This window comes from Chiloscyllium plagiosum, unplaced genomic scaffold (genome assembly GCF_037043375.1).
Source record: "Chiloscyllium plagiosum isolate Xiang-an unplaced genomic scaffold, Cpla_swu_hap1 HiC_scaffold_6, whole genome shotgun sequence".
Taxonomy (NCBI): Eukaryota; Metazoa; Chordata; class Chondrichthyes; order Orectolobiformes; family Hemiscylliidae; genus Chiloscyllium; species Chiloscyllium plagiosum.
The window spans coordinates 125,885,972-125,995,734 of NW_028270144.1; the positions used below are offsets into that span (position 1 = coordinate 125,885,972).

Here is a 109,763-nt window from a genome sequence, read left to right on the forward strand (position 1 = left end):
AATTTCATCATCTGTCATGTTGGGATTCAAACCCACATCCTCAAGACACGAACCTGGGTGCTGGATTACTATCCCAGTGACATTACCACTTCACAACCATCTCTCCCAAGTAATATAAGGTAGACACAGCAAATCTATATAATCAATTTTGAGTGTCCTGGAAGGACACTTTCTCATTATAGCTTCTGTTGGAACAGGGGAATGGAGACTTCCCCTGTTTAACTATAGATGTGTGGTTACTGGAAGCCTATCATCTGATTTACACTTTCCTATCAGTGAACAAACACTGCCAGCCAGCTATTTATTCCACATGTAAATTCCTGGCCTAGATCACACCAGATAATTCTATCATCCAAAATTAATACAGGAACTTGGGAAACGCATTGCTCCATTTTAATTTTAATGTTGTGTATTTATATAGAAAAGAATGTATAAAATTCCATCCCAGTTTACATTTAATGTAGCACTTGAGATTTGGTGCATTAATACTTTGCTGTAATTTTGTTCCATGGTGAATCATCAGTAAGGTGCAATCAGGAATGCAAATTGCATTAAAAAAAAATAATTGACGAGGGCAATACATAAAGTAAAGCATGTAAGTATGAAATGTTTTTCTTCAAATAAATTTGTTGATTGTTGATGTCATCAGAACAGAGTAAACCTTCATGCTATCTTTTTCAAGTTAGTTTTTTTCCTCAGCCCAACAGAAAATGCCATTTAAATAAAAAACAAAAGAACTGCAGATGCTGTAAATCAGAAACAAAAACGGAAATTGCTGGAAAAGCTCAGCAGGTCTGGCAGCATCTGTGGACAGAAATCAGAGTTAATGTTTTGAGTCAAACGACCCTTCCTTAGAACACAAAGTTTGTGAAAAAGGATCACACGAACTGACATGTTAACTCTGATTTCTCTCCAGAGATGCTGCCAGACTTCCTGAGCTTTTCCAGGAAAATTCCACTTATTGTTTTCTGATTTTTTTTCCAGCCTTGTCCCCCTCTTATCCTCTAATTGTACCATCTTCTACCTTCTACAAGTGACCTGTACTTTATGCATGAGCCAAGGGAGTGAGTATCACGGAATCGTACGAATAGATGAGAATGTACTGCCAAAAATGCATTAAATCATACACTAGTCCCACTTTACAGCACCAGGCCCATAGTCTGAATGTTATGCCATTTCAAGAGCTCATTCAAGCAATTTTTAAATGTTGTGAGGTCACCTGCCTAAATTACCCTCTCAGGCATCGAATTTCCAATCCCTATCACCCTCTAGGTGAAAACATGTTTTAAAAGTTCCCTCTCCATCTCCTGCCTCTCAGTTTAAAATTATGCTTTCTTTTGGTTTGTCAAAGGTAAGAGGGAAGTAGGAGTGAGACATTGGGCCACTGGGAAATGAGGCTGGAGGGGTAGTAATGGGATCAAAGAAATGGCAAAGGAGCTGAATAGGTATTTTGCATCATTCTTCACAATAGAAGACACTAACAGCATAGCAGAAGTTCAAGAGGGTCAAGTGAAGAGGTGAGGGTAGTGGTCATCACTAGGAAAGGTGCAGGGGAAGCTGAAAGGACTCAAGGTGGATAAATCACCTCAACCAGCTGGACTGCATACCAGAGTTCTGAAGGAGTAGCACCGGAGATTATAGAGGCATTAGTGGTGATCTTTCGAGAATCATTTGAGTCAGGAAGCGTCCCAGAGGACTGGAAAATGACTAAGGTAACACCCTTGTCTAAGAAGGGTGGGAAGCAGAAGACTGGAAGTTATGGGCCCATTTGTCCCACTTTGGTCATTGGTAAGAGTTATGAGTCTAATATTAAAGGATGAGATTGTAGAATACTAGGAAGTGCATGGGAAAATAGGGCTGAGTCAGCACAGCTTCATCAAGTGGAGCTCATGCCTGACAATCTGTTAGAATTCTTTGAGGAAGTAATGAGCAAGTCAGCCAAAGGAGAGCCAGTGATTGTGATCTATTTGGTTTTCCAGAAGACCTTTAACAAGGTGCCATACAAGAGGCTGCTAATTAAGAAAAGAGCCCGGGTGTTAGGGGCAAGGTACTGGCAAGGATAGAAGATTGGCTGACTGGCAGAAAACACAGAGTAGGTATAAAGGGATCTTTCTTCAGTATGGAAGTTAGTGATTAGTGGAGCTCTGCAGGGGTTAGTGTTGGGACGACAACTGTTCCCATAGTTATACATAAATAATTTCGATGATGGAACTAAGGGCATTGTTGCTAATTGTTTAGATGACACAGAGACAGGTTGAGGGGTAGGTCATGTCAACGAAGAGGGGAGGCTGCAGAAGGACTTGGACAGGCTAGGAGAGTGGGCAAGGAAGTTGCAGATGTATGAGCCAAGGGAGAATCATACAGTATAGAAAAGGTCCTTTGACCCTTTGTGTCTGTACTGCCAAAAATGCATTAAATCTACACTAGTCCCATCTTACAGCATCAAGCCCAGAACTTGAATATTCAATGTGGAAAAGTTGAGGTTATGCATTTGGTAGGATGAATGGCGGCTTAAACTATTTTCTAAATGCGGAAAGGCTTTGGAAGTCTGAAGCACAAAGGGACTTAGGAGCTCCAATTCAAGATCTATTGGATTTCAGTAAGGTGTTTCCCATGGGGAAACTTTTCAAACACTGTTGGAGATGCAGTCTTTTGTGTGAGATATTAAACTGACGCCCTCTCTACTGTCTAAAATGTATTAGAAAGATCCCACTGCAATGTTTGGAAGAAAAGCAAGGGATTAAAACTGCTGGTGACTCAGCCTACATTTAATCCTTGACCATCATCACAAAATTATCTGGATGTTGTAACACTGTTGCAGACTTTCTCATGTTAAAAATTGGCTTAATTATTCCTATATTATCATAGTGACTGCACTTCAAAAAGGAACATTTTTTGTTGTAAGGCCCTTTGGTATTTCCTGATATCATGGAGATGCTACACAGATTGAAAAAACATGCTCTTGCCTTATAGAGTCATAGTTACAGTGGTGTATAGCACGGAAAAAGACCCTTCGGTCCACCTTGTGCATGCCGACCAGATATCCCAACCCAATCTAGTCCCACCTGCCCAAATCCCTCTAAATCTTTCCTTTTCATATACCCATCCAGATGCCTTTTAAATGTTGCAATTGTACCAGCCTCTACCACTTCCTCTGGCAGCTCATTCTATACACATACCACCCTCTGCATGAAAAAGTTGCCCCTTAGGTCTCTTTTATATCTTTCCCCTCTCACCCTAAACCTATGCCCTCTAGTTCTGGATTCCCCCACCTCAGGAAAAATACTTTGCCTATTTATCCTATCCATGCTTCTCACGATTTTATAAACCTCTATAAGGTCACCTCTTGGCCTCCAATGATCCAGGGAAAGCAGCACTAGCCTATTCAACCTCTCCCTATAGCTCAAATCCTCCAACCCTGGCAACATCCTTGTAAATGTTTTCTGAAACCTTTCAAGTTTCTGATAGGAAGGAGACCAGAATTGCATGCAAGATTCCAACAGTGGCCTAACCAATGTCCTGTACAGCTGCAACATGACCTCCCAACTCCTGTACTCAATACCAAACACCTTCTTCAATATCCTGTCTACCTACGATTCCATTTTCATGAACTATGTATCTGCACTCCAAGGTCTCTTTGTTCAACAACATTCCCTAGGACCTTGCCATTAAGTGTATAAGTCCTGCTAAGATTTGCTTTCAAATGCACCACCTCACATTTATCTAAATTAAACTCCATCTGCCACTTCTCAGCCCATTGGCCCATCTGATCAAGATCCTGTTGTAATCTGAGGTAATTCTCTTCGCTGTCCACTACACCTCCAATTTTGGTGCCACACTTACTAACTATACCTCTTATGCTCACATTCAAATTGTTTATATACTGATCCTTGTGGCACTCCACTGGTCACAGGCCTCCAGTCTGAAAACCAACTCTCCACCATCACCCTCTGCCTTCTACCTTTGAGCCAGTTCTGTATCCAAATGGCTAGTTCTCCCTGTATTCCATGAGGTCTAACCTTGCTAACCAGTCTCCCAATGGGAACCTTGTCGAACGCCTTACTGAAGTCCATATAGATCACATTTACCGCTCTGCCCTCATCAATCCTCTTTGTTACTTCTTCAAAAAACTCACTCAAGTTTGTGAGACATGATTTCCCACACACAAAGCCATGTTGACTATCCCTAATCAATACTTGCCTTTCCAAATACATGTACATCCTGTCCCTCAGGATTCCCTCCAACAACTTGTCCACCACAAACTTCAGGCTCACTGTTATAGTCTATAGTTCCCTGGCTTGTCCTTACCACCTTTCTTAAACAGCAAGGGTCTCTTCTTTCATTCCTAGTCCGGCTTAACAATGTTGAAAATCACATAATTTTCACAAAATTCTGCAGGGAGAAGAGATTGGAAGACATAAGGGAAGGCCGTGGTCTAGCGGTGTTGTTGTTACACTATTAATCCAACGACCCAGATAATATTCCAGGGAACGGGGCACTCCATCAGATAGTAGAATTTGAATTCAATAAAAATCTGGAATTAAAAGTCCACCGATGAGCATGAAACACTGTCAATTGTTGCTGGAAAATCCCATCTGGTTCCCTAATGTTCTTTGGTGTCGTCTTTAGCCAGTCTGGCCTTGGGTGACTTCAGACCTACAGTGAGGTAATTGACTCTTAACTGCCGTCTGGGCAATCAGCAATGGGCAATAAATGCTGGCCTAGCCAGAGATGCCCACATCATGTGAATGAATTTTTTTAAAAAATCAAGGAAACAAGGTTAACATGAGGTACAATGTGACCCCTGTGTCTGCGGAATCGTTTTCCACAGTTTCAGTTACCCACGAATTACTGCGCCTCGAACATATTATAGGGAACCAGGGACCAGGAGGCTTCTGGGAAGGTTCATTTCCCATTGAAATAAATGGATTCACTCCTATCTGCATTTTTGGGCTTCCACAGTAGATCCTGGAATATATCTCCATGGGTACGGGGGCGATCTACTGTATATCAAAATTGAGTTTCTTGATGCATTGTTTTCAGGTTGCCAGTAAGGGACAATAAATTCAGCTTATGTTAGCTTGGCGGATATCACTAGTCATGGGAAAGATGATTATGTAAATGAAACCTTGCTCAGGCAATCAATTATTCATACAGATTGATCCCTATTTAGAGTTACTTTTAAAGACCAGTGCACTGATTTATTTTTTTTTAAATGTTTTCAACATCAAAGTAACTGAATTCATTTCTAAGACTGTAAGAGCTGACTTTCTGGGTGACAATTATTAGTGAAAATTCCAACCAGTGCAGAAGGAAATTGCAGACAGAGCATAAGTACAACTTGACGACATGTAGCGTTGTGACTGACATTTCAACACTGGCTATGCAAATTTGGAAAATAACTGAAATATATTTTAGACTTAGAACAAACTGTGACAAAGAATCCAGTGTCAACAGAAGTCAATTCCCTGAAGAAGAATGGCTATCACAAATTTCATTTATATAGCACCTTTAACATGGTAAAATAACCCAAGGCACTTCACATTAGGATCATCAAACAAATATTACAACTGAGCAAACAGAGGAGATGCTCATAAATACAAGCAAAACACTGCAGACACTGGAAATCTGAAACAGTGTTCTGAAGAAGAATTGGATTCAGAACGCCCAACAATGTCTCTTCTTCCTCAGGCAGCTGAGGAAATTTGGCATGATGGCAAATACACTTTCAAAGGTTTGTAGGTGTGCCATCGAGAGCATTCTGTCTGGATGTATCACTACCTGTTATGGCAACCGTACCTTTCAAGATCAGAGACGGTTACAGAGAGTGGTGAACTCGATCCGGACAATCACAAAGGCCAACTTCCCATCTATAGAATCCATCTACCAAGCCCGCTGTCAAGGAAAGGCCGCCAGCATTCTCAAAGATCCATCCCACCCCAGCAATGTCTTCCTATAACCTCTACCATCGGGCAGAAGGAACAGAAGCCTGAACACACGCACCAGCCGGTTTCACAACAGTTTCTACCCCAGTGTTGTTAGAATACTGAGTGGACTCACAAAATCTTAACATTCACTGGTACCTGTGTTTTTGTTTATACTGCTGTTTACTATTATTTACTTATCTGTGCTACTTAACTCTGTGATCTGCCAGTATTGCTCGCAAGACAAAGCTTTTCACTGTGCCTCAGTAGACATGACAATAAATTCAATTCCATTCCATTTCTCTCTCCACAGATGCTGCCAGAGATGGTATCAGAGCTGGTTAATGTCTTAATCAAAAATACAAATATGCAAACATGTATTCAAATTTGGAGCAGGAGAAGGTCATTCAGCTCTTCAAGTCCTCTCCACCATTCAGTAAGATCACGGCAGATCTGGTTGTGTTTCGAATTCCACATTCCCATCCAACTTCCGATAATCTTTGATTCGCTGCATACCAAGAATCTCTCTATGTCCACCTCAAAATTATGCAATGACCCCACCTCTCCTGCCTTCCAAAGTCTCATGACCTTCTCAGAAGAAAAATACCATCATTTCTGTCCAGAAAGTACAACCCTTAATTTGAATAGTGTCCCCATGTTATGGACTGATCCACAAAGGAAACCACCTTTTCAAAACTTGTCAAGACCATTCAGCATCTTTTAAAATTCAATCAGATCACTCCTCACTCATCTAAACACCATTGAAAACAAGCCTAGTGTTATGAAGTTGTAGGTGTGTCCTGTACTTTTAAGAGAAAGTGAAAGCTGGCACGGACCTAGAAAAGCACAAAGGGTGCTGAAAACTTTAAAAATGTAGCATTTGGTTGTGAAACAAATAGCTGAGCTGCATTGATATGTTACACAACAAATTCGAATTTGGCCAATCATATTAAATTATGCCCCAAGATACCAAAATTCAATCAAATTTGAATTTTATTTTTTTGACAACATCAAACCAATCAGACATCCGATGTTTTGGGGTATAAAAATCAGGTATTTTGAACAGTTAGGTAGAGCGGCAAAGAGCACCAACAAACAGACTGCCCACAGAGACCCTCTCTGCAAGTTACATGTTCATCTGAAATCTGTGAAGCAGAAGACCGAAGAAAAAAAGGCAGGAAGATAGAGAGGAGAATAGACACAGCTGACTGCTTTTGAAATTTGAATTTTTTTGTAAAACCTAATCGGGGGTTTTTATTAAATCAGTATATTGTTGCAGGGTGAGAGCTAGATAAATTGATAAGAAAAAGGAACATTAAAGTGTAGATAGTTGTTGTTTAATGTTCTTTTTTTGGAGTCAACAAATAACTTGTTAATTTTTTTAAATAGTGAGATTTGGTAGTTCTTTGTCACTCATGCTTCAACAGATTATGAGGTGAGGTGAGCGTTTCTGTGAGCCTGGCTTAAATTAGCAGAAGGGTTGACCCCGTGTCAAAAGGAGTAGCCATGGGCACCCGCATGGGCCCCAGCTATGCCTGCCTCTTCGTAGGGTATGTGGAACAATCCATCTTCCGCAACTACACTGGCCCCACCCCCCATCTTTTTCTTCGCTCTATTGATGACTGTATCGGCGCTACCTCGTGCTCCCACGAGGAGGTTGAACAGTTCATCCACTACACCAACACCTTCCACCCCGACCTCAAATTCACCTGGACAGTCTCGGACTCCTCCCTCCCCTTCCTAGACCTTTCTGTTTCTATCTCAGGCGACCGAATCAACACGGACATCTACTACAAACCTACCGACTCCCACAGCTACCTGGACTACACCTCCTCCCATCCTGCCCCCTGTAAAAACGCCATCCCATTCTCCCAATTCCTTCGTCTCCGCCGCATCTGCTCCCAGGAGGACCAGTTCAAAATACGTACAACACAGATGGCCTCCTTCTTCAAGGACCGCAATTTCCCCCCCGACGTGGTCGACGGTGCCCTCCACCGCATCTCCTCCACTTCCCGCTCCTCCGCCCTTGAGCCCCGCCCCTCCAACCGCCACCAGGACAGAACCCCACTGGTCCTCACCTACCACCCCACCAATCTCCATGTACAGCGCATCATCCGCCGTCACTTCCGCCACCTCCAAACAGACCCCAGCACCAAGGATATATTTCCCTCCCCTCCCCTATCAGCTTTCCGTAGAGACCACTCCCTCCGCGACTCCCTTGTCAGATCCACACCCCCCACCGACCCAACCACCACTCCCGGCACCTTCCCTTGCAACCGCAGGAGGTGCAACACTTGCGCCCACACCTCCCCCCTCACTTCTCTCCAAGGCCCCAAGGGAAACTTCCATATCCGCCACAGATTCACCTGCACCTCCACCCACATCATCTACTGCATCCGCTGCAGCCGGTGTGGCCTTCTCTATATTGGGGAGACAGGCCGCCTACTTGCGGAGCGATTCAGGGAGCACCTCTGGGCCACCCGGACGAACCAACCCAACCAACCTGTGGCACAGCATTTCAACTCCCCCTCCCACTCCACCGAGGATATGCAGGTCATTGGACTCATCCACCGCCAAACCACAACAACCCGACGGTCGGAGGAGGAGCGTCTTATCTTCCGACTGGGAACCCTCCAACCGCAGGGGATGAACTTGGACTTCACCAGTTTCTTCATCCCCCCTCCCCCCACCTTGTCTCAGCCGGATCCTTCCAGCCCGGCACCGCCTTCCTGACCTGCAGTCTTCTTCTTGACCTCTCCGCCTCCACCCTACTCCGACCTATCACCCTCACCTTGACCTCTTTCCACCTATCACATTTCCAACTCCCCTCCTCCAAGTCCCTCCTCCCTACCTTTTATCTTCTCCTGCTGAACACTCTCTGCTCATTCCTGAAGAAGGGCCTGTGCCCGAAACGTCGAATCTCCTGTTCCCTGGATGCTGCCTGACCTGCTGTGCTGTTCCAGCAATAAAGTTTCAACTTTGATCTCCAGCATCTGCAGACCTCACTTTCTCCCCGTGTCAAAACACTAGCCTGTCCAATCTTTCCTCATAAGACAACATATATCAATCTTGTTAACCATTGCTCAACCATCCTCAATGCATTTACATCCTTTCTTAAACAAAGAGACTAAAACTGTGTATTATATTCCAGATATGTTCTCATCAAAGTCCTACATAACATGAAAACATGGAAAATTCATGGATGATCATCAAACTTAGTCCCATGTTTCCACTATTTTTCTATTCTCTTTTGATTCCTTTAACCAGAAGAATATATTGAGTACAGGAGCTGGGAGGTCATGCACCTGTACAGCACATTGGTTAGGCCAATTTGAAACACTGCGTTCAATTCTGGTCTCTCTTCTGTAGGAAAGATGCTGTTAAATTTTGAAAGGGCTTAGAAAAGGTTTGCAAGGATGTTGCCAGGATTGGAGGGTTTGAGTTATAGGGAGTGGCTGAATAGGCTGGGGATATTTTCCCTGGAACATTGGAGACTGAGGGGTGACCTTATAGAAGTTTATAAAATCATAAGGTCCATGGATAGGGTGAAGATACAAGGTCTTTTTCCCGGGGTAGGGGAGTCAAGAACAAGAGGGCATAGGTTTGAGGTGAGAGGGGAAAGATTTTAAAGGGACCTAAGGGGCAACGTTTTCACATAGTATATGTATGTATGTATGGAATGTGCTGCAAGAGGAAGTAGTAGAGGCTGGTACAATTATAGCATTTAAAAGGCATCTGGATGGGTACATGAATAGGAAGGGTTTGGAGGGATATGGGCCGAGTGCTGGCAAATGGGACTGAATGAATTTAGAATATCTGTTCAGCATGGAAGACTTGGACCAAAGGGTCTGTTTCTGTATAGTACATCTCTATGACTCTATGACTCTATTAGTGGCTACCCTGTATTTGTAGACTGTGATTATGGCCTTTAAAAATGACATCCTCACATTTAGGTTCAATTCCTTTTATAATAAAGAAGAATATTTCATTAGCCTTTTTAGTTATTTGCTGCGCCAGCATCCTAACTTTTTGTGGCTCTTGCACTAGAACTACAAAATTCTCACAAGAGAAGACAGAGTAGATGTAGGAAGGATATTTCCAATGGTGATGAAGTCCAGAACCAGGGGTTATTGTCAAAGAATATGGGATTTAAATTTTTTAAAATTCATGGATAGGCCATTGTTATGGCAGATTTCATTTAATTGCCAGAGTTGAAATTCACCCAGTGATCAGATTTGAACTCAGGTCTTCAGCACTGGTCTGACAGTATTTCATCAATATCACATTGTTACTCATGGTAACAGGGTCAGTTAGGTTGGATGGCTGATTTGAGATGCTGACTGTGTGGGTTCAATTCCTGCTCTGGCTGAGGATACTCCTTCTCAGTATCTCCCCTTGCCTAAGGCATGGTGACCCTCAGGTTAAACCACCATCAGTTGTCTCTCTCTCTCTCTCCCTCTCTCTCTCTAACTAAAGAGCAGCCCCAAAGTCTGACAGGACTGAGGCAACTTTACCTTTGTTGTTTGTGGGAGCTTGCTATAGACAAATTGGTTGCTGCAGTTCCTACATTACAGCAGTGGCTAGACATCAAGGCTAGTTCAATGATTGTTAACCTTTGGGACATCCTGAGATTGTGAACGCTAATATATGAATGCAATTTATTTCTTTTTAAATCTTCCAGTGAGCCATGAGTGATATGAATCTCAAGTCTCGGAGATTCCATAATCTTCATTGGAAAAACAAACAAAGAGGAATTAGATTTGAAAGCTGATTTGACAAAGTTGAGATCAATTCAAATTGCATTATCAGATGAGAGATCTGCAATTGCAGAATCAAATCAGGAAACAGGAGGCTAATGATCTGCTGACTTACAGCCAGAACAAAATGGAGCCACAGAATAAGCAAGGAATGGATTTGACAAGCTAGAAATTTCTCAGATTGAAACTAGAAATGCAAAAGAAAATTAAACTCAAATCAATGAAAGGAATAAGCTGAGGCAGAGAATTTATAGCTGAATCCTTTACAAAGGACCATGGAGTTCAAGCACTTGGAGAAAAAAGTGCTTCACTTCAATACATTAGCATAAAGCTATAAGTTTCAGACACTTATTTATACATAGAAACAAAATTGGAAATTGCTGGAAAAACTTGGCTGGTCTGGCAGTATTTGTGCAGAGAAAGCAGAGTTGACATTTCAGATCCAGTGACCTTCCTCAGCAATTTCTGATTGTGTTTCTGATTCCCAGCACCTGTAGTTATTTAGTTTTTTTTTCTTTATTATTAGAGCAGGTTGTATAAACTATACTGGTGTGCCCCTCAAGCGTAAAAGAGTAAAAGGTGAACTAACTGAGGAGGTTACCAGGAGTTAAGGGGTTGAGATGCTCAGGAAAGAAAACTAATTCGTTTGGGTGTCCAGAATGGGAGTTGAGGAAAGGGTACAATCTTAAATTTGGAGCTAGGTTCATAGGTGGAATCATTTCTTCACACAAAAGGAACCAAGGCAGATAAACTAAGTTATGGTAAAAATTGACCACAATCTAACTAAATGGTGGAACAGGCTAGATAGGCTGAATAGCCACTTATTTCTGTGTAGAGAGTGTGGTGCTGGAGAAAGACAGCAGGTCAGGCAGCATCCGAGGAGCAGGAAAATGGTCATTTCAGGCATAAGTCCTCATCAGGAAGGCCTTATGCTTGAAATGTCAATTCTCCTGCTTCTCGAATGCTGCCTGACCTGCTGTCTTTCTCCAGCACCACACTCTCGACTCTGATCTCCAGCATCTGTAGTCCTCACTTCCTCCTATTTTCTATGTTTCTATCCACTACCCTCCCATCACCTCTATGCCAATATTCTGAGATCATTTGTCAGTGCTGAATCAGTGGTCGCACCCTCACAGTCAGTCTGAATATTGTGGATTTGAAACCTATCGCAGAGCCCAAATTGCGCAATTCAGATTGACACTGCCTTTGTAGTACTGAGAGGGTGCTGCATTGCTGCTGGTGTCATCTTTCAGATGGCTACTTAAGCAAAAAGTACATCTCCTATGGATGTAAATAAATACATACAAGTTTGAACGATTCCAGCCTTGGGTGACTGTCTGTGTGGAGTTTGCACATACTACATAGAACATAGAACATTACAGCGCAGTACTGGCCCTTTGGCCTTCTATGTAGCTCTGACCTGAGGAACCAATCTGAAACCCATCTAACCTACACTATTCCATTCTCGATCATATGTCTACACAATGACCATTTAAATACCCTTAAAGTTGGCGAGTCTCCTACTGTTGCAGGCAGTGCATTCCATGCCTCTATTACTCTCTGAGTGAAGAAACTACCACTGACATTTGTCCTATACCTATCACCCCTCAATTAAAAGCTATGTCCCCTAGTGCTAGCCATCACCATCCGAGGAAAACGGCTCACTGTCCACTCTACCTAACCCTCTGATTACCTTATATGTCTCTATTAAGTCACCTCTCAACCTTCTCTCTAACAAAAACAGCCTCAACTCCCTCAGTCTTTCCCTATACGACCTTCCTTCCATACCAGGCAACATCCTGGTAAATCTCCTCTGCACCCTTTCCAAAGCTTCCACATCCTTCCTATAATGCAGTGATCAGAACTGTACACAATACTCTAAATGTGGCCGCACCAGAGTTTCGTACAGCTACAGCATGACCTCATGGCTCCGAAACTCAATCCCTCTACCACTAAAAGCTAACACACTATATGCCTTTTTAACAACTCTATTAATCTTGGTGGCAACTTTCAAGGATCTATGTACCTCGACATCAAGATCTGTCTGCTCATCTACACTACCAAGAATCTTACCATTAGTCCAGTACTCTGCATTCCTGTCACTCTCTCCAAAGTGAATCACCTCACACTTTTCCACATTAAACTCCATTTGCCACCTCTTAGCCCAGCTCTGCAGCTTATTTATGTCTCTCTGTAACCTACAACATCCTTCGTCACTATCCATGACTCTACTGATCTTAGTGTTATCTGCAAATTTACTAACCTATCCTTCTATGCCCTTGTCCAGGTCATTTAAATGACCTGGACAATGACAAACAGCAGTGGACCCAAAACAGATCCTTGCGGTACCCCACTCGTAACTGAACTCCCGGATGAATATTTCCCATCAACCACCATCCTCTCTCTTCTTTCAGCTAGCCAATTTCTGATCCAAACTGCTAAGTCACCCTCAATCCCATGCTTTCGTACTTTGTACAATAGTCTACCGTGTGGAAGCTTATCAAATCAATTTTTGTCTCTAACATTTTCCTTGTGTCTGCATGGATTTCCTTTGGGTGCTCCGGTTTCCCCTCACAATCCAAAGATGGACTGGTCATGGGAAATTGCCCACAGTTTCCAGGGATGTGCAGGCTAGGTGGCTTAGCCATTGGAAATGTAAGGATACAAGGATGGGGTGGGTTTGGGTGGGATGATCTTCAGTGGGTTGGTGTGGACTCAATGGGCCAAATAGCCTGCTTTCATGCTGTAGTTATATGATTGTGGATTCAACCCTACTTACCTCCCCCAATACCTTTTGACTCCATTATCAAACTAAAATCTGTCTAGCACAACCTTGGGTATATGCCCACAGGAGGCTGGAAGAACACAGCAAGCCAGGCAACATCAGGAGGTGGGGAAGTCTACCTTTTGGGTATAACCCTCCTGCAGTCCTGAAGAAGAGTTACACCCAAAACATTGACTTCTCTACCTCCTGATGCTGCCTGGCTTTCTGTGTTCTTCCAGCCTCCTGCTTGTCTACCTTGGATTCCAGCATCTGTAGTTTTTTTTTGTCTCTAACCTTGGAGAAATTCACAGCCTCCTCATCCCCTTAAATGGGACACTCTTAATGTTTAGTGTCTATTCTATAATTCTAATACCTCTCACAAGAGGAAATTGTCCATCAGCATACACCACCTTAAGTCCCCTCAGGATGTTAAAGATTTCAACAGCATCTTCTCTCATTCTTCTAAACTACAATGAAAATAAGTGCAGTCTGTTGAGCCTTTCTTCATATTATAACCCCTAACTCCAGGAAACAGTCAACAGTCAATTCCTCTGATTTGCTTCTGATACATATGTCCTTCGTTAAGTAAAGGCGAAGTCACTATAGATGTACCAGATCATAGGGCTGCTCCTTCAAAGAGAGAGAAGACTGATGATGGTTTAACCTGAGGTCACCACACCTCTGACAAGGGGAGAGGTTGTGAAGGAGAATTCTTCTTGGACATTGTTGTTCCAGCAGCAGGAAGTGCGGGAGTGTCAAGCAAGAGGCTGTCAGAGACGTCACAAGGTCACATATTTGGGTGGTTGCTTTACCCAAAACACTACTCAGGTAGTGTCGCCCACCCATCCTCCTCCTCTAACCAAAAAAAAACATGTTCTGGCCATCGTTTGGTGAGGTGATAAGTGTTTTCTTCTGTGTTTAATTTCTTCAGCGGTCTATTTGGGAATTTAGAATAGTGGGAATGGACGTTAGGGCAATTGAATGTACCTCCTGCAGTATGTGGGAGGTAAGGGTCACCTCTAGTATCCCTCCTGACTTCATCTGTGGGAAATGCACCCAATTTCAGCTCATCGAGAGCCATGTTAGGGAACTGGAGCTGGAGCTGGATGAATTTCGGATCATTCGAGAAGCAGAGGGGGTTATTGAGAGGAGTTACAGGGAGATAGTTACTCCACAGCCAAGTGAAGAATGTAGATGGGTTACTGTCATGGTAGGAAAGGGAACTAGCAGGCAGTGCAGGGATCTCTTGTGGTTCCCCACAACAACAAGTATACCATTTTGGATACTTTTGGGCAGGATGACTTGCCAGGGGTAAGCAATGGGGCACAGGTCTCTGGCGCAAAGTCTGTCTCTGTTGCTCAGAGGGGAAGGGGGAAGAGGAGCAGAGCTTTAGTCACTGGGGACTCCATAGTTAGGGGGACAGATAGGAGGTTTTGTGGGATCAAGAGAGACTCAGTTGGTGTGTTGCTTCCCTGGTGCCAGGATTCGTGATGTCTCTGATCGTGTTACCGGGATCTTTGAAGGGGAGGAAGAGCAGCCCCAAGTCGTGGTCCACAAAGGCACCAACGACATAGATAGGAAGAAAGGTGGGGATCTAAGGCAGAAATTCAGGGAGCTAGGGTGGAAACTTCAAGCTAGAACAAACAGAGTGCGCGGAGCTGAACATGTGGCTGCAGGGAAGATGCAGGAGGGATGGTTTTGGATTCTTAGACAATTGGAGCTCTTTCTGGGGAAGGTGAAACTTCTACGAACAGGATGGTCTTCACCTGAACCAGAGGGGGGAGGGAAATTTGCTAATGCTCTTTGGCGGGGGAGTGTTAAACTAATGCAGCAGGGGGATGGAACCTGAATTGTATTTCCAGTGTACAGGAGGTTGAGGGTAGTGAGGTCAGGGATAGATTTACAAGGTCGCGAGAGGGCAGCGGCAATCAGGGTGTTGGTTTGAAATGTGTGTACTTCAATGCCAGGAGCATCCGGAATAAGATGGGTGAACCTGCAGCATGGGTTGGTACCTGGGATTTTGATGCTGTGGCCATTTCAGAGACATGGCTAGAGGAGGGATAGGAATGGTTATTGCAGATTCTGGGATTTTAATGTTTCAACAAGAACAGAGAAGATGGTAAAGGGGGGTCGATGGGGGGTGTGGCACAGTTAATCAAGGGTAATATTACAGCAGCTGAGAGAATGTTTGAGGACTCATCCACTGACTTAGTTTGGGCTGAGATTAGAAACAGAAAAGGCAAGGTCACCTTGTTGGGAGTTTTCTATAGGCCTCCAAATTTTTCCAGGGATGTAAAGGAAAGGGTAGTAAAGATTATTCTTGATAGGAGCAAGAGTAACAGGGTAGTGGTTAAGGGAGACTTTTAATTTCCCCAACATTGACTGGGGATGCTATAGTTCAAATAGTTTAGATGGGTCAGTTTTTGTTCAATGTGTGCAGGAGGGTTTTCTGACACAGTATGTAGACAGTCCAACAAGGGGCGATGCCACATTGGATTTGGTATTGGGGAATGAAAGCAGCCAGATGTTAGATTTGGAGGTAGGTGAACACTTTGGCGATAGTGACCATAATTTGGTTATGTTTACAATAGGAATGGGCAGGAATAGGTATATATCGCAGGGCAAGAGGTATAACTGGGGGAAAGGGGTAAGAGTGTAGTGCTGGAAAAGCACAGCAGGTCAAGCAGCATCCGAAGGGAAGGAGAGTTGATGTTTCAGGCAAGGGAAATTGAGAACCTAACTTGTAAGGAGATCTCAGCTATTTGTAAGAATAATAGTGTGGTTATGATAGGGGATTTTAACTTTCCAAACATCGACTGGGACTGTCAGAGTGTTAAAGGTTTAGATGGAGAGGAATTTCTTAAGTGTGTACAAGATAATTTTCTGATTCAGTCTGTGGATGTACCTACTAGAGAAGGTGCAAAACTTGACCTAAATAATAATAATAATAATAATAAATAAGGCAGGGCAGGTGACTGAGGTGTCAGTGGGGGAGCACTTTGGGGCCAGAGACCATAATTCTATTCGTTTTAAAATAGTGATGGAAAAGGATAGACCAGATCTAAAAGTTGAAGTTCTAAATTGGAGAAAGGCCAATTTTGACGGTATTAGGCAAGAACTTTCGAAAGCTGATTGGAGGCAGATGTCTGCAGGTAAAGGGACGGCTGGAAAATGGGAAGCCTTCAGAAATGAGATAACAAGAATCCAGAGAAAGTATATTCCTATTAGGATGAAAGGGAAGGCTGGATGGTATAGGGAATGCTGGATGACTAAAGAAATTGAGGGTTTGGTTAAGAAAAAGAAGGAAGCATATGTAAGGTATAGACAGGATAGATCGAGTGAATCCTTAAAAGAGTATAAAGTACAAATGTATTAAGGACAAAAGAGTAACTAGGGAGAGAATAGGGCCCCTCAAAGATCAGCAAGGCGGCCTTTGTGTGGAGCCACAGAAAATGGGGGAGATACTAAATTAGTATTTTGCATCAGTATTTACTGTGGAAAAGGAAATGGAAAATATAGACTGTCAGGAAATAGATGGTGACATCTTGCAAAATGTCCAGATTACAGAGGAGGAAGTGCTGGATGTCCGAAACTGTTAAAGGTGGATAAATCCCCAGGACCTAATCAGGTGTATCCGAGAACTCTGTGGGAAGCTAGAGAAGTGATTGCTGGGCCTCTTGCTGAGATATTTGTATCATCGATAGTCACAGGTGAGGTGCCGGAAGACTGGAGGTTGGCATACGTGGTGCCACTGTTTAAGAAGAGCGGTAAAGACAAGCCAGGGAACTATAGACCGGTGAGTCTGACTTGTTGTTAGAGGGAATCCTGAGCAACAGGATGTACATGTATTTGGAAAGACAAGGACTGATTAGGGATAGTCAACATGGCTTTGTGCGTGGGAAATCATGTCTCACAAACTTGAATGAGTTTTTTGAAGAAGTAACAAAGAGGATTGATGAGGGCAGAGCGGTAGATGTGCTCTATATGGACTTCAGTAAGGTGTTTGACAAGGTTCCCCATGGGAGACTGGTTAGCAAGGTTAGATCTCATGGAATACAGAACTGGGTCAAAGGTAGAAGACAGAGGGTGGTGGTGGAAGGTTGTTTTTCAGACTGGAGGCCTGTGACCAGTGGAGTGTCACAAGGATCGGTGCTGGGTCCTCTACTTTTTGTCATTTACATAAATGATTTGGATGCGAGCATAAGAGGTACAGTTAGTAAGCTTCCAGATGACACCAAAATTGGAGGTGTAGTGGACAGCAAAGAGGGTTACCTTAGATTACAACAGGATCTTGACCAGATGGCCCAGTTGGCTGAGAAGTGGCAGATGGAATTTAATTCAGATAAATGCGAGGTGCTGCATTTTGGGAAAGCAAATCTTAGCAGGACATATACACTTAATGGTAAGGTCCTCGGGAGTGTTGCTGAACAAAGTGACCTTGGAGTGCAGGTTCATAGCTCCTTGAAAGTGGAGTCGCAGGTAGATAGGATAGTGAAGAAGGTGTTTGGTATGCTTTCCTTTATTGGTTAGAGTATTGAGTACAGGAGTTGGGAGGTCATGTTACGGCTGTACAGGACATGGGTGAGGCCACTGTTGGAATATTGCATGCAATTCTGGTCTCCTTCCTATCGGAAAGATGTTGTGAAACTTGAAAGGGTTCAGAAAAGATTTACAAGCATGTTGTGAGGGTTGGAGGATTTGAGCTCTAGGGAGAGGCTGAACAGGCTGGGGCTGTTTTCACTGGCGCGTCCGAGGCTGAGGGATGACCTTATAGAGGTTTACAAAATGATGAGGAGCATGGATAGGAATAACTAGACAAAGTCTTTTCCCTGGGGTCGGGGAGTCCAGAACTAGAGGCCATAGGTTTAGGATGAGAGGGGAAAGATATAAAAGAGACCTGTGGGGCAACGTTTTCACTTTGAGGGTGGTAAGTGTATGGAATTAGCTGCCAGAGGATGCGATGGAGGCTGGTACAATTGCAGCATTTAAGAGGCATTTGGATGAGATACAAATAGGAAGGGTTTGGAGGAATATAGGCTGGGTGCTGGCAAGTGGGACTAGATTGGGTTGGGATATCTGGTCGGCATGGACAGATTGGACTGAAGGGTCTGTTTCTAAGCTGAACATCTCTATGACTCTATCAGGAGGGCTTCCTGATGAAGGGCTTTTGCCCGAAATGTCGACGTTCCTGATGAAGGTGTTTTGCCTGAAACATCGACTCTCTTGCTCCTCGGATGCTGCTGACCTGCTGTGCTTTTCCAGCACCACACTCTCAACTCTGATCTCCAGGCAATCTTTAGGGTGCACAGGATGGAGAAGGAAACTGCAGGGGATGGAGACACTTAATATGTGGAGCTTATTCAAGGAACAGCTACTGTGGGTCCTTGATAAGTGTCTACCTGTGAAGCAGGGAGGTAGTTGTCAAGAGATGGAGCCATGGCTTACTAAAGAAGTTGAAGCTCTTGTCAAGAGGAAGAAGAAGGCTTATGTGAGGATGAGAAATGAAGGCTCAGTTAGAGGGCTTGAGAGTTATAGGTTAGCCAGAAAAGATCTAAAGAGAGGGCTAAGAAGAGCCAGGAGAGGACATAAGAAGTTGTTGGCAGATAAGATCAAGGAAAACCCTAAGGCCTTCTATAGGTATATCAGGAATAAAAGAATGACTAGAGTAAGATTAGGGCCACAATAGTGGAAAGTTGTGTGTGGAATCTGAGGACATAGGGGAAGCACTTAATGAATACTTTTCGTCAGTATTCACATTGGAAAAAGACAATGTTAGTGAGAATATGGAGATACAGGGTACAATATTAGATGAAATTGAGGTTGACAAAGAGAAAGTTTTAGCAAATTTGGAAGATCTGAAAATAGATAAGACCCCTGGGTTGGATGGGATTTATCCTCGGATTCTCTGGAAAGCTAGGGAGAAGATGGCTGAGCCTCTGTCTTCGATGTCATCATTGTCTACAGGAGTAGTGCCAGAAGACTGGAGGATAGCAAATGTTGTTCCCTTGTTTAAGAAGGGGAATCGGGACAACCCTGGTAATTCTAGGCCAGTGAGCCTTACTTTGGTTGTGGGTAAGGTGTTGAACAGATAGGATGTATAATCATCTGGGAAGGAATAATTTGATTAGGGATAGTCCACACAGTTTTATGATGGGTAGGACGTACCTCACTAACCTTATTGAATTCTTCAAAAAGGTGACAAAACAGGTGGATGAAGGTAAAGTGGTTGATGTGGTGTATACGCATTTCAGTAAGGCATTTGATAAGGTTCCACACGGTGGGCTATTGCACAAAATACGGACTTTCGAAAATTGAAGGTGATGTCGTAGTTTGGACCAGCAATTGGCTAGCTGAAAGAAGACAGAGGGTGGTAGTTGATGGAAATGAAGCTCAGTTACCAGTGGTGTGCTGCAAGGATCTGTTTTAGGGCTTCTGCTGTTAGTCATTTTTGTAAATGATCTGAATGTGGGAATAGAAGGATGGGTTAGTAAATTTGCAGATGACACTAAGGTATGGATAGTGCCAAAGGATGTTGTGGGTTACAGAGGTACATAGATAAGATGCAGAGCTGGGCTGAGAAGTGGCAAATGGAATTTAACACAGAAAAGTGTGAGGTAGTTCACTTCAGAAAAAGTAACAGGCATGCAGCGTACTGGGCTAATGGTAAAATTCTTGATTTGGAGATGCCGGTGTTGGACTGGGGTGTACAAAATTAAAAATCACACAACACCAGGTTATAGTCCAACAGGTTTAATTGGAAGTACACTAGCTTTCGGAGCGACACCTGATGAGAAGGAGCGTCGCTCCGAAAGCTAGTGTACTTCCAATTAAACCTGTTGGACTATAACCTGGTGTTGTGTGATTTTTAACTTGGTAAAATTCTTGGCAGTATAGATGAATAGAGAGGTCTTGGTGTCTTGGTGCATAAATCCCTGAAAGTTGCCACCCAGGTTGATAGGGTTGTTAAGAAGGCATATGGTGTGTTGGTGTTTATTGGTAGGGGGATTGAGTTGCAGAGCCACAAGATCATGCTTCAGCTATACAAGACACTGGTAATGCTACACCTGGAGTGCAGTTCTGGTCACCACATTATAGAAGGATCTGGAAGTGTTGGAAAGGGTTCAGAAGAGATTTACTAGGATGTTGCCTGATATAGAAGGAAAGTCTTATGAGGAAAGGCTGAGGGAACTGAGGCTGTTTTTGTTGAAGAGAAGGAGGTTGAGAGGTGAATTAATCAAGACGTATAAGATAATCAGAGGGTTAGATAGGATGGACAGTGAGACCCTTTTTCCTCGGATGGTGAAGGCTAACACGAGAGGACTTAGCTTTAAATTGAGGGGTGATAGATTTAGGACAGATATCAGGGGTAGTTCCTTTACTCAGAGTGTAGTAGGGGCTTCGAAAGGCCTGCCTTTAACAGTAGTAGACTTGCCAACGTTAAGGACATTTAAATGGCCATTGGATATACAACTGGATAATAATGGGATGGTGTAGGTTAGATGGGCGTCAGATTATTTTCACAGGTCGGCACAACATTGAGGGCCGAAGGGCCTGAACTGCGCTGTAACGTTTTATGTTATATAACTTCAGGGCAAAAGTAAGGACTGCAGATGCTGGATATCAGAGTCTAGATTAGAGTGGTGCTAGAAAAGCACAACAGGTCAGGCAGCATCTGAGGAACAGGAAAATCAACGTTTCGGGCAAAAACCCTTCATCAGGAATTTCATCAGCCCTTGTATAACTTCAACCAGGAATCAAACCCATAATGTTAGCATCACTCAGGATTGTGGAGTGGACATTCACCCAACTGAGCACCAAAGCTGCACATCCAACACTTTTCAAACACAAACTGGGGTGTTCTCCTAAATATTCCAGTCAATATTTACCCCTCAACTCATATATAAACACATTGCCTGGTTATTATCACATTGCTGTTTTTGGGAACTTGCTGTGCTCAAATTTGCTGTGTTATTTCCCACAATTACAACAGTGGCAATACTTCAAAAAGTAGTTCTGAAGTAGGGTCACAGTACTCGAAATGTTAATTCTGCTTTCTTGCCGCAGAAGCTGTTGGACCTGCTGTGTTTTTCTAGCCATTTCTGTTTTTATTTCAGATTTCCAGCACCCTCAGTTCTTTGTTTCATCATGTAGTATTTCATTCACTATAAAGTATTTTGGGACACCCTGGGATTGTGAATAAAACTATATAAATGCAGTTTACAGTACAGTCCACCCTGGATGTGCAGGAGGGGATTTTAACAGAGTCTTTGCACATTCTGCAAATGGAAGAAGGGGACTTGCAAATGCCTTGCCTCATGGTAAATAGCTTTTATATTTTCTGGGTTTAGGCAAATAGGATGTATCTCTACAGGGAGATAGAGCATACTGCATTTCAGGCAAACATTAAACCTACTTAAGTGGATTTCTGAGTCCAATGGTTTGGGGGTTCTTAAAACTGGCTGTGTTTATTCAGACTGCTCCCAGGAGAATTCCAATTACACTCATCACTCACATTCAGCTGTCACCCCTGGCAACGTGTGGCAACGACTAGCTCAGGGAAAAATAATTCCCCGTTAATTATTTGTTTTCCATCTGGTGCAGGCTGGATTGAGTGAGGAGAGGAAGGGGTCTCCGACTTTCCAAGTCCCAAAACAGCTGCTCTCGTGTGCTTTAATTGTGTGTGAGAGAAAGATAAATGGGAGTGTGTGCCTGTGTGTGCACATGTATCCACATGCATGCGTGTGTGTCTGTATTTGAGAACATGTATGCCTGTGTCTGTGTGTAAGTCGGAATGTGTGTATGAGAACATGCGTGTGTGTGCGCATATGAATTGGGTTAGCGTGCATACGTGTGTGTCAATAGTGGCATTTCTGTGAGTGGGCATGTGTGAAAACATGTGAGTGTTTGCATGTGAGTGAGTGCTAGTGTATGTGTGTTTGTGTGTGTGTGACTGTGAAAATATGCAACTATTGTTCTTGTCTGGTAGCCTGCAGTCCCATCTGTTTCCTATTCATTTTCATTCTCTTTACAATGCCTGATTTTTCCCAATTCCTCCTTCCTAATCACTTTATATATTTCTTTACCTCAATGTTTGATTTTCTCAATACCTTTGTCTCTCTCCTGTTTAATGTATCATATGTGTATATTTCTGGTTCTGCCTTTTGCACTGAGCCACATAAGGAGTTTTTAGGAGATAAGACTAAAGTTTACAGTGAGATTTAAGAGAGAGAGAGAAGGAGGAGGGATATCTAGAAACTAAAGTGTGGTCCAGCAGTAATGATAGATGGCACTAGTGGACTGACTGAAATCAGGGAAGAATTGAGGAAGTGCAAAGATCTCAATCTGAGAGAGTTGTTGGAGTAAAGGTGATAACCGAGATAAAGAGAAGTGAAGTTGCAGAGATATTTGGGTGTAGAATGATGCTTTTAATGCAAGAGTATTCCCATACGAGGAACCAACGTAGCTCAGTGAGTGGAGCGAATGGTTTATCTCTTATAAGTTTCGGACCGAGGTTAGTTTGTGCACGTAGTTGGGTTTTTCTTTATAATTTCTTCCACTTCACAGAACATCTACGCTTTCTCTCCAAAAAAGACCCAAAGCTTCCTGTTGTCTGCCACTTTAACACCCCACCCTGGTTCCCTGGCCAACATCTCTGTCTCAGGTTTGCTGCAGGGCTCCAGTGCAGCTCAGCACAAGCTGGAAGAATAATGCTTCATTTTCCACTTGGGAATTCTACAGCCTTCTGGACTCAGTATTGAGTTCAACCATTTTAGGGCTTGAGAACCTTCTCCATGTCCTTACCTCAACCCTCACACACCAGGCCTTGTTATCACATGGGGTGGGAGGATTCGAAGGGGAAATTGTTAAGGGTGAGGACCAGTTCAGCCAAATGAATGAGAGTGTCGGGTGGCAGGGTACTGTTGGGGACGTCGGGAGATGAAGAAACGGAGGGCTTGGAGGCCCTGGTCATGGCGGATGGAGGTGTAGAGGGATTGGGTGTCCATAGTGAAGTTGAAATGTTAGGGGCCGGGGAAACGGAAGTCTTGGAGGAGGTGGAGGGCATAGGTGGTGTCTCGAACGTATGTGGGGAGTTCCTGGACTGGGGGGGGATAGGACAGTATCGAGGTAGGTAGAGGTGGGTTCGGTGGGGCAGGAGCAGGCTGATAGAATGGGTCGGCCAGGGTGGTCAGGCTTGTGAATCTTGAGAAGGAAGTAGAATCGGGCAGTGTGAGGTTCCCAGTCCTGATGAAGGGCTTTTGCCTGAAATATCGATTTTCCTGCTCCTCGGATGCTGCCTGACCTGCTGTGCTTTTCCAGCACCACTCTAATCTAGACTCTGATTTCCAGCATCTGCAGTCCTCACTTCCGCCTTGTTATCACATGGTCTGCTATTACACACAAATTGTTTGACACTAATAGTCCCCATTAGCTATTCACTCTTCCAAGCTGACCATGATCCACTCCTTTGTCTATCCAACTGTTCCTCTCTCTCTTTGGGCCCCATCTCCATCAATCAGTTACCCCTTACCCTCTTCACCCACCCTATCTTCTGCATAAAAAAACAACTTTTTCTAAGCTACCATCAGTTCTGTGGAAGGGTAACTGGACTCAAAATGTTAACTCTGATTTGACATAGAAACATAGAAGATAGGAGCAGGAGGAGGTCATTCGGCTCTTCGAACCTGGTCCGCCATTCATCACAATCATGGCTAATCATCCAATTCAATAGCCCAATCCTGCTTTCTCCCCATAACCTTTGATCCCATTCCCACCAAGTGCTATACCTAGCCGCCTCTGGAATACATTCAATGTTTTGGCATCAACTACTTCCTGTGGTAATGAAATCTACAGGCTCACCACTCTCTGGGTGAACATCTGTCTCTCATCTCCATCCTAAATGGTCCATGCTGAATCCTTATACTGTGACCCCTGGTTCTGGATACACCTATCATCGGGAACATCCTACCTGCCCAGTCCTGTTAGAATTTTATAAGCCTCTATGAGATCCCGCCTCATTCATCTGAACTTCAGCGAAAATGATCCTAACCTAGCCAATCTCTCCTCATATGTCAGTCCCACTATCCCTGGAATCAGCCTGGTAAACCCTCACTGTGCTCCCTCAATAGCAAGAGTATCCTTTCTCAGAAAAAGAGACTAAAACTGCACCCAATGTTCTAGGTGTGGCCTCAGCAGGGCCTTGTATAACCACAACAACACATCCCTGCTCCTGTACTCAAAACGTCTCGCAATGAAGGCCAACATCTCCCATTTGCCTTCTTTACCCAGATGCTGCCAGACCTGCAGAGTTTCTCCAGCAATTTCTGGTTTTGTTTCTGAATGCTGAAATCTACAAGAAAATCTAACACAAAATGGGAGCTTCTTCCAAATAAGGACTCATCACCGCACAAAGCAAGTTGAGGGGGACCCCAGTCCTTGGGTTACAAGAATCCACTTGACTCCTGTTCTCCCAATCTACAAGATGTAAATGCTCAAACACAAAGCCTATGGTTGCTTGTGCTCATGGTGTTCCTGCACCAGCAGATCTCTATCATCATCCCTTAAACATTCCGCAGTTTGCAAATCCAAACAAGCACTGGACCATTTCGACTCTCCAATTTACTTCCCCATTCAGTGAGATTGCGGCTGATGTGATTGTGGCTTCAACTCCATATTTGCCGATAAATCAGTGCAGAAGGAGGCCATTTGGCTCATTTGGTAAGCACTAACCCTCCAAAGAGGATCCCACCCAGATCAAGACCACTACTGTATTGCTGTACCCCCACATTTAAAATAATAAATCCACTTAGCTACACATCCCTGGACATTATTGACAACTTGGGGAAATGAAGAACATTCCAGTTGGCTTAGGAATGCATGAAGATGGAAACAGCACTATACCAATGGTAGGAGTTGGAGGGTGGGCTGGTTTTGAGGGTATATGATGAAACCATCACTGAAGGAGACCAATCATCCCATCAGGGTCTTGCAGCCTTCCCAAGGACCAGTCTTAGAGAGCTGAGTGGCCGACTATTTGACCAGTCATTTGTTTGTATGTGTCAGTGATCCAGTCAATCCCAATCCCTGTTCCACACATCCCGTCCCCCTTGAACACCAGAGACCCTTAAAGTTGGTTCTCTTGAAAATATCCATAGAGGGAGACGATGGCCTGGTGATATTACTACTGGACTGTTAATCCAGAAACCCAGGGAATGTTCTGGGGAGCAAGGTTCAATACCTGCCATGGCAGAAGGTGGAATTTAAATTCAATAATTTCTTTAAAACTTTAAATTAATAGTCTAATGTTGACCATGAATTCATTGTTGATTGTTGGAAAAGCCCATCTGGTTCCCTAATGCACTTAAGGGAAGGAAACTGCCATCCTTACCTTCTCTGACCTACACTGACTCCAGACCCCCAGCAATGTGTTTGTCTCTTAACTGCCCTCTGGACAGTAAATGCTGGCCTAGCCAGCGATGTCCTCATCCCATGAATGAATAATAAAAAAAGGTTTTATAATTATTAAGCAGTTAAGTCCTTCTTCCCTCGTGGGCTGTGAGTGGATGAAATTAGACTTGTGAATCAATATGCCCCTACTCTACTGCCAATATCTTGATAAGGAATAAACGGAAAAATGTTTAAAAAAAACAATTCCGTTTAATGATTCAATGGCCTTGCTCTGGGTTTCGGTCACAGTAGAGCCCTGGAGATTAGTCTTTGACTCCAGGAGTCTTCAGGGTGTTCCTGGAGATGTTGGGAACCTGATCCTTTGGGAAATAGTGGAGTCTTGCCCTAACCCAGGTGGCGCCAGGTCTCTGGATTCTGATTAACCTCCCACCTCTAATTCCAATGGGAGACCAGGAAAATGTCAATGGCTTGATGCTGGAATGAGATACCATTACTCCAATGCATAACACATCACAGCATAACACCAAATCCAGAATCTCCACTGAAGGATCCAACAAGAGAAATAACTATGTAAGAATACAATTTAACAAACGCCAAAATGACTAAAGCACAGCAACTACAACTATAGGAACACAAGACCTAGGAGCACAAGTAGACCATTTGGCTCCTCGAGCCTGCTACACCATTTAATGTGATATTTAAACATACCATTCATCATATGCATTTGTTGTCTGTGTCTGTTTTTGTTTGTACTCAGTACAATTCCAGTTAGTACAGAATTGCCCCTGGTTTCAAACTGCTATATCAGAGGAGATGGAAGAGGATTTACAAATATATAAGACAGATGTCAGAGGCAGGTTCTTTACACAGAGAGTGGTAAGGGCGTGGACTGTCCTACCTGCTAATGTAGTCAACTCAGCCACATTAGCGAGATTTAAATAATCATTAGATAAGCACATGGATGATTTTGGGATAGTGTTGGAGGATGAGCTGAGAATAGTTCACAGGACGGTGCAACATCAAGGGCCAAAGGGCCTCTTCTGCACTGTATTGTTCTATGTTCCATGTTCTATAATATGGTGGGATCATATTTTTCCATGGCACTACCCCTCTCTATTTTGCCACTATCAGTCATGTCAGGCAGGAGCTGAGTTGGCAGCGCAGTATACAATCTAGAAGATGCCCTGACAATAAATATGTCTCAACTGACATCCAAAAAAACAGATAATCTGGTCACTAAGTTGTTGCTGTTTCATGTGGGATCTTGCTGTGCGCACATTCATCGTTGTGTTTCCTGCCTCGCAGCAATTTCTACACTTCAAACAAACACTTCATTGGTCATCGAGCATCTTTAGAAGTCCAGAAGTGTGGAAAGCATAACATAACTGCATTATTTATTTTATTAACCCTCTCCAATGCCTTAATCCTCAAAATATTTGCCTCTTGAGCATCACCAGTTTCAGTCTCACCAACATTGATGGACAGGCCATTGGCTGGAACGATCTACAGAACAGAAAAAGGCCCTTCAGCCCATCGAGTCTGCATTGGTTGAGTATCATCACCCCACTATTCTAATCCCATTTCCAGAACTTGGCCCAGAGCCTCGTAATCACAAATACACATCTAAATATCGGTCTATTAAATGCTCCTAACTTCTGAAGAGCATCGACCTGGACCCAACCCCTACCTTATCACTGTAACCCCACTTTTCCTAAGCCTAATCCACCTAGTCTACATATCCCTCGACACTATGAACCACTTAGCATGGCCAAGCCATCTAACCTGCACATCTCTGGACTGCAGGAAACCAGAGCACCAGATGGAAATCCACGCAGACACAGGGAGAATGTGCGAACTCCACACAGACAGTCACCTGAGGTTAGGATCATACCCAATCTGTGGTGCTGTGAGGCAGCAATGCTAACCAGTTAGCCACCGTACTTCCCTTCAATATCCTGCAATGTTATGACGGTTCCTGCCTCTACCATCCTTACATGCATCAATCAGTCCATGCTACTATCACATTTCACACCTTGGTGTCATGCTTTATATCATAATGCTCCTGTGTAGATCCTTGTGAAGTTTAATTTGATCGTCCCTCCATCATAATGGCAGAAATGGGATGTTCGCTGATAATTGCACAATGTTCAGCACCATTTGCTACTCCTTAGATACTAGAGCAGTGCAATACCCAAATGCATCAAAACCTGGACAATATCCAGTTTGGGGCTGACAATTGGCAAGTAACTGTTGCACCCCAAAAATACCAGGCAATGACTATCTTCAACAAAAGAGAATCTAACAACCCCTTTCTGGCATTCAATGGCGTTACCATCACGGAAGCCCCCACTGTCAACATCCTGGGGAGGTTTCTTACCAACTGCAGACTCCTCTGAAGCCCATGCAACATAGCGATTTCTGTAATCAGAAGTCAACGCTGTGATCAGTGGGTTGATGCAGATTACTGTGAAGGGCTGAGGACATGTGTGGCCTGGATGGGACATTGGTTACCACTGACCAGGGATTGGACTGGATTCGCCATGCAATTATTGCAGCTACAACGGCAGGAATACTACAGCGAGTATCTTAACCTGTGACTCCCCAGAGCTGTCTACCACTTACAAGACAGGAGTATGATGGAATATTGCCCACCTACCTGGCTGAGTGTGGTTCCAACAACAGGAAGCTCAACACCATCCAGGACATAATGGCCTACTTTATTGAGAGCCAAACCACCACCTTCAATAAACGCACACACCACCACTGTTGTACAGTAGCATTGGTCTCTCACACCTACAAGATACATTGCAGCATCCCACTAAGGCTCCTTTAACAGTACCTTTCAAATCCATGGCCTCTACCATTCAGAAGGACAAGAGCAGCAGATACATAGGAACACCACTCCCTTCAAGTTCCCCTCCAAGCCACTCACCATCCTAATTTGGAAATACAGGTATATCACTTTTCCTTTAGAGTCACGCAACCCCGAAACAGACCATTCAGTCCAACTTGCCCATGCTAACTAGGTTACCCAAACTAGACTAGTCCCATTTACCTGCATTTGGCCCATATCCGTCTAAACCTTTCCTATTCATGTACATGTCCAAATGTCTTTTAAATGTTGTGACTGTACCTGCGTTTGGCTAAGTCCAAAATTATAGTACTCCCTCCACGTCAGGTGTTCCTATATTATAAAGAACAGCGATAGTTCAAGAATGCAACTCACTTTCTCAAGGGCAGCTATGGATGGGCAATAAATGCATAAGATAGAGAGATTTAGGGAAGGAATTCAGGAATTTGGGTTCTTGCAATATCCCATGAACCAATTTTTTTTAAAAAACTGATTGCACGTTGGAAATTGCTGTTGTCGTTAAGACTTCCTTCTGGTATGAATCCGAGATGCCATAAGGCCATTAGAGTTCCTGCACGAATGCAATTTCTTTCTTTCTTATCGAACCACTCATTACTCGTTTCTCATTGTCGCCTCTCCAGCTTTCCCAATGCATTTCAAGTATTTTCCACTCCCTTGAGCACAGTGTCGTGTCACCCCCTGCTTCCGACCTGCCCTGACATCTCATTGCTGAATTATTCAACTGCATCTGTTCCAGCCAGCGAGCGTTCAGTGACTGGTTTACTCCTAGACTATTCATTTTATGGTTCTGGTTTGACAAGATTCCCCACCCTCCCCTAGCACATGTTCTGCTAATGCAGTAGTAACACTTCAAGAAGTGTAAGGCAGACACTGCATTCAGTTCCCTGCTTTAAATAAGATGAAATGAAAGTAAAGGTTTGCCGTTTCAACTTTCCTGTTCTTCGTACATTATTAGATGAGCTATTAAACTCACAAACTTCAGTGAGAAAAGAGAATGTGATACTCAATCAGAATAAGGTAGGGAGGAGAGAGTGATGGATCCCGCTGCTGGACAGGAAGTTCGGTCACTCATGCAATAAGGGCTTCACCGGACTAGCATTTATTGAGAAAATGGTGGTGAGCACCCTTCTTGAACCGCTGCAGTCCATGTGCTGTTGGTTGACCTACAGTGCCTTAGGGAGGGAATTCCATGATATAACCCAGCACTTCCTGATGAAGGGCTTTTGCCCGAAACGTCGATTTCGCTGCTCCTGAACTGCTATGCTCTTCCAGCACCACTAATCCAGAATATATTTCCAAGTCAGGATGGTGAGTGATTTGGAGCGAATTTGGAGGTGACGTTGTTCCCCTGTATCTGCTGCCTTTGTCCTTCTAGATGGAAGTGACTGCTGGTTTGCAAGGTGTCGCCTGAAGATCTTTAGTGAATTTCTGCAGTGCGTCTTGTAGATGGTACACACTGCTAGCTACTGAGCGTCGGTGGTGGAGGGAGGGGATGTTTAAGGTGGCCAATAAGATGAAGCATGTTTATGAGAACAGTTCGTTTCAATTGAATAAGTTCGGGAAAATCAGAGATCTATGTGTTATAAAAGCAAAACACTACAGATGCTGGGCGTCTGAAACAAACACAGAGGATGCTGGAGAAACTCAGCAGGTCAGGCAGCATTTGTGTAGAGAGAAACAGAGTTAACTTTTCAAGTCTGATATGACTCTTCTTCAGAACTGAGTTGACATGACAACAAATCAAGTTGTTTTCTCCAGTAGCATAAATTGTTGAGATTAGTTGAAACTTGACATTCTTGAATTTGCCCTGATGTTAATCAGTACAGAAGTTAATCATTGTCTGGTGCCCTGTGGAGTTATTTTGAATTTTTGCCGTATAGATCACGATTTGCTTTTGTTTATAGACTCAGCAATAACTGTTCCCAAGATAGCCAGCAGGGATTGCAAGATCAGGGCCTGAGAGTTCTCTTTTGATAAATCAAGCAACCAGCCCCCTCCAGTGGTTGAGTTTGATAAAGCAGCAAAAAAATTTACGTAGGGCCTTTCACAATCTCAGAAATGTGTGTTACTGCCAATGGTATACTTTTGAAGTTTAGGCACTATTGTCATATTAAAGGTGCAGTTAATTTGTGTAAAGCAAGTTTCCTGGTTTATATTAAGGATCTGGATCCTGGTGTGCAGGGGACAATTTCAAAGTTTGCAGATGAATCAAAATTTGGAAGAATTATAAGCTGTGAAGATGACAGTGTGGAACTCGGAAAAAAACATTGACAAGTTGGTGGTGTGGGCAGACAGCAGATGGGGTTCAATGCAGAGACATGTGAGGCGAAGCCCTTTGGAAGGAAGAATATTGAAAGACAAAATAAAATGGGAAGTACAATTTTAAAGGGACTGCAAGTGCAATGGAACCTGGATGTATATGTGAACAGATCATTGGCAGGACAGGTAGAGAGCAATTATTACAACATACAATATTCTCAACTTTATTGATAGGGGCATTCAGTACAAGGGCAGGGACATGATGTTGAACCTGTGCAAGATCCGTGTTAGGCCTCAGCTGGAGTATTGTGTGCAGCTGTGGGCATTACATTCTAGGAAAGATGGGAAACCTCAGTTACAAAGATAGGTTGAAGGAGTTAGGACTGATCTCATTGGAGAGATGTGATGGAGGTTTTCAAAAATCACAAGTTGGCTGGATAGAGCAGATCGGGGAAGCAAGAACTTTATCTGCTCGAAAAGGAACAGGAACAAGAGGGCGTAGATTTGAGGTGATGCGCCCAATGAAGCAAGGGTGAAGGGAAGAAAAGCTTTTTCACCCAGCGAGTAGTTAGGATCTGGAATGCGCTCCTAGAAATTTGCTGGACGCCGGTTCAAGTGAAGCATTCAAGAGGGGCATTGGCCAGGTATTTAAATAAAAATAATGAGCAAGGGTGTAGGGAAAAGCAGGAGATTGGCACAAGGTAATGATGTTCATTTGAAGAGCTTGTGCCAAGACAATGGGCCAATTGACCTTCAGCATTGTATCACTTCCATGATTCGGTGAACTTAGTACAAAGAGAAATGATAAGATAACCTGTTCCTTTTGACAATGTAGTTTGGAGGCTAAATATTGTTTGAAATTTGGCACTCTTGAGTTTGTTCTGATGAGTGCAGAATGAAAAGATTCACGGCACATCAGGCTTTTGTTCTGGAAAGCAGAAGTGAATCGCTGTCTGATATCTTTTTGAGTGTACATGACCCAAAGGATAACTTTCCTTTTCTTCTTCAGAATAGAGCCATTGGAGCTTTTATGCAACCTGAGAGAGGCGGAGTGGGACATCAAGCAGGGTCTTGATTAATACTACATCCAGAAACAGCACCACTGATCATGTAGCTGTCCCTTCAGTACCATACCTGACCAACTGACCCACAGCAGAGACTAAGATCCCAGAATGGGGCTCGTCATAGCTCATATTGAATAGCACTACTGAGGATCACATCATTCAACTCAAGCAGTTTGATCTAAGCAGGGAAGAAAGCAAGCAAGATTCCTCTCATTGACCAGTACCAATGATAAACTCTCTTTGATAGATATCCAGGCGAAAATGTCAGGGATGCATGATGTCAGGTTTAGCTGCTCCATTGACAAATTAGGCAGGCAGGAGGCTAGAAGAATACAGCAAACCAAGCAGCATCAGGAGGTGGATGGCAACTGAAATTCAGTTACTTTGACCTGTGCTCGTGATAGTTGTCTCTCAATCCAGACACTCCATCTCAATGTTCTCTGAGGTGAAACAAATTTCGGCCTTCATGCTCTTTCAACCAAACTCGAAGATTTATGGGAAAATCCGATCAATATTTTCAAAATCGTGAAAGGTTCAGGCATAGTGGAGAGAGAGAAATTGTTCCCTTAAGTGGATGAGAGAGAACACTGAGATCACTGATATGCAAAAACTGCAAAGTGAACCCAACTCTGATTTCTCTCGACAGATGCTGCCAGACCTGTTGAGACTTTCCAGCAATTTCTGTGTTTGTTTCAGATTTCCAGCATCTGCAGTTCTTTTAATCTCTTTCCTAAACTAATATTCATCTGTGTATAGTTGACGAGCTGACCAACAGATTGACTAGCTTTCTGTTTGCTGGCAGAATTACTAGCTGCCTAACTGGGTAACAACAATAAAATTCAGAAGTTATATATTGTTACGACATGGCAGGAAACTCCTCTGCTAATTAAACCAATCCCACAGAAAAGCTTACCTCACCTCGTAATCTGTTAAAGTATGAGTGACAGAGATCTACCCAAATTCCACGATGTAAAGAAAAAATAACAATTTTATTCTTTAACTCCAAAAGTGAACATTAAACAACAACTATTTACAACTCCAAGCCTATTTTCTCTTTAAAAATTGTTATCTATCTCCCGCTCTATAACAATCTACTGACCAATAAAGCCCCTATTACATTTATAGCAACTTAATGTCTTCAAAACCAGACAGTGGCTGTTGTCTCCAGTGTCGATCTCCCCCTCTGTTTGTGGATCTCCCTGGGTTGTCTTCGGTCTTCTGCTGCAAATTAGTTTTCATTTGAAGAAAAGTACTTTTTAGAGAGTACCTTGAATAGCAGTCTTCTGTTGGCAGAAGGTGCTCTTTCTCTGGCTAACTGTCCAAAATGCCGGCTTTTTATACCCCAATCATCAGATCATCTCATTGGTTCAATGTTGTCAAAACAGTAAAATTCAACTTTGATTAGGTTTAAGTAGGTTGGGACATAAGTTAAACTGATTGGTTCAATTCAAACTGCTGAGATAACAACTCAAGCATCGAGGTTACAGCCCAAATGTTACATCTTCAAATTGTCCAGTACACTTCATGCCTGCTGGTCAGTCACATGACAGGTGTTTGCCAGCTTTTCAGCTTTCACTCTCTCTTAAAGGTCAAGTACACATCTTCAAATTCATAACACCACCCCAGTTAAGAAAAACTGAACCATTATAATGAAAAGCTGGCTTCATTTATTTTTCTATTTCTTAACCCCATCACCATAAAATACAGAGGACAGTAATCTAAATTCATACTAACTTTTGCACACTGTGTATATATATATATATATATATATATATATATATATAAAACATTGTTATCTGTTCAATCTTATCTATACTTTATCCATTAAATCCACAAAAACTCATCTGCTATCACATTCTTATGAGCCACAACATGTACGATTTGTAAATTAAAAGTCTGTAACGTAAGACTCCAATGAAATAGTCTCATAGTCTTATCTTTAAATCATTCCAAAAATGTAACAGGACTATGATCTGTGTACACAACCATCTCCAACACATTGTTCGTGACATAAACATGAAAATGTTGGAAGGCCAGTTCCAAACTCAATAATTCCTTTTCGATTGTAGAGTATTTCCTCTGGGGGATGTTGAGTTTCTTTGAAAAGTAACCAACTGGCAGTTCAATTCCATCATCATTATCCTGTAGCAATACAACTCCTATGTCGCTAGCATCGATGGCATCTTTGAAGGGTTTCAAAACGTTTGATGTAGCTAAAACTGGTGCAGTGGTTAATAAATGCTTTTAAATTGTTAAATGCCACCTGGTGTTGTTCTGTCCAATGACATTTTGTGTTCTTTTTTAGCAAATCTATTAATAGAACATAGAACGTTACAGCACAGTACAGGGCCTTCAGCCCTTGATGTTGCTCCGACATGTGGAACCAATCTGAAGCCCATCTAACTTACACTATCCCATTCTCATCCATATGCCTATCCAATGACCATTTAAATGCCCTTAAAGTTAGCAAGTCTACAACTGTTGCAGGCAGTGCGTTCTATGCCCCTACTACTCTCTGAGTAAAAATACTACCTCTGACATCTGTTCTATATCTATCACCCCTCAATTTAAAGCTAAGTTTACTCGTGCTAACCATCACCATCCAAGGAAAAAGGCTCTCCCTGTCCGCCCTATCTAACCCTCTGATTATCTTGTATGTCTCTATTAAGTCACCTCTCAACCTTCTTCTAACAAAAACAGCCTCAAGTCCCTCAGCCTTTCCCCATAAGACCTTCCCTCCATACCAGGCAACATCCTAGTAAATCTTCTCTGAACCTTTCCAAAGCTTCCACATCCTTCCTATAGTGCAGTGACCAGAACTGCACACAATACCCCAAGTGCAGCCGCACCAGAGTTTTGTATAGCTGCAGCATGACATCGTACCTCTGAAACTCAATCCTCGACTAATCAAAGCTAACACACCATATGCCTTCTTAACAACCCCATCAACCTGGGTGGTAACTTTCAGGGATCTATGTACATGGACACCAAGATCTCTCTGCTCTACTACACTATCTTACTATTAGCCCAGTACTCTGCATTCCTGCTACTCCTTCCAAAGTGAATCACCTCACACTTTTCTGCATTAAACTCCATTTGCCTCTCAGCCCAGCTCTGCAGCTTATCTATGTCCCTGTGTAGCCTGCAACATCCTTCAGCACTATCCACAACTCCACCAGCCTTAGCGTCATCTACAAATTTGTCAACCAATCCTTCTACACCCTGATCCAGGTCATTTATAAAAATGACAAACAGCAGTGGACCCAAAACAGATCCTTGCAGTACACCACAAGTAACTGAACTCCAGGATGAACATTTCCCATTAATCACCACCCTATGTCTTTTTACAGCTAGCCAATTTCAGATCCAAACCACTATCTCACCCTCAACCCCATGCCTCTGTATATTGTGCAACAGCCTACCATGGGGAACCTTAACAAACGCCTTACTGAAATCCATATACATCACATCAATCACTTTACCTTCATTCACCTGTTTGGTCACCTTCTCAAAGAACTCAATAAGGTTTGTGAGGCATGACCTACCCTTCACGAAACCTTGTTGACTATCCCTAATCAACTTCTTCCTCTCCAGATGATTATATTTGTGTTACAAACACAGAAAGTTCTTTTGCTTTCTCTGTTAAAGACACCTGCCAAGAACCACAAAGTAAGTCAATTGTGTGATGTAACTGGCTTGTTCAACTTTCTGTACACAGTCCTGCAATCTTGGTATTGGGTATGAGTCTGATTTCGTTACAGCGTTGGCCTTCCGATAGCCCACACAAAATCGTTGAGTCCCATCAGGTTTGGGAGCTAACATGATCGGCGAACTCGACTTGCCCTCACTTGGATCGATGATATCTTTGTTGAGCATCGCATCCACTTCTTTCAGGATCTGTGTGTCTTTGAAAGGATTAAGCCTGTAGGGGTGTTGTTTTATCAGAACAGCATTCCCTACTTCTACCTCATGTGCAATAGTATTAGCCCTCCCCATCTTATTCCTGCATCTGTCCTGCTGCAACAACCTTTCAAGTGTGTTCTTTGCTCCTAAGATGGATAGTTCACTAACCTATCCCACTCCTCAATGACATTCTCATTGCTAGTGTATTTTGAGGCACATCAAGCTTCACAGCATCTGGATTTGATTCCTCACTCTGCAGGGCAGTAACTGACACCTGTTTCTCCAGTTCTTTCTCTCTATTATAATAAGTTTCAACATATTCACATGACATACTCAATATAGTTTTTTTTCTATCCAGCATATTTACCAGATAGTTTACCTGACAACTTTTTCTCAATTTGATACGTACCACTCAACCTGGCTTTAAAGGGATCTCCTACCACTGGTAACAATACTAATACATCATCCCTATGGGAAAATGTCCAAATTTCTGAGTTTTTATCTGCCATCTACTTCATTCTATGCTGTGCACTCTTCAGGTGCTGTTTAGCTAACTCACCTACCCAATTTAATCTCTCCCTCACCTCCAATACATAGTCCAAGTGTGAGATTTCCAACTTCAGTCCTGTCAATTTCTCTTTAATTAATTTCAAAGGCCCTCTATCTTCATGTCTGAATATTAACTCAAAGGGAGTGAACTGAGTAGATTTGTTTGGGGCATCTCTAATGACAAACAATGCGAATGGAATACCTTTATCCCAATCATTCGGGTAATCCTGACAGTACGCTCTTAACATGGTCTTCAGGGTCTGATGCCACCATTCCAAATCTCCCTGGGATTCAGGGTGATACGCACTGTATTTAAAGTGCTGTATACCTAAGCTATCCATGACTTCCTTAACAGCCTAGCAGTAAAATTAGACTCTTGGTCCGACTGAATCTCTTTGGGTAGCCCATACCGTGTGAAGAAAGCTATTAACTCTTCTATCATCGTTTTTACCTTAATACTCTATAATGGAATTACCTTCAGATATCTGGTAGACACATTCATCAAGGATAGCAAGTACAGATTCCTCGGGCTTCTCCACAACAATGGGTGTCACTCCCACCTTGGATCCTGCTATATCGTTCCCAAGGGCAAACTATATTCCTGGAACTGATACTTTGTCAATCACTCCCACGGTTACTTCCCTAGTCTTGAGTTGGCACTCCAACGTGATCTTACTTAGGGGAACGCTAAATATCTTTCTTCATTCCTGAAGAAGGGCTTATGCCCGAAACGTCAATTCTCCTGTTCCTTGGATGCTGCCTGACCTGCTGCGCTTTTCCAGCAACACATTTTCAGCAGCGAACGCTAAATATCTGTCCATCTATCCCACAAATTACCACACTCTTGGGTAATAGGTCAGAAAGTGTGCAAATACATAAATCTCTTACTATTCGAGACTGGTTAGATCCTGTATCTCTCAAAATTATAACTTCTTGCCCTTCTCCCCCTGTTCTTTCTGAGTAATCTTCACCCACAGAGGTGAATTCTTTGTAGAGATCAGGTACTAACTCCATACCCAGCCCCTGCCTAGGTTGTGAACTCTCCTGCAGCTCCTTGACTTTTCTTGCGGTTTCCTTTACTACTTTCACTAATGCCACTGGCTTAGCTTCTTTTACCACACCTTTTCCCACAATGCCTTTTTTCAATGACCAGCACTGTGACTTTGTGTGTCTCACTTTACCCCAGTGAAAACATAGAATATGGAACATAGAAAAGTACAGCATAGAACAGGCCCTATGCCCCACGATATTGTGCCGAGACTTAATCTGAATGTAAAATATAGTAACTTAACTTACACACCCCTCAACTCACTGCGATCCACGTGCATGTCCAGCAGTCGCTTAAGTGTCCCCAATGACTTCACTTCCACCACCTCAGCTTGTAATGCATTCCATGCATTCACAACTCTCTGCATAAAGAACCTACCTCTGATGTCTCCTTTGTATCTTCCTCCTAATATCTTCAAACTATGACATCTCGGACCAGTCAATCCTGCCCTGGGGAAATGTCTCTGGCTATTGATTCTATCTATTCCTCTCCTTATTTTGTACCCCTCGATCAGGTCTCCTCTCTTCCTCCTCCTCTCCAGAGAGAAAAGTCTGAGCTTATTCAACCTTCTTCATAAGGCAAGCCCTTCAGTCCAGTCAGCATCCTGGTAAACCTTCTTTGCACCCTCTCCAAAGTCTCTGTATCTTTCTAATAGTAGGGCGATCAGAACTGCACACAATAGTCCAAGTGTGGTCTCACCAGGGTCTTGTAGAGCTGTAGCAAAACCTCGCAGCTCTTAAACTCGATACCCCTGTTAATGAAAGCCAAAACACCATATGCTTTCTTAACAACTCTATCCACTTGGGTGGCAACTTTGACGGATTTATGTCCTTGCACACCCAGATCCCTCTGTTCCTCCACACTGCCAAGAATCCTGTCTTTAATCCTATATTCAGCATTCGAGTTCGACCTTCCAAAACGCATCATTTCGCATTTATCCAGATTGAACTCCATTTGCCATTTCTCAGCCCAACTCTGCATCCTGTCTCTGTCACGCTGCAGCCTACAGTAACCCTCTATACTATCGATGACACCTCTAACCTTTGTGTCACCTGCAAATTTACTAATCTCCTCATCCAAGTCATTTATAAAAACTACAAAGCGCTGAGGCCCAAGAACAGAGCCCTGCAGGATACCATTCAATACTGACCACCAGGCAGAATACTTTCCATCTACAACCACTCTCTGCCTTCTGTCAGCCAGCTTATTCTGAATCCAGATAGCCAAATCTCCCTGTATCCCATACTTCCTGACTTTATGAATGAGCCCACCATGGGGAACCCTGTCAAATGCCTTGCTGAAATCCATATACACCACATCCACTGCTCGACCTCATCGACCTGTCTTGACACCTTCTCAAAGAACTCAATAAGATTTGTGAGGCATGACCTGCCCCTCACAAAGCCATGCTGACTGCCTTTAATCACACTATGCTTTGCCAAATAGTCATAAATCCTATCCCTCACGATTCTTTCCAAAACTTTGCTGACCACAGACGTAAGACTGACACCTGAGGCCTTTCACCTGCTTTCCATCGTCTTGGGCTTCTTTTTAACCTACGGTAAACAATTACCAGTGCTCTCTACACTTTGTTTCTTTGTGTAGGATCTCTCCTTCTCCCAATTTCTATCCCTCACGGGATGAAATTATGGCCAGAAGCTAAACTTTGCCTTATGCACCAATGCATATTCATCTGCCATCTCTGCTGCTCTTCTCACTTCTTGAACGTTCTGTTCTTCCACATCATAGAGCAATGGAGTCATAGAGATGTACTGCATGGAAACACCACCCATGCCCTCCACCTCTTCCAAGACTTCCGTTTCCCCGGCCCCCAGAGCCTCATCTTCACCATGGATATCCAATCCCTCTACACCTCCATCTGCCATGACCAGGGCCTCCAAGCCCTCCGTTTCTTCCGCTTCCAATGTCCCCAATAGTACCCTTCCACTGACACTCTCATTCATTTGGCCGAACTAGTCCTCACCCTTAACAATTTCTCCTTCGAATCCTCCCACTTCCTCCAAACCAAAGGGGTAGCCAGGGGCACACGTATGGGCCCCAGCTATGCCTGTCTCTTTGTTGGCTACGTAGAACAGTTGATCTTCCGTAATTACACCGACACCACTCTCCACCTCTTCCTCCGCTACATTGATGACTGCATTGGCGCCACCTCGTGCTCCCGCGAGGAGGTTGAGCAATTCATCAACTTCACCAACACATTCCACCCTGACCTTAAATTTACCTGGACCATCTCTGACACCTCCCTCCCCTTCCTGGACCTCTCCATCTCCATTAATGATGACCGACTTGACACCGACATTTTTTACAAACCCACCGACTCCCACAGCTACCTGGATTACGCCTCTTCCCATCCTACCTCCTGCAAAAGTGCCAAACCGTATTCCCAATTCCTCCGCCTCCACCGTATCTGCTCCCAGGTGGACCGGTTCCACCACAGAACACACCAGATGGCCTCCTTCTTTAGACCGCAATTTCCCTTCCCACGTGGTTAAAGATGCCCTCCAACGCATCTCGTCCACATCCCGCACCTCCGCCCTCAGACCTCACCCCTCCAACTGTAACAAGGACAGAACCCCCCTAGTGCTCACCTTCCATCCTACCAACCTCCGCATAAACTAAATCATCCGCCGACATTTCTGCCACCTCCAAAAAGACCCCACCACCAGGGATATATTTCCCTCCCCACCCCTTTCCGCTTTCCACAAAGACCATTCCCTCCGTGACTACCTGGTCAGGTCCACGCCCCCCTACAACCCACCCTCCCATCCTAGCACCTTCCCCTGCCACCGCAGGAATTGCAAAACCGGCGCCCACACCTCTGATGAAGGGCTTTTGCACGAAACTTCGATTTTCCTGCTCCTCGGATGCTGCCTGAACTGCTGTGCTTCTCCAGCAACACTCTAATCGAGAATCTGGTTTCCAGCATCTGCAGTCATTGTTTTTGCCTGCATGGAAACAGAGCCTTCAGTCCAACCCGTCCATGTCGACCAGATATCCCAACCCAATCTAGTCCCACCTGCCAGCACCCGGTCCATATCCCTCCAAACCCTTCCTATTCATATATCCATCCAAGTGCCTCTTAAATGTTGCAATTGTACAAGCCTCACCATTTCCTCCGGCAGCTCATTCCACACACATACTACCCTTTGTGTGAAAACGTTGCCCCTTAGGTCTCTTTTATATCTTTCCCCTCTCACCCAAAACCTATGCCCTCTAGTTCTGGAGTCCCCCACCCCTGGGAAAAGACTTTGTCTATTTATCCTATCAATGCTCCTCATCATTTTGTAAACCTCAATAAGGTCACTCCTCAGCCTCCGACACTCCAGGGAAAACAGCCCCAGCCTGTTCAGCCTCTCCCTATAGCTTAAATCCTCCAACCCTGGCAACATCTTTGTAAATCCTTTCTGAACCCTTTCAAGTTTCACAACATCTTTCCGATAGGAAGGAGACCAGAATTGCACACAATATTCCAACAGTGGCCTAACCAATGTTGGGAATTTGTGTTGCAGATGTTTCGTCCCCTGTCTAGGTGACATCCTCAGTGCTTGGGAGCTTCCTGTGAAGCGCTTCTGTGGTGTTTCCTCTGGCATTTATAGTGGTTTGTCTCTGCCGCTTCCGGTTGTCAGTTCCAGCTGTCCGTTGCAGTGGTCGGTATATTGGGTCCAGGTCGATGTGCTTATTGATTGAATCTGTGGATGAGTGCCATGCCTCTAGGAATTCACTGACTGTTCTCTGTTTGGCTTGTCCTATAATAGTAGTGTTGTCCCAGTCGATCTCATGTTGCTTGTCATCTGCGTGTGTGGCTACTAAGGATAGCTTAGATTCGATGGACTACCTAAAGTGCACAAACCAGACATCCCACTCAGACCAATAGTATCAGTACCAGGGACACCATCACACAAACTGGTTAAAGAACTACAGCAGAAACTGAAACACCTGATCAGCGGATCCAGACAATCTATACAATCAACGCAGGAATTCTTGGACATCATCAGAAATATACACATAGACAAGGAAGAAACTATGGTCTCATTCGATGTAACGGCACTGTTCACCTCTATCGACAAAACCCTAGCCAGAGAAACAATAGCCAACCTGCTGGACATACAGAACAGACAACAGGACAGTGAACCTATCAACAAGGACGGCATACTCAAACTACTGGACCTGTGCCTCACAACACACTTCACTTTCAACAACCAAATATATGAACAAATCAACGGCACGCCCATGGGCTCACCCATCTCTGGACTCATAGCAGAAGCGGTAATGCAAAGATTAGAACAAACAGTCTTACTGCAAATTCAGCCCAAACTCTGGGTCAGATATGTTGACGACACCTTTGTAATAATTAAAAACACAGAAATAGAGAACACATACCAGATCATCAACGCCACACTCACAGGAATCTGATTCACTAGAGAGGAAGAAAAGGACAACCAACTCCCATTCCTAGACGTGATGGTACAGAGAATACCGAACGGAGAATTCACCACAAAGGTACACAGGAAAGCCACACACACAGACCAAGTCCTGAACTACGAAAGCAACCACCCCAACACACACACAAGAAGTTGCACCAAGATACTGTTCAAAAGGGCCACAACACACTGCAGCACACCAGAACTGCAAAAAGAGGAAGAAGAACACCTATACAATGTATTCGCCAAAAACGGATATCCCCGCAATTTCACCAACAGATACCTAAGGGAAAGACAACGGAATGAGGACATGCCGCAACCCAAAGGACTAGCCACACTACCATACATCAAGAGCATTTCCGAACTGACAGCCAGACCACTGCGACCACTAGGACTCATAACAGCACACAAACCAACAGCCACTCTCAGACAACAACTCACCAGAACGAAGGACCCAATACCCAGCATGAGCAAAACCAATGTAGTGTACAAAATCCCATGCAAGGACTGCACAAAACACTACATAAGACAAACAGGAAGACAGCTAATGATCCGCATCCATGAACACCAACTCGCCTCGAAATGACACGACCAGCTATCCTTAGTAGCCACACACGCAGATGACAAGCAACATGAGTTTGACAGGGGCAACACTACTATTATAGGACAAGCCAAACAGAGAACAGCCAGGGAATTCCTAGACGCATGGCACTCGTCCACAGATTCAATCAATAAGCACATCGACCTGGATCCAATATACCGACCACTGCAATGGACAGCTGGAACTGACAACTGGAAGCGGCAGAGACAAACCACTATAAATGCCGGAGGAAACATCACAGAAGCGCTTCACAGGAGGCTCCCAAGCACTGAGGATGTCACCTAGACAGGGGATGAAACATCTGCAACACAAATTCCCAGCTCGGCAAACAGAACCACAACAACGAGCACCCGAGCTATAAATCTTCTCCAAACCTTTAACCAATGTCCTGTACAATCACAATATGACCTCTCAACTCCTGTACTCAATACTCTGACCAATAAAGGAAAGTATACCAAATGCCTTCTTCACTATCTTTGTTCAGCAACACTCGCTAGGACCTTACCATTAAGTGTATAAGTCCTGCTTAGATTTGCTTTCCCAAAATGCAGCACCTCGCATTTATCTGAATTAAACTCCATCTGCCACTTCTCAGCCCATTTGCCCATCTGGTCAAGATCCTGTTGTAATCTGAGGTAACCCTCTTCGCTGTCCACTGCACCTCCAATTTTGGTGTCATCTGTAAACTTATTAACTGTACCTCTTATGCTTGCATCCAAATCATTGATATAAATGACAAAAAGTAGAGGACCCAGCACTGATCCTTGTGGCACTCTCCTGGTCACAGGCCTCCAGTCTGAAAAACAACCCTCCACCACCACCCTCTGTCTTCTACCTTTGAGCCAGTTCTGTATCCAAATGGCTAGTTCTCCTTTTATTTCGTGAGATCTAATCTTGCTAATTAGTCTTCCATAGTGAACCTTGTCGAACACCTTACTGAAGTTCATATAGATCACGTCTACCGCTTTGCTCTCATCAATCCTCTTTGTTAATTCTTCAAAAAACTCAATCAAGTTTGTGAGACATGATTTCCCACGCACAAAGCCATGTTGACTATCCCTAATCAGTCCTTGGCTTTCCAAATACATAGGAGAAAGTGAGGACTGCAGATGCTGGAGATCAGAGCTGAAAATGTGTTGCTGGAAAAGCGCAGCAGGTCAGGCAGCAACCAAGGAGCAGGAGAATCGACGTTTCGGGCATAAGCCCTTCTTCAGGAATTCCTGAAGAAGGGCTCATGCCTGAAATGTCGATTCTCCTGCTCCTTGGATGTTTTGGATGTTTCCAAATACATGTGCATTCTGTCCCTCAAGATTCCCTCCAACAACTTGCCCACCACTGATGTCAGGCTCACCGGTCTATCGTTCCCTGGCTTGTCTTTACCTCCCTTCTTAAACAGTGGCACCACGTTTGCCAACCTCCAGTCTGCCGGCATCTCACCTGTGACTATTGATGATACAGATATCTCAGCAAGAGGCCCAGCAATCACTTCCCTAGCTTCCCACAAAGTTCTAGCCTACACCTGATCAGGTCCTGGGGATTTATCCTCCTTTATGCGTTTCAAGACATCCAGCACGTCCTCCTCTGTTAGATGGACATTTTACAAGATGTCACCATCTATTTCCCTACAGTCTATATCTTCCATATCCTTTTGCCCAGTAAATACTGATGCAAAGTATTCATTTAGTATCTCCCCCATTTTCTGCGGCTCCACACAAAGGCCGCCTTGCTGATCTTTGAGGGGCCCTATTTTCTCCCTCGTTATCCTTTTGTCCTTAATGTATTTGTAAAACCTCTTTGGATTCTCCTTAATTCTATTTGCCAAAGCTATCTCATGTCCCCTTTTTGCCCTCCTGATTTCCATCTTAATTATACTCCTACTGCCTTTATACTCTTCTAAGGATTCACTCGATCTATCCTGTCTATACCTGACATATGCTTCCTTCTTTTTCTTAACCAAACCCTCAATTTCTTTAGTCATCCAGCATTCCCTATACCTACAAGCCTTTCCTTTCACCCTGACAGGTATATACTTTCTCTGGATTCTCATTATCTCATTTCTGAAGGCTTCCCATTTTCCAGCCGTCCCTTTACCTATGAATGTCTGCTCCCAATCAGCTTTCAAAAGTTCTTGCTTAATACCATCAAAATTGGCCCTTCTCCACTTTCGAACTTCAACTTTTAGATCTGGTCTATCCTTTTCCATCATTATTTTAAATCTAATAGAATTATGGTCGCTGGCCCCAAAGTGCTCCCCCACTGACACCTCAGTCACCTGCCCTGCCTTATTTCCCAAGAATAAGTCATGTATTTCACATTTTCTAGTAAGTACATCCACATACTGAATCAGAAAATTGTCTTGTACACACTTAACAAATTCCTCTCCATCTAAACACTATGGCAGTCCCAGTCTATGTGTGGAAAGTTAAAATCCCCTACCATAACCACCCTATTTTTCTTACAGATAGCTGAGATCGTCTTACAAGTTTGTTTCTCAATTTCCCTCTGACTATTGGGGAGTCTATAATACAATCCCAATAAGGTTATCATCCCTGTCTTATTTCTCATTTCCACCCAAATAACTTCCCTAAATGTATTTCCGGGAATATCCTCCCTCAGCACAGCTGTAATGCTATCCCTTATCAAAAATGCCACCTCCCCCTCCTCTCTTGCCTCTCTTTCTATCCTTCCTGTAGCATTTGTATCCTGGAACATTAAGCTGCCAGTCCTGCCCATTCCTGAGCCATGTTTCCGTAATTGCTATGATATCCCAGTCCCATTTTCCTAACCATGCCCTGAGTTCATCTGCCTTCCCTGTTAGGCCTCTGGCATTGAAATAAATGCAGTTTAATTTATTAGTCCTACCTTGTCCCTGCCTACCCTGACTGTTTGACTCACTTCTGTTCTCAACTGTACCAGTCTCAGATTGATCTCTTTCCTTACTATCTCCCTGGGTCCCACCACCCCCCACCTTACTAGTTTAAATCCTCCCGAGCAGCTCTAGCAAATTTCCACAGCCAGTATATTTCCAATTTAGGTGCAATCCGTCCTTCTTGTACAGGTCACTTCTACCCCAAAAGAGATTCCAATGATCCAAAAATGTGAATCCTTTTCCCATACACCAGCTCCTCAGCCATGCATTCATCTGCTCTATCCTCCTATTCCTGCCCTCACTAGCTCGTAGCACCGGGAGTAATCCAGCTATTACTACTGTCGAGGACCTCCTTTTTAAATTTCTGCCTAACTCTCTGTAATCTCCCTTCAGAATCTCAACCTTTTCCTTTCCTCTGTCGTTGGTTCTAATGTGGACAATGACCTCCTGCTGGCCCCTCTCCCCCGTGAGAACATTTTGCACTCTCTTGATCCTGGCACCAGGGAAGCAACACACCATTCTGCTTTTTCGCTGCTAGCCACAGAAACGTCTATCTGTTCCTCGAACTAGAGAATCTCTGAACACAATTGATCTCTTGGAAGCCGATGTACCCCTCGTTGCATTAGAGCCAGTCTCAATACCAGAAACTTGGCTGTTCATGCTACGGTCCTTTGAGAATCCATCGTCCCCTACATTTTCCAAAACAGCATACTTGTTTGAAATGGGTATAGCCACAGAAGGCTCCTGCACTAGCTGCCTACCTCTCTTACTCTTCCTGGAGTTAACCCATCTATGTGACTGTATCTGAGACTTTCCCCCCTTCCTATAACTGCCATCCATCACATACTGTTGCTGTTGCAAATTCCTCATTGCTTCTATCTGACTCTCCAACCAATCCATTTGATCTGATAAGATTCACAATTAACAGCATTTATGGCAGATATAGCAGTTATGGCAGTAACGCTTAAACTCCCTTTAAACTCCCAGAACTGACAAGAAGCGCATATCACTCTACTAAAGGCCATTTTTGCTCCTTCACAATCTATAGACCCAGAAAATAACACTATCTTATTCCTCTACAAAACACTGCCCCAGGTTAAATTAATAGTTATGGCTTATATTTTAAGTTTAATCAAGAGAATTATCTCCAAAAACATATAATCAAGAAAGAATCTACTCTACTCACTACTGCAGATTCTCTGTAGGCCACACTGAAAACAATGATTTACTTATCTGATTATGTGCTGTGAACATCGCCCAACAGTTCCTCCAAGATTAGTTGCGAATTTCATTGTTTGTTAATTTTCCCAGATGCACTCCGATGTCCAGCGATACACGAATTCAAACAGCAAAGGCAGTAGCTGTGCAGGTTCTCTCTCTCTCTCTCTCTCTCTCTCCTGCACTGTCCTCACCATAGAACATAGAACATAGAAGAATACAGCGCAGTACAGGCCCTTCGGCCCTCGATGTTGTGCCGATCCAAGCCCACCTAACCTACACTAGCCCACTATCCTCCATATGCCTATCCAATGCCCGCTTAAATGCCCATAATGAGGGAGAGTCCACCACTGCTACTGGCAGGGCATTCCATGAAGTCACGACTTGCTGAGTAAAGAACCTACCCCTAACATCTGTCCTATACCTACCCCCCCTTAATTTAAAGCTATGCCCCCTTGTAATAGCTGACTCCATACGTGGAAAAAGATTCTCACTGTCGACCCTATCTAAACCCCTAATCATCTTATACACCTCTATTAAGTCACCCCTAAACCTTCTTTTCTCCAATGAAAACAACCCCAAGTGCCTCAGCCTTTCCTCATACGATCTTTCTACCATACCAGGCAACATCCTGGTAAACCTCCTCTGCACCCGTTCCAGTGCCTCCACATCCTTCCTATAGTATGGCGACCAAAACTGCACACAATACTCCAGATGTGGCCGCACCAGAGTCCTATACAACTGCAACATGACCTCAGTACTCCGGAACTCAATTCCTCTACCAATAAAAGCCAGTACGCCATATGCCTTCTTCACCGCACTATTTACCTGGGTGGCAACTTTCAAAGATTTGTGTACATGGACACCAAGATCCCTCTGCTCATCCACACTACCAAGTATCCGACCGTTAGCCCAGTTCCCCATCTTTTTATTACACTTACCAAAGTGAATCACCTCACACTTAGCTACATTGAACTCCATTTGCCACCTTTCTGCCCAGTTCTGCAGCTTATCTATATCCCGCTGTAACCTGCCACATCCTTCCTCACTGTCTACAACTCCTCCGACTTTTGTATCATCCACAAACTTACTCACCCAACCTTCTATTCCCTCCTCCAGGTCATTTATAAAAATGACAAACAGCAATGGTCCCAAAACAGATCCTTGCGGAACACCACTAGTGACAGCACTCCAAGATGAACATTTGCCATCAACTACTACCCTCTGTCTTCTTCCAGCCAGCCAACTCCTAATCCAAACCTCCAACTCACCCTCAATGCCATACCTCCGTATTTTTTGCAGTAGTCTACCATGGGGAACCTTATCAAACGCCTTACTAAAATCCATATACACCACATCTACTGCTTTCCCCTCGTCCACCTCCTTAGTCACCTTCTCAAAGAATTCAATAAGGTTTGTGAGGCACGACCTGCCTTTCACAAAACCATGCTGACTATCCTTGATCACATTATTCCTATCCAGATGTGCATAAATCCTATCCCTTACAATTCTCTCTAAGATTTTGCCCACAACAGAAGTGAGACTCACCGGCCTATAGTTACTAGGGTTATCCCTACTCCCCTACCATGTGCTTCCTTTGTCTGTTCTTCTCCCTTTTAAAACTGCTGCTGTTTTGACTTTTTTTTTCCAAAGTTCCAAAGTTCCAAAACTATGCAACAGCATATGAAACAGTAATTACTGGTCCTGCAATTTGAGGAAATCACCTCCAGAACCTAAAATACCTCAAAAAAGGCACAGCTGTTACCCATCATCTCTGGAAGTGAGTTTTTGAACTCCTCCGGCCAAATAATCTCTCTTACAGCCTCATAGGTCTTATCTATTTTTTAAGGCCAGCGCTATGACAATGTCTAATTCTTTCTAACTCACAATGTTAAGTTTGACCTGGTTCCTTCTTTATGTTTCTGAACCACTGTCCATACACTTCTGGTACTAATTCATAAGCACTCAAAATAGCCTGTATAACCTCTTCATATTCTCTTAACCCCTCATCTCACAGTGCGGCAAATACCTCACTAGCTCTGCCTACCAGTTTAGTCTGAACTAGCATTACCCATATATCCTCAGACCACTCCATCTACCTAGCCAATTTTTCAAATGAAATAAAGAAGGCTTCAGAAAACCACCTTTATCTTCAAAATGTGGCAGTGTTTTCCCATATTTGTATATACAGCTACCTCTTTTTTTCATCTCCATCCTGTTATCTTGACTTTGCTGACTAATTTGCAACTTCTGAAGTTCAAATTCTCTCTCTTTTTCTCTTTCTCTTTGTCTTTCTTCTCTCTATCCCTGCTCAGCTAAGACCTTCTCTCTTTCCTTTTCCTCACTCTCTCTCCCTTTCTCTTTCCTCTCGAGGCTGGAATCGATCCCAGGGTCCCTTTGGCTCTGGAAAAGTTCTGAATGTTGCTAAAATGTCAATGTAACACCCTTATTCAAAAAGGGAGAGAGGTTCCATGTTTGCAACCTTGTGAGTAGATGTACCCATAGCCCAATGGACTCCAGTGGTTTAAGGCAGCTCACTGCCACCTTTCCCAGGGCAATAAATGCTGGTCTAGCCAGCAATACCCGTATCCCAGAAGTGAATAAAGTTTTATGAAGAATGTAGCCATCGGAATGATTAGAATCCATTTCACACTCTGGCATTGATCTTTATCAATGAAGCAAAGTAAACTCTGCCCTTTGGCTCCCTCCCCTCCCCCTCTACATAACAATGAAAGACGCTATCTACTGTTGCTCTTTTACAACAAGTAACAATCCTTGTTTAAAGTGCACACGGTGAAAGAAGACTTTGCACTGTGACCTGACGCAGTCTCACTGATTTCCTTCTGAGATTCTGTGTGTTGAAGGGAACTCCTTGGGGGTGCCAGGATGCTCATCGATTTCGCCCCATTGAGGTTGCCATTGTATCGCCGGGCTCAGACAGCAGCTGTCCTCCAGTGGGTGTTCTCCTTCCTCGCCCTCGGTAAGTGAGTTTTGACTTCCGCAACCCTAATCCTGCCTTCCCTCTTCAGTTTCATGTTAACTAGACACTTACTGTATGTAACCTCCTGATCCTGTCAGTCCAAACTTCTTCATTCATTCCCTGCATTGAATGCAAACTCAAAACATAAAACTTACTCCAGGTACACACCGAATTAACAGTGTGACTACAGCCTTAGGTGTGGTATTTGTAAGGTTTGCAAACAAGCCCTGGTTTATTAAGTAACTAAACCTTAGTGATATTACACTCTAAGCACTTCACTCTCCATTCATACATGAATCACTGGTTTTGCCAATGCTGCACCGACATATGGCCCTCAGCTTGGAATTATTGCAAGTATCTCATTGCCAAAGAATAGTCAACAACTTGTAATCTGTTTGCCTCCAGAGAAGAGGTCAGTTATCAGAGGGCATATATTGAAGTGATTGGTGGAACGGTTGTAAATCTATGGAATTCTTTACCACCAGAGGGTTAAGTCATTAATGCTGAGATGGACAGATTATTAATCAGAAAAGGATTCAAGGATTATGGGGAAAAGGCAGGAGAGTAGAGAGCATTTCAGATCAGCCATGATCTCATTGAATGGCAAAGTCACCGCCCATTTTAATTCCCCTTCCCACTCCCTTTTCCGACATGACCATCCTTGGCCACATTGCCACAATGAACCATACTGCAAATTTGAGGAACAACATCTCGCCTTCCAGCTGAGCGGCCGACACTCCAGAGGACTCAACATTGACTCGAAACGTCAGCTCTTTTCTCTCCTTACAGATGCTGCCAGACCTGCTAAGATTTTCCAGCATTTTCTCTTTTGGACTCAACATTGAGTTCTCCGATTTCAAATAACCTCTCTTCCCATTCCCTGAATCCCTTCCCAGCTCGTCCCCATTCCTTCCACTGCCTCCTGCCATCAACTGGATTCATTCCTCCCATTGACCAACCAGGTCGTGCTGTCTATTTGTCTTCACCTATCTCCACTTCACCATCCTACTCCCGCCACCCCCTTTATCTGCAGCTCCCCCCACCCCCAGTCCTGAAAAAGGGTTACACCCGAACTGTCGACTTCGCTACCTCTTGATGCTGCCTGGCCTGCTGTGTTCTTCCAGCTTTCAGCCTGTCTAGAGCAGACTCAATGGGCTGATTGGGCTACTTCTGCTCTTATGGCTTTATGGATTAGGGGATGTGAGGAAAACTATTTTCATCCAAGAGGCAGTGGGTGTTGGGAACTCATTACCCAGTTTGAGGGTAGAGGAGGAAACCCCAAACTCATTTAAAAGGAACGTGCATCTGCACCTAAAGCACTAAAACCTGCCAGGCTACAGACCAGGGGCTGGAACGTGGGATTACAATGGGTGGCTAGCATATTCAGCTAGTACAGGCAAGATGGGCTGAATGGCTGCTTTCTGCACCGTAGCTTTTCTACAATTCTATGGGCATTTATGTGGCACCTTTCACATCCTCAGTACATACCAAAGAAGCCAACTTTTTGGAGTAGTCATAGCTGTAATTCAAAGAGATTAGACAGTAAATTTGTGCAGAGAAAGCTCCCACAAACAGCAATGCGTGAATGCCGAGATATACTATGTCCATGGGTCTGCAGTAAGCTCATGTACCACAGGAAACTTCAGTAGGAGTCAGCCAAGGCCATTCAGGCCTCAAGCCTGTCCTAATACTAAATTAGATCAAAGGCTGATCGGTGCCTCAATCCCATTTACCCATCTCAGCTCCATGTCCCTTGAGACTGTTTGGTCTCATCAATCTAACAACATCGATTGCATTCAAATAACCTCTGAAAGAACGTCCCAAGTCAATTTACAACAGTGTTTGTTAAGCCATACTTGACAGAGATAGGGCAAATAGGCAGAAACATTTCATCGTTTTAGAGATGTCAATAACGAAGAGACACAGATTTAAAGCAAGAGTCTCAAAAATTTGAAGACAACTTGAGGAAGTAATATTTGAGGAGAAAGTGAGGACTGCAGATGCTGGAGATCAGAGCTGAAAATGTGTTGCTGGAAAAGCGCAGCAGGTCAGGCAGCATCCAAGGAGCAGGAGAATCAACGTTTCGGGCATAAGCCCTTCTTCCTTTCCTGAAGAAGGGCTCATGCCCGAAACGTCGATTCTCCTGCTCCTTGGATGCTGCCTGACCTGCTGCGCTTTTCCAGCAACACATTTTCAGAAGTAATATTTGACCCAGAGGTTAAAAATCAGGAACTCACTTCGGAAGGCATGGTCTTTGGGGGAATCACACTATTGTTAAGAACTATTTAGACAATCACTTGAAATGTCAGAATACATAGAGCTGTGAGCTCAGTGCTGGGATTTGTATAGACAGGCGCTTGAGAACGATATGGACATTCTGTGCTGTTACATTCTCTGAAAAAAAATCCCCTCCCTCCACCATTGATACTCAGTTGCAGCTATGTGCACTATCTCCAAAGATTCACTGCAGAAATTCAACAAGGCTCCTCAGACCGCAGCTTCCAAACCCATGACCATTTCCATCTAGGACAAGGACAACAGATACATGGGCACACCACCTCCTGCACATTCCCTTCTAAGCACTTACTATCCTGATTTTCAAATATATCGCTCTTCCTTCAGCATCACTGGATCCTGGAATTCCCTCCCTAAGGGCTTTAGAGTCACAGAGTCATAGATGTTTACAGCATGGAAACAGACCCTTCGGGCCAACTTACTCATGCCGTCCAGTTTTCACAATTAATCTCTTCCCATTTGCTTGCGTTGGGTCCATTTCCCTGCATTCCTATCCCATCCATGTACCTGTCCAAATGTTTCTTAAATGATGAACTTATAGCTGCCTCTACCACTACCTCTGGCAGTCTATTCCAGACACTCACCACACTCTGTGTGAAAGAAAATACTCCTCCGAACCCTTTAGTCTATCTCCCCTCTCATCTTAAACTTATACCCTCTAGTTTTAAACTACCTTCCATGATGGCTGTCTACCCTTATACCTGAAACGTTGACTTCTCCACCTCCTGATGCTGCCTGGCTTACTGTTCTCTTCCAGCTTCCTGCTTGTCTACTTTGGTTTCCAGTGTTTTTGTCTCTACCTTATCTAAACCTCTCATGATTTCATACACCTCTCCAGGGGTGTAAAAGACCCAGTACAAGACCCAGTACAACCCATGGACAAAATCAACGTCAGCTACAAAATTCCATGCAAGGACTGCCACAAACACTACGTAGGACAAACAGGAAGAAAGTTAGCCACCAGGATACACGAACACCAGCTAGCCACAAAAAGACACGACCCTCTCTCTCTCGTAGCCCTGCACACGGATGAAAAAAAACACCATTTTGACTGGGACAACACATCTATCCTGGGACAGGCTAAGCAAAGACATGCCAGAGAATTCCTAGAGGCCTGGCACTCCAACCACAACGCCATAAACAAACACATAGATCTAGATACCACCTATCAACCCCTCAGAAAACGAATAGGAAATGACATCACCACAAACCCCAGAAACCCCATCCAGGACAAACATATAAATAGAAAGCAGGAGACAACAGCTTCGCTTCACTTGGAGGTTGCCACTGATGATGTTACCTGGCCAGGTAATGAAACGTCTGGATATCAAACTTACAGCTCAGCGAGCAAACCTACACCCTAACCCTTCATGATGTTATAGATCTCAATTAGATCCCCCCTCAATCTCCTTTTTTCTAATGAAACTAATCCTAACCAACTCAACCTCTCTTCATAGCTAGCACTTTCCATACCAGGCAACATCCTCAGTTCCGTCACCTCGCCTAACCCCGCCCCTTCGCCGATCTCCGACTTCATGCCTAACCCCGCCCCCACGCCCATCTCCGTCACCACGTCTAACCCCGCCCCTTCGCCTTTCGCCATCACCATGCCCGACCCCGCCCCCACGCCGATCTCCGTCCCCGCCCCCAGACCTAACCCCGCCCCCACACCCAGCTCCAGCCCCACACCAGGTCCTAGCTCCCAGCCCTGCCGTGTTTTCACCATCCCTCCAGACCTACCCCTCTCTGAGGATGAAAGATCAGTCCTCAGCAGAGGCCTCACCTTCATTCCCCTACGCTCCCGGATTGATGAATTCAACACGCGGCGTGACATCGAACAATTCTTCCGCCGCCTTCGCCTCCGCGCCTACTTCTTTAACCAAGACTCCCGCCCACCCTCTGACGACCCCTTCTCCCGCCTCCAACACACCCCATCCACCTGGACACCCCGTGCTGGCCTCCTACCTGCCCTCGACCTCTGCATAGCCAACTGCCGCCGCGATATTAATCGCCACCTGAACTCCCCCACCCCTCTCACCCACTCCAACCTCTCACCCTCGGAACGCGCAGCCCTCCACTCACTCCGTTGCAACCCCAACCTTACTATCAAACCAGCAGACAAGGGAGGCGCGGTAGTAGTTTGGCGCACCGACCTCTACACCGCTGAGGCCAAACGCCAGCTCGCAGATACCTCCTCCTACTGCCCCCTTGACCATGACCCCACCCCCCACCACCAAACCATCATCTCCCAGACCGTCCATAACCTCATCACCTCGGGGGATCTCCCATCCACCGCCTCCAACCTCATAGTCCCACAACCCCGCACCTCCCGCTTCTACCTCCTGCCCAAAATCCACAAACCTGACTGCCCCGGCCGACCCATTGTCTCTGCCTGCTCCTGCCCCACCAAACTCATCTCCGCATACCTTGACACCGTCCTGTCCCCCTTAGTCCAAGAACTCCCCACCTATGTTCGGGACACCACCCATGCCCTCCACCTGCTCCATGATTTTCGCTTCCCCGGTCCCCCACGCCTTATTTTCACCATGGACATCCAGTCCCTGTACACCTCCATCCCCCATCACGAAGGACTCAAAGCCCTCTGCTTCTTTCTTTCCCGCCGTACCGACCAGTACCCTTCCACAGACACCCTCCTTCGACTGACTGAACTGGTCCTCACCCTGAACAACTTCTCTTTCCAATCCTCCCACTTCCTCCAAACAAAAGGAGTAGCCATGGGCACCCGCATGGGCCCCAGCTATGCCTGCCTCTTCGTAGGATATGTGGAACAATCCATCTTCCGCAACTACACTGGCCCCACCCCCCACCTTTTCCTCCGCTACATCGATGACTGTATCGGCGCCGCCTCGTGCTCCCACGAGGAGGTTGAACAGTTCATCCACTTCACCAACACCTTCCACCCCGACCTCAAATTCACCTGGACAGTCTCAGATTCCTCCCTCCCCTTCCTCGACCTTTCTATTTCTATCTCAGGCGACCGAATCAACACGGACATCTACTACAAACCGACCGACTCCCACAGCTACCTGGACTACACCTCCTCCCATCCTGCCCCCTGTAAAAACGCCATCCCATTCTCCCAATTCCTTCGACTCCGCCGCATCTGCTCCCAGGAGGACCAGTTCCAAAAACGCACATCCCAGATGGCCTCCTTCTTCAAGGACCGCAATTTCCCCCCCGACGTGGTCGACGATGCCCTCCACCGCATCTCTTCCACTTCCCGATCCTCCGCCCTTGAACCCCGCCCCTCCAACCGCCACCAGGACAGAACCCCACTGGTCCTCACCTACCACCCCACTAACCTCCATGTACAGCGCATCATCCGCCGCCATTTCCGCCACCTCCAAACGGACCCCACCACCAAGGATATATTTCCCTCCCCTCCCCTATCAGCATTCCGTAAAGACCACTCCCTCCGTGACTCCCTCGTCAGATCCACACCCCCCACCAACCCAACCTCCACTCCCGGCACCTTCCCCTGCAACCGCAGGAGGTGCAAGACTTGCGCCCACACCTCCCCCCTCACCTCCCTCCAAGGCCCCAAAGGAAACTTCCATATCCGCCACAGATTCACCTGTACCTCCACACATATCATCTATTGCATCCTTTGCACCCGATGTGGCCTCCTCTATATTGGGGAGACAGGCCGCCTACTTGCGGAGCGTTTCAGAGAACACCTCTGGGACACCCGGACCAACCAACCCAACCACCCTGTAGCTCAACATTTCAATTCCCCCTCCCACTCCACCAAGGATATGCAGGTCTTTGGACTCCTCCATCGTCAGACCACAGCGAAACGACGGTTGGAGGAAGAACGCCTCATCTTCCGGCTAGGAACCCTCCAAACACAAGGGATGAACTTGGATTTCACAAGTTTCCTCATTTCCCCTCCCCCCAGCCTGTCTCAGTCAAATCCATCAAATTCAGCACCGCCTTCCTAACCTGCAATCTTCTTCCCAACCTCTCCGCCCTCACCCCAGTCTGACCTATCACCCTCACCTTGACCTCTTTCCACCTATCACATTCCCGACGCCCCTCCCCCAAGTCCCTCCTCCCTATCTTTTATCTTAGCCTGCTGGACCAACTTTCCTCATTCCTGAAGAAGGGCTAATGCCCGAAACGTCGATTCTCCTGTTCCCTAGATGCTGCCTGACCTGCTGCGCTTTTCCAGCAACACATTTCCATCTCAACATCCTCATAGACCTTCTCTGCACCCTCTCCAAAGCGTCCACATCCTTTTGATAATATGGCAACCAGAACTGTACGCAGCATTCTAAATGCGGCCGAACCAATGTCTTGTATAATTTTAACATGACCTGCCAGCTCTTATACTCAATACCCTGTCCAATGAAGGCAAGCATACTATATGCCTTCATGACCACCCTATCCACCTGTGCATCAACCTTTAGGGTACAATGGACCTGCACTCCCAGATCTCTCTGCCCATCAACTTTTCCCAAGGCTCTTCCATTTACTGTATAATTTGCTCTAGAATTAGACTTCCCAAAATGCATCACCTCACATTTGCCTGGATTGAACTCCATCTCCACTTCTCCGCCCAACTCTCCAGTCTATCTATATCCTCCTTTATTCTCTGACAGTCCCTTATGCTTTCTGCTACTCCACCAACCTTAGTGTCATCTGCAAACTTACTGATCATACCAACAGTGCCCTCTTGCAGATCATTTATGTATATTACAAACAACGGTGGCCCCAATACTGACCCCTGTGGAACACCATTGGTCACCTTTCTTCATTTCGATAAACTCCCTTCAACTACTACTCTCTGTCTCCCTGTTGCTCAACCAGTTCTTTATCCACCGAGCTAGAACACCCTGCATGTGACTTCACTTTCTCCATTAGTCTACCATGGGGACCCTTACCAAACGCCTTACTAAAGTCCATGTATATGACATCTACAGCTCTTCCTTCATCTATTAACTTGGTCACTTCCTCAAAGAACTCTATTAAGTCCATTCTTTTCTAAATATAAATAGATTTTATCCCTCAGTACCTTCTCCAGCAACTTTTCCACCCCTGACATCGGGCTCACTGGTCTGTAGTTACCCGGAATATCCCTACTACCCTTTTTGTACAGGGGGGGCAACATGAGCAACCCTCCAGTCCTCCGGCACCTCACCTATGTTTAAGGATGCTGTCAGGGCCCCAGCTATTTCCTCTCTTGCCTCCCGCAGCAACCTGGGATAGATCCCATCCGGTCCTGGGGATTTGACCACCTTAATAACGTCTAGCGCACCCAACACATCCCACTTATGTCAACGTGATCCAGAGTAATCAAACTTCTATTTCTAATCTCAAGATTCATCATGTTCCTCTCCTCAGTGAACACTGATGCAAAGTAATCATTCAGAATCTCACCCATTTTCTTAAGTTCGACACACAGCCTTCCTTCCCTATCCTTTAGTGAACCAATCCTTTCTCTAGTTACCCACTTGCTTCTTACATAAGAATAAAAGGCTTTGGGATTCTCCTTAATTCTGCTCGCTAAAGATTTTAGCCCGCTTGATTCCTTGTTTAAGACTAGTCCTACTCTCCCGATATTTCTCCAGGGCCCGTTCAGTTCTTAGCTGCCTAGACCTTATGTATGCTTCCTTTTTCCTTTGGCTAGTCGTACGGTTTCTCCTCTCATCCACGGTTCATGAATCTTGCCTTTCCTATCCTTTGTTTTCAACGGGACATGCCTATCCTGCACTATCTTTAACCTATGTTTGAAAGCCTCCCACATATCAAATGTGAACTTCACTTCAAATAGCTGTGTCCAATTCACATTTCCCAGCTCCTGCCTACTTTTGATATAATTAGCCTTGGTCCAGTTTAGCACTCTTCCCTTAGGACCACTCTCATCTTTGTCTTCAAGTATTCTAAAACTTACAGAATTGTGGTCACAGTTCCCAAAGAAATCCCCCACTGCAACTTCTATCACCTGGCCTGGCTCGTTCCCCAACACCAGGTCGAATATGGCCCCTTCCCTCGTCGGACTATTGACATACTGCTCTAGAAAACTCTCCTGGATGCTTCTTACAAATTCTACCCCATCCAGACCTCTGACACTAAGCGTATCCCAGTCAACGTTGGGAAAATTAAAACCTCCCATCATCACCACCTTGTTGTTTCTACATCTTTCCATAATCTGTTAACCTATTTGTTCTTCTACCTCACTCTCTGTGTTTGGAGGCCCAGAGTACAGTCCCAACAATGTAACTGCACCCTTCTTATTTCTCAGCTCCACCCATAATGCCTCACTATTCAAGCCCTCCATAGTGTCCTCCTTTAGCACAGCTGTGATATCATCCCTGACCAGCAATGCAACTCCACCCCCCCTTTTACTTCCCTCCCTGTCCCGTCTGAAGCATCTATATCCTGGAACATTTAGTTACCAATCATGCACTTCCTTCAACCAAGTCTCTGTGATTGCAATAACGTCATAGTCTCAGACACCAATCCAAGCCCTAAGTTCATCTGCCTCGCCCACTATACTCCTTGCATTAAACTAGATGCACTTTACGCCACCGGTTCTTTTGCACTCATCTGCTCTCTGTCTACTCTTTTTCATATTAATGCTAACTTCATGATTCTTACAGTCTCCAGTTTCCACCTCTCTGTCTACTTGTCTCCTCTTTTGGTTCCCAGCCCCCTGCCACTTTAGTTTAAAACCTCCCCATTCAAACATGGTTAAAAGACTTGACTTCCAGGGGTGAGGTGAGAGCACAGCCCTTGACATCAAAGCTGCATTCAACCAAGTGTGGCATTACAGGGCCCTAGCAAAACCAGAATCAATGTATATCCAGGGGCAAACACCCTACTGATTGAAGTCATACCTGGCCCATAGGAAGATGGTTGTGTTTGATGGAGGTCAGTCATCTCAGCTCCAGGACATCTCTGCAGGAGTTCCTCAGGTTAGTGTCCTCGGCCCAACCATCTTCAGCTGCTGCATCAATGACCTTCCCTCCATCATAAGGTCAGAAGTGGGGATGGTCACTGACGATTGCAAATGTTCAGCACTATTCACGACTGCTCAGACACTGAAGCAGTCCTTGGTCAAATGCAATAAGGTCTGGACAATATTCAGACAAGTGGCAAGTAACATTTATGCCTCACAAATACCAGGCAACAACCTTCTCCAATAAGAGACAATCTAGCCATCACCACATTCAATGGCACTACCATCACTGAATCATTCAACTATCAACATCTTGGGGTTTACCATTGACCAGAAATCCAATTGGACTGATCATATGAAAACTGTGGCCATAACAGCAGTTCAGAGACTAGGAATACTGCGGTCAGTAACTCCCTAAAGCCTGTCCACCATCTACAAGGCCCAAGTCAGGAGTGTGATGGATTACTCCCCACTTGCCTGAATGAGTGCAGCCCTAACAACACACAAGATACTTGACAATATCCATGACAGAGCCACCTGTTTGATTGACACCAAATATACAAACATCCACTCCCTCCACCACCGACGCTCAGTAGCAGTAGTGTGTACCATCTATAGGATGCACTGAAGAAATTCACCCAAAATCCTCAGACAGCACCTTCCGAACCAATGACCACTTCCATCTAAAAGGACATGGGCAGCAGATACACGGGACACCATCACCGTGCAAGTTTCCCTCCAAGCCACGCACCATCCTGACTTGGAAATATATTGCTATTCCTTCAGTGTCACTGGGTCAAAATCCTGAAAATCTCTCCCTAACAACATCGTGGGTCTCCCTACAGCACATGGACTGTAGTGGTTCAAGAAGCAGCTCATCATCACCTTCTCAAGGGGCAACTAGGGATGAACGATAATTGCCTGTCCAGCTAGTATCACCCACATCCCATGAATGCACACCTCTCTGAACCACACTGTAAGTATTCCTTAAGTTCTGTTCAGAACAAAAGTGAAGATTTTAATCAGGAGCAACTACCTTCAAGCTCAAGTGATGTGGCCAACAAACCCTTGAGTGTGACCTGAAGCTGGAGCTTCTGAATTAGTGTAAGAGATCCATTGAGCTACAAGACCTCCATGTTGCTGAAGGTTCTCTCTCAATACTGTCACCACTATGTCTAGAAAAACCTTACCACCCATGGTATGGCCTCCATTGATTACAATTTACTTGTGCCTGGGATTGATTTCTGGGAGGTGTTTTGCTGGTGAGTTACAGTCAGGGTTTCTTTCCTCATTCCACAGCTCAGTGCTGCATTGCCCTCTTTGTCTTCCTCCTCTTCACCCGTTTCTGGTTTGTGTCTGTGCTCTACGCAACATGGTGGTACTGGGATCGCAACACGCCTTGTCGAGGAGGCCGGAGCTTTCGCTTCCTCCGGAGGTTGAGGTTGTGGAGCTACTTTCGGGACTACTTTCCAATTCATGTAAGTATCATTGATTCTAGCCATGTTGTGTCTTTTTTTCTCTGTTTTCCATGGCTGAGAGTTATCATATTCAAGCTGTATTATCCCACTGGGGAAAACAGTGCAATAATTCAATACATTTCTGGTTGGGTCCCAGCTAAAGCATTCATCATTATCTACATCATCATTATCATCAGCAGTCCCTCACAGACAAGGATGGACTCTCTCCCACTCTCGGATGAGACCGTAGGTGGCTGTACAGACTGATGCTGCTGCCACAGACTCTGTTAGACTTAGGACAGGTGATGGTCACTGGGAGGGGTGGATGGGACGTTGATGTGGTAGCGTGCTTCTTCCGTTGTTTCCCCCCAGCTTCTGCTTTTTCCCAACGGCAAGTCTCAAGGTGCTACATGTCTTCCTTAATGCTCCTCCTCCACTTTGGATGGTCTGGGCCCAGTAATTCCCAGGTAGAAATGTTCACTTCCCCAGTGAGGCCTTGAGGGTATCCCTGAAGCACTTTGTCTGTCCCACCTGGGGCTCACCTGCCGTTTCGGAGCTGGGAGGAGAGCACCTGTTTGGGTCGGTCATGGGGACGACGTGCCCAGCCCATCGCAGCCCATCGCCGGTGGGGGTCAGTGCCTCGATGCTGGGGATGTTGGCCTGGTGGAGGAAGCTGGTATTGGTGCGTCTGTCTTCCCAGGAGATTCACAGGGTCTTGCACAGGCAGCATTGGTGGGACTGCTCAAGCGCCTTGAGGCATCTGCTGTGGACAGTCAACATCTCTGAGCCACAGAGCAGGGCTGGAACCACCATAGCTCTGTATACCATGAGCTTGTTGTCGGATCTGATGTTGTTGTCCTTGAACAGCCTTCTCCTCAGGCGGCCTTCACACCATCAGCCAGGAAGTACTATGCAGCATCCTTTTCTGATTTAAAGTGTTACAGCCAATTCTGGATGCCCTCTTTTTGGAAAGATAGGAATGTGTTTGAAGCAGTGCAGAAGTGATTTGCTGAAATGGTACCAGGGAAAGACTGAAGAAGTTGGGATTGTTCTGCTGAGAGAAAAGAATGATCAAGGGGAGATTTGTTAGCCATTGTAACCTGATAGATATTTCAAGTCCAGAATGTATTTGCATTTGGGTGAAGTACATGGGTCTGTTCTCTGAAAACAAAGGGACAGATCTGAGTCCGGCATTCTCCTGGAGCTTGGAGAGCCTAAAGTATAGTCCACAGCATTCATCACTCACGGAATCCCAGATAACTTCCAAAGGAATCAACACTCTTGCCTTCTGCAGTATAAATTGTTGTGATTGTTTTGGAATTTGCAACCTTACATTTGTCCTAATGAGTGCCTCAAGACAATATCTTTGTGGCAATATTTAAGGGAGATGATCAAAATACTAAAGATCTTCCAGAGAAACTAATTCTACTAGCAGGACGTTTGGTAACCAAACAACAGAGTAACTGGCCAAAGAACCAGAGGGAGAGGGGACGAGAGAAGAGTTTAATCAGTGAGTTGTGATCTGGAATACATTCCTTCAGAGGCTGGTGGGCATAGATTCAATAGAAACTTTCAAAATCAAATTTGAGAATGTTTGGAAAGGATAATGGGGACAGATCAGGAGAATAGATTAATGAGATATCTTTGGAAGGCAATGGTGAGATTGGAAAAGGAATTTGGTATCCAAGAATTTGCAATTTTTCTATTATGTGTTGCACATGGACATTACTGGCTAGGCTAGCGTTTATTGTCAATCCCTAATTGCACAGTGGGCAGTTAAGGGTCAGACGTTTTTTTCTAGGCCTGGAGTCACATGTAGGCCAGACCAGGTAAGGATGGCAGTTTCTTGCAGACAATAAGGATTGCAGGTGCTGGAAGCCAGAGTCAATAGATGTGAAGTTGGAAAAGCACAGCAGGTCAGGCAGCATCCGAGGAGCAGGAAAATCGATGTTTTGGGCTGAAACCCTTCATCAGGTCTGGGAAGGGGGAAGGGAGCCCAGGCGAAATACCAGGTGTTGTTCCTCCAGTTTCCATTTGGCCTCACTCTGACAATGGAGGACTCCAAGGATGGACATGTCACCGGGGGAATGGAAGGCGGAATTAAAATGGATGGCAATTAGACAGTTTCCTTCCTAAAGGGCATTAGTGATCCAGATGGGTTTTTACTGACAATCAACAATGGTTACATAGTCATCATTAGAGTCTTAATTCCAAATTTGTTAATGATTTCAAATCCCATGATATCACCACAAGGCCATCGCCTCCTTCTGGTCAAATTGGTGTCATCCTCAGATTCAATTTGTTTTTGTAAATGGTGGGTGACCATGGTCCCAGCATCACACCTTATGGGACATCACTTCCCACCTGATACTGACCTTTTCTTTCCTGCCATTTATTTGCAGAACTTCTTGCAGAGATTTTAAAACTGAATTCTAATTCTTGAATTGTGATGGTGGGATATTAATTCCTTGCTAGTGACTTTCTGATTCATTCATTTATTGCCCATCCCTAAAATCCAGAGGGCAGCTAAGAAGCTACCACAATGCTGTGGACTGGAGTTCCATGTCAACCAGACTGGGTAAGGAGGGCAGATTTCTTTCCCTGTAGAGAATTAGTGAACCACAGAGTTATAGAGATGTTCAGCACAGAACCAGACCCTTTGGTCCAACACATCCATGCCAACCAGATATCCTAAATTAATCGATTCCCAATTGCCAGCATTTGGCCAATATCCCTCTAAACCTTTCCTATTCTTGTACACATCCAGATGTCTTTTAATTGTTGTAATTGTACCAGCCTCCACCACTTCCTTTGGCAGCTCATTCCATACACGCACCACCCTCTGTGTGAAAATAGTTGCCTCTTAGGTCCTTTTTAATCTTTTCCCTCTCACCCTAAACCTATGTGCTCTAGTTTTGGACTCCCCCTCCCCAGGGAAACAGACCTTGTCTATTTACCCTATCCATGCCCCTCATGATTTTATAAACCTCTGTAAGGTCACCCCTCAGCATCCGAAGCTCCAGGGAAAACAGCCCCAGCCTATTCAGCCTCTCCTTGTAGCTCAAACCCTCCTACCCTGGCAACATCTTTATAAATCTTTTCTGAGCCCTTTCAAGTTTCACAAAGTCTCTCCTATAGCAGGGAGACCAGCGTCGAATGCAGTATTCTAAAAGTGGCCTAACCAATGTTCTGTGAAGCCTCCTGTACTCCCAACTCATATACTCAATGCACTGACCAATAAAATCAAGAGTACCAAATGCCTTCTTCACGATCCTACCTGTGATTCCACCTCCAAGGAACTATGAACCTGCACTCCAAGATCTCTTTGTGCAGCAACATTCCCCTTTCCATTAACCAGATGGGTCTTCACAACAATCAACAGAATTTACATTACCTTTTAACCCTAGGTTTTATTGAATTCAAACTTCAAACTTGTGGTTGGATTTGATCCTGTACCTCCATCTGGATACACCAGGCCAGTAACATTACCATTACTCCACCATGTCCCCTTGGTCCATTGGTAATACCTCTGGTGCATTATTCCTGTAATAAAACCACCTGCTACCAAATCCACAGGGACTCTTGGTTGAGGGACACCTAACTGTATTTAGCATATTGTTCATCAAAACCCAGTCTGTCAAACATAGAAACACTAATAAAAAAACAATGAGTTCCTTTTCTCTGGAAATAAAAGTTGAAAACTCCTAGAGGTTTTCAAAATCATGAGCGGGCTGGACAGGACCACAAACGTCTAATTTCTCCACCACCCAGTAGCAGCAGTCTACAATCTACAAGGTGCACTGCAGAAATTCACCAAAGATCCTTAGACAACACCTTCCAAACCCACGACCACTTCTATCTAGAAGGATAAGGGCAGCAGATTCATGGGAACACCACCTCCTGCAAATTCCCCTCCAAGTCACCCACCATCCTGACTGGAAAATATATCACCGTTCCTTCAATGTGTCACTGGGTCACAATCTTGGAATTCCCCTCCTTAACAACATCGTGGGTCAACTCACAGCAGGGGGACTGCCATGGTTTAAGAAGGCGGCTTGCCCCCATCTTCTCAAGGGGCAACTAGGGACGGGTGATAAATGCTCACCCAGCCAGCAACGCTGGCATTACACAATTTAATACATTTTTTAAAAAATGGTAGGGAGAAGCTATTCCCACTTGTAAAAGGAACAAGAATGAGAGGGCACAGAGTTAAAGTGATGTGCATACAAAGCAAGGACCATGTGAAAAGTAAGTTTTTCCACATGAGTGGTTAAGGTCTGGAATGCACTGCCTGGAAATGCAGTGGAAACAGGTTCAACTGAGGTATTCAAGAGGGGCTTTGGATGGTTATTTGTTTTGAAATGGTGTGGAGGGATATGAGGAATAGGCAGGAAATTGGCTGTAGATAATAGAACCAGTGCAGGTACAATGGGCTGAATGGTCTCCTTCTGTGCCACAACAATTCTGTGATTATGGGATCAAAGTCTAATTAAGAACATCTTTATTTATTTGAGAAGTATTTAGCTGAGCACTTGAAATGCCATGGGCCAAAGGCTATGGATCAGGTGCGAAAAAATGGGATTAGACTACATGAATACTTGATGACAGGTGTGGAGGGGATAGACCCTTTAAAAACACGGAAAACCATCAGCTTCAGATGGATGTCACCTGACCCCTAGTGGTACCATCTGCATAGTTCAAGTAGATTCTCAGTCAACATCATCTCCACTGTTTTTTTTAAGATTAGATTACTTACATTGGAGAAACAGGCCCTTCGGCCCAACAAGTCCACACCGACCCTCTGATGAGCAACCCACCCAGACCCATTCCCCTACATTTACCCCTTCACCTAACACTACGGGCAATTTAGAATGGCCAATTCACCTAACCTGCACATCTTTGGACTGTGGGAGGAAACCGGAGCACCCAGAGGAAATTCACGCAGAGAACGTGCAAACTCCACACAGACAGTTGCCTGAGGCGGGAATTGAACCCAGGTCTCTAGCGCTGTAAGGCAACAGTGCTAACCACTGTGCCACCATGCTTTTTATTCCCTGGTAATGCCTAGATCGAGCAATATTAAGGCAGGCAGAATTTTCAAGGAGACAGTGCTCAAGAAAATCATACTTTCAGAAATTAAACTCTCTTGACTAATCCAACACACCCCAGCTAGCCTGTCCATAAAGACTCTCACAAATGTTAATAGATGCACCGTAGAAAACATTCTATCTGGATGCATCATGGCTTGGTCTGACAACTGCTCTGCCCAGGACCATAAGAAACTATGGGGAGTTGTGAACACAGCCTAGTCAATCACGTAAGCCAACCTCCCATCCATGGACTCCATCTACACTTTCCCCTGCCTCGGGAAAGCAGCCAACATCATCAAAGACCCCTCCCACCCTGGTAATAGTCTGTTCCACCCTCTTCCAATGGGCAGAGGATACAAAGCTTAAACACTTGTACCAATAGATTCAAGAACAGCTACTTCCATGCTCTCATTAGATGTGTAAATGGACATCTCAAATTTTGGGGTGGCACAGTGCCTAGCACTGTTGCCTTGCAGTGCCAGGGACCCAGGTTTGATTTCAGCCTTGGGCGACTGTCCGTGTGGAGTTTGCACATTCTCTTTGTGTCTGCGTGGGTTTCCTCCCACAGTCCAAAGATGTGTGGGTCAGGTAAATTGGCCATTCTAAATTGCCCATAGGGAGTAGGTGAATGAGTCTGGGTGGGTTACTCTTCAGAGGGTTGGTGTGGACTTGTTGGGCCAAAAGGCCTGTTTCCACGCTGTAGTGAATCTAATCTAATCTTTCTATTTAATGTTGATTTCTGTGCACCTTCTCTGCAGCGGTAACATTGTATTCCTTGCTCTGTTCTATTACACAAATGCATTTTGTATCATATGATCTGCCTGTACAGCACTCAAAACAAAACTTTTCACTGTACCTAGGTACACGGGACAATAATAAATCAAATCAAATCAGCTGATGCCCCGCATTCTACCCTCTGTAAGCTGGAGGTTGCCAGCAACATTACTAACTGTATATTAACTCCAAGTCTGATTTCCTTATCAATGCTGTGCTCACTGATCTACACTGGCTCCTGACCAACCAGTGACTTGATTTTAAAATTCTCATCTGTTTTCAAATCTCCCTATGGCCTCAGTCCCTTTCAATCTCTGACATCTCCTCCAGCTCCACAATGTCCCCAGATATCTCAAATTCCGACCACCTTTGGTTGCTGTACCTTCAATTGCCTGGGCACTAAGTTCTGGAAGTACCTCTAGACAGATCACCAGCTCCTTATCTCTCTCCTCCATTGAGGGTCCTCCCTAAAATCAATTGGTGCCTCACTTAATTGTTTACTTCTTAAAAATTAGCGGGATGTGAGTAATCCTGTACTAGCTGCCCAGCAAATGAAGGAAAACAATAAGATGATGCAGTGCAGTAGGAGGCCATTCAGCTGACTGTGTCTGAAAAGCTCTTTGGAAGATAACTACCACAGAGAGAGTGCAGTGGAGGTTCATTATACTGACAACAGGAATAGTAGGACTGTCTTATGAGGAAAGATTGGTTTGGTTATGGGGAGAGGTTGGATAGGCAGGGACTCGTTTTACTGGAATGTCAGAGGTTGAGAGGTTACCTTATAGAGGTTTATAAAATCATGAGAAGTATAGATAAGCAGGTGTCTTCCCTCTAGCTTTCCCCACCTTTTCCTCATCTTCGTTGATGACTGCATCGACACCACCTCGTGCTCCCTCAAGGACATTGAACAGTTCATCAACTTCACCAACACATTCCACCCCAACCTCAAGTTCACCTGGACCATCTTGGACACTTCCCTCCCCTTCCTGGACCCCTCCATCTCCATCACTGGTGACAGACTCAACACAGACATCTTCTACAAACCCACCAACTCCCCACAGCTATCTGGACTACATTGTCTCCCACCCTGCCTCCTGTAAAAACGCTATCCTTTATTCCCAATTCCTCAGCTTCCGCTGCATCTGCTCCCAGAAGGGCCAGTTCCACCAAAGACCACACCAAATGGCCTCCTTCTTCAAAGACTGCAATTTCCCCTCCTACTTAGTTGATGATGCCCTCCAGCTCATCTCATCCACTTGCCCACCTCTGTCCTCAAACCTCACCCCTCCAATCGCAACAAGGACAGAATCCCCCTGGTCCTCATCTTTCACCCCACCAACCTCCGTATACATTGCATCATCCTCCGCCATTTCCGCCACCTACAAATGGACCCCACCACCAGAGATATATTTCCCTCCCCACCCCTACATGCATTCCATAAAGACCATTCTCTCTCGACTCCCTTGTCAGGTCTATGCCCTCCCACCAACCCACCATCCCCTTCCGGCACCTTCCCCTGCCTCTGCAGGAATTGCAAAACTCCCTCACCTCCGTCCAAGGCCCCAAAGAAGCCTTCCACATCCATCAGAGTTTTACCTGCACTTCTACATGTCATTTACTGTATCTGATTCTCCCAACATGGTCTCCTCTACATTGGGGAGACAGGGCGCCTACTTGCAGAATGCTTCAGAGAACATCCTGGGACACCCGCACCAACCAAACCCATCGCCCCGTGGCCGAACACTTCAACTCCCTCTCCCACTCCACCAAGCAGGTCCTGGGTCCTGGGTCTCTGGGTCTCTGCCATCGCCAAACCCTTACCACATGACGCCTGGAGGAAGAACGCCTCATATTCTGCCTTGGGACCGTCCAACCACACAGGATCAATGTGGATTTCACCAGTTTCCTCATTTCCCCTCCCCCCACTTTATCCCAGATACAACCTTCCAACACAGCATCACCCTCTTGACTTGTCCATCTTCCTTCCCATCTATCAACTCCACCCTCCTCTCTGACCTATCACTATAACCCCCACCTCCACCCACCTATCACACACTCTGCTACCTTCTCTCCCAGTCTCACTCCCCTCACATTTATCTCACCACCACCTCGGCTCACAAACCTCATTCCTGATGAAGGGCTTTTGCCCAAAGCGTCAATTCTCCTGCTCCTTGAATGCTGCCTGACCGGCTGTGCTTTTCCAGCACCACATTCTCAACTCTAATCTCCAGCATCTGCAGTCCCCACTTTCTTCTCGTTGATTGGAAGGGGAGCCAACGGGGGCGATGGTGGAGCAGCAATAGTCAGAGTTTCTGGGGGTAATTCAGGAGGCACAGCAAAAATTCATCTCAAGGAAGGAAAAGAAGCAAAGGAGAGGATGGGGCAACTGTAGCTGACAACAAAAGTTACAATGGCATAAAAGCAACAGAAAAATCGATGTGGTGAAGATTAGTGGGAAGCCTGAGGACTGGGAATCCTTGAACAACCAGCAGAAGGCAGCTAAGCAAGGCAATAAAGGGGAGAAGATGAAATATGAGAGTTCGTAATACAAAAGAAAATTGCAAGATTTATTTTAGACATATGCAAGTTAAGAGAGATACAAAAGTGGACATTGACTGCTGGAAAGTGAAGAAGAGTTAATGAAGAACAAAGTAGTGTTGTTTGAACTTTGCATCAGTTTTCACAGTGGATGATACCAGCAGCATACCACAGTCATCGAATCCCTACAGTGTGGAAGCAGGCCATTCAGCCCATCAAATCCACACCAACCCTCCAAAGAGCAGCCCACCCAAACCCAACCCCTACCCTATCCCTGTAACCCTGAAGGTGAGGGACATCGTCAAATGCTTTAGTAAAGTCCATGCCGCCTTACCGTTGTGTTCGATAGTTCTGGTTTTGATTATGAGTTTGATAAATGATCTAAACTTTCTGGTGCTTGATTGGTTAGATTGGGTATGAACTCCGAGCAAAGTGAACAGACATCGTAGAAGCTACAAGAAGCAGGACTGTAGTCAATGATGCAGATGTTTTGTGATTGCAGGAAAATGTTCAAACTTTTGTCAATAAAGTTGTGGCACATTTTGTCATAGTTATGCATGTATATTCACCAGTGTAATCTGTAGATTATAAAGCACCAATGCCATGCAATTTCTCCTGATTTTGGAACCTCTGTCAGAATGGGAAAATTGCAGCTTTTAATAAATATTTAACTTATGTTCCTAAATCAATCTGCTCAGAAGTGTTATTGCGCATTTTTGTAGCAGATGGGACATTGAACCCTGGCCTCCTGGTCCAGGGGTAGGGATACTACATCTGCACCATGTGGACAGCACTGATGAGGATCAACTAGGCGAGAGTGAGAATTGCAGATACTGGAGATTAGAGTCAAGAGTGTGGTGCTGGAAAAGCACAGCAGATCAGGCAGCATCCGAGGAGCAGGAGAATCGATGTTTCAGGCATAAGCCCTTCATCAGGAATCCTGATGAAGGGTGTTTTGCCCGAAATGTTGATTTTCCCGCTCCTCGGATGCTGCCTGACCTGCTGTACTTTTCCAGCATCACACTCTCAACATCACTGGTGAGGCCAGCACAGATTGCCCATAGGAAGCTTAAGCGACAAATGACATTGATGGTGGTCTGGAGTCACATGTAGGTCAGACTAGGTACGGATGGCAGATTTCCTCCGTGGAGGCATTAGTGAACCAGATGTTTTTTCTTCCAGCAATTGTTACATAATCTCCATTTAACCAGCTCTCTATTCTATTCCATGTTTTCATTCTCCAATCCAAATCTCACCATGATACACCTGATGGAGTTGTATAAGATGATGAGGGACATGGACAGGGTGAATAGAAAGCAGCTGTTTCCCTTATTTGAAGGGTCAATAATGAGGTGGAATAATTATAAGGTGAAAACCAGGAGGTTTAGAGGGGATTTGAGAAGAAACATTTTGACGTAGATGGTGGTGGGGGTCTGGAATGCACTGCCTGGGAGGGTAGTTGAGACAGGAAACCTCACAACCTTTAAAAGGTACTCAGATGAGCACTTGAAATATCCTAACATTGAAAGCCATGGGCCTAGGGCTGGGTGGCTCAGTTGTTAGCAATACTATCTCACAGCACAAGGGTCCCATGTTCAATCCTGGCCTTGGTAGACTGCCTGTATGGAATTTGCGCCTTCCCCCTTTGTCTGCATGAGTGTGGTCCAGTTTCTTCCCACAGTCAAAAGATGTGTAGGTTAGATGGAATGGCCCTGGACAACGCAGGGATTGGTACAGCTGAGTGGGGTGCTTTTTGGAGAGTCAGTGTGGACTGAATGGTCTGCTCCCTTCCTGTAAGGGTTCTATGAAAGTGTGACTAGCGTAGATTTTGAGTAGGCTCTTTTGTCTGTGCCGACTCAATAGGTTGAAGTGCCTGCCCTGTACTCTATGATTCCGTGAGCAGAAACAAGGCAACTGAGGGTGGATAAATGGGTTAAAAGAGAAAGGCAATATCAATTTCCGTTTCTCTCTGTGGTCCTTTCAATAAACAAAAACGATTTGCAATGACCTTGCATCCCTAGGTCCCTTGTTTACTTAGATTGTCTTTACAAGGCTCCCTTCTGAATCTGTTTGGGGGAAGGGTTGAGTGATCTCACTGCGCTCTGGCAAAGATCAAGGATCTGAAAACAAAATCATTCAACTATCGATATGTAAACTAAACAAAGACACATTCAGGCCATAGATGGGTAGCCACTGAAAGTTGAGGGATAAAACGTGATGTGTATGTCCACATTAAAGGTACACACACACAATTACAAAGGAAAAGCATTTTCGCAAAACAAAGTGAATAACTAACAAATACAGATAGCAGTATCACAGTACTGGAATATAGAACACAGAGCAGTACAGCACAAGAATAGGCCCTTCAGCCCACCATGCCTGTGCTGACCATGATGCCATTCCTAACTAATCCCATCTCCTGCACATGGTCCTTATCTCCCTCTTCCTGTCTGTTCATGTATGTGTCTAAATGCCTCTTCAATATTGCTATCATACCTGCTTCAACCACCTCCCCTGGCAACACTGACCCTCTGTGTAAAAAACTTTCCTCATCATCTCCTTTAAACATTTCCCCTCTTACCTATGCCCCCTAGTATTTGATAATTGCACCTTGGGAAAAAGACTCCAACTATCTACCCTATTCATACGTCCCATAGTTTTACATAATTCTGTCAGGTTCTATCCATGCTCTCAGATGAATGTAAATAAAAATTCTGTCAAATTGTTTTAAAGGGGCTGTTTCGCTGAGTGACATAAACGAGAAAAGTAAGTTAACTTTTAAGCTTACAGGAATGATCATATGGCCATTACAGTGTTTACTGGTTTTTCCTTTGTTCATTCATTGGATGTGGACATTTATTTAGGAAGCATTTATTACTCAAATGGCAGTTAAGAATCAACCACATTGCTGTGGGTCTGGTGTCACATGTAGGCCAGATCAGGTAAGGATGGCAGATTCCTTCCCTAAACAGATATCAGTGAACCAAATGGGTTTTGCCTGACAATTGCTTCAGGACCATCATTAGACTCTTAATTCCAGGTTTTGTTTTTTTGTTGACTTCAAATTCCACCATCTGCCATGGTGGGTTTCAAACAAAGCGCCATTGTGTCTCTGGATTAACAGCCCAGTGATAAGGTCACTAGGCCATCCCCTCCTACCATCACCTACAAGAAGATTAAAACTAATAACTAAATATTCAAGGTATATGACTTCACTAAAGGAAGGGCAGGAATGAAAGTGTGGGGGGTGGAGCATTGGTGACAGGGGCTGGAATAAATACAAAAATAAGGAATGAGCTTGAATTGGAAGAATGTGGAATCAGTATAGTGGAGATAAGATATGTAAGGTGTAAGAAGTAGTCTGTAGGCCCCTACCAGTAGGTATATGGTGGGATAGAAAATAAATCAGGAGATAATGAGGACATGTAACAAAGACAGTATATTAACTATGTGTAACTTTAATCTTCATGTAGATTGGATTAGTTACAATGGCAGACTTGGCCATGAGGAATAATTCAAAGTGTTTCCTGGAATAGTATGTATGGATTCAACCAGGGATCAGACTATTTTGAGTCTGGTGATGTGTAATTAGGCAGGTTTAATTGATGATGTCAGAGTAGAAGATCTCCTATGAAACAGTGACCATAACATGCTTGAAGTTTAGCACTCAGTTGAGAGTCATAGAGTCATAGAGCCATAAGCATGGAAACAGACCCTCCATGTTGTACATAATTCCAAACTAAACTAGCTCCACCTGCCTGCCATTGGCTCATATCCCTCCAAACCTTTCCTATTCATGTACTTAGTCAAATGTATTTTAAACGTTGTAATTGTACCCGCATCCACCCACTTCCTCAGGAATTTCATTCCACACGCAAACCACCCTCTGTGTAAAAAACTTGCCTCTCATGTCTTTTTTCAAAACACTCTCTTCTCACCTTCAAAGTGTGCCCCCAATCTTGAATATTCCCATCCTAGGGAGAACTAGCATTAATTCTATCTATACCCCTCATTGTTTTATAAACTTCTCTGAGGTCACTTTCAACCTTCAATGCTCCAGCGAAAAAAAAAACCAGTCTATCCAGCCTTTCGTTATAACTCAAAGCTTCCATACCCAGCAACATCCTGGCAAATCTCTTCTGAACCCTTCTCCAGCTTAATAATATCCTTCCTATAACTGGGTGACCAGAACTGGACACAGTATTCTAGAAGAGACCTCACCAATGTCCTGTACAACCTCAACATAATGTCCCAACTCCTATACTCAAAGGACTGAGCAATGAAGGCAAGCGTGCCAACTTGCTTTTGAAACAACTGTGCTAAGCTTAAATCAGGGTAATTAATTAGTTGGAGTGACTGAGGAAAATTTGCAGATATTTGGATTACAGTGTGGAAACAGACCCTTCGGCCCAACAAGTCCACACCGACCCACCGAAGCACAACCCACCCATTCCCCTACATTTACCCCTTTACCGAACACTACGGGCAATTTAGCATGGCCAATTCACCTGACCTGCACATCTTTGGACTGTGGGAGGAAACTGGAGCACCCGGAGGAAACCCACGCAGACACGGGGAGAATGTGCAAACTCCACGCAGTCAGTCACCTGAGTTGGGAATTGAACCCAGGTCTCTGGCGCTGTGAGGCAGCAGTGCTAACCACTGTGCCACCGTGCCGCCCAAATGCCACCCACTATTTAAGAAATAGTTCATGGCTCACAGCTAAGGCATATTCCAGTGAGGAAGAAGAATTTTAGGAAAGACATAAGCTAATCATGGTTATCAGGGAAGTTAAGGGAACAACTTATCAGGTTATCAGGGAACAAATTGAAAATAAAATATGTGGCAAAGATCAGCAGATTCGCAAAGTTTTAAAACCCAACAAAAGATGACCAAAATGATAATAAAAAGGAAGAAGATAAATTCTGATGGTGAACTTGAAAATGACATTAAATGGGACAGTAAGAGTTTCTTTAAATATATAAAAAGAAAGAGTGAAGTCAAAGTAAGCATAGACCCCTGACAGAATGAGACTGGGCAATTAAAATTAGGAAACCAGGAAATAACAGAGGAGTTGAATAAATGCTTTACAGCAGTCTTCACAGTAGAATACATTAATAGAATTCCAAAACTGCTCGATAATCAAGAGACAAAAGGAGGTGAGTGCATAGATGCAAAATCTATTATTCAGGAAATGTTGCTCGAGAAACTCATGGGGCCAAAGACTGATAGTCCCCTGGACCGGATGGAATGATTCCCAGGATATTGAAGTAACCTCAGAGATAGTGGTTGCACTGGTAATAATCTTTCAAGAATCCTTAGATTGTGGAAAATTCCCAGAGGATTAGAAACCTGCAAATTTACCATTTCTATTTAAAAAGAGAAGGAGACAAAACAACAGGTAAGTATAGGCCAGTTGGCTTCATGTCCATTACTGGCAAAATAGTAGGGCCCATTATAATTAGCGGAGCATTTAAAAACACATAAAATGATCATGCAGAGTCAAGTCATTTCAAGAGGGCTGGAATACAAGAGCAGAAATGCCCAGCTGAGGCTGCATAAGGCTCTGGGCAGACCACATTTGGAATACTGTGAGCAGTTTTGGGCTCCATATCTAAGGAAGATATGCTAGGTTGGTGGGAGTCCAGAGGAGGTTTACAAGAATGATCATAGAATCATAGAATCAGTACAGTGCAGAACAAATGCAGAACATTTGGCCCATCGGATCTGTACCATCTCTCTGAAGAGCATCTCACCCAGACCTACACCCCACTCCATTCCCATAACCCTGATTTTACCATGTCTAACCTTCCTAGCTTGCACATCCTTGGACACTGCAGGACAATGTTTAGCATCTAACCTGCACATCTTTGGATTGTGGGAGGAAACTGGAGCACGCAGAGGAAACTCACACAGATACAGGGAAAATGAGCAAACTCCACATAGACCGTCACCTGAGGCTGATCCCAGGAATGAAGGATTTGACATATGAGGATAAGGTGGTAAAGAAGGCTGAGGTATACTTTGCCTTCATTGGTTGGGGCATTGAGTACACAAATTGGCGAGTCATATTGCAGGTGTATAAGACTTTAGTTTGGCCGCATGTGGAATATTTTGAGCAGTTCTGGTCACCATTCTATAGGAAGGATATGGTGACTTTGGTTAGGATGTAAAAGAGGGTTAACAAGATGCTGTCTGGATTGGAGTGTATTAGCTACAAGGAGAGGTTGGACAAACTTGGATTGATTTCGCCAGAGTGTCAGAGGCTGATAGGACTATATAAAATTATGGGACATATGGATAGGATGGCCCAAGGTGAATGTGTAAATACAAGGGGGCATTGGTTTAAGTGAGAGGAGCTAAGTATAAAGGAGATGTGTGAGGTAAGTATTTTACACAGAGGGTGGTAGGTGCCTGGAACACACTGCCAGTGGAGTTGGGAGAAGCCGATACGATGGCATTGTTTAAGGGGCATTCAGGGACATTCAGACACATGGACAGGCAGGGAATAGAGTGATATAGACCATACACAAGCAAACGGGATAATTTTGGGAATGGCATCTTGTTCGGCACAGAAATAGTGGGCCAAAGGGCCTGGTCCTATGCAGTACTGTTCTGTGTTCTAAGAACTTGATGGAGGGTTTATGCCTGAAACATTAGTTCGCCTGCTCCTCAGATGCTGCCTGACCTGCTGTGCTTTTCCAGCACCACACTCTCGACTCTGATCTCCAGCATCTGTAATCCTCACTTTCTCCCTGTTCTATGTTCTAGTAAATCATCCCATAACATTTCACAAGAACCGCAGTAGACAGAATTTGATGCTGAATAAAATTAGAATTTATTAAGATAGGTCAATATTACATTTCCTGTAGGAACTGTTAAATCAAAAGATTGTGCCAATCAGCCTATATATAAAGAAATTACTTGATATGATTTCATTGTTTTGTAATTTTTACTTCAACATGAATCAGAATCAATATGTTAATCATAAATTAATATGCAAATCATTATTTTTATGAACTATAATTTACACAGGGAATAGCAGATATAGTTCATGAAGTGCTTGGGCATTCTGCTCTTTCTGTATAGCCTAATTTCAGGCACACAGTCCATTCAGTCCCAAACTTTCCTTGGATCAAATCGCAGGTCCCATCTTTCAAGAGTTCATGGCTGGCAGCAACGTTCCTAACTGTAGTGTTCCACCCCTATAATGTTCGACATGATTGAAAGATATTTTCCCAGACCCTTCTCAAACTTCATTCCCCCCTCAGTTGTCGTGGTGTGTATCCATCTGTACCACCTTAATGTTCATGTGGCACGGTCAATTCTGGCCTTCAATCACACAGAAACGGGAAACAAAAACAGGAGCAGTACTTCAAAAATGAGCTAACGAGAATCCAGCGAAAGTATATTCCTGCCAGGGTGAAAGGGAAGGCTGGTAGGTGTAGGGAATGCTGGATGACTAGAGAAATTGAGGGTTTGGTTAAGAAAAAGAAGGAAGCATATGTCAGGTATGGACAGGATAGATCGAGTGAATCCTTAAAAGAGTATAAAGGCAGTAGGAGTATACTTAAGAGGGAAATCAGGAAGGCAAAAAGGGGACATGAGATAGCTTTGGCAAATAGGGTTAAGGAGAATCCAAAGGGTTTTTACAAATACATTAAGCACAATAGGGTAACTAGGGAGAGAATAGGGCCCCTCAAAGATCAGTGTGGCAGCCTTTGTGTGGAGCCGATGGAGATGACGGAGATACTAAACGAGTATTTTGCATCAGTGTTTACTGTGGAAAAGGACGTGGAAGATATAGAATGGAAGGAAATAAATAGTGACATCTTGAAAAATGTCCATTTTACAGAAGAGGAAGTGCTGGATGTCTTGAAACACGTAAAAGTGGATAAATCCCCAGGACCTAATCAGGTGTACCCTAAAGCTCTGTCGGAAGCAAGGAAAGTGATTGCTTGGCCGTTTGCTGAGATATTTGTATCATTGAGAGTCACAGGTGAATGGAGGTTGGCAAACGTGGTACCACTATTTAAGAAAGGTGGTAAGGACAAACCAGGGAACTACAAACCAGTGAGCCTGACGTCGGTGGTGGGCAAGTTGTTGAAGGGAATCCTGAAGGACAGGGTGTACATGTATTTGGAAAGGCAAGGACTGATTAGGGATAGTCAACATGGCTTTGTGCATGGGAAATCATGTCTCACAAACTTGATTGAGTTATTTAAGGAAGTAACAAAGAAGATTGATGAGAGCAGTGTGGTGGATGTGATCTATGTGAACTTCAATAAAGCATTCGACAAGGTTCCCCATAGGAGACTGGTTGGCAAGGTTAGATCTCATGGAATACAGGGAGAACTCGCCATTTGGATACAGAATTGGCTCAAATGTAGAAAACAGAGGGTGGTGTTTGAGGGTTGATTTTCAGACTGGAGGCCTGTGACCAGGTAAGTACGATAGTGAAGAAGACATTTGGTATGCTTTCCTTTATTGGTCAGAGTATTGAGTACAGGAGTTGGGAGGTTATGTTGCAGCTGTACAGGACATTGGTTAGGCCACTGTTGGAATATTATGTGCAATTCTGGTCTCCTTCCTTTGGAAGGATGTTGTGAAACTTGAAAGGATTCAGAAAAGATTTACAAGGATGTTGCCAGGATTGGAGGATTTGAGCTATAGGGAAAGGTTGGATAGGCTGGGGCTGTTTTCCCTGGAGAGTTGGAGGCTGAGGGGTGACCTTACAGAGGTTTGTAAAATGATGAGGGGCATGGATAGGATAAATAGACAAAGTCTGTTCCCCGAGGTGGGGGAGTCCAGAACTAGAGGGCACAGGTTCAGGGTGAGAGGGGAAAGATATAAAAGAGACCTAAGGGGCAATATTTTCACACAGATGGTGGTACGTGTATGGAATGAGCTCCCAGGGAAAGTGGTTGAGGCTAGTGCAAATGCAACATTTAAAAGGCATCTGGATGGGATTATGAATAGGAAGGGTTCGGAGAGATATGGGCCGGGTACTGGCAGGTGGTCAGCATGGACGAGTTGGACCGAAGGGTCTGTTTCTGTGCTGTACATCTGTCTGACTCAATGACTAACCGTAAGTATGCTTTTGGAATGCTCAAGGATCCTACTCTGCCGCCAGACATGTTGATTCTCTCTTTTCTTTCTTCTTTGGCTGCTTACCTGGTGACCTGCTTCCAGGTCAGGGGTTTCCAAATCACATAACCTATCTTAAAGTGGTTACAAATTTTGCTTACTGTTATTCCATCAGGATCAAACATTGCTGCAGTGAGTAAAGGTTGATGAAAGTGGCAGCTGTAAAGAAACTTTTTTAAGCAGACACAGCTTCAGAATGGAGAGGTTGAGACATGGAATTCTAGAGCTAAGGGACCAGGAAGCTGAAGGTTGGATTGATGGGACCTAGAAGAATTATAGAATCATAGACTCATACAATATGGGAGAAACCCTTTGGCCCATCAAGTCTCTACCATCAAAAATATACTACCAGCTACACGAGTCCCACTTTCCTGGACTAGACCCATGGTCTTGGATATTATGATGCTGCAGTTGCTCATCCAAGTACTTTTTAAAGGTTTTGATATTTCAGGCCTCTACCATCCTCCAGGCAGTGCATTCCAGACCCCACCACCCTTCAAATCCTCTCTAAACCTCCCGCCTTCACTTTAAAATAATGTCCCCTTGTTAATGACCCTTCTTTATTTCTATTCACTCTGTCCATGCCCCTCATCATCTTATATCTCTCTATTAGGTTCCCCCTCAGGTCTCTGCTCTAAAGAAAACACCCGAAGGTATCCAGCCTCTCTTCATCACTGAAATGCTCCATCCCTGGCAGCATCCTGATGAATCTCCTCTGCACCCCCTTCGGTGCAATCACGTCCTTCCTATAGTGTGGATACCTGAACTGCACACAAGACAGCTGTGGCCCCACCAAAGTCCTGTACAGCTCCTACCTAACTTCCCTACACTTATAATCTGTGCCACGATTGATAAAGGCATGTGTCTCATACACCTTCTTAACCTGTCCTGCCATCTCAGGGATCTGTGGACAAACACCATAAGATCCCTCTGCTCCTCTGAGCTTCCTAGTGTCCTGCCCTTCATTGAGAACTCCCTTATTTTGCTTGACTAAATATGTTAACTCAGTTCCTCTCTCCACAGATGCTGCCAGACCTGCTGAGTTTCTCAAGGACTTTGGAGGTGGCACAGTGGCTCAGTGGATAGCACTATTGCCTCACAGCACCAGGGACCTGGGTTCAATTCCTGCCTTGGGCAACTGCCTGTGTGGAGTTTGCATATTCTCCCTGTGTCTGCGTGGGTTTCCTCGCACAATCCAACAATGTGGAAGTTAGGTGAATTGGCCATGATAAATTGTCCATACTATTAGATGCATTAGTCTGGGGTAAATGTCCGGGTGGGTTACTCTTCGGAGGGTTGGTGTGGACTTGTTGGGCCGAAGGGTCTGTTTCCACACAGTAGAGAATCTAAAATGCCACCCAGTTTTCACAATTTAGACTAGTCCCATTTCCCTGTGTTTGGTCCATATCCCTTCATACCTATTCCATCCACGCACCTGTCCAAATGTTTCTTAAATGACAAAATTGTACTCACTTCCACTACTACTTCTGGCTGCCCAATCCAGACAACCACCACCTTCTATGTGAAAAGAATTGCCTCTCTTGACCTTTTTGCATCTCTCCTCTCTCACCTTCAATCTATGCCCTCTAGTTTTAGACTCCCCTACCGTGGGGAAAAGCTATCCTCTATCTACCCTATTTATGCCTCTCATGATTTAATACACCTCTATTAGGGTCACCTCTCAGTCTCCTACATCCCAGGGAAAAATGTCCCAGCCTATCCAACATATCCTTATAATTCAAACTTCCAGTTCAGGTAGCACCCTAGTAAATCTTTTCTGCACTCTTTCTCGTTTAATAATAACCATTCTACAGTCGGGCAATCAGAATTTGCAGTACTCCAAATGTGGCCTCAGCAATGTCTTGTACAGTTGCAACAAGACATTCCAACTCCTATACTCAATGGTCTCACCGTTGGAAAAATAGTTTTAAAGTTATCCCATGAATTTGGTCCTCAGTACTATTTGTCTCCATGTAAACAAAATGTCCAACCCCATTTCAATTAATGTTGCTAACTTCCTCCTTTTTAATGTGGCCTCTCTTTATGCTGAATTATTTGCCTTTCAAGCTTCTTCCTCATTGGAACCTGTCTCCCCCACACTCTCAGACACTAACCACTTTCTCCTCGTCTCACATTCCCACTTTTGCTAATTGTCTTGAATCAGTTCTATCAAAGTTGTGGATCCTGTCATCAATGTGGATAATGCACCTTTTGGTAGCAAGATCTACATTCCCACTATTAACTGGGTGGTGAAAATCCTACAAAGATACACCAAACATGTAAATATTGCCCTTTTGATTCTATAATCAGATGCACAGCAGAAAAGCCTTTGTTTTTTTGAATAAGTGTCAGATATGAATGGTTGAGTAAGGAGCCACTAATTCAAGATGACCAATGTTGGGACAAACCACCAACTCCTGGTTGCATTCATATTTGGCATAGTCTGAGGAGAGAGTCAAAGATTAATAAAGTTGTCTTTCAATGGATAACGTTGAGAGTGCGGTACTGGAAAAGCACAGCAGATCATGCAGCATCCGAGGAGCAAGAGAGTCAACTTTTCGGGCAAAATTCCTTCCTCAGGAATGATGAAGTGCTTTTGCCCAAATGTTGACTCTCCTGCTCCTCGGATGCTGCCTGACCAGCTGTGCTTTTTCAGCACCACACTCTTAGAGTCATAGAGTCATAGAGATGTACAGTATGGAAACAGACCCTTGGGTCCAACCTGTCCATGCCAACCAGATATCCCAACCCAATCTAGTCCCACCTGACAGCACCCGGCCCATATTCCTCCAAACCCTTCCAATTCATATACCCATCCAAATGTCTCTTAAATGTTGCAATTCTGCTTTGTTCCTGCCTGCCCTGACTGTTTGACTCACTCACTTTCCCAACTGTACCAGTCTCAGTTTGATTTCTTTTCTCACTATCTCCCTAGATCCCACTCCCCCACCGTACTAGTTTAAATGCTCCCGAGCAGTTCTAACAAGTCTCCCTGCCAGTATATTAGTCCCCTTCCAATGCAATCCATCCTTCTAGTACATGTCACTTCTACCCCAGAAGAGACTCCAATAATCCAAAAATGTGTACCCTTCTCCCCTGGATCGGCTCCTCAGTCATGCATTTATCTGCTCTGTCCTCCTGTTCCTACCCTCACTAGCTCGTAGCACCGTGAGTTGTAATCCAGATATTACTACCCTCGAGGAACCTCGTTTTCAATTCCTGCCTAACTGTCTATATTCTCCCTTCAGAATCTCATCCTTTTCCCTTCTTATATCATTAATTCCAATGTGTACAATGACCTCACGCTGGTCCCTCTCCACTTTCTGCCCCTCTCCAAGCTATCCTTGATCTTGGCACCATGGAGGCAATACACCATTCTGATTTTTCACTGCTAGCCGCAGAAATGTCTCTGACTACAGAGCGCCCTAACATAATTGATCACTTGGAACCCGACATACCCTTCACTGCATTAGAACTAGTCTCGATAGTAGAAACTTGGTGGTTTGTGCTAAGTTCCTCTGAGAGTCTATCACCCCCTACATTTTCCAAATCAGCACACTTGTTTGAAATGGGGATAGCCACAGAAGACTCCTGCACTACCTGCCCGCGCCATCTACCTTTCCTGGAGTTAACCCATCTGCCTGACTGTATCTGCGGCTTTTCTCCTTTCCTCTAACTGCCATCCATCACACCCCCTCGCTCTTATGAATTCATCATTGTCTGTAATTGCCATTCCAATTGATCTATGTGATCAGATGGGGTTCGCAACCAAAGACACTTCCTGCAGACATAATAATTCGTAACATGGAAACTCTCCCTAAACTCCCACATCCGACAGGAAGAGTACATCACTCTAATAAAGGCCATCTTTGCTCTTTCGCAATCTACAGACCCAGAAAATAGCACTGCCTTTTTGCTCTGAAAAAGTGCTCTAGGCTAACTTAGTACTTATGGTTTATATTTTTAAAATTTAATCAAGTGACAGATCTCAATAAAACATATAATCAAGAACCACTCTACTTGCTACTGTAGACTTACAGCAAGGTTATGTGTTAAAAACTATGCACTTATCTGTTCTGTGCTTTGAGATCTCCCACACAGATTCCTCCAGGTCAGCTGTGAATCTCGTTGCTTGTTAACTTTTTCTTGATGCACTCCAAAATCCAGAGACAGATGAACTCAAACAGCAAAGGGAGTAACTGTGCAGATTCACAGCAGTCAGTAAGCAGCGTAGGTTTCTTTCTCTCACTCCCTCACTGACTGTGTGCTCACTACTTTTGTCTGTCTTTCTCCTTTTAAAAATACCGTTGTTTTGATCTTCTTTCCCAAAAGTTCCAAAACAATTGGGCGGCACGGTGGCACAGTGGTTAGCACTGCTGCCTCACAGCGCCAGAGACCTGGGTTCAATTCCCGCCTCAGACTGTGTGGAGTTTGCACGTTCTCCCCGTGTCTGCATGGGTTTCCTCCGGGTGCTCCGGTTTCCTCCCACAGTCCAAAGATGTGCAGGGTCAGGTGAATTGGCCATGCTAAATTGTCCGTAGTGTTAGATAAGGGGTAAATGTAGGGGTATGGGTGGGTTGCGCTTCGGCGGGTCGGTGTGGACTTGTTGGGCCGAAGGGCCTGTTTCCACACTGTAAAATAATCTAATCTAATCTAATCTAAACAATTTAACAGTTTATAAAACAGTAATTGCTGCTCCTGGAATTCAAGGAAATCATGATTCTTATCTCCAGCATATGCAGTCCTCACTTTCCCCTTTCAATAGGTAACGTCAAACTTGATAGGCTGAAGGGCTTCTTCTGTACTGTATGACTCTATGTCTCTATGTACCTGCATTTAAGGTCCCCCACGCTGCATCCAGGTGGTTTGATCTATATAATCAAACAAACCCAGAGAATGCTGGAGAAACTCAGCAGGTCTGGCAGCATCTGTGGAAAGAAAAGTAGAGTTAAGGTTTCGAGTCCAGTGTGACCCTTCTTCAGTTCTCCAGAAATTTCTATTTTTATTTGTTTCGGATCTCCAGAGGTCCCCTTTCTTTTATTTTCCTGCTCTGAAGAAAATTACAATACTTAACCACAGGAGGAAGCTCAAATGTGTGACAATTCAAATGTTTGTTCTCCCTCAGACTTCCCATGAATAGGTTGATTGTTACAGTTTGCAATATGTTTACTTCAATTTCCAAGTGCAGCTAATTAGAAACTTGTCCTACATTTTCATTCAGAAATAAACAATTGCATAAATGGTTGTTTTCGTAGAGGTTAAGAAGTTACACCCTCATGGTATGTAATCCTCATTAACTTTCAATTATATTGTGCCTCTATCATAGTTAAACACCTCTGATACAGGAATGTCTTCTCAGGTATTGTTGGCACCCAAGTGCCCTGTAAATGGTCTTCCACTCTTTCTAATCATAACAACAGTGGAGGTACTGGGAATCGGTTTCGCTCAGTTGGCTGGGTTGCTGGTTTGCAGAGCAGTGTAATGTGAACAGTGTGGGCTCAATTCCCATCACAGGTTTGAGGTATCCACAAAGGACTTTTCTTCTCAACCACTTCGCTCACCTGAGCTCTGGTGGCCTTTAGGCTAAGTCACCTCTCTCTCACTAGCAAGAGAGCAGCCCCTGTGGTTTGGTAAGACTATGATGACACAACAACAATTAAAAACCTGTTGTTGGAAGTTCCACATAACACAATATTGTGTTAATAAAAACAATAGCAGAAAATTCAGCAGGTCTGGTACTCTCTGTGGAGTTAATGTTTTAGGTCCAGTCACCTTTCTTCAGAACTGGATGCAACCAGACCTGCTGAGTTCCTCCAGCAATTTCTGTGTTTGGTTCAGATTTCCAGCATCCGCAGTTCTTTGTTTTATTTCAGTGTTAACTAATTTGCTCCCTTCCCGATCTGCAAAAGGAAATTAAACAGGGTAATGAGGAGAAGGCAGTGGAATGACTCTAAATGAATTGTTCCTTCAACTAAGACCATGATGGTGGTGATATCACTGGCCTAGGAATTTGGAGGCCCAGACTAATATTGGGGGGGGGGAGTTCATGAGTTCAAATGGCAGCTGGTAGAATTTAACTTCAATTAAATCAAACTTGGAATTCAAATCTAATCTCAGGTTTTTCTTTGGTTGATTATTCTTTCAGGGGATATGGGCAATACTGGTATTTATTGTCCATCCCTGGTTACACTTGAACAGAGTGACTTTCTGGGTCATTTCAGATGGAGGGTAAGAGTCAACTGCATTGCTCTGGGTCCAGAGTTACATATGGGTCAGACCAGGTAAGGAAGGCAGATTTCCGTCCCTAAAAGGCATTGTGAACCAGGTGGGTTTTTCACGGCAGTTTAGATAATCTCATGGCACTTATTATCAACAACAGATTTATCAATAGAATTTATATTTCACTATCTGTTCCAGTGGGAGTTGAGCCCAGTCCCCAGAACATTAGACTGGGCTTCTGGTCCAGTGATATTACTACAATGTCTCCATTCTCCCTCCTCAGTAAGCGTGCATTGAAATAATTCTATTAGTTCTAGATGATTCAGATCCAAAAATGCCAATGTGGATTTCTGCCTTACCATAAAAACAAATGAATATGGAACAAGAGTAGGCCATTCTGCCCTTCGAGCCTGTGCTACCGTTTAATAAAATCATGAGTGATCTCAACTCTACATTCCTGCATATCCCTGATATTGGTCATGAAGAATCTGATCGACTGATCAATGAAGACACTCTCTCCCCTCCTTTCACCATGAACACTGAACCTGGAGAGATCTGTGTTTGTGCTGTCAAGGGTTAAGTCAGATGGTGTGCATGGGTAACTTTCCATCAATATCTCACCCAATCCAACTTCAATGTTTTCATCCTGTTCCTGACACAGTGGGATTAACATGCATTGAGTAAACACAGGGTTCAGAGTGTGTCACAGCAAAGGACAAGGGACAATCATTAACCCAGGCACTGCATTTTGGGTTTCTCAGTTTATTCATGCAAAGGAAAGTAACTATTCCAATGTTTGTTCAGGATCGGATGTGATAAGAAGCCACATGTGTGTTAATCTAATCTAATTGAATTCAGGATTACCAATCCAGAGACCTTGATGAATAAAACATAAGTTCAAACATTTGAGAGATTTTATGTTCAGCTTGTATGAAATTAAGATCACACTCAGGGCACAGCTTTCAAGGTTACATAGCCTACCAGGTGAAGAGTTGGCAAAGAACAATCCCCACCAATCACAACAGTTCCCCAGCCACTTAATGGGCTTAAAACTAAGCTTGTGCCCTTCCCTCGGGTGGCGAGGCCATGTCAGTGAGCTGGTGGCCAATGTCCTAATCCCAGTGACACTAGCGGCCAAGGCTAGATTTAAAAACAGTCCCCAGACTCTACATCCTGAAATCTTGGGCCAGATCCGCAGTGTGGCAGAGATGGGGAAGGCTCAGAGTAGAAAGGGGTTGGCGAGCCCTGGAGGAGTTTGGCAGGGGTGTTGTGTGTAAGGGGGTTGGTGGAAGGAAATTGGCCACAGTCTGAGGATCCGAGGGGAGGTGGGGGGCATAGGTCATTTGGGGACTGAGATGAGGAGAAATGTCTTCACTCAGAGAGTGGGGAGCCCGTGGAATTCTCTGCCACAGAAAGTGTTTGAGGTCAAAACATTGAATGTTTTCAAGGAAGAATTCAATATAATTCTTAAAGCTAAAGGGATCAAAAGGATATTGGGAGAAAGTGGGAACAGGGCACTGAGTTGGGTGATTAGCCAGTGGATATCAATGAATTCTCTGCCACAGAAAGTTGAAGACAAAACATTGAATGTTTTCAAGAAGGAGTTAGGTATAGTTCTTAGGGCTGCAGGGATCAAAGGGTATGGGGGGAAAGCGGGAACAGGGAACTAAGTTGAATTTTTAAAAATTCATTTGTGGGATGTGGGTGTCACTGGCTGGGCCAGCATTTATTGCCCGTCCCTAATTACCCTTGATGTGGGGGTGAGAATGATCAGGAGAAAGTGAGGGCTGCAGATGCTGGAGATCAGAGTTGAGAGGGTGGTGCTAGAAAAGCACAGCAGGTCGGGCAGCGTCCGACGAGCAGGAGAATCGATGTTTCAGCCAAAAGCCCTTCATCAGGAATCGAGAATGATCAGCCATGGTCATATTGAATGGCACAGCAGATTCGAAGGGCCAAATGGCCTTTTCCTGCTCTTGGGGAGACTGTGATTGCTGAACCCTTTGAAGTCTTTGCTGTGTGGTCTTTGGGGCTTCCATCTTGCCCTTGAACACCTCCCATGGTATCAACTATGAGGCCAGGCAGAAAGTGGCCGTTAAGTAGTCAATAAATGAACATTTAAGGACATGAATTTGGGTGAGGACTGACAGGACTAAGTATTGTGCCCTCAGAGCCCTGTTGAATAGTTTGAACCTAAAATTGATCTAGAAGCACTGGAAGAAACAGTATCAGAACTGAGTATGTTTGCCCACCAGGGAGGATTGAACAGACTAGTGCTCTTTCTCGAGAACAGAGAAGATTGTGGGGAGGGGCCAATATTCTGATAGAGATTTTAAAGGTTATGTCAAGGCTTTAGTGGAAGGGTTTGTCCACCCACTGGACCAGAACCAGGAGCATTAAATGTTCACCAGTTACTAACACACCCAACAAAGAATTCAGGCGAGACACCTTTACAAAGTAGCATGGTAAGAACCTGGTGCACTTCATGGTTCTGAGATAAACACATGAAGGAGAAAGGAATGGAGGAACATGTTGAGTGGGTGAGATGAAGACTTTCACAGGAGGCTCGACTGGAGCTTGGACATTGCGCGTTCAGCCGAATTGGCTAATTACATTCTGTAAAGCCTTTGTAACAACTTGTAAAATCCCAGCTTCACATCTGCAAAACATTTATGTTTTAAAAGTAACTGCAAATTAAAACACTGGTATTAGTGTCAGCGACCATGAATCTCTCTGATCCTGGGAATCAGCATTTTCTTTGCTGTTCCCGGAAAGGGGACTCTTTGATGACTAGAACACCTGCAGAGACCTTGCAGAAACCCTGAAACCATGCCATCTCAGATTCAACCCTCCAACTTGGCACCTCCCACTGTCCTACCTGTCCACCTTCCTTCCTACCTATCCACTCCATCCTCCTCTCTGACCTATCACCATCAGCCCCCACTTCCATCTGCCTATCACACTCCCAGCTACCTTCCCCCCAGCCCCACCCCCTACCCATTAATCTCTCAGCCCCCTTAGGCCCCCACCCCCACATTCCTGATGAAGGGCTTAGGCTTGAAATACCGACTGTCCTGCTCCTCGGATGCTGCCTGACCGGCTGTGCTTTTCCAGTGCCACACGTTTTGACTCTGGCCATGCCTGAGACCCCAATTTGAAAAGAGGATGAACTCTTATTTAAGAAATTTTTTTCATTGTTATTGTAACTCAAGATAGCACTGGATTGTCGAGACAAAACACTTTTCAATGTATCTTAAAGATATATGTGATAATAAATCATTCATTCATCTGGTTCACTTATGTCCTTTACGGAAGGAAATCTGCCATCCTTACCTGGTCTGGCTTACATGTGACTCCAGTCCTATAGCAAAGTGGTTGACTCATAACCGTCCAGTAAACTAGTTTAGCAAGCTACTCACTTTTATCATCACCTCCTCATGGCAGTCTAAGAATGGGTATTAAATTCCACATGAAAGCTAGACCATGGTGTGTTGGATCGGACTTTGTCATTCACACACAAAATAGGAGCAAACATTGACTATCAAACCTCTTCATTGGATCTCCATCACAGATCCTTCTCTGGATCTTCTCTATCACGCAACAGAATCGAGACTTCAAGTTTTGAATTCCACATCCCCATCTATTCTGCACCACTCTCAGTCCCCTGCCCAATCAATCTACCTCGGTGTTGAAAATATTCAACAGCTCCACTCCTGTCACTTTCTGAGGCAGAGGGCTCCAAGATCACACCAACCTCTGAGAGAAAAAAAAATCTCCTTGTCTCTGTTCTGAAAGGGAATTACTCAAAGTCTACTCCAGGGCAACCCGATGGCTCAGTGGTTCACACTTTTACCCCATGGGACCTGAGTTCAATTCCAGTCTCGGGAGACTGTATGGAGTTTGCATGTTCTCCCCATGACCGCGTGGAGTTACAGCTGGGTTCTTTGATTTCCTCCCAAAGTCCAGAGAAGTGCAGATTAGGTTTCTTTTCATTCATTAAGAGGATGTAAGCATTATTGTCTGGATCAGCATTTATTACCCGTCCCTAATTGCCCAGATGGCTGTTAAGTGTTAGCCACATTGCTGTGGGTCTGCAGATACATGTAGGCCAGACCAGGTAAGGATAGCAGTTTCCTTCCTTAAAGGACATTAGTGAAGCAGATGGGTTTTTCCCAACAATTGACAATGGATTCATAACCATCATTAGGCACTTAATTCAAACTTTTACTCAATTCCACCATCTGCTGTGGCAGGATTTGAATCTGAATCCCAGAACAAAACCATATTCAAAACCAAAATCACTCTACTCCTCTCCTCCTAACTCCTTCTGCTCCACCCCCAGTTCTACAACCGTGTTTATTTATTTATTGAACAATTAATCTGTTAAAGATTAATTTACGGCCTTTAAAACTGTAGCAGTGCACTCGATGTTCAAGGTCACTGTTCCACATGACCTTCACTTTTCAAATCACTTCCAAGATGTGCGTTTTGTTTATAAAAATAAATCTTTGGAAATTCTGACAGGATGGGATACAATTGACCATTTGTATGTTGTACATTTGGATGAGAATCCAGAGGCAGCATTTTTCACACGGTAACTGAAGAAGGCCATTCAGCCCCATGAATATATTCTGATATTCATCTCAGTCAAGATAGTTCTATTCACCTTGGCTCCATGACAAATCAGGTCAGAACTAGATCAGAAAGGAATTGCTGGCTGACTACTGGAATGAAGGGGTTTGTCTTATGAGGAAAGATGAACATTTTGGGCTTAGCCCATTAGAGTGAAGAATAATGACAGCTGATCTTATTGAGGCATATAAGATCGTGAAGAGGCTGGATAGTGTAGATGCGGAGAGGATCTCTCTCCTCATGGGAGAATCTATACTGAGGTGCTGAGGGGCTTCCCACTTTAGACAGAGATGAGAAGGTTTACCTCCTCCCTTGGACGATCATCAATCTGTGGGATTCTCTTCCACTGAGTGCACTGGAGACTGACTCATTGAACATATTCAAGGTTGAATTAAATAGATTTTTGAGCAATAATGAATTCTCAAGGATATGGGGGAACATCCGAGGAGCAGGAGAGTCAACGTTTCAGGCATAAGCCCTTCATCACAAATGAGCCTCATTTCTGATTGTTGAAGAAAACTCTCATACTCGGACCTTGCGAACTGATTAGTTTCTTACACGATATATCATGGGGAATTAACCGTCCTAACTGTGGCTTGATGTTATTCCAAAGTACATCAGGATACTACAGGATTATATAGAGGAAACAGCTAGGAGCTGACCGTTAATTACACAGTTTGGCATGCTTACAAGTTGGTTCTAAATTAGAGGTTAGTCATTAAGTTCAAAACTAAAGCACTATTATACATTCCACAAGTGGACAGATCAAGTGGTATCACCACCTGCTCTAGTTACACAGATTGCTAATACTAAGCAGAGATATCCCTAACTGGCTGAATGACCATGAAAAGGCAATAACTAGAGGAGGAAGGGGGATTAATTGGAAAGTCTATGTCAACTTGACTGGTTCTACAGCCTGCACTGATCATTCAGCAAAGGGAGGAGACACTATCTTGAGAAGGAAGATAAGGACAACCTTTCACATTACCTCAGAGTAAGGAATGCATAGCCAGCAAGTTCTGGCTGGGGACACAAAATGGAACTCTCAGCTGAATCAGGAAAATGGCTTCCAGGCAAATAATGTTAACTTTTCCCCAATACTGATGAAGGGCTTATGCCTGAAACGTCAACTCTTCTGCTCCTTGGTTGCTGCCTGATTGGCTGTGCTTTTCCAGCACATACTCTTCAAGTGATCTCCAGCATCTGCAGTCCTCACTTTCTCCTAGATATGGGGGAACAGGCAATAAGGTGGAGTTGAGGCCACAATCGCATCAAACATAATCATATTGAATTGTTTTCAATGACATCCCATCTCATTCTTCTAAACCTCAATGCCTATACCTCCAATCAATCCAATTTGTCAAGCCTGCCATGCCAGGAATCAATCTGGTGAATTCCCACTGCACTCCCTCGATGGCAGGATTTTTAAAATTCATTCACTGAATGTGGGTGTCAGCATTTATTGCCCATCCCTAAATACCCAAAGGACAGTAAAGAGATCTAGAGTCACATGTAGGCCAGACCAGGTAAGGATGGCAGCTTCCTTCCCTAAATGACATTACTGAACCAGATGGGTTTTCTCAACAGTTGGCAATAGATTCACATAGTCATCCTTAGACTCTTAATTCCACACTTGTGTTGAATTCAAATTCCATCACCTACCACGGAAGGATTTGCACCCAGGTCCCCAGAACATTATCTTTGTCTCTGGATTAACAGTCCGGTGATAATACCACCAGGCCATCACTTCATCTATAGTAGGTGGTTTCTTGGATAAGAAGAATAAAATTGCACACAATACTCTGCAGTGAAACAGTCTCGCTCCTAACCGCAAACTGGAGACAAAGGACTGACTAAGTGCAGAGACTGGGGAAACTGGGTTCATTCTCAAAAAGGCAGAAGTGGGTACTGCAGATGCTGCAGATTAGAGTCAAGATTAGAGAGGTGCTGGAAAAGCATGGCAGGTCAGGCAGCACCTGAGGAGCAGGAAAATCGATGCTTCGGGCATCTCTGGCACCACTCTAATCTTGATTCATTCTCAAAAAGGCCAAATGTTTATTTGATGGAAGTGTTCAAAATCATGATTTGGAAATGCTGTTGTTGGACTGGGGTGGGCAACATTAAAATCACACAACTCCAAGTTAGAGTCCAACAGGTTTATTTGGAAACACTAACTTTCGGCGCACCGCTCCTTCATCAGGTGGTTGTGACCTTATACTCCACAACCACCTGATGAAGGAGCGTCACTCCGAAAGCTAGTGATTCCAAATAAACCTGTTGGACTATAACCTGGTGTTGTGTGATTTTCAACTTCAAAACAAAGAGTGGTTTTGATAGTGGTTTTTGATCGAGCAGTTTTGATTTTGAACACAAAGAAACTATTACCTTTGGCACAAGAGTCAGTGGTGGCAGTATTGGCTGGTCTTGTCTGTGCGATACACTCATCACAAATGAACTAATAAAAAATGTATACAGAGTAACAGTAATTGGCAAAAGTAGCTCAAGTGCAATTAGAGATGGACAATAAATACAGACCCAGTCAGTAAGACACACATTCCATTAATGAGCCTGTTTTTTTTAAAGCAATGGAAGAATAAGAAGGAAAAGCATTACACAGAATAATGATCTGACATTCATTTTCTGAAAGGGTGAGTGAAGCATTCATATTGTACTTGAATCATTAGCTCAGCTTCTTTCTCCACAAATGCTGCCAGAACTATTGAATTTCGCCAGTAATCTCTGCGTGAGTCTCTGGATATGTCTTTACTTATTCATTCACACAATGTGGGTGTTGTTGGCTGGGCTCATATTTAATAGCCACCCTTAGTTGCCCTTGAGAAGGTGACGGTGAGCTGCCTCCTTGAACTTGTTCAGTTCATGTGCTGTAGGTATGCCAGAAATTGCCTTAGGGAGGGAACCCAGTGACACTGAAGGAATGGCAATATATTTCCAAGTCAGGATGGTGAGTGGCTTGGATGGGAACTTGCAGGGGCTGGTGTTCTCATGTATCTGCTGCCCTTGTCCTTCTAGATGGAAGTGGTCATGGGTTTGGAAGATGCTGTCTGAGGATCTTTGGTGAATTTCCACAGTGCCACTTGCAGCTGGTACACAATGTTGCTATTGAGTGTTAGTGTTGAAGTGGATGTCTTACATATTGTCAATGTGTATGCGAAATATAGTCAAATAAGAAAAGCCCAAGTGACTGGGAGTAAACAGTGGCATGATGGGCTGAAAGGTCTCCATCTCTGGTTCACAGATTCACTATTGGGAAACTCTCATGCTTCCATTCATCTGAAGACTGACAGTTTTTTTACCACGATGTTCTCTTGCAGCTTATTAAGACTGCAGACCTGGATCCCAAGAAGAATTATATCTTTGGTTTCCATCCACATGGCGTATTGGTAGCTGGGGCCTTTGGAAACTTCTGCACTGAGGTGACAGGGTTCAGAGAAATGTACCCCGGGCTGAAGCCACATCTGCTGATGCTATCTCTCTGGTTCAGGATCCCGTTCTTCCGGGACTATATTATGAGTGGAGGTAGGTAACGTGCTTGGGAAGGCAATTGTGCTGTGATAATATGACTGCACTAGTAATCTGGATTCTGGGATCCCAACATGGCAGTGGGTGGAATTTGTATTGAATAAAATGTCTGAAAGACTAAAGCTAGTTTTGGGGGCAAGCGATGTTTGTACCAACTGATGGGACAAGTATTGCTACTGGGGAGGGAATGGGTTAGCAGTGAGGCCAGTAATCCAGAGACTCGTGTGATGCTCTGGGACAAATGTACAAATGGCAGATGATGGAATTTCAATTCAATGAGAATCTGGAATTAATGGGACAATTGTCTGGGGTTAAAAACTAATGCTTTTCAGGGAAGGAAATCTGCCTTCCTTACCTGGTCTAGCCTATATATGATCCCAGGAGAAAGTGAGGACTGCAGATGCTGGAGATCAGAGCTGAAAATGTGTTGCTGAAAAGCGCAGCAGGTCAGGCAGCATCCAAGGAGCAGGAGAATCGACATTTCGGGCATGAGCCCTTCTTCAGGAATGAGGAAAGTGTGCCAAGCAGGCTAAGATAAAAGGTAGGGAGGAGGGACTTGGGGGAGGGGCGTTGGAAATGCGATAGGTAGAAGGAGGTTAAGGTGAGGGTGATAAGGTGAGGGTGATAGGCCGGAGTGGGGGTGGGGGCGGAGAGGTCAGGAATAAGATTGCAGGTTAGGAAGATGGTGCTGAGTTTGAGGGTTGGGACTGAGACAAGGTGGGGGGAGGGGGAATGAGGAAACTGGAGAAGTCTGAGTTAATCCCTTGTGATTGGAGGATTCCTAGACGGAAGATGAGGCGCACTTCCTCCAACCGTCGTGTTGCTATGGTCTGGCGATGGAGGTCTCCAAGGAACTGCATGTCCTTGGTGGAGTGGGAGGGGGAGTTGAAGTGTTGAGCCACGGGGCAGTTGGGTTGGTTGGTCCGGGTGTCCCAGAGGTGTTCTCTGAAAAGTTCAGCAAGTAGGCGGCCTGTCTCCCCAATATAGAGGAGGGCACATCGGGTGCAGCGGATGCAGTAAATGATGTGTGTGGAGGTGCAGGTGAATTTGTGGTTGATATGGAAGGATCCCTTGGGGCCTTGGAGGGAAGTAAGGGGGGAGGTGTGGGCGCAAGTTTTGCATTTCTTGCGGTTGCAGGGGTAGGTGCCGGGAGTGGAGGTTGTGTTGGTGGGGAGTGTGGACCTGACGAGGGAGTCACGTAGGGAGTGGTCTTTTCGGAACACTGATAGGGGAGGGGAGGGAAATATATCCCTGGTGGTGGGGTCCGTTTGGAGGTGGCGGAAATGACGACGGATGATACGATGTATATGGAGGTTGGTGGGGTGGTAGGTGAGGACCAGTGGGATTCTGTCCTGGTGGCGATTGGAGGGGCGGGGCTCAAGGGCGGAGGAGCAGGAAATGGAGGAGATGCGGTGGAGAGCATTGTCAACCACGTCGGGGGGGAAATTGCGGTTTTTGAGGAAAGAGGCCATCTGGATTGTTCGGTATTGGAACTGGTCCTCCTGGGAGCAGATGCGACGGAGACGAAGGAATTGGGAATATGCGATGGCGTTTTTACAGGGGCAGGGTGGGGGCAGGGTGGCAGGGACCAGGATAGAAACCCACTGGTCTTCACCTACCACCCCACCAACCTCCACATACATCGTATCATCCTTCGTCATTTCCGCCACCTCCAAACGGACCCCACCACCAGGGATATATTCCCTCCCCTCCCCTATCAGTGTTCCAAAAAGACCACTCCCTCCGTGACTCCCTCGTCAGGTCCACACCCCCCACCAACCCAACCTCCACTCCCGGCACCTTCCCCTGCAACCGCAAGAAATGCAAAACTTGCAGCCACACCTCCCCCCTCACTTCCCTCCAAGGCCCCAAGGGATCCTTCCATATCCGCCACAAATTCACCTGCACCTCCACACACATCATTTACTGCATCCGCTGCACCCGATGTGGCTCCTCTATATTGGGGAGACAGGCCGCCTACTTGCTGAACGTTTTAGAGGATACCTCTGGGACACCCGGACCAACCAACCCAACCACCCCGTGGCTCAACACTTCAACTCCCCCTCCCACTCCACCAAGGACATGCAGGTCCTTGGACTCCTCCATCGCCAGACCATAGCAACACGACGGCTGGAGGAAGAGCGCCTCATCTTCCGCCTAGGAACCCTCCAATCACAAGGGATGAACTCAGACTTCTCCAGTTTCCTCATTTCCCTCCCCCCACCTTGTCTCAGTCCCAACCCTCAAACTCAGCACCACCTCCTAACCTGCAATCTTCTTCCTGACCTCTCCGCCCCCACCCCCACTCCGGCCTATCATCCTCACCTTATCACCCTCACCCTAACCTCCTTCCACCTATCGCATTTCCAACGCCCCTCCCCCAAGTCCCTCCTCCCTACCTTTTATCTTAGCCTGCTTGGCACACTTTCCTCATTCCTGAAGAAGGGCTCATGCCCGAAACGTCGATTCTCCTGCTCCTTGGATGCTGCCTGACCTGCTGCGCTTTTCCAGCAACACATTTTCAGCTCTATATATGACCCCAGACCCACAGCAATGTTCTTGACTCTTAACTGCCCTCTAGAATGGCTGAGCAAGCCGTGCTGTTGTACTCGAGGGCAACTAGAGAAGGTCAATAAAAGCTGGCCTAGATAATGATGCTTACATCCTGTAAATGAACTTTAAAAACCTCACCAGGAGGTTTGATGAGGGGTTGGTTTAAACTTTGGTGAAATGAAGTGGAAAAGCTGCAAGGGAGACTCGAAGGTGGGAGAAACAAAGGTGAGTATCAAGTGTAACTTGAATGTGGAATAATATCAAAAAGACAATGTTAAGTTCACTCTACCTGAATGCACACAGCATTCACAACACAATGATCTAAAGGCACAAACAGGGCATGATCTAACTACCATTCCAGAAACATAATGTGGAGGTGCCGGTGTTGGACTGGGGTGTACAAAGTTAAAAATGACTCAACATCAGGTTATAGTCCAACAGGTTTATTTGAAAGTACAGGCTTTCAGAACGCTGCTTCTTCATCAGGTAGCTAGTGAGGCAGGATCATAAGAGGTGGAGTTGCACTGGTAATACAATGTGGGATTAGTACTTCAATAAGGGAGTAGTTCAGATTCGCCAATTTGCCCAGAGCCCCTCCCCTCCCCTGTTGCTGGCCTTCCCACATCGGCTGTGACCCCAGACAACCTCCACAAACTTCCCCCTGAAATATGTAGCCAAGACAGAGCAAGTGAGACCACAGAGGAATTTAACAGATATGAATTTTCACATTTGCTGGATGAGGAGTCAGTGTAGATCAGCAAGGTACATAGGCAATGGGAGAACAGATGTTGTTGCAAGTAAGGATTTAAGAGCCAATGCTTTCACTGAACTCAAGATCACTATCATTTTATGATAAGTAGTATTCACACCAAAATGTGTACCAGCCATGCCTTCAATAGCAGCACCAAAACTGTGTCTTTCTATTTTCATGTACTTTTAATTATGGACTGAAGTGAGAGAAAAAAATTACAAAATGTGGAGATTAATATACAGCAAAGTGCTTGGATATTTTTAAGATGTAGATGGATAGATTCCTAGCAAGTGAAGGAATGAAAAAGTTACTGGGGATGTGCAGAAAATTGTAATCATAAGTTCAGCCATGATGCTACTGAATGACAGAACACACTAGGGTGTCTGATTGGTCTACTCTTGCTCCTAATTCATATGCTTATACACCCGCATACTTTAGGAAGTTCTCATGTCTGTAGAGCTTTGACATGTCTTGAAGGGTGCTACATTTGTGCATGTGATTTCTGATCTCTCTTGGTTAGTGTCAAGAGTGTGATGCTGGAAAAGCACAGTATGTCAGGCAGCATCCGAGGAGCAGGAGAATTGATGTTTCGGGCATAGGCCCTTCATCAGGTTCATGGTTGGTTTCCACCACACATGCTTCCCATGTTCCAGGTCTGGTGTCATCAGCCAAGGAGAGCGCACGGTATTTACTGAAGAGGGCAGAAGGTGGCAATGTCGCTGTCATTGTCATTGGAGGTGCTCCAGAAGCTCTGGATGCTAGACCAGGAGCATTAACACTGCTGCTGAAGAACAGAAAAGGATTTGTCAAACTTGCTCTCCAGTACGGGTAAGTGATACACCTGGACAACATTAACCTCACCAGCACCAGGTCTGATTAACGAGTCACGATGTTAATTGTCTGGTTGATCTAGGAGAAAGACAGAGACATTGTGGTAATCTCACTGAGCTGGCAAACTAAAGGGACAGGCTAATGCTAGGGAAATTCTTTTATTCAGTTGTGGGACATGAGCTGTGGGCTGGCCAACATTTATTTTCTGCCCTTAGTTGCCCTGGTTGCTGCTTCAGGTCCTAGTGAAACTTAAATTCAATTGGCAAATAGAAAACCAAGGTTGGGTTTTACCAAAAATCAGCAAAATGTCAATTTTGGCTCAATTTCTCTCTGTGGACCTCTAATGAAATCTCACGTGATTCTCCCAAACTTGCGTCATTAGAAAGATGAAAAATAGGAGCAGGAGTAGGCCATTCGGCCCTTTGAGCCTGCTCCCCCATTCATAGTTGAACATCAAGCTCAACACCCTAATCTGACCTTCTCTACCTCCATATCCCTCGATCCCTTTAGCCACAAGAGCTATATCCACCTCCTTCCTGAACACACATAATGTTTTGGCCTGAACCAGTCTCTGTGGTAGTGAATTCCACAGGCTCACCACTCTCCTTATCTCACAGTGCCTCTATAATGCCCACTTCATCCCTCTATCCCTCTTGCCAGAGACAGACTTACTTGTCATTGCTGGGACTTCCGAGGATTCATGGCATAAAAAGCAGTCCTGCACCAGGTGAAATGTCATCGGTTCAGAGCTGCCAGGTCCAGTCCTTTTCCCTATAGAGTTGCCTGGTGATGTTGGACAGGGGAAAGGTGGCATCCCCATTTACTGACAGGGTCCTGGTGGAAGAGCTGATGGAGAGGAGGGATGGCTTGTTCCCTTGAGACCACCAGAGGGAGCTGAGACACCAGACCATGGTCAGGGTGACCTTTCCCCTCCACCCTCAGCTGCACGGGACTTCTCACTGAGAAGGGTGAACCTGTCTCTTTGCACTCAGCATCTCTGGGCCCTCTGTCCGCAAACTCCGCCTGGGCACCGGCACCCAAGCAAAACCTCCAAGGCCAATGGGTTCCAAGACAGGGCAGGCTCCCTCAAGACCAACTGCACACGCTGGGACTTAACAAAGACATAGTGGGAGGGACAGAGAGTAGAAGGTGGCCAGCTGAGGGCAGAGAGATGCCATGAGTGACACGTCCTTGTAAATGCTGCATCACGTTGGTTAAAATATGCTAGCCAGCTGTAAGAGGGTGTCATTCTAGCTGCAACTACAAGACTGAAGGTGCAGAATTTCATCATCCTTAGTGCTACACCATGTTTGATTGTCCCAAGGGGAGGGGTGAGCAACCCCTGTGGCACCCTGGAAGGTGACGGTTACTTTGATGAACAGGATCAATCCTTCCAGGCCTCAATGAACTGCTTGTGCATCACAGCCAATAGTGGGAAGAGTTGCTGCCATTGTTTGATGCGCAAAGAGTATTTGAGACCTTGCGTTGTACTCCAACAGTAGGTCAATGCCTCAGGTAGGCATGCAGCAGGGTTTGATGTCAGGTGCCCTTCACCTGGACTGTGTGGGTATCTGATGGATGCCCTATGAAGGGCCTCGCATTGAATGAATGTGGATCCCAGAGGGTGAAACACTTACACTGCCCATGCCAAGCCGGAGTGGAGCCATTTCCATCTCCACGGTGCACTGACCTGTCAACCCTGTTAGCTACCAGTGATGTCAGGGAGGTGATAGCCTAGTGGCATTATTATCATTAGACAATTAATCCAGAGACTCCGGTAATGTTCTGGAGACCCAGGTTCAATGGCAAATGGTGGAATTTGAATCCAACAAGAATCTGGAATTTAGAATCTGATGATGACCACCAATCCATTGTTGAATGTTGGAAAACCCCATCTGGTTCACTAATTCCTTTAGGGGAGGAAACTGTCGTCCTTACCTGGTCCGGCTGACATGTGACTCCAGACCCACAGCAATGTGGTTGACTCTTAACTGCCCCCTGGGCAATAAATGCTGGCCTAGCCAGAGATGCCCTCAATCCATGAATGAATATCTTTTAAAAAAATGACATTCTGGGAGATGTAAGTTACTTCTGCCTTAGCAGGAGGTGAAATAGAAGTTTAATGAAAACTCTGGACTAGAGGGCTTGACTGACGGTGACAATTGTTACAAAAGCACTCTCATCGGATTCACTGATGACACATCAGTCTATTCTCGCCTGGTCTGGCCTATGTATGACTCCAGACCCACAGCATTGTACTTGATTCTTAACTGCCTTCTGGGTGATAAATTCTAGCCTAGCCAGAGATATTCACATTGTGTAAATGAATTTTATAAAATGTTCCCACCCAACCCAGTTACCAATCCAACTGTTCACTCCTCAATGTATCCACCATCCCAAGCATTCGACATGCCACACACAGTAACACATTGTATCCCAGCTGAAGGCAGTGTGGTACTGATGCATTTCCATTACCCCTTTCCTTTCCATGATCCTCTATCTCCCTGACCCCTCCTTACATGTTGTTCCTCTCTCTTCACAGATGTCACACCCTCTTCATCCTAGCATGCTGCCTTCAATGCCCACAATTGAGTTCCTCAACTTTCCATGTAGGAGTGGTCCCTTATAACACACTCTCCCCAACCCTGACATTGACTGTTTGCAGTCAAAACCCCAGGACTGACCGTGGAGCAGCCCCTTGACTGACTTGGGCAAACAGTCCCTGACTGATCTCTGTACAACCTCCCCGACAAGCATAGCACAATCCCCAGACTGTTACCCTGGACTTACCGGGCTGACCAAGGCTCTATCGCCAGAGTGGAGTGATACAGGCCCTCTGACAATGACCACCCCCAAGTGACCGACTGACTGTGCCCAAACCCCCGGGCAGATATCAAATGCTGACCATGACTTCCAGTGCTGGATCTCTTGATTTGACTGAGGACCGATCCGTTTAGACTTCGAGGCAAGGCACTTTGTTTAAGTCACATAGAGTCATACTGTCATACAACATGGAAACAGACCCTTTGATCCAACTAGCCCATGCTGACCATGTTCCCAAACTAACAGTCCCACTTGCCTGCGTTTGGCCCATATCCCTCCAAACCTTTCTGATTCATGAACTTATCCAAATATATGTTAAACATTGTAACTGCACCTGCATCTACTGTTTCCTCTGGCAGTTCATTCCACATGTGATTTCTGCATTAAAAAGTTGCCCCCGAGTTATTTTTAAATCTTTCTTCTCTCATCTTAAAAATATGCCCTCTAGTTTTGTACTCCCACCCCCCCCCTCCCAGGGGAAAAACCTTTGCTATTTATTTTATCTATGCCCCACGTGATTTTATAAACCTCTCAAAGGTCACCCCTCAACCTCTGATGCTCAGCGAAAAATGTCCAAGCTGATCCAGCTTATCTTTACAACTCAAACCCTCCAGTCCTGCCAACATCCTGGTAAATCTTTTCTGAACGCTCTCCAATTTAATAATATCCTTCCGATAATAGGGTGTTCAGAACTGCACACAGTACTCATATAGTGTGTATAGTGCAGAGAGGTAAATATGTGATGCAGATATGAGATTGTCGCCATATTGGATAAAGGGGTCAGTTAGCTCAGTTGGGCTGGATGGCTGGCTTGTAAGATAGAGTGACACCAACAGCATGGATTCAGTCTCTGCACTGGCTGAGGTTACCATGAAGGACTCGCCCTCTCCCCTCACCTGAGGCATGGTGATCCTCTGGTTAAACCACCACCAGTTGTCTCTAATGAGGGAACAGCCATTTAGAATCAGAGAATCCATACAGTCCTGAAGTAGACCCATCGCGTCCATACTGACCCTTCGAAGAGCAACCCACCCAGATGCACCCACCTTACCTATCTCCTTAACTTGCATTTTCCATAGTTAATGCACCTAGCCTGCACTTCCCTAGATATATATAGGGAAATTTCTCATGGCCCATCCACCTAACCCGCAGACCTTTGGATTATGGGAAGAAACCAGAGCACCCAGAGGAATCACACACAGACACGGGGGGAATGTGCAAACTCCACACAGACAGTCGCTCGAGGGTGGAATCAAACCTAGGTGCCTGGTACTGTGAGGTAACAGTGCTAACCACTGACCAACCATGGTGCCCATGATGTGGTCTGGTAAGACTCAGGTGACTTTACCTTCTAGTGTAATACAGCGACATGTCCACCCATAGACTGCTGACATCCATGATGAACTACCCAGCTTTGTGTCTGCTGCTAAAGGGCAAGGCAAGGTAGAAATATCGTACACCCTTAAGGTGCAGCTGAGGAGGCAAAGTGCATAAAGGCAAAACGGGGATTCTGTGAGCATCCAAGTTGGTGCAGGGTGAATGAGCACCAAGAGAACGAGCGGTGAGTCCCTGAGATGTGGCCTGGTATAATCCATGAGCTGGGTCCCGTCCCTGGGCACAGGGTGTCTTGTACTGCATCCAAGATGCAGAGCCTTGTTGTGATTGGGTTGGAGATATACCAGTGAGGCTGGTACATTTCTAATGCTAATGTCCAATGGTCAGGACCTGGGCAGGCAGTCGCCCTGAGACATTGGTGACCAGTATCCAAGGCTCACAGAACACGTGGTGAGCTGAAGCCTACAAGTGCCCACTTTAGGGGGACCTGTTTGAGGTTTAGAAAGATCTGAGGGACATAGACAGGGTAGATAGGGAGAAGCAATTCCCCTTTGCAGCTGGATAAGCAGACACGGTGACAGATTTAGCATAAGGAATAGGAGATTTAGAGGGTTTTTGAGGCATTATCTTCAGAGCCAGAGGGTGGTGGGTATCTGGAACACACTGCCTGTAATGGTAGGAGAGACTGAAACCCTCAAATATTGAAGAATTATTTAGATGAACAGATGAACAGCATATAAGGCTATGGACCAAGCGCTGCAAGGGTGGGTTGCGCTTCGGCGGGTCGGTGTTGAATTGTTGGGCCGAAGGGCCTGTTTCCACACTGTAATGTAATCTAATCTAAAAAAATCTAAAAATGGGATTAGGACAGATGGATGTTTGATTGCATGATGGGCCAAATGACTTCCTTCTATGCTATAAAATTTCTATGGCCTTTTGACTTTGAATTGTCACTGGGGAATCTCATATCGTGAGGCAAGATCAAGTAATAGATAATGTCACCATAATCCTACCAGACCATAGGGCTGCTCCCTCATTAAAGAGAGAGAGAGAGAGAGAGAGATGACTGGTGGCAAATTAACTTCAGAGTCACCACACTCTAAGTGAGGGGAGAAGGTGAGAACCTCAGTTGATGCAGGAATTGAATCCACACTCAAATGAATGGATGAATCCAACAAAAGGTGAGGGGGGGGGAGGTTGGGGGAACGGTGACTCAACAGTTAGCACTGTTGCCTCACAGCACCAGGGATCCGGATTCAATTCTAGCCTTGGGCGACTGTCTGGGTGGAGTTTGCACATCCTGCCTGCGTCTATGCAGGTTTCCTCCCACAGACCAAAGGTGTGCAGGCTGGGCGGATTGGCCATGGGCAATGCAGGGTTAAAGGGAGGGGGTGGGTCTGGGTGGACTCAATAGGCTGGATGGCCTGCTCCCATACTATAGGGATTCTCTGATTCTTGGAATCATTAGCCAACTGAGCCAAACAACCCCATACAAGCATATGCAAGTACTTCTCCTGCCTCTTCCTAGCAAGGTTCTTGTCTCACTGTTCAAAGGTTGGTTGCTGAAGCAGTCTCTTTTCTCTTAACATCAGGAATCTCATTTCTGCCAATCCCACCTTACTTTCCCAACTGACTCGCCAAAAGTGGTCTGGCATTGGAAAGGTCCCACCTCTCACCTTAGTAATGATAACTGTGAAGCTGTGATCAATTGTTGTAAAAACCCATAAGGCTCTCTAATGTCCTTTAGACCATAAGGCATTGGAGTTGAAATTAAGCCATTCAACCCATCAAGTCTGCTTCAGCATTCGATCATGGCTGATAAGTTTCTCAACCCCATTCTCCCACTTTCTCCCCGTAACCCTTGATCCCCTTGACAATCAAGAACCTATCTATCTCAGTCTTTAATACACTTCATGACCTGGCCTCCTCAGCCTTTTGCAGCAATGAATTCCATAGATTCCCCTCTCTCTGGCTGAAGAAGTTTCTCCTTATTTCCGTTCTAAAAGATCTTTCTTCTATTCTTTAGGGAAAGAATTTTGCAGTCCACGTTCCAATCAGCACTCTTTCCCATCTAGTATAAAAACATTGTCCCACCTTTACTCTGGTATTCTACTAAATGATCCTGATGAGAATGCATGGTGGCTCAGTGGTTAGCACTGCCGCCTCGCAGCACCAGGGACCCGGGTTTAATTCCAGCCTCGAGCGACTGTCAGCGTGAAGTTTGCACATTCTCCCCATGTCTGCGTGGGTTTCCTCCGGGTGCTCCGGTTTCTTCCCACAGTCCAAAGATGTGCAGGTTAGGTGTGATAGGTGCACGAGTAGGTGAATGGGTCTGGGTGGATTACTCTTCAGAGGGTCGGTGTGGACTTGTTGGGCCAAAGGGCCTGTTTCCGCACTGTAGGGAATCTAATCTAAGATGAGCAGCTTTGACAAAGTAGGTATTTTTCAGCAATTGTCAAGTTGTGCACTACCAAACAAAAATTAAACATTATAATCTGACTGAAAGATCCCTTTCAAAATTAAAAGCTTGTGTTTGATTTTTTTTTTCCCAAGGGCGTCCCTAGTTCCAGTATTTTCCTTTGGTGAGAATGAGGTATTTGATCAGGTGAACAATCCAAAGGGTTCACTGCTAAGAAAGATCCAGGAACGTTTGCAGAAGGTGATGGGAATATCACTCCCCCTTTTCCATGCTCGTGGTGTATTCCAGTATAGCTTTGGCCTCTTACCATACAGGAAGCCCATTTACACGGTGGGTAAGTAACACAATCATATTTGAAAGCATGATTTGGAAGTGCCAGTGTTGGACTGGGGTGGACAAAGTTAAAAATCACACAACACCAGGTTATAGTCCAATAGGTTTATCTGGAAGCTAGCTTTCAGAGCGCTACTCCTTCATCAGGTGGTTGCGGCACCTGACACCCACCCAATGAAGGACCAGCGTTTCAAAAGCTAGTACTTCCAAATAAACCTGTTGGACTACCACCTGGTGTTGTGTGATTTTTACATTTGAAGGCATGTGCCACATGCTTGACCAAGATCATCTGCCAAAGTCAAGGTTTCTCAACGTGTAAATTCATTACCAATTCACTTCAGAAGTCCAGAACAGGAGAATGACAGTGGGAAAAATACTCAAGAACTGACATTTCGTGGACAGATACAAAACATAATCAGAAAGGCTGGTGGACTGTTGATGTTAACCTCAAGGTGGAGGGGTAGAAGTTAAGTTCCAGCTGTACAAAGCTCCAATCAAAGTGGAATAACGTGTGTTCGGTTCTGGGCCTTTGGAGGTGGTACAGTTTAGACTCAACAAGATGGTACCCAGGATAAAAAAAGTTAAATTGCTGAGGACAGGTCTCATTGATGTGGCTAATACACCCGTAAGTTTAAAACATTGAGGGGTGATCGAATTGAAATATTTAAGATGACATATTTGAGAAATGTTAGATTGAGCAAAGACCTTCTGTCCCTCACCTTCTGTACATAACCATTCAATTGTGTTTGTGATGTCAATTTTAAAGTGACCCCCAGCAAACCTTCTTGAAGGAGTTACGCAGTAATGAATAGTAAAACCAAAAATGTAGCTATCCGACTGAGAGTCCAATGAGAGGAAATTTGTTGCAGTTACGTATTAAGGTCCACAAAATGTTTGGGAGCTGAAGGGAGTAATTCTAGAGATTTCTGAATGTAAGCAATGATGCAGCAAGGTGATGTTTGGACTCGGAGGACATGTTTACTTTCCAGGCAAATGCAAAGTCCCACTGGTAAGAGGATTCATAAGATCCTGGAGCAGGACTAGGTCATTCTGCCCTTCCAGCCTGCTCCGCTAATTGATATGATCATGGTCGATCTCATCTCAACATCAACTTCCTCTTCCTGAATCGCTCTCCATAACCCTTTAACCTGTTACTAATTAACAATTTCTATCTCCTCCTTAAATATACTCAGAGTCCTGGTGTTTTGAGGTGTTTTAAACATTGCATTCTTCAGACATAGGTGTTAGCTTGCTTTCTGTTGCTGGATTTATTGTAGACTGACTCAAAGATTCAGAAGTTGTGGTTAAAATCCTTTAAAATTCAGAGGTACTTTGATCATGAGGTGAGGAAGTAGAGTGTTGAAACAATCTCTTGCATTGCTCGTGTCATGTGAACATGATAGAATTGGTCATTAGAGGCATCGTCACCCTTCTCTGACAGTACCAAGGGGACACAGTTGTACAATTCAAGCCAGGACATTCAGGGGTGACATCACAAAAAAGAGAGTGAAAATCTGAAACTCTGTTCTTGGAAAGGCTGTCAGAATGATATCGATGTATTTCTATTGGCAGATCCTCTGCTCCAAGAGGGTTCTGTTTCTAGATCTTAGAGTCTGACCTTAGGGTTCAGAACCAGAGGGCAAAACCTCAGAGTTGGGGGTGCTCATTTAAGACAGAGATTGAGGAGGAAGGTCTTCTCTATTTCAAAAAAAACTTGGTTGAGATGGTAAATGGTGAGCCTTAGATTATCGAGGATGTAGATGGGCGAATGGGCTGATCAGTGACAAAAGGAATTCAGTCCGGTTAAGTGTAACATGCTGCACTTGGGCAGGACCAGGCAAGGTGAACAGCACTGTGTAGACACGGTGGGCCAAATGGCCTTCTTCTGTGGACTGACAGCTGTGATGGGCTGCCTGAAGGGCTGGAGGAGGCAGTTCCTGTGGGGAGCCGGAGAAACATTGGAGGGGGACAAAAATATGACAAAAAGCTCATGGGGCAAGAGAACAAGGCAGCCGGGACAGTGCATGTCCTGAGACACAATTTGCATGTCCCTACCAAAAGAGTCAGAACAAGAACAGAGGGCTGAATGGCCTCCTTCTGTGCGACATTGTTCGACAATTCTTATGGTTCCATTTGACAAAACCATTTGTTTCACACTGTCAAGCAGCTAATAAGTAAATCTTCCTTTCACTTTCAGTCGGCAAACCCATAGACATGGAGAAGAAAGAAAATCCAACACAGCAGGAAATTGATGAAATTCATCAGAAATACATCGAGGAACTCATCAAACTCTTTGAGGAGCACAAAACAAAATATAAGCTGGCTGAGGATAAACACCTAACTTTTATCTGAGGTCCGTCTTCTTAACTGCACTCTTGATTTCACTTTCCATCTGCCATTCCATGTATATGAAGTGACTGACTAGGAGTTGGTGCTAGATGGAAGGAGTTGCTGAGCAGGATGCTCAGTGTTTCAGAGAACATATCAAAAGGCATCCAATTTGGACACTCAGTGAACAGAATAAAAATGATAGCCTGCGTGATATTGCTTTTCTCTTTGTTATTTTCCACTATACGCTGAGATCATGTTTAACAAGCTGTTACAGTACGACATATATAAACACAGTTGCCACTTCTCCTCAGTAACCATAGAAACACATAAATGGTCCAAAATTGGGATACCACTACATAGAAAGCTGGTTCCCTGAAACCAGGCCTCTGCCTTGAGTAGTGTGAGAGCACAAATTTTAAGATATTAAACAAAAACAAAATCAAATGCGGATGCTTGAAGTTAGAAACAAAAACAGAAATTACTGGAAATTCAGCAGGTCTGGCAGCATCTGTGGAGAGAGAAACAGAGTTAACGTTTTGGATCCAGTGACCCTTCTACAAAACCATTCAAAGAGTCAGAACTGAGGGAATGCTGCACTGTCAGTAAGCCAGTGCTGAGGGAGTGTTATACCATCGGACAGTCAGTGCTGATGGAGTGACACACTGTTGGAGGGTCAGTGCTGAGGGAGTGTTATACCAACAGACAGTCACTGCTGATGGAGTGACACACTATTGGAGGGTCAGTGCTGAGGGAGTGCTGCACTGTTTGAGTGTCAGTACTGAAGAAATGCCACACCGTCAGAGGGTCAATACAGAGGGACCACTGCGCTGTCAGACGTTCAGTGCTGAGGGAGTGCCGCACCATCGGAGGGTCAGTGCTGAGGGAGTGCCGCACTGTTGGAGGGTCAGTCCTGAGGGAGTGCCACACTGTCGGAGGGTCAGTGCTGAGGGAGTGCTGCAGTGCTGGAGGGTCAATGCTGAGGGAGAGCCGCACTATCGGAGGGTCAGTGCTGAGGGAGTGCTGCAGTGCTAGAGGGTCAATGCTGAGGGAGTGCCACACTGTCGGAGGGTCAGTGCTGAGGGAGTGCCCCACTGTCAGAGGGGTCAGTCCTGAGGGAGTGCCGCACTGATGGAGGCTTCAGCCGAAGATTGTTCACCCTCGGACTTTAGCTCAAGTCCTTTTAACCTGGCAACCTCCTTGTAAATCTTTTCTTAACACATTTAGATCGGAAGGTTTGAGAGGGATATAGGACAAATGCTGGCATACAGACGAGGTTAGATTAGGATATCTGCTCGGCATGGATGGATTGGACTGAAGGGTATGTTTCTATTTGTCTATGATGCCAAAACTCAGAGCAAGATCAACTTCTGGAACTTGGTGCCGAAGATAAGATCAGTAATTGAGGCTAACAGAGAATGAGATTATAAGGTTTCTCCTGACTAAAGACCTCAATGGCTCAGAGAACAATCGAGGAAAATATTGAAAATACATTTTTCAATATCAATCCAGTTTAGCATTGTGTAATGAAGCAAATTCCTCAAATAAGTGAGGAACCACATGTGAATACAACCTGAAAATCTTACATCACAGTCAATTTGTCAACCGCTGAGGTATAAGACGTGATATTGGGAGCAGTGTATCTGTGCGGCTCCAGTGGCGCAATCGGTCAGCGCGCGGTACTTATATGTCAGTGTCCTGGCGTGCGCAATGCCGAGGTTGTGAGTTCGAGCCTCACCTGGAGCAGTTTTATCTGCTCATGGCCAAAGCGTCTATTGGAAATTTCCAGTTTCTCTGCTTTGACAAATGTCTCGGCAGGAGAAAGTGAGGTCTGCAGATGCTGGAGATCAAAGTTGAAACTTTATTGCTGGAACAGCACAGCAGGTCAGGCAGCATCCAGGGAACAGGAGATTCGACGTTTCGGGCACAGGCCCTTCTTCAGGAATTTTTTGACGTTTCGGGCACAGGCCCTTCAATGTCTCGGCAATCAATCAACGTATCCTGGAAATATTTGAAATCTGAAGAGATATCTGGGGAGGAACATGAGCAGGTGATCTTGTTCAGTTCAAAAATGCTTCGAATCAGCGGCCTGCTTGATTTAAATTGCCGGCAAGCCATGTTTAGTTGGTATTTCTTTATTCAACTGGCTACAAACTCACACAGGTCGATGTAGTAATCAAAAAGGAATTAGATTTATCTCATTGAACTGTGTGAATGTTATATTCGGCTTTGCTTGGAACATTTGTCTGATTAAAATAAAGAACTGCTGAGAAGAAGAGGATCAAAATGCAAAAATACAGAACCTTGTTTGTGGGTTTCTTGGGCGGAGATCAGAGTGTTCCAAATGGACCTAGCATCATCTGAGTGTGATCAAACCTTTAAGGCACCAGGGTAAAGTAGGAAGTGCGTCTCCGGGAGATGGTTCACTTCAGACTGTCGGAGGGTCAGTGCTGAGGGAGTGCCCCACTGTCAGAGGGGTCAGTCCTGAGGGAGTGCCGCACTGATGGAGGCTTCAGTGCTGAGGGAGTGCCCCACTGTCAGAGGGGTCAGTCCTGAGGGAGTGCCGCACTGATGGAGGCTTCAGTGCTGAGGGAGTGCCCCACTGTCAGAGGGGTCAGTGCTGAGGGAGCGCCGCACTGTCAGAGGGGTCAGTGCTGACGGAGCGCCGCACTGTCAGAGGGGTCAGTGCTGAGGGAGCGCCGCACTGTCAGAGGGGTCAGTGCTGAGGGAGCGCCGCACTGTCAGAGGGGTCAGTGCTGAGGGAGCGCCGCACTGTCAGAGGGTCAATGTTCAGTGACGCAGCCTCCAATACTTTGTGCAGTAGAAAATTTCACAGGTTCTAAGAGAAGAATCAAAGAATTGGAGAATTTAGGAATACTAAAAATGTACGTGTGGAATTGAAGGAAATCAGTATTAGTAAATAAATGGTGCTGGGGTAATTAATGGGGTTAAAGGCTAATAAATCCCCAGGGCCTGATAATTTATATCCCAGAATACAAAAGGAAGTGGCCTTGGAGATACTAGATGCATTGATGGTCATCCTTCCAAAATTCAATAAATGCTGTAGCCAATCTTACAGTTTGGAGGGTGGCAAATATAAAGCCACTGTTTCAAAAAGGGAGGAAGAGAAATAAAAAGACAGAACATTACAGACCTGTTAACCTAACATCGGTATTGGGGAACAAAGCTAAAGTCTATTGTAAAAGAAGTGACAATAGAACATTTGGAATGCGATAATGGGATTCGTCAAACCCAAAATGGATTTAAGAAGGCAATTCATGCTTAATAAAACAACTAGAGCTTTATTTGATTTTGATTTGATTTATTGTAATTACGTGTACCTAAATACAGTGAAGAGTTTTGTTCTGTGAGCAGTACAGATAGATCATAGCAAACAAGGTTATACAGATTATTGTTGAAAAGTGTGATGCTGGAAAGGCACAGCAGGTCATGTAGCATCTGAAGATTAGGAGAGTCAACATTTCGGGCATAAGCCCTTCCGGTGCTTAGACAGAGCAAGGTATGCAAAGTTACAACCGCACAGGAGGTGCACAAAGCAGGGTAAACACTAAAATTATTAGTAATTTTTACAGATGGAGAACTTAGTTTTAAAAGTGTGGGTGTAAGTAGTAGAATAGATAAGGTAGAACTATTGGATGCAGTGTACTTGGATTTTCAGAAGATTTTTAATAAGCTCCCTCATATGAGGTTAGTGGGCAAAGTTAAAGCACATGGGATAAGGGGTATTATAGAGTCATAGAGATGTACAGCATGGATTCAGACCCTTCGGTCCAATCCCGTCCATGCCGACCAGATATCCCAACGCAATCTAGTCCCACCTGCCAGCACCCGGCCCAGATCCCTCCAAACTCTTCCTATTCATACACCCAACCAAAAGCCTCTTAAATGTCGCAATTGTACCAGCCTCCACCACTTCCTCTGGCAGCTCATTCCATACACGTACCACCCTCTGTGTGAAAACGTTGCCTCTTAGGTTCTTTTAATATCTTTCCCCTCTCACCCTAAACCTATACCCTCTAGTTCTGGACTCCCCGACAACAGGCAAAAGACTTTGTCTATTTATCCCATGCCCCTCATAATTTTGTAAAACTCTATAAGGGCAC

General features: G+C 44.7%; 1 protein-coding gene and 1 non-coding gene across 2 annotated transcripts; both read left to right on the plus strand.

Annotated features, from left to right (window-relative positions):
- Positions 1–49,518: 49,518 nt before the first annotated feature.
- mogat2 (monoacylglycerol O-acyltransferase 2) lies at positions 49,519–105,851 on the plus strand. Its single transcript, XM_043692485.2, has 6 exons — positions 49,519–49,655; positions 60,172–60,350; positions 92,059–92,263; positions 96,224–96,398; positions 103,113–103,312; positions 105,509–105,851. The coding sequence occupies exons 1-6, from the start codon at positions 49,562–49,564 to the stop codon at positions 105,661–105,663; spliced, it is 1,008 nt and encodes a 335-aa protein (XP_043548420.1). The 5' UTR covers positions 49,519–49,561; the 3' UTR covers positions 105,664–105,851.
- Positions 105,852–107,289: 1,438 nt separating this feature from the next.
- On the plus strand, positions 107,290–107,385 carry trnai-uau (transfer RNA isoleucine (anticodon UAU)). Its single transcript has 2 exons — positions 107,290–107,327; positions 107,350–107,385. It is a non-coding gene; the product is annotated as a tRNA-Ile (tRNA).
- Positions 107,386–109,763: the final 2,378 nt, after the last annotated feature.

Excerpts from the sequence above, each read along its gene's own strand:
- mogat2 (XM_043692485.2), top strand. The coding sequence starts at position 49,562 with ATGCTCATCGATTTCGCCCCATTGAGGTTGCCATTGTATCGCCGGGCT. Across the intron at positions 60,351-92,058 it reads GGGACTACTTTCCAATTCAT|CTTATTAAGACTGCAGACCT; the intron begins GTAAGTATCATT and ends GTTCTCTTGCAG. Across the intron at positions 103,313-105,508 it reads GAAGCCCATTTACACGGTGG|TCGGCAAACCCATAGACATG; the intron begins GTAAGTAACACA and ends TTTCACTTTCAG.